Source organism: Miniopterus natalensis, chromosome 6, assembly GCF_054644295.1.
Source record: "Miniopterus natalensis isolate mMinNat1 chromosome 6, mMinNat1.hap1, whole genome shotgun sequence".
Taxonomy (NCBI): domain Eukaryota; kingdom Metazoa; phylum Chordata; class Mammalia; order Chiroptera; family Miniopteridae; genus Miniopterus; species Miniopterus natalensis.
This window is the reverse complement of record NC_142086.1, coordinates 86,932,678-87,062,999: the sequence shown is the minus strand read 5'-3', so window position 1 is coordinate 87,062,999 and position 130,322 is coordinate 86,932,678. Positions and strand designations below refer to the sequence as shown.

The window sequence follows — 130,322 nt, the reverse complement described above, 5'->3', positions numbered from 1 at the left end:
GCGAGGCCTCTTCCCCCGAAGCCTGAGCAGGGCCCACAGAAAGTCATTCCACTGAGAGTTGGCGGAGACCAGAGCCTCCTGGGTGAGCCCACAGCCTCTCTGAGGGAGAGGCAGGCTCACTTCAGAGCTGAGCAATGAGGCCAGTGCTGGGCAGCTGGACAAGTGGGGCCAAATCAGGTTGGTCCAGTTTCCCTCAGTCCCCTCCTCCCTCCCACCTCACTTCCTCTGGCCCAGCCCCTTCAAAGACAGGGCGGCAGAACTGGAACAAATCACTTGGCGTAAACCCTGTTTTGGGCACGCAGCCCAAGTACCTAAGAGGACATTTCTTTTAATGGCTCTTACTAGGCATCCCTGGACCTCACTGGCCACCACAGGGAAGAGTGTCAGAATATCCAGTTCCATTCTACTGGGGAAGAGAGCAACTTGGGAAACATCCCGTCAGAGCCTCTGTATGAAAACCTGCCACACACACACGCGTCTATACCCATCTTCCCAAACAGCCCAGCCTAGTCAGCCCTGAGGAATGACCCAGGAAAGTGTGCATTTGGAGCCCCACCCTCCAGCTCACCCTTGGGTGACCTGTGCACCTAGACCAGCCCGTCTCCTGGGAGGGGAACATAATGGGGCTCAGAAGTAAGCAATGGCCAGAGTAAGACGAAAGGGTCTTTCCAGACAGAGGCACTGCTATGAATACTCAGAGAGCCCCCCGTATTTTAAATCACCCACGTAAGACAAAGGTTTTAAAGTGGATCTCATTTTAAGGCAAAGGTGGGTGAGAGCTGGGTGTCCCCCCAGAACGTTTTCTGAGCAAGGAAACAACTTCGTTTACAGAAGAAACACTTTCTGTGGTTTGTGCTTTAGAGGCTCTTCCCAGTATTAAAGATGAGTGGCAGTGGCCACCAACCATCTCCTTCCCTGTGGCTTAAGCACAAAAGCGCACCCTCCCTCCTAGGACCAAGGGGACGTCTGCACAGAGCGGCCGGGTGCGGTCCAGCAGGTGTGGGGAGCGCGGGGCTGGAGCGGAGGCGTCAGCTTGACCTACCGCTCGAGGGGGGAGCAGCGGGGAAGCTGAGCAGTGACCCACTCAAGGCGCCTCAAGCCAGTGGAGTTCAAGGTCAGGCGGCGCCTCCCGAGCGCGGGAGCCCGCCGACGCGGACAGGCGCGCAGGGATCCCCCGAGCGGTTCAAACCTGTGGGCGGGGCGGGCCCCCTGCGTCCTCGCTCCGCTGCAAATCCCGGTGGAGGAGGAGAGCGCGGCTTTCTGGCACCTTAAGCCCGACCAAGGCAGGAGCTCGCGTCGCAGGGAGGCTCCCGGGCTCGGGAACCAGCTGCTAGACAAACAGCCCGCAGGCCCCGGGCGCTGACGCGCGAGCCCCAGGCGGCTGTCCGCGCGGCCCCGCCCCGGCCGCGGCCCCGGAGCAGGTGGACCCGCGGGCACGCCCACGTCCCTGCCGCCGAGCGCGCGGGTCTCCTCCGCCCCGGCGCAGACCCCGGACCCGCGGGCGGCGCGGCCGGACCGCTCGTGCGCGCCCGCCGGGGCCCCAGCGCGCCTGCCGGCCCGGCCCCGCTCCGCGGCCTCCACTCGCCCGAGCGCCGCCGCGGCCCCGGCCCCTTATTCCAAAGCCGGCCCGGCCCGGCGAACGACACAAAGACGGGAGCGGGCGGCAGCCCGCAGAGCGCGGGGACCCGGTCCCGCGGCCGAGGCGCCCCGCGGCGCAGGCAGCGGGCCCCCCGCCCCCCGCGTCCCCGCCCGTCGCCCGGGGCGGCAGGTGCAGCGTGGCCAGGGCGCCCGAGCCCCGCGCCGCCCCCGCGCCTCACCTGCGCCGCCGGGCGCTCGGCAGCCGCGGCCTCCGGCGCTTCCTGCTCGCGACTTCCTGGGGCGCGGAGGCCCCGCGGCCTTTCACTTTCCTGCGGCCTCGGGGCGCCGGCCGCGGTGGCGGGCGGCTCGGCCCCTCCCCTTTCCCTCCTCGCCTCCCTGGTCCTCCCCGAGGCCCAGCGCCAGCCCAGCACCCCAAACAGCCCCGGGGGCGCCCCCAGGCGCGGGCCGGTTACCATCCCCCGCCCCCATAGCCCACTCGGGATTCTCAGGGCGGTCCTGTGCCCCTCGCCTGCCTGCGGGCACCGGGCATTTCCTGGCTGGTATTCCAGCGGCCCACCGAGAGCTCCCCAAGGGCCCTCTGTCCTCAAGCTGGGTCTTACCTAAGAGCAGCAAAGCGCAGTCCCCCCCAGCAAGGACCAGCGCTAAAGGGCCTGCCTACACCCTGGCTCCACGTCCACTGCCCCTTCTCAAGGGTCAGAGTCATGGAGTGAAAATGGGGCCCACCTACAGGCTATGCTGCACCGCCGTTATCACACCTGTGTGCAGGAGACACGCAGCTCCGCAGCTGTTCTGGACTCTAGCCTGGCCCCAGCCACTTGCACCTGACCCCAACTCCCCCCCCCCCCAATTGCTGGTGCCTCACAGACAGTTCCCCTGTCAACCCAGGGACAGTCTTCTATGAATCCCACTCTCACTTCTTGCCAAAAATTGGCGCTGGGCAGCCCGGGGAGGAGCTGGATTACAGACGGGCATAGGAGACCTACAGAGCACCCACAGCACACTGCATTGAACAGCCCAGGGCCCCGCTCCCTGGAACCGCAAATGGAGGCAGGAAACACACTTTGCAAATGAAACTCCTAAAAGAGGAGCCCCTGGTTAAAACAATCCTTAAGGCTGAAACCAATCCAAGACCAGGCTGTAAATGCAGCAAAGGGTCTGATGGACAGCGCCCTGGGCCTCTAGCAGGCGGGCTTACCTGCCAGGCCCAGCATCCCCATCAGGCGGGCTTGGGGAAGGCCTCCTCCCCCCTGCCAGGCCTTATAGCTCCCCACCCTGTTTCCAGAACACCCTAATACCTCTTTCTATTGACTGAGTTGGGTCGTATCAAATGCACCCCTTCTTTATGCTTTTGAGAAGTGTTCATGCAGAAAGGAAACCTGTGGGCCTCAGTGCCCCCCCCAATTCCTCTCCTCCTTCCCCTAACGATCCATTCCTGTGATCCCCAAACCAGCCCAGTCTGGCTCCCATCTCTCTCCCAGGTGCTTCTCCAGCTCACACTGCGGTCTGCTTAGGGCTCCTCTCTCCTGGAACTTGGACGTTTTCCAGCTGCCTCCAACTGCCTTCCTGAAGCAGGTTGAGTTCTGTCACTCCTGATGAACACCCTTCAAGATCCCTGTCGCCTGCAGGAATGAGAGCACATTCTTTAGTACCTGGAAAACAAGGCCTGGCCCCACATGTGGTGTTCCCGCTGCGGCCCTCCCGCCTCCAGGCTTTCCTAGTGAGCGCCACCTCTGAGGCCAGGTCAGCCTTCCTGTCCTCCCCAGCAACCTTCACTGCATTTCTGGGCACTGACACCTCTGCATCCTGACTTACCGCCTGAGCTGGGACTAGTTGTTTCTAAATCTATCTTGGGTCAGAGGGATTCCCCAGGTCTTGCATGGACTCAGAGGGCACTGATCCAGGTTTGCCAGCTGCACAAATGACTGCGATGTGGCACAGAACAGGGCATCCTACAGTTTCTCACATTCTCACAGAGAAAACTATTTGTGTGGCATGCCGGGAAAAACCAGAGGGAACCTGGGGTCATCCATGTCATATTTGCTAATTGAAAATATTAATGTTTTAATTTTATAATATTCTAAAATGAAAATTTTGATTGTTTTGACAAACATCCAGGTTTTATGCTTGAAATGGCTGCACACAAGCTCGGGACAGAGGGGCAGCTGGACGTCCCCATAGAGACACTTTCTTCATGCAGGTAGATAACTTTAAAGCTGTTTTTTACAACCACACAAATTTTACAACAGTTGAAATGATGTTTAAAGAATCTAACAACTCTTCCTTTTCTCCCATTGACATGTAATATTGATTTTTCTAGTGAGAATCGAGTGAGTTTCCAATCCAGTTGGACTTTCCATATCCAGTATTTCAAAATCATGACAAGGCGTGCCAGGCCAGCAGCGGAGTGCCCTCAGCGCTGGTGACACAGCCATGGCCAGGGTTCCAGAGATGAGCCCAGGTCCCCAGCCTCGGGGTTGCCAGCTGAGCCCATTACCTGGGCGGGACCCTGCTTTAACCCAAAACTTCCATGCTGGCTTTGAATTTATTTTGATTTTATTTCAGTAAGAGAGGAACAGACGAAGTGAGAGGCACATTTGCTCTTATCCAACAGATGTGAGCTGGGTGCTGACAGAGTCCAGCCCTGTGCCAGCACCGAGGCCTCAGTCAACAGCAGTCTCTGCCTTGGAAGAGTTCACAAAGCAAAAGGCAGGTGCAGGAACAGGCAGTCCACTCACAGGGGAGCTGATGTGAGGGTGAGGAAGAGGCTTATGTTCGTTCCCCAGGGCTTCCCTAACAAAGTACCTCAAACTGGATGGCTGAAAACAGTGGACGTTTATGGTCTCAGAGTTCTGGAGGGCAGTAGTCTGAGATCAAGGTGTTGCCAGGGCCGTGCTCCCTTGGAAGGCTCCAGGGCACAATCTGTTTCTTGCCTTCTCTTAGCTTCTGGTGTTGCTAACATTTATTTGCTTTTTTTTTTAAATTTTCACTTGAGGATATTTTTTCCATTGCTTTTCAGAGAGAGTGGAAGGAAGAAAGAGAAACACCAACGCGCAAGAGACACATTGATTGGCTGCCTCCTGCACGCGCACTGACCAGGGCTGGGGATGAGCCTGCAACCGAAGTACATGCCCTTGGCCAGAATCGAACCTGGGACCCTTCAGTCCACGGGTCGATGCTCCAACCACTGAGCCAAACCGGCCAGGGCAAGAGATAGTTTTAAACATAACCACAATACCATTATCATGGATCCCCCCAACAAGAACAATTCCAGCCCAGCCAGCGTGGCTCAGTGGTTGAGCATCAATCTATGATCCAGGAGGTTTCAGTTCGCTTCCGGGTCAGGGCACGTGCCTGGTTTCGGGCTCGATCCCAGTAGGGGGCGTGCAGGAGGCAGCTGATCAGTGACTCTCATCATTGATGTTTCTCTCTCTCTCTCCCCTCTGAAATCAATAAAAACATTTTAACAACAAAACAGAACAATTCCACAGTAGCATCCAGTATCCAGCCTGTGCTCCCACCTCCCTGACTGTCTTGTAAATGTTCTCTCAGTTTCGTCTGTCCTTCGGTGGGATCCAAACAGTCCACACGTGTGCTGCCTGATGAGTCTCCTGGGTCTCTCCATCGCAGGTTCCCCGGCGCCTCCCTCTCTGCCGCAGCACCGTGCTGCTGCTGTTAGAGAGGCCAGGCCGTTTGCCATGCAGTGTCCTTCACTGTGCGTTGTGCGGTCTTCAGGGTGTGCTCTCGTGCTCTCTTGCACCTCGTTTTTCCTGAAACTGACGACGAGGTCTAGGGGCTTGGTCAGATTTGGGTAGATTCAAGGCAAGCACGCGACATCTATCAGCTCTTTCTGGAGTCTTAGATGTTCCTTGTCTAACTAAGGTCATTAATACATTAGAGGTCAGAATTCACCCGGGGGGGGTGGTGGTGGTGGTGGTGAAACTTGCTAAACTATTTCTAGGCTTTCTCTCTTTGCTAGCACACTTCTGTAACGAGGACTCATCAGCTCTTTAACACCAGTTAGTGCACTCTGAGGTACAGTTTACATAGGAAAGGCAGGATAAGTGCAAGCTCCCTCTTGTATTTGTCACTTTCACAATTATGAGTTGGTTTTCTAGTCATCTTCACAAGTTATCCACACATTTCTTTTGCATTTCATTGTATGCACTAGTGGACTGAGTTGCAGTCGGTGTGTTTGGATCCACTGCAGAGACTCAGCTCCTTATTGAGTTTCATTTGCCATTTTTGGCCACTGGGAGCCTTTTCTAATTGTCTCGAGTCCTTCTGACATGACCCTGGTATCTTTGATAGTGTCCTTGCTCTCTACTGTGACAAGATGTTCTGAGCTCATGTCGTACAATTTCTGCTCCAGACCTGGAATCTGCCATTTCTCCTAGGAGGCAGGTCCTCAAGAAGTCAGCAGAGGTGACGGGAGTAGGTCTGTACTAGAAGGGTGGCTATGGCTCAGGGACACACGTCCCTTCAGAGGCAGCAAGAAAAGGAATCCAAACCATGTGAGGAGGAATGAGCTTTAGGTTAGGAAGAGAAGGGACAATCTGTAGACAGATCATTTTGTAAGTGGGAAGATGAGTGGAGAGGTCTTATCTACAGGGTGTCCCAAAAAATGTATACACACTTTAATAGCTGATAGTTCAATTGCTGTTTCTTTTCAGATTTAACCCACTGGAATTAATAATGGTATTCAAACTGTGTATACATTTTTTGGGGACACCCTGTATTTTTCTTTTGTTGCAGAAGGTAAAGTCAGTTGCTGACAGTGGAGAGGAGGTGGCCCCTGGTGTCTGAGGACAACTTGAAGATTTAGGGTCACAGGTGGAACAGTGACAGAGGACAGCTGGAAGGTAATGAGATGGTTAATTTCTGTCATTGCCGACTTGTGTGGTGGTGTGAGTGTCTCGTGGAGCCTCAGTGCCGAGAGGACAAACAGGTGGACGGAACCAGTTTGAAGGGAGAGCTTTTGCCACCCCTAGCCTGCAGTGAGGAGTCACTCCTTTACCCTGGTCTTAAGAAACAGACAACTCTGACACCTACTGGAAAGTTTGGCCATTCACGTGAGAGGCACTAGAATGAGAACCTTTTATGCACAAATAAACCCTGTGCTAGGAGCTGGGGTTGTAATGAGAAGTCAGATTTTTCAAAAAGGACCTTTTGTCCAGGAGCTCGGTCTCTTCAGGTGAGGAGCAGATGTTCCCCAGGAAGGCCGACGTGGGCCCAGGGCAGCCCTGCCTATCTGGGTGCTGTTTCCCCGAAGGGGCCCTGAGGATACTGGATTTCATTCAGAGCTCAAGAAAATGCCCCAGAAAGCATAAATGTGTTAGCCACTATTTGAGAGACAAGGAAACGTAAAACCAAACCTGTTTACTAATCCAGAGAAGAGAAGCTTCATTCTGTCTCCACTGACCAACAAACAGGAGTTCTAGCAATGTGGGGGCTAACGGGCGACACGGAAGAGCTCTGTTTAATGACTACTGATGACACACAGAATGACGAAAACCATGAAGTGCGGCCTGTGCTCCAGGCAGACAAGAGTCCATATGCAGGGAGCGGTGGCAGGCCCATCAAATATGGAGGAGCAGGCCTGCCAGGTCCTGTGGGGCCCAGAGAGGAGCTGTCCAGGCCCTGGCCCCGGCCCCTCAGGTCGCAGAACTCCTGACAAATGTATAAAAGTCCATCTCCTAGAGTTTTTTTTTTTGTTTTGTTTTTTAAATATATTTTTATTGATTTCAGAGAGAGGAAGGGAGAGGGAGAGAGAGATAGAAACATCAATGATGAGAGAGTCGTCGTTGATGGGCTGCCTCCTGCACACCCTCTGCTGGGGATTGAGCCCGCAAGCCAGGCATGTGCCCTGACCGGGGAATCTCCTGGATTCTAGGTTGATGCTCAACCACTGAGCCTGCTGAGCCCAGCCAGGCTCCCAGAGGTTCTTGTCCTGGATGGGAAGGGCCCAGGCAGTAGCTTTGAACAATATTTAGAGTCATCCTTGGAGGCCGTATCTGTTCATCCCACCGGGTCAGGGGAGTGGGAAGGGATGCCAGGAAGCTGGATCTAATTTCCAAAACAATAAGTCTAAACCAGACAGAAAAGTCAGGGTACTCAGTCTTTAGAAATATGGGGGAGGGTATCCGGGACACAAGGCCAAGAATGGGAAGCAACTACCTCTGGGCTGTGAGATGAGAAGCAGAAGGCATGAAGCTGTGCCTTTCAGTTCCATTTGATTTAAAAGGACAGGGGTGTCTTTTCAAATAAAATAAAAATTTTAAAAGAAAGAAGGCTATGATTAGGGTCATTTGGGGTCCCTGCACCAAGACCCTGTACCCAGTGCCATAAATAAATGACACTAAGCTGATGAGCTCCAGCACTGCCCAGAGTGACTGCCAGTGGCCTAGCATGGCCCAAAGTGGATCCCAGCTGGTATCAGAGTACAGATGGGGCAGGTGCCAGTCCTCAGAAACCTAACACCACCTAAACTCCTCCTGGCTCTGTCTTGGTAGAGGGGTGGGAACAGGCTCACTCAGCTCTCCTAACTACCGTATTTGGTCCATAGCTGCCCAGAGGCTTGTCTTAGGAGCCAGGTGCTCCTGGGAGGACAGAAAGGCTCAGAAAAGTGCAGGTTTGTCGGAGCTGTGAGCAGAGGCCAGCGCCAGGGCTGAGGAGGGCTGCTGGTGGTCGTCCCAGAGTGGGGATGAGGAGGTGCCAGGAACGACCTGAGATGTACTTTCCTAACAGCCTAATGGAGGACAGTGGGCTCAAGTAGTGCCCCTACCACCTTCAAACTTGCGTTAAACATTTCCGTTCATTCTTTATGGAACCTTGACTGAGTCAAGATAATGCTGATGTGTGCTTAAGGTAAAATATTGTTTTAAAACACTTCTGAAGAAGTTTTAACATCTTCACGACACAATGACCCATGATCCTGGCAAGTGACAAATGAAATGAATTACAAATAAATATGCATTTAAAAAGCTCAGGGGGTTCACACCAGAAGGCCAATGGTGGCCATCTCTGGGAGGTGGGGCTATTGGTCAACTTCACTTTCTTCTTTGTACTTTACTGTATTTTCCCCATTTGCCAATGGCATTTAGTAATTTTAATCATCTTAAGCCTAGACACCCGTCAGGCTCTGGGCTAGACCTGGGGGAGGTGCCGGTGGGGGGGGGGAGGTGCGGGTATGGGGGAGGTCAAGGCCCTTGGGAAACTCAGGGAGACCAACCTGGGAATGCGTTGCCACTGTGCAGGGAGTGTGACATGAGCACAACCAGAGCAACCGTCAGAAGGGGCTTGAAGCAGTTAGGAAAGGTGTCCCCAAGGGGGTGACACTGGGGTAGGGGAGTAAAGTTGAAGAATTGTTTACCAGATAGAGAAACATGGGAATCACATTTCAGAAAAAAGGAATGACACACTCAGATAGATAAGGTTGCCCTGTAGAAAATGACCTGAATTACTGACAATAGTTCATATAGATGAAGAAAAGGCCTCTGGGCGGGGAGGGCCTATCCTCACAACGAACCAGGGAAATACAAAGTAAAGGCACCATCAGGAACTGTTCTACCCATCAAGTTAAGAGAAGAAAAATCCCTTACAGCAGGCGAGGGAGCAGTGGGGATCACTCACTGCTGGAGGGAGTGGGACTGGGCCCATTCTAGGCAACGCAGTGGTATGTGTTTAGGCTCAGTGCTCCTGCCCACTGGCCCAGCAACTCCTCAGTCTGTGTAACTGAATTCTAGAGTTGGATCTGAGATGTGGACAGAGATCTACACACTCAGATGTTCACAGTGATTCTGTCCATTCATTCATTCCTTTAGATCGAGGAGTAGTTTTCACAGGTGTTCCGGTACATTACTTTGCCCCATTACTGACATAAGTGAACAGGAATTCTTCTGTATGCATCAAATATTATCTAACCAATGATTTAAAAACCTGAGTTATGCATTACAGTTACATAGCACCTGCCATTTCCCAAGCATTTTTACTGACATTCTCTTATTTGATCCTTAGGACCTTCCTGTGCGTGGGGCAGGGGGTGCCTTATTCTGAGAGCAGAGTGCACACGTCACTCAGCTGGCAGCCTCCTCCCCTGTCCCTTCCTGGGAGAACTCGATCCAGCCTCAGGCCCTGGAAGGTGTGCCCCTTTTCTATGGGGTCTCCCACTACCACTGCTGGCCAGAGCAGGGTCATCTGTAATATCAAAAGCAGAGCCAATCTCACACACTCACTGGTAAAGAGCGATACCTGTTTTAGAATGGGGGCGAACATGGAGCCATAAGGTATCACAGTTCGGCTAGTTTTTTTCAACTGCATGGATTCATGTTGAATTTGCCCCGAATGGGTCTATGCTTTTCTTTTTTCATTTCCTCATAGTCTCTCCCTCCTCCCCCGCCCCCAGCCCCAGACTGTGCTCTAGGGATGCAGCACACCCAGCTATGGTTATTTAACTGATGTATTGAGAGCACCCCTGGAAAATGGAATGTGATTTAAGAAGAATAAAAAAAAAACTAGATCTTAAAAAAAAGAATTAAAAATTGATGTACTCTACTTTTGTTTTTTTCTTCCCCACGTGTTGCATAAAGTACAGCTCTGTGGCAAAACGGTATCTAACATTCAGTTTCTTATGTTGCTTGAGCACTTACTACATGCTGGGCTCTGTGCTACGTGGTGGGGGGGGGAGCAGAGATGAGTCACAGTCCCTACCCTTGAGCTGCTGCTGGACATGTAATTCCAGTCTGTGGGATTTCCTGACACATCTCTGCCCTGGCTGCCCCACTGGATAATCCTACTCTCTGGGCGGACAAGAATGTGTTTTTCTCTCTTGATGACAGTATTTTCAATATCCGTCCATTAACCCTCATAGCTTAGGTAAGGTGTGTATGTACCTGGTTATTTTCTCCTTGTTGGTTGCCATTTATACAAGAAACGTAACCTTGAACAGCTAAAATACTTACTTACACTTAAGAATCTGCGTGTTGATATATTTCTAGAGACGTCAGTCTCTTCCCACCATCATGTGTATTTAGTGCTAATGTTTAAGCTTATGTGCTAAACATACTGTTTGTCACAGACTAATTTCTGACGGTCACAGTTACCTGGCTGAACCTTCTTTAGCAGTGTGATCCTCTTCAGGAAGAAATGATTGAAAGTGAGTCAAAACTGTTGTCAAAAGCTCCCCAGAGACCTACTGATAGAGAAAAGGTGCTTAGCTTACTCTATTCGTGACAACGGTGTAATTAATAACAATACTAGCTGACAGGTACTCAGTGCTTTACAGTGTGCTGGGTACTATGCTAAGCTTATTATAAACGTCTTATTTAGACCTCACAACAGCCCCAAGAGGGCAGCTCACTATTATGTCCATTTTACAGATGGGTAAACTGGCTTCGGAAAGAAGTAAACAGAGCTAGGATTCCAACCCTGGGTATGACTCCTGTCCACTAAATGCCAGAAAAACTACTTTTAAAAAAGAAATTGCAATTCTTGTCTTTTTTTCTACTATCTATCTATACACCTATATCTATAAGTGTATGTTTACATACGTGCATATATAATAGTTAAGTTTGCAAGAATACAAATATTTAATAACCTCGTACTTGCATAGTTAAGATGGGTCTGAATTCATTTTGTTGAAAGTCCCTGCTTTTTATCTGAGCAGCTGCTAGACGCTGAAATGAAAAACAAAACACCGTGTTTGCATTTTTCGGGCTCCTCTCAGCTCTTAAGGCCTTGTCTCCGTGTGGCCCTGGGGAGCCCAGAAGAAAGGCTCAGGGACTTAGCAGTCACCATGGCAACCGCCAGGGTGCCCGGCCCCCCAGCTTGGAGGTGGGTCGGAAAGGTGTGGGAGACAGGAAGGGGACCCCCAGGAGGGCTTCCAAGACACGTTCTCTCCCCTGGGCAACCCCACGTGGGGGCAGAAGGCACCCGTGGAGACGGGCCACGGCCGAGTTGTCTTCACTCACTCTGTTTTCACTTGGCGCGTGAGGTGGGGAGAGGCGGGATCTCTCATTTATACGTCAGAAAGGAAAGAAGAAAATTTCTTACTGGGGAGATGGCGCTCAGAGGAGCCGTGCGCAGCTTCCTCGCCACTCACCCGAGGCCCTGCGGCCTGAACCCGCCCTGCTCCACCCAGGGCTACATCTGTGCCAGGGCCCTGCTGGGCATGATGGGAAACCCCTCCTGGGGGACGATGGGAAACCCTTCCTGGGGGACGATGGGAAGTATCGGCTGGGGGATGATGGGAGACCCCTCCCAGTGGATTATGGGAAGCCCCTGCCGGTGGGTTATGGGACGTGGCTCCCTGACAAGGTTTTTAAGAGGTGGAAAAGGATGTCCTTCCCTTTTCGCCTCTCATTCTCCGTTAGAAAGAAGGAAGATGAGTTAAATAAGGCTTTTGAGGGCCTTCCGAATTAAAGAGCTGCTGCTGTGATCAGCAAGCACTTCCGGGTCACCCAGGGGTCAGGGGTCAGAGGTACCGGGAACCGGCGGGTCTGCACTTCCCAGGACTCGGCAGGTCTCCAGGGGAAGAGGCAGGTAGGCTCTGGGCTGACCGAGCTGGGAGGGCCTCTTCCTGGAAGGAGGGGTTTGGGTTTTGTTCAGTTGCCGCGAGGCGTCCTGCTGTTAACTCCGTCTTTTCTTATTTGGACAGTTGCTTAACCTGGAGTGTAGTGAACGTGTTGTGTTGAAAGATTTTGGGGGCAGAAACCCTAATTGGCATTCATGGGAATAAACTAGTTGTACATTTTAGAATTCCCTAGCGCTGTAGCCAGGCACCCAGCTGCCAACGATGTGATGGAGACCGGGGTTTGCTTAAGCCACTTTGTTTTTTTCAGTCTAAGACTTACTGAGCCAGTGCTTCGCTGCTTGGTAGGTGGTTTAAGGTCACTCCCAGAAAACCAGGGTGATTCCTTCAAGTCAGAGACCTGGGGGGAGCAGAAGAATGTGATCGATGGTAATGGCCCTTCAGGCAGAAGATTTGGTTTGACTCTCACTGGCTGTATGACCTTGAGCAATGACTTTATTTCTCTGAGGTTCCCTTCCCTTCGCTGTACAATGGGGAAATGACTACGAGGATTTTATGAGATAATTAATGTGAAACTCTTAAAACATACCAGCACAGTCAGAGCCTAACAAACATCAGTTACTGTCATTGTTAGAGCAAATTTGAAAGTTATATTACTGACGTTTATTTTTATATGAAAAATGCCAACATTTATTTCCTTTTTTTTTTTTTTGAATTCTCACCTGAGGATATTTTTTCCATTGCTCTTCAGAGAGAGTGGAAAGGGGAGAGAGAGAGAGAGAGAGAGAGAGGTGCGAGAGACACATCGATGGGTTGCCTCCCGCACAAGCCCTGACTGAGGACGAAGACTGAGCCTGCAACCCAGCTACATGCCCTTGGCCGGAATCCAACCCGGGACCCTTCAGTCCGAGGGCCGATGCTCTTACCACTGAGCCAGACCAGCCAGGGCTATTTGCATATTCTTGATTTCCATTCCAGATTTCTAACATTTACAATATTTTTGGTGTTTTATTTTAAAGACACGCTCAATTATAGTCAATGTGGCAACTGCCAAGTTTAAAGAAAGTGATCTGTTAGTCCAAACTCCTCCCCTCCACACACACAAAGCCTGTTAAATTTTGGTGTTTATAATATTTTTATCTTTGCAGCTAATAAGCAATATAGGTTCGTGTTAATTTGCTTGTAAATTGTTTTTCCCACTAAGGGATGGATGGATGGATGGTAGATGATACACAGAGTTGAAATCCTTCCTCGCCCAAGGTCCATTCCCCGCTCTCCCCCTGAGGCTGCCATTATGAATTTGGGGCTTTTGGGGGAAATGGCCCCTTAGCTAGTCTTTGAAGAATGGCTGTGCCTTTTGGTAGACAGAGCTGCGGGAAGGAAGGCATTCCAGGGAGCGGGGATGGCAAAGGCATAGAAGCGGGCGCGTGAAGGGCGAGTCTGGGGACCGCCTGCGGTTTGGTTCCGTGGGCAGCACGGAGCGGTCCAGGAAGGGGGCGGTGGGCCGTGAGGCTAAGCAGCCGGCCAGGGCTCGGAAGTGGAGACACCGAGTTCCAGCCGGTGACGCTGGTCTGCGTGTGGGCTGAGTGCGGGAGTGCGGGGTGGCGACGGCCGCCGGGGGCAGAGGGGCTGCCATAGGGGCTCCCGCCGGAGTTCACGGGGCGTCAGGAGGCCGGGGTCGGGCGAGGGCAGAGGAACTGGGAGGGAGATCGCTAGAGGCCGGGGGAGGGGGGAGCGGTGTCGGATGTCCGCAGGGGACTGTCAGGTGACTGGAAGAGGGGCCGTCCGCGTGGGAAGTGAGCGCGAGCGTGCCCGCGTGTCTCTGCGAGCGCGCGTGCGTGCGAGTGGGGTGTGGACGCGCATCTGCTGAGGTCAGAGCTGCCTCCTGCAGTCAGGAGACGTTGGCGAACGCGAGGCGAGATCTCGGAGGACACAGCTCTGCGGCCCGCCCACCCCGCGGGGCGGGAGGAGCAGACCAGGCGCGGGGAGGAGCCAGGGACGGGCCGGAAGGGGCGGTGCCCCGCTCCCCGCGGGGCTGGAGCCCTCTCTAGAGGCAGCTGGCGCGCCACCTGCGCCCTCCTCTCTCGGCCCGAGGGCTAGTGCCCGCTTCACCCCGCATCCGGCTAAGGGGATTCCTGGGCCGGGGGGGGGGGGGGGGGGCGGGACTGCCCCAGGCCCCGCCTCCTCTCCCGTCTGCGGCGGCGATTGGCCCGTGTGTCCTGTTGCTATGACAGCTCCCGAAGGTTGCCCGTGGCTCCTCCACGGGCCTTCCGGTGCGTCCTACTGCTCTAGGAGGGAGGCGGGGCTGGACGCGTCTCTATGGCGACCGGGACGCGGCGGTGCTCGGCGGTGCTCGCGGCGGGTACTCACCGAGGAGACGCGCCGGCAGCGGCGGGGATCGAGGCTGAGACGAGGCCATGTCGGACATAGGCTCGGAGGAGTTGGAGGAGGAGGGAGAAACTGATTTTGGGGTGAGAGCTCCGGGCGAGGGAGGGGCTTCCCGGGGTGCGCGGTGGCGGGAGGACCCCAGGAGGCCGGGTTCGCGTAATAGGGAGGCCTGGAGACCAATTACAGCCGGGAACGGAGACCGCGCGGGCCCAGCGGGTGCTGGCCCGGGAGGCCGGTGGGAAAGGTGACACGCCATCTGCTGGCCGCCTCCCACCCATCCCAGCGAAGGCGGAGATTTCCAAGTGGAAGCCCCAAGCCGCCGCCTCCCCGCTGCTGCCCTCCGCCCGGGCAGCTTTCTGGGATGGCTGGGTGGTACGGTTGGTTCTCGAATAAGCATTTCCCCGGTGGAGCCAGGCCCCTCGGGATTAGGGCGGCTGGCCGAAAGGCGCTCCCTGGCAGCCTCCAGGAGATGCTGAGGTGATCTCAGGCTCAGCGAAGGTTTTCCGAAGACAACACCATGTAGCCTGTAATCACGTGTGCTTTCTTCACTCTTACGGGAACTGAGCAGAGTCTTTGGAAGTTTTCCTTGGTTCAGGCAGCAGAGAGGAGGTAAGGGACGTGCAACCAGTTAGGTGAACTGGCCTCCGTGGGAGCACATGTGGACTGTCCACTGATGAGCCTCACTGAGCCAGAGGGTGAGCATTTCCTAGCCTCAGCCTCTGTGTGTGTGCAGAGTTCAGGGCTAGATAGTTTCAAGGTAACAAAAAAATCTAGCACCTCTGCTTGTCTGTAACTAGCTCTATACATCCGTCTCCCAGCCCCTCTATGGCCTGGAGCCACCTGGCCGGAAGGGGGAGCCGCATACCCCCCACAGCAGCTAGTGTTGAAAACCAGGAATCCCCTGTGCGATGAGGATGAGTCCCGGGCATCAGTGGACATCACCCATGCTTGGCAGCCTCCTCTTTCCTCTCTGTTTCCCGCCCCCCTCCTGGTTTCTCCCAGGAGCACTTAAAAAAAAAAAAAGCCACTTGCTCAGGGTCTGTTTCTGAGGGAACCCAACCTACAACACCTGCCCAATCAGCTTTGTAGACTCTTTCCTCAAATGTCCCCACTGGATTTGTAACTTTGTAGTGCCCAGACATGGTTACCTACTTCACCTGTAAACTGGGCCGAGGATTGAGAGGATTCGATGCAATACTATTTATAAAGTGCTTAGCACATGCTTGGCACTTAAAATGTGGCAGCTGCGACTATGCTGACTTTTTTTGTCATTGCCAGGAATATGAAGGGGACCGAAATGAGGCAGGTGAGAGGCATGGCCACGGGAAGGCCAGACTGCCCAACGGGGACACGTATGAGGGGAGCTATGAACACGGTAAACGACACGGCCAGGTCAGAATCGGTGACTTGAGTGGGTAGGTTTCTGTATTTAATACTCTGTTAGTGAGTGTTTAATTCAGGAATGATGTGAATCCTATAATCAATGTGTTTCAGGGGACCTACAGATTTAAAAGTGGTGCTCGCTACATTGGAGAATACATTAAAAATAAAAAGCATGGGCAAGGCACTTTTATATACCCAGATGGATCAAGATATGAAGGTAAAATGTTCTCACAAAGCAGGTTTTTGTGCTGCAGAGGTCTTCTTTTGGGATTAAACTTGTCTGTGAAGACTGAGATAAATGAGAAAGTTTAAAGTTCTCCAGATTAGTCAGCCATTTAGCAAATGCAAACCGTGTTCCTGTGTTTACAGGGTTGATGCAGAAACCAGCAAGCCTCGTAATTATGGGAAATATGACTGTCCCTGTGACCAGCACATTCTCTCTGTGAGCCTGTGTACTGAGGAGCAAATGCAAGGGAGGCTGCTGGGCGAGCACAAACCTTGCACTCAAGACATTAGCTGCTCTGTAGCATTGTCTCTTTGAGGCTGTTTTTGCTGTTTCCGTTTCTGGTAGATCCCTCTTTTTTTTTTTTTTTTTTTTTTTTGGTTAATTCTTACCCGAGGATATTTTTTCCATTGATTTTTAGAGAGAGTGGAAGGTGAGGGGGTGGGGTGAAGAGAAACAGCAATGTGAGAGGGACACATCGATTGGTTGCTTCCTGAATGAGTCCTGGCCAGGGCCAGGGATTGAATGTGCCCTTGTCAGGGAATCAAACCCGTGACCCTTCAGTCCTGGGGTCGATGCTCTAACCGCTTAGCACACCCACCAGGGCTAGATTCCTCTTCTGATGAACATGCTGTTCGTTAGACCTGGTGGGGCCTTCACTGAGGGCTTCTTGTCAGAGAGGCATTCTGCCTTGTAAAACTGGTGTTCTTATCTCTGCCACAATTCTTCACATGCCAATGTGATGTCTCAGGAAGATTCTCATTCCCTTATTTCCAAGAACCCCACCACTGCCCCAGACACCATTGTCACCTGGTTTGCCTACAGTGTTGGTCTAATCAAGGGACGAAGGAAGTTCTGAGCCTGGGAAGAGACACAAGTGAGGAGTGGGCGTGAGCCTTCAGAAACTGTGCAAAATTCTGTGTTCTGGGCTTCTTTACTGGGGAGAAGTTGTCTGGTTTCATCAGATTTCCCAAAAATTCTGTGACTCTGGCCCTGGAACTGTGGTGACAGTAGGTGTGACCTTGTATAGGACACCTTATCCCTCCCTGCCTCAGCTTTCTCATCTGCAGTGAATTAACACACATGGAACACTCAGAATTGTGGCCGATGGATGGGAAGCACTCAGTAAATGTTGGCTGGGTGACCACATACCTGTGTGAGAGTATCACCTCTTAATGAAGGTGGCATCCTTAGAATGCAAGCTAGAGTTGCCAGTCTTGTTGCCAGAGAAAACCAGAACCTGGGAATTCTAAAAGAGGTTCTGCCAGATCTGAGGCCCAGCTGCAGAGTGTCAACCCTCTTTCTGTTAGATGTGGAATTTCTGTTTTGTTTCATGGATCTTAGAAGACTTGCTCCAGAGGAAACACCTGCTGTTTTGAAAAATCAACTTTAAACAGTTTAATTTAGGGTTTAATTTAATTCTTTCCAAATCCTTAGGAGCCAAATCTCATTGTTGTCATTGTTTATTTCAATGTAGATGTTAATCTAGTTTGAACAACATATAAATATATATATAAAAGATACTCAGAAAAAAGGGTTAAAGGAATTGTTAATATGAAGGTTAGCTAGCATAGAATACTTATTTGGAAACAGTTGTACATTTTTGTTTCTCCATATGGTTCTGTAATGTGCAGGGTGCAGTTGCTACTCAGTTTCTTCTCTGAGGTCAGAAACTACAATGTTACTTTTATCTTGGTGAGTGGAACCATCTTCCAATCACAAAGTCAAAGTGGGCACATGGCAGAATCCTTCATAACTGTCTTGGCTGGCTGACTGCCATCAGAAGGGGCACAGATGGTTTTTGCAGGTGAGCGAGTGTGCTCATACTGCACCTGAAGCACAGGCCACATATGACTGGGGAGCCCAGGAATGGGCAGAAGCTGTAGTGCCCTGAGAGCAGGGAACTGGGGGGGGGGGGGTTGGCGGGTGACTTGACCAGAGGTAGGGAAGCAGGGAAGTGACCTTTCTCTCAGCTACCTTCCTCAGTTCTACAGTGTACTGATTATAATCCAATTATGATTATGATAATTATATCAGTGGATTATAATCTGCTGGGCAGAGTCTCTACAAGTTGTTAGGTAAACTGGGACTTTTTAAAAAGTTTGCTCACCAGTCTTCTCTGGCTTGACTTTTAGTGCCTTTTGCAATTTAATCTTTTTCTTTCATTTTTGAAAGTTTTCTGCAAAATACTTAATATATTTTTCTTGCAGCACCCCCCAGGAGGTCAGCTCCCTTGTTCATTTTTAGGATAGTTTGGAACTTTGGAAACCTCTGTTAAGTTTCGTTCTTATGTGAGCTGCAAGATTTGAAGATGTTGTGAGCTTTGGGTGAAGGAATACTCTCAGTACCTTTATACTTTAAAAAAATTGATTTTAGAGAGAGGAGGGGGGAGAGAGAAACATCAATTGGTTACCTCCTGCGTGCTTCCCGACTGGCGATGGAACCAAATTCACAACCCAGGCATGTGCCCTGACCTGGAATTGAACCCGCCACCTTTTGGTGCATGGGATAAAGCTCCAACCAATTGAGCCGCAGTGGCCAGGGCAGGACCGTGCACAGAGGAGAGTAGGTGAGGGCACTTAGGCAAGGGAGGAGTCCTCGGAGAGGCCTAGTTGGCAAGGGCGTGGTGTCCACTCCCATGAAGCTGTGTGCGGGCGGGGCTGCCCAGGGTGGCCCGGCAGGAAGGTGCCCGGGTTGGAGCCAGGTGGCGGGGTGGGGAATGGAGTGAGGTGCTGGCGGGCGGCTGAGGATCGAGGCTGGAAGTGGTTGCTGGATCAGTAAACACAACCAAGGCTGAGGAGTGTGGAGCTGGGACCACTGGCAATAGGGCAGGCAAGCCCTGGTTTAAATCCCTGCTGTGCTGTTGGCCAACTGCTGGCCACGCACACGTGACTGTGGCTCCCATACATACACCTGCCCAGCCCTGTGCTCAGCGACCCCCTGAGTAACTCCCTTAGCCAGCTCCCCACTCCACGCCATCTGGCCGAGAGGCAGGGCCCGGAGGGAAGCCGGAGTGGAAGGAGGCAGTGGTGAGGGCGGGCACCCTTCCCCTCACTGGCGCTTGGTTTTGTGCCGTCTCTTCCAGGGGAGTGGGCAGATGACTTGAGGCACGGCCACGGCGTCTACTACTATGTCAACAACGACACCTACACTGGAGAGTGGTCTGCTCACCAAAGGTTTGGGCCTTTCTCCTTTTAGTCCTGTAGATTGATTCGTGTAATGAGAATATGGCAATGTCTTATTAAGAAACAGAATCGTGACAAAGTCCATGAGCCAACTCTGCCAGGCAGTTCTGACCCTCATGGCCTTAAGGCGAGGCTGCTGGATGATGCACTGCGGGGCAGGTGCAGACCAGACGGGGAGAGCACGTGGGTCCTTCCCCCTAGGGCCCTGGGCCTGAGGACACAGAAAAGAACCTTCTGGGGACGGAGCCTCAGCTCCCGGAAGTGCTGCCTCTTCCCACGAGCATCAGCTGACCTGCGGGAAGGTCCCTGCTGTCCGCAGGTGATGCCCGCCCCATGCTTTGGCACAGTGAGCAGGAGGCATGCTCTGATGGGCCAGCTATGGAGGACTGACGGCTTGTGATCCTGTGTCCACCTGGCCACCCTCAATGGAGATGCCTGTCTATACACCCGGGAGGCTTTTCAGGGCTTCCAGACACAAGGCGCTATGTTCCCTCTCTTAACCAGGCATGGGCAAGGCACCTATGTCTACGCAGAGACTGGCAGCAAGTATGTGGGGACCTGGGTGAATGGACAGCAGGAAGGTGCAGCCGAGCTCATTCACCTGAACCACAGGTACCAGGGCAAGTTCTTGAACAAAAACGTAAGTAAGAGGAAGTGATGTTTGCCAGTGAAATACACAGTACTCTCCTCCCCAGCTTGTGTATCCGTAAAAGTACTAAAAACTCAGGAAACCCTCCTATCCTTCTGATATGGGAAATAGGGCAGCTGTGCCTTCCTCCAAGCATCCTGGTACCCACAGAGGGCAGAGCTGGGCGGGAAGGCTTGGCCTGTTTCTCTGTAAATCACAGTCTCTTCCAGCAGTGGTTGGGATGGCCTTAGGACAGCAGGCATGTTGACCTCCTGTTGTGTGCCCATCTCGGGGGAATCAGATGTGAGATCCTGATTTGTCGGGAATTACTGAACATCTTCTGCTATGAGCATGTGGGGGTTTTGACTTTCTCTTCCTTGGGGGGCCCGAGGCTGGAGCTGGGGAGGGAGACCAGGAGCCCTTCCTCTCCTGGTGGCGGTGAGACCTCGGGCCTGAGGCCTGCAGCTCGCAGCACCCATGCCTGTCATCTCCTTTGGGGGAGGACCTGTGTCTCTTCTTGCCCTCCTATCCGATCCCTAGTGGGGTAGAGAGAAAACCCAGCTGACTTGGGACTTCCCAGCCTGGCATCCGCAGTAGCTCTGATCAGGGGCTGAGCAGACACTGTCCCTGACAAAAGAGTTTGCCGAGCAAATTAAAGATGTTAGGTTGACATAGGGAACACTGAACTGATTGAATGAAGTAGCTGCAGACTCTCGTAAAACTCAGTTTTCATTCACGTGTCATTCATGCCCTGATTACAGATTCTCCTTTCAGTCTTTGTAAAACAGCACATTCTCCTCAAATCTACGCATCCTATGGGTGGTTCCCAGCAGAATCCTGGGGGTGTTTACTAGGACAACAAGATCAGTGAGGCAGCAAGTTCAGAGACGGTCCAAGCGTGTATATAAGTCAGTGCCCGATAAGAAAGTCATCTCAAATTGATAAAGAAACGATGGGAGAAGCCAAGAAATGGGACCACTTGGTAACCACTTGGGAGAAAAAGAAAATGAGAGTTTGTCCTGCAGCCTGTAGATAAAGATAAGATACCGTCTAGAGGGAATAAAGGGTTAAATGTAAACAAGAAAATCACAGCAGGAAAAATAGGTGAATATTTGTTAACTTTAAAATGACAAAAGAAACTTTCTAAACAAAAATATAGAGAGAAAGCCAGGAGATTTTGCCCAATAAAAACAATCCCTTATAGATTAGAAAACACTATACAGGAAATTTGAGAGTTATATTATGAATGGGGCAAGGATATTTGCAGCATTTAATATGTAAAGCACATCAATTGATGTGTTTTAAATGGTCAAAATAGTGAAAAAAAATCAACCTTACTAATAACTTAAAATATATGACTTTAAATGATTTTTTATATAGTAAAAAAGTGTAAAGATAGAACAAAATGTTAAGGTCCAGGAAAAAACACGAGGGTTTGAAGACAAAGAGTCTCTTGAGCGCTGCTGCAGGGTCCTCACTCTCGGGTGTATACACTGCACATACCTTTGTCCAGAAATGATACTTCTGAAAATTTACCCCGAGGACGCTCTCTAAAGTGCGCACAGAGATCTAACCCAGAATATGTCTACTATAGAGTCTTGGTCAAAGGAAAGTGTCAGCAGACCAAGATCAGCTATAGTGAACGAGTGAAACAGATTCCCATTCTCAGATGAAGTAAAATGCCGGGTTGATGGGGTCGTGGAAGAATGTCTGTACCTGTGGGAAGGCATCCGGGCCAAATTTCTAGTAAACATAGAGTAGGAGTCAGTACATGTAATTATGATCAGATTTCTAATAAAAAAACCCTCTGTCCTAGGAATAAGGTTACTTCAAAATATCAGTAGTTTTATCGCTACCTAGTTTGCCCGTGGCTGCTGACTTAGTAAAACTTTTGTAACAAACACGTTACTTTTATAGAGAGATAAAATATAGTTAAGTTTTAACAGACAAAACAGGCCCTATAGTTGCAATTCTGGTAGCCTTTAGTTCATAAAGCATTCTTTGGCCTGTATCGGACTTGCCCCAGTCGCATGATGTGGGCGGGCTTACGGGGTAACATTTCTAAAGCATTTTGGACTTCCTGCTGGGTGCGGACTCAAGAGTGAAGCACCTCTTGGCTTCTCTGTGCTCGCAGCCCATTGGCCCTGGGAAGTACGTGTTTGACATCGGATGCGAGCAGCATGGGGAGTACCGCCTCACAGACATGGTAAGTGGCAGGGATCTGTCGTGTTTCCACGGCCCCTCTTCACATGCGTGCGTTAGTCTAGGACCGAATTCCCAGAACAAGACGCTACCCTTTCACAGTTACTCCTGGGACCTAGGCCTAGTCTTTTTGCCTAGGAGCCAGTAATTCTGAGCCAGCCCCAGGGCTCTGGACAGTTAGGTCCCAGAAACGATGACTGAGATCTGTCACAGTGATGTCACCAAATTTGTGCCATAACTCAGTGTTTCAGGTGTGTTCGGATGACTCCCAGCACTTACAATTTCCCCTTTTTGTTCCTTTCCAATACTTAACATTAATGTTCATGCTAAACTGATTGTGAGCAACGTTTAATAAGCTGAAATGGAATAAAAGTGGATGCTGGTAATAGAAACAAGCATGTGGATGCGGCTTCAGGCTTGTATTTCGTGGCTCGGGGTCGTGACATGCCGTGGATTTCCTCCTGTGGGCTGAGTGATGGAAAGTAGCTGCCTCGGAATTTTATTTCCCCTCCATAGTCCTTGGGACTAGAGCTCTAGTGTTTACCCCCTTTGACATCGCCACAAGGCCGTCTCAGTGTGCTTTGGGGCCTTCCTATGATGTTCGCTTTATTGCATGGAAGGACTCAGAGCAGCACAGTGTGGCTGAGCAACTGGAAAGCGCGTTTCATCTTGGTCATGTCTGAACGGCCCTAGAGCTGGGGAGTGAGACCCTGCAGGCTTTCCTGGCGTCCGTGGGCAGAACATGGCCACAGTGTCCCCACTGCCCTCCCCTTTCTGGTCCCAGCTCCTTCCAGGGCCACGTTCAGCCCTTAGATTGTACCTCGATAGCTGGCAGTTGATCCGATCGCTGAATCGTGTTATGCAAATACTCAAAAGCCATTATAAACCAGACCTTTCTCTCCTTCCTGTAAGCGTCCCACAGAGTTTACACACATGGTGGCAAATTCACATTGTTAAACTTCAACAGGAGAGAGGGGAAGAAGAAGAGGAGGAGGAGTCCTTGATAACAGCCGTCCCCAAATGGAAGGCCAACAAGATCACAGAACTGGCCCTGTGGACACCGACCCTCGCTGAAGAGCACCCGCCCGTGGGTGTTCCTGGGCAGGAGGAGGCCCCGGGAGCTGAGGGTATGCCCCCCCCCCAGGGTGGGGTGGGGAGGGGCTGGGCACAGCCTCTGCCCGGGCTGCTTCCCAGGAGCTGAGTCCTGGTCCCTCCTGTGCACAGGGGCTATTGGGGACCTTGGTGGGTGATTGGCTGGCCATGGGCATAACCTCAGGAAAGCCAGCTGACAGCAGCTGGGTGCCAGGCCCCTCCCTGAAGAAGTCCTGAGGAGTGATTAGACTGCCTGGGGTGTTGAAAAATTGCAAGTGATTAAAAGCCAAGCCTAGTTGGCCTTAGTGAAATAATACTAATTTATTGGTTCTTAGAACTGGAGAGGTCAGGGTGGAGCCAGCCTCAGGTGAGGCTGGATCAGGCCCCAGCTCCCTGGTCTCTGCTCTCACAGGCATTGGCTCTGCTCTCTTCCCTTGGGAGACTAGTCCTCATTGACTTTACCAAACTGTCACCCAATCAACTGGAGAACCCTGGGGAACAGAGAGCTGCTCTTTCTCAGTATGGTCATCAAAACCCTTGGGAAGTAGAGTCATCATCCCTGAACCAGGCACTGTGACTGCCAGGCCTGGGCTGGAGCTGGGTGACTCCCACTGGGGAGGCATGGTCCCCTGGCAGGGTGCTGCTCTCGGGAGGAGGGAGAGAAGGTGCCGCACAGGGGAGGAACAGGCCTGTGCTCTGCTGGACACCGCTCCCCTTTGTTTCATCGCAGGCGGGGGAGAGCCTGTGGAGGAGGCCCAGCCGCAGGTGGATGTTTCAGACACGGAGGCCGATTTAATGAAGTCTGGAGAGGAAGAGCCTGATACCTTCAGGGAGGAGAGCAGTGAGTTTGGCCGGGAGGAGTTCCGCTACGACAACTTGGACCAGGGTGAGCCTGAGTTCTGGGGGAGCAGGAGGGCTGGAGGGGAGGAAGGCCGCACGCACACTGGGACCTGCTGTGGGGCTCTCCTCCCTTTGACCAAGGCCGCTCCAGGGCCAGGGCTGAGAAGATCCCTGAGGACCCTCTATGAATTCATGTCAGACCCACAGGATGTTGCTCCCTCCTAGGACCTCCTATGGGGACAGCAGGTGCGACGCATGCGCGCTCTCTGCTCTTTGCGAATCTCTGTTTCTACCAGGCGAGCAGGCCTCAGGCTGCAGGGTCCCGATAGAGATGCGGAGCACGGCTGTGTGTTACGACATGGTTTACCAGGTCTGGGTCACAGGAGTGTGAGCAGGAGCGGGCAGTGTTGGGAACCAGGTCTTTTTAAGTGGGTTTGAATGTACCATCATCTAGAAGCTTCTGCCACTGCAGGTCCTGGGGCAGGGATGTGACCTTGAGTCTGCTTGGGGCTTCCGGTTCCTGGAATCTTTATAAATCTCTCCCCAAGTACTGAGGGCATGGCCAGAAAACTCAGGGTTCTGTGCTTACAAAAAATGTCCTATGTCTGATGCAAAGCAGGCTTCCTGGTGGACAGGCTGCTGCTGGTCCGGGAACAGCACAACATATGTGGTCCTGGGCCTGGGCCCCATTCAGGGTAATTTGTCTCTGCAGCAAATGAAGAGCAAATATATTTCCTTTTCTTTTGAAAATAATATCTGAAATACTTAAATGGCATAAAGCTGTTTTCTATCTAAATGCTTTAAACACACACAGATTTGGACCTTTGTGAGCAATACAATCCCAAATACTGTGGTAACACATCAAAGGATTGTGGCCTTGTGGCTGAGAGCCGGACCCGGACTCCTGGCCTCCCCAGCTAGTGGCTGTGACCGCTTGTCCTATCCTTCCTACGTCCCTCATTTGCATAATGCAGAGGAGAATGACCCCTCAGAGGCACGGTGCCCGTGGGATTCCGTGAGGGTGGAGCGGGCCCAGGTCCACACAGCGTCTAACCACACAGATGTGTTCACACGAGAGGGCTCTGGGTGGGTGCTGAGCATCTCCACCTGGAGATGCCATGCTTGCTGAGCCCTGTGGATGGACAGAAAGCTCAGAGGGTATCAGTGACTTGACTGCCTGTGTCTTCAGTGTGACAGCCGTGTGACCGCTGCATGGCTGCTGTATGGCTATTGTGTGACCGTTGTGTGACTGGTGGGTACAGGACAGGTACGTGACTCACCTGGAGCAGTATTAAGAAGTATTTCTGAGAGGGGGGCACCTCCAGGTGAGTTGAGAGGGCTGGAGGTGGCCAGACAGACAGCAGAGCCTGGGTGGGGAGCAGGCAGGGTCCCTTCTAATAGCCTTTCCTTGAGAGCTTGAGGTGGCTGGTGTTTGTACCAGATCCACAGCACAGTGGGGAGGGCGCCTCTAATTAGGGAGCTCCTCTGGGGCAGGTGGGGGATGGGTGCCCTGGGGCCAAGCCAGAGGCCGGAGGCAGGGGCTCCACTCTGATGTAAGGCTTTCCCCACCCAGAACCTATGGTGGGGGGAGCAGAAGGAGGGGTCAGCATGAGCAAGTCTCGGGATGAGAAGTCCGAGAACCAGGCTGGGAGAGATTGGGCCTTGACATCAGGATCCAGCTGGCATCTGAGACTTTAGTTTCCTGAAATAGCCTGGGCAGAAGGGGCATTGCCATAGCTCAGTGGGTTTGGCTTCCGGGGACATTTAGCAATGTCTGAAAACTTGGAGGGTGGGGCAGGGTGGCGGGCATCTTCTGGGGTGGAGGCCAGGGATGCTACTAAATGCTCTACGTTGCACAGGACAGCCCCACACAGAGAATTATCCAGTCCAGAATGCCAACTCAGCAAATGAATTTTAAAAGAAAAAAGTGAGTGTCAAACACTTACGTTTCCCTTTCCTTCCCAGGAAATCCGGGTTTTGAAGAAGATGAACCTAGACAGTCCGATCCTCCAGACTAAGAAGGGGCCCAGAGAATGGGGACTGTCACACAAATGCCTGTGGCTCGGGGGTTGACACTAACCAGTTACTGATCTTTCTTAACTTAGTTGTTTGTGAAAATGGTTTCAATTGCAAATAAATTTTTTATTCTCCTTTGTTGATGAAATCACCTGTGCTTCAAGTTCTTTGAACTGAAAGTTACCAGGTTATTTTGCCCTGGTTTTCAGTGGTACCTGAGCTGTTCTGTGTGATGGGGTGTCAGAGAGCAATGACCCCACAACCACGCCCGGCTGAGGCCTGGCATCCTTTCCTGCAGATGAGCACCGCCAGGCTGTGTGCAAGCCCAGCCTCATTTCTTCTCACTTTCACATATTCAGGCTGGATCTGCGGGATAAGTTCAGATTGAGGTTTGACCTTTGACCCCCATCTGTACGTCATAATTGTGGGGAAATTATCAAAATGGGTGGCAGGGATATTTCTGGAAGCTGTTCCAGAACAGCTAGCGATAAGGGAGCTGTGCACAGGAGTCACTGCCAACCATGTACATCTATTCTACCACTCCAAACACTAAATCTGTGCCTAGTTCAGCTTACTCATGTGATCTGCCCTCTCATTACCTAGGGGCATGAGACCCAGAAGTGCCCCCCCCCCCCCGAGAGGGTGAACCCAGACATCTGTGGACAACCCAAATTCCATTAGCTTGACTTGCAGAGTTTGTATTCATCATGATGGTTAGTGAGGTTGGTCTGATACGGGGGGTCCAGGAGGGCAAGTGGAGGTTTGAGGGCGACTATGATGACCGTGCCCTATCCCCGAGCACTCGGACAACCTTTTTCTTCAGCAGGGCAGGGGAGAGAGGACACTACTGTCAAGACCCCCATCAACCACAGGGACCAACTTCTCCAAGTCAGAGGCACCATTTTCCTCACACCCTCTGGGTAGATTCACTGTGCTGGTGGGGCCCCGTCTGGTCTGTCTTACGTGTTAGTCAGGACAGGACCCACTCCTCCCATTTTCAAAGCCCACCTCCCCTCTCCACTTGATCAAGAGAGAGAAAGGAGAAGCTGAGAATGACCACCAAGAAGGGGGTCTCAAATCCTCATACCTGGGCCCCTGTAATAACAGCCCCGATGTGCTGGGGTGTGGTGTGCTCAAGAGTGGCCCCCAAAGACGTCCACATCCTGATCCCCAGGCCCGTGCATTGTTGCCTTTCAGGGCAAAGGGGCCTTTGCATCTGGGGTTAAGCTAGGGTCTTGAGATGGTAGATTATCCTGGATTATCCAGTGAACCCAATGTCGTCATCACAATAGACCTCAGAAAAGGGAGACAGGAGGGTCGGCAGCAGGACGCCCCACGGTGGAGCAGAGGGACGAGAGAGAGTTGAAGGTGTGACGCCACTGAGGAAGGTGCATGGAGCAAGGGGTGGGGGGGCACCTCTAAAAGCTGGAAAAGACAATGAAATGAATCCTCCCCAGTGCCTCGAGAAGGAATGCAGCCTATTGACCTGCTTTAGAACTTGTGGCCTCCAGAACTGCAGCAGAATAAATCGTGTGTGTGTTTTAAAATGTGTGTTGTCTTTACCACTCTGTGGTGGGGACTTGTTACAGCAGCAACAGGAAACTAATACCCAGGGTGTGGCCATCAAGCAGCAGTTTCCTGGTTGTGGTCTGGCGGATGGCCTCTCATTTTATTGAATATTCTACCTCTTTCTGCCTGTGTGGGCACAGCCAAAGACTGATCGAAATAGAAAAGGGAAAAACAGTTGGGAACTTGGTAAATAGGAACATATAAAATAAAGTGGACATCCCCTTTTGGGGGGTGTGTGTGTGGTGAGTCTTTAACTCTTGGAAATTAGAGTCACAGCTCTCATTTCCATGCAAGCCACATGGCAGACACCTGTTACAAGGCGGCCCGAAGCTGAGCCTGCTGGTCTGCAGGGTCACAGATCCACAGGCGGTAATGAACGTGAACGAGACAGCAGGCTTCCCGGAGCCTAAAAGTGCGTCTTGTGCTCCTACAGATCTCACTAGGCGAGAGAGACTAGGATCCCTTCACGCCACAGCATCTAACAGCCTCTGTGCCAGCCTCGCCTGTCCCTTGTGCAGCTGTGCAAACGTCACGGTGACTCTCAGTTGCCCAAGATCCAGTTCTTCCAGTTAAATGCAGAATTGGAGCCGTGGGTCAGCGTCTTCACTGGAGGGGCCACCAACTCCCACTTTCCTTCCTCTTTATTTTCCTCGCAGAAGCACATTCCCAGAGAAGGGATCTAGAACAGAGTTAAATCGCTTATTAATATTTTACACCAGGTTAAAAGCCAACTGACTCATACACCTTGGAGGCTGGCGCGATGTGCCCAGCCCGGCATTGTCTCCTTGACACCTAACACAGCAGTTCTCGGGGGGGTGGGGGGGGAGCGGCCCCCTAGACAGTGGGAAGCGCCTGCTCCCGTCTGTCACACTGGGGGTGCTGTCCAGTGGGTGGAGGTCAGGGGGTGCTGCTACCATCCCACAATGCACAGGACACCCCCAAACAAAGAGCTATCCCGCTCACGTGTCCACAGCGCCAAGGCGGAGGACCCTGTCCACCGTTCGAAGGCTGGCTTAGGTTCTCAAATTTAACATCACAAGAAAGGTCCAGGTGTCGAGTTCTCAGACCCCAGGAAAAATTAGCAAAGTGGAAGTTGAGACAATTCCTCATCTGTGAAATGAATGTGTTGGAGCAGATCTTCATTGCCAGGGCCTCGGTTTATATGTTTTGCTTCCCTTTTCTTCCTCTCTCTTTTTTTAATATTTTTATTTTAAATTTTTATTGGTTTCAGAAAGAGGAAGGGAGAGGGAGGGAGAGAGAAACATCAATGATGAGAGTGATTGATCGGCCGCCTCCTGCACGCCCCCTGCTGGGGATCGAGCCCGCCACCCGGGCCTGTGCCCCGACCGGAATGGAACTGTGATCTCCGGGATCCTAGGTTGACGCTCAACCACTGAGCCACCCCGGCTGGGCGCTTCCTTTTTAATGTCAGAAAAAAGTTGCCAACTTTCCACCACGTAGGGGGGAATCCAAGTGAAGGCCAGTGTTGATTCAGGGATGACCCCCTCCTTCTGCTCAGAGACTGGGGGGGAGGCTGTGGTGGGGGGCCCAGGGGAGGGTGGTGAAGGGCTGTTTCCCGCTGCCCCGCCCCGAAGGCCCAGGGTTGGGCAGAGCCCCTTGATGAATTCCTGACATGTGCGGGCAAGTGCAGCTTATTTCGGGCCGGGGGTGGGGGATGGACACTGAATCATCAGCCTAAGAAAGTTTCAGGAGTTTGGAAATTCAAGGCTGGCATCTCGAGAAGGGAGGCCAAGGGTTCGGGTGTGGGTGGGAATTTGGTCACTAGAACAAGTGGGTTTTGGGGACAGGGTCCACATGTCATTCTCAGTCAGTGCCTGGTGTGTGCAGCGCTGCAGTCGGTGTGGAGACAGGGACCCCAGGAGAGCCCAGGGCTGTGGGAAGGGGTGCAGCAAACCAGGGGGCAGCACAGGAGCACGCGGGGGGAGGGAGACAGTGACGATTGCAGGAGCAAGAACAACACCTAGGGAGTAGGTGGCACGATGGCTGACCAGGGGAATCCCTAGAAAAATCTGTACAACCCTGTGTAGATTTTCAGGACAGGGGCAGGGGGTGGGTCTCAGTTTCAAGTCTGCCCGCCTCAAGTCCTCTCTCTAACTAGATAAGAGCAACCTGTGCTTTGTTGGTAACGTTCCACAAGTTCGTCCAAGCACCCATGATCCTTCTCGACGTGACTGTCACCTGCTGTTTTTTTCTGTAATTGTTTATACAGCCCAGCCCAGCCCTGAGCACTCTGCCACATACAACAAGCTCTTGTGTGTCCCATGGCTGGATGGCTCCCAAGGCAAGACGGGGTGGGGGCTCCTTTCTGTCCCCCGGGGTCCCTAGAGCAAGCCAGCCCAGCTGTTGTCCTTTTTGTTTTTTTTAAAAATCCAAACCGCTTACTCCTCACTGGACCATCTGCTCAACTACTGGAGTTCCAAGGAATTATTGCACGACTGACCTTTAAAAAGTCCTGTGTCATTTTTTTCTCCTATCATCTTGGCAGCAAATGGCCAAAGTTGCCACACTGGTGATCAAGATGCCGAACCTCTCCCACCAGCCCCCTGCCCAAGACTGCCCTGTGCATAAGAGCGATGGGCACATTCTCAGGGCACAGTTGGGTTTTTGTTGCCCTGGGCCGTCAGGACACTCGTTTTCATTCTGAGAAGGGAGCGTGATGTCCCTGCGTCCTTGGGCTGCCTGGCTCTGCGGCCCAACGGGAAGCGTGGGCACGTACCTTTCTCACCAGCTGGGCGAAGTCCGCGCAGTCCCGGGGCGGCAGCCGGAGGAGCGGGCGGGTGCAGGAGTCCAGTGCCGAGCCGTGGGCCACGATCAGGATGACGCCTGTGTGGAATAAAGAACAGCTCGAGGTCCAAGCAGGCAAGGAGAGCACCTTTTATTAGACTGGGGGGTCCCCAAACTTCTTGGGATGGAGCCACCTCATGGTGCCCCCAGGCCTCCGGAGGTGCCAGGGTAGAACAGGCGTGGCTGGTCCCTGCTCAGCAATGCCCATGGCCCTGCCTCTCATTGCACCTGGCTGGTTCTTCACAGCGTATCACATCCTCAGGCAGGGTCTGCGGTGGCAGCTTCAGGGATGGGACCTCGGCTTGATCTGAGCCACCACCTCTCCTGGGATGTCTCGGTGGCTGCCGCCCAGACCTGATCCGATTAGCTCGAGAATTATCAGCAGTTGATCACAACGAGCTTGCTGATGACTCACTTTGGATAAAGACATCCAGAGTCCACTGGCTGAGCGAGTCTCCCTCGGGTGACAGGGCGTGGGAGCCAACGCCAAGACAAAGCAGAGCTGGGCAGCCTTGCCCCAGGGGTGGAGGGGAGGCCAGGGGGGTGTCTGGGCCGCACTCACGGCTCCACCTAGAGGAAGAAATCAGACCGAGCGCTTCCTTTGAAGGCCAGGCTGACTGACACCCAGCCTTCCGTTCAGGTGACCTCTAATGTGACTGTAAATTCTCCAATGTGACCCCCAGACTGAAGCTCCGATCTACTTTTCCTGTGACATTTCCTATTCATTTCACACTCATATCTTTGGCCTCCTCACTCCTGGTTGGTTGTCAGGATGCTGTTCTGGGAGGAAGAGGCACAGGGTTGACTCCTGGCCTGTGCTCTCCCTCCAGCAGGGTCACTTGGGCAGCCAAGGCTGACAGCCCCTCTGAGCTTCAAAGCCACGTGCTATAAACGGAGGCGGTATTTCAGACACCGCAGGAAGGCGAGGCGTTAACTGGTAACGCCTGTGAAGGGCCCACTGTGCCAGGGGATCGCTCGGTATCAGCTTTTACCCGCCTGCCCAGCTGGACCCCTGGTTGCTCGGTCCGCAGCTTCCCACACCCCCGGCCCTCCGCCTTGCTCCTGGGCTCCTCCTTCTGGGGCACATTTGCCCCCCAGCCCTCCTACCAGTCAGTGCTGCATCCTCAGGGCCGCGGCCACTGGCCGCAAGCTCGGGTGGATGAGCTGTGGGCAGCACACACAGGGTGCTCAGTGGACACCGGAGGGGACAGAGCAATGGTTCTGCATCTGAGTTCCCGAAGGACCGCAGGGGTCCTCGAAGGAAGGATCATCCCCGGACACTGACGTTCAGCTGGTGGTGGAGGCTTGAAATGGGACAGCCAGAGGGGGCGGCTGGGGTGGTGCCCCAAAAGCTCGGTGAGAGGCTCTAAAGTCACTTTCCTTCCTCTGATGTCCTGTGGCAATAACTGTAACAACAGGTGTTCGGTAATTAATCAAATGTCACGATGCTGTGCTTTCCAAAAGTGTGTCCCCCGGGTTCAGATCAGTCAAAACAGGCCATGAAACCATCCTCAGGGCCGGGCGTGCTGGGTGCTGCATTCGGCAAGGTCTGGGGTCTCTTCCTGGAGGGTGTCTCGGTGCGCGGACCCCAGGTGTGCTGGGGACTCTCTGGGAGGGGCCAGGCTCTCAGCTCCTCCCCATGTTTCTTGTCAGCAGATTTCTTCATCCCCCGAGCATCTCCGGGACGGGGCGAGGGGCAGGGCCGGAAAGGACACAGGTGGGGGAGTGGGCCAGGTGGTCTGCTACTTATTCTGAGACTCTTCTCATGTTATTAATATTCCTAATATTCCAGATGTCCGCGCCCCTTTCCTCAGCAATATTCAGATTCCTCGAGAATAGAACGTGTCTTCGCTTAGACTCCCCGTGATGTTTTGTTTGTTTAATACCCGCTGGCTGGCTTACATTTTTATAAAATTGGCTTCTAACTTCTACTGTGGACATTTCCAAACACGAAAGGAGGGCCTGGCAAAACCCCACATCCCTTCCATGGAGCTCCAATAGTGGTCACATTTGGCCCACTTGCATCACCCGTTCTCTACCCCCCGTTATTTTAGAGAACATCGCAAACATCGGGCCGTCCCACAGAGTGCGCCTCAGTGCGCGCCTCCAAACGGCAAGGGCTTCACATTCGTACACAGCCATCCTGCTATGATCACACCCCACAGCACCGGCAGACTTTCTTTAATATTTCCATATTGCAATTCCATATTCCAATTCCTCTGATGGTCTCGACGATCTGCGTATACAGACGTTTTTCCCATTGTCATTCAAACATGTCCTGACATTTGGTTCTCCCGTTCCTAGTGTCTTTGATTCCCAAGAATCTGGCACAGGTGGCTTGTGTGGACCCTACTGTCCTGGGTCCCATGGACTCTCAGTCCTAGGGTGGGGGTCCCAGGGCCTGAGTGGTGGGGGAGTGTCTACGTGCCGGGTTCCAGCGAGCGGAGGCAGCGATGTACCACTGTGCTGCTGGGCAGTGGGCAGGAGGAGGTGGGGGAGTTATCAGGTTCGGGAAAATGGTCCAGTTTCATCCCAGTGGTAAGGCCCCCCAACCCCCGCGGGCGGCTCCGCTGGGGCCCGGCAGGGGCACTCACCGTCCTGCGAGCAGCTGCTGACGATCCGCTCCATGCTCACCGCGCACCGGTTCACGTATTCATCGTAGCTCTCAGCCGGCAGGAGGCAGGCGAAGGGGAACGCGGGCCTAAGGGGCGAGAGCGGGAGCAGCTACCCCCTGGCCTGCTTGGTGGGGACTCGTGCTGCGGTCCCCTGGAGAAGGAGAGTCCCCGGGGCGGCTCTGCTCAAGGCAGGGCTCGCGTGGGCAGCGGCCAGGCTCCGTTTCGTGCTCAGAGCTGGCGAGGGCTGGCGTCCGGGGCGCGTTCCCACCCAGCACAGCGTAGGGAGTGTGATGACCAAGAGGCAGCCCCTGGCCCAGAAGGACAGCGACGCTCCCTTCGACCAAGCTCTGAGCCCTTTGCTCAGTAGGCCCGGGCTTTGGGCTTTAGTGATTGTCCTTTACAGCCTATTTTAGCAAGAATCCTGCTAAGTCAGGTTAGCAAGAGTTCCCCACGCTGGAGATGGGCTATCAGATGGATGCCTCCTGATACCTGAGCGGACCCCGCCGCCTTCCACCCCTGGTCTAATCACCGGGTGCCCCTCTAGCAAGAATCCTGTTAGGCCAGTTTAGCAAGAATTACGTTGCCCTCTTAGATTTTTTGTCCAACCACCAACCCCTCACCCTGCTCCTCAGCTACAGGTCCCCACGCTGAGCTGAGCCCAGCCTCCCTCCCTGCGCGAGCCCGTCGCAGTGGCCCCTCTTGCCGTCCCTGACCGGCGCGGGGACGGCCTACCTGTACTCAGTGCTGACGTTGAAGTTAGCCTCTTTCAGCTCCTCCAGGCTCATGAGGGTGGGGGTGGTCTTGCCGGTCTCCCACTTTGTCCATTCAAAGAGTCCGGGCTCCACTCTTATCTTCATTTTCCTCTCCAGCTTCAGCTCTGCATTTGACAGATACACCTGGTTATCATTTTCAGTGTGCATTTTGGTTTTATGTAAATAAGTCTCTTCTGAGGTCTCAATAATACCTTTCAAAAATGTGATTTTTTGTGTGTGTGGCCAATATTGTTTGTGGTCACCCACGGCTGTGCTATTTCTGAGACAAAAACCGTGAGGTAGGTGGAAGGTATCGGAGGAGAGATGACCACCTGTTCACCGGGAAAGGACAACCTGCCAGTCTCCCTGCACCGCCAGCAGCAGGCCCAGCCTGGCGCTCGCCCTGGTCACCCTGTCAACTCACAGCCAGACCAGCAGCGGGTCTCGCCGTGGGTCAAGAACGAGAGAGCACCGACAAGGACCCAGCCAGTCCAATGATCCACGGAAAATATGGAGCTAATCCCGGAGGGTGTTAGTCACACGGCAGTGTCAGTCTGACAAACACACCGGGCTGAGCAGAAGCTGGTGGGTGGAAGGGAGCCGCCTTCTGGGATGTTCTGACTCCTCCCCACTCACCCTCCCCAAGCGTTTCATACCTCGACCAAAAGACCTAGAAGGTTAGACCATCTCTTTTTCAGTGGAAGAAAAATAGACCTTCATGTTTTTTATTTGAAATGGAACAAAACTACATTAAACTCAAATGCTGGCAATAAAAGCAGTCCCCAAATGCGTCCCAGGCCCATAAAATGGGTTCCCTGACAAGCACGTTTAGAAAAGAGTGAAGCCAGGCTGACGGGGCTCCTGAGCTCTCCCCCAGCCTGTGAGGGGCTCCCATCCACTGTGAACAGGTCACACAAGGAACAGTTGGGAGAGTTTGCCAAATGGAACTGGCCACTCTCCCTTTCCAGGATGTCTTGCAGGCCACTGCTCTGTGGTCACACTGGGAAACGGTCCATCTGGATGGTCACGAACACGGGATGGAAATACAGTGTAGCGTGTTAGTGTCTCATGTCAGTCTGAAAACCGGGTTGGTCATGTCTGAAGACCTCTGAAGAAGGCTCGGTGCCCTTGCTTTTCTGAATTAGCATCGGACGTGTCAATCTGTGCCCTTAAGCAGGCCGGTTAATGATGGTGATGATGCTAATCCACATAGGGAGTAAAAGTCAATGCGGGGTCATGCCAAAGACACCGACATTATCCTTGTCAGAAAACACTTTTAGATGCAAGAGACCCAAATAATACGAAAATATTCACAAAAGCTGGAACAGACATGTTAATGACGAAGACCCACGAGTCATGACAGAAGAGGGGTACAGTTGTGGAAAATGTTTTGAAGCTCCCCCTCTCTCATTAGCGAGACTAAGGTCAAAAGAACATCCCATCTCTTCTTACGCATGTGTCAGCTCCATGGTGAGAGAGGCTGGGTAGGGAAGCGGAGACTGAGATCTTTACTGGAGAAGAGGTCTACTGCTCAAGAGGAAACTGTCGGCCCGAAGTTCAAGGGCCGGCCTGGCGACCAGCGCTGTCCCACCCCCGCTTGTTACGGGCCACCAGCCGAACGTGGAAATGAGTGATGTTGAAGGTTAGTGGGAAAGTGGCAGCCTCTTGGGTGGCTTAGAACAAAGTAAGCTCCTTAAACGGCAGGAATGAAAGGCGGGGAGAGATGGGAACCTCAGGGGCCAGTGCCACCTTTCACCGTGTGTGTGCAGGGTAAAATTTGTTCCCAAGGCTCCCTAACACAACTCATCCCTCCCACCTATACAAATCAGGCGTTCCATCTGATTACTATAGTTGTCGGACTAATTAGGAATACATTAATCCTAAGCAGTCCAGGAAGAGAATTATTTCATATCTATTTTGCTTTATTTCATCATATTTATTAAGAGTAATCCTCAAATTGAAAGCTTAGAACAAATACAGCCGAGAAGGGCTTACCCAGCTATTAGGGGAACCCCCTGCCTTCATGTGGCCATTTCTGCCGTCCCACTGTCCTCCGGCAAAAGCAGCACCGGAGGGACCATTTCTCACTTCTTCTTCCTTCCTGAGCCCATGAGGGGGGTGGGGAAATTGGATCTGACACAAAAATAGGGAGCCTGACATCATGGGACCATGTTTTCTGGGTGGGGGGAAGATCACTGCTCTGAAAAAGTCTCCTTCTGTCAGTCTCTGCCCCCCCCCCCCCAACACTAGTGTGTGACTCTGAAGCTGAGCGATATTCTCACTCGGGTGAGTGTGTGCATTAGTGAGATGTCAGTGTGTAAGTGGAGTGAGTGAGTGTGTGTGAGTTTGTGTTTGTATAGGTGGGGAGGGGATGAGTTGTGTTAGGAAGCCTTGTTTTAACGTGAGAGCCAGGCCACGTCTTCCCACATGCCATTAGAATGCACAGATTTGGGGATTATCGGGCCCTTGCCTGGTTTTTCTGGAAAGCCGACAAGGTTGTCTAACCTGCGTCAGGCCCGGTCAGTTGCGAGCCCAGCGGAGCAGAGGAGCAACGCGGTTAACATGGGACCTCCACCACCGGGTGACACGAACCCACACGGCTAAGTCTTAGCGCGCTGAAAGGGCGCTGGGGGGGTGCTGTCATGTTCAAGTGAGAAATGACAAGCTAGAGATGGCTGCAAGGCTGAAGAGACACAGATACTGTCCCCGGGTTCTAAATGTGTGGGAGGTGGACCATGGGTGCTCAATGGATCTTAATCGCTCACAAAATTGCAGACGGGGTTATGAAACAGCAAGTTGATGAGAACACAGGGGAGGAGTGGGTCTGCCAGGTGCCTGTGCAGGTCCCGCAGGACCTAACCCCTTGTGTCCCTGAGAAGGCAGAAGCAAGCCCCCTCCACATTTGCCCATCTGCTGCCTCTGTGTCCATGTGCCCTCCCTCTGTCCTGCCGCTGTGGAGGGCCGGCCGTGCTCCTGCGTGGCGAACTACCCCACGGCCCTCTCCCCGACACAGGAAGGCAGGGAGGGTCCAGAGGGAGGAGCAGGACTGAGGCTCCCAGAACCAGGGCCTTCCTTCCTCCTGCAGGTGGAGGCCCCAGGAGCTGGGCCAGTGGCTTCGTGACACGCATCAGCCTTCGATGGTGATGGACAGCTCCCAGCAGCCGGGCCCCTTGCCTGGGAGTCATGCATTTTGGACTTGGAAGGACCACAGCAGCTCCTAGCTCTCCGGCTTTCTGAAAGCCCCTCCCCAGAAGTTTGTTTTAAAACAAACAAACAAAACACATAGCAGAAGCCACCCAAGGTGGACAGTGCAATGACAGGCCCCAGGGCTCAGTTACAGTCCCGGCAATTCCAGAAATGCTGAGGGGCTCAGTGCCTGCTAACAGTGCTGAGAGGGCTCATCCGTAATTGTCCATAACTCACATGGCCATTCATTGCCACTCACCCAGTTCTCACCTCCACTCACTTCCCTCGCCCCTTGGAGAAGAACCATGAGGTCGAGGCAACCTGAGCAGCTCACTGAGCTTTCACCCACCTTCCAGGATGTGTTTGGCTGTCTGCACACAGCGGAGGGCTGGGGAGGTGAAGACGGAGGTGATTTGGATGCCACTGTCCAGTAGTGCTTCTCCTGGAAAAAAGCAGGTGGAAAATGCCTCTGTAGGATTATAGCCTCCCGTGGGGGCAGCTCCGATGGGAGGCTCACCACCTGAGGTGGGTGGGACCTTAAGTGGCTTCCAGATTTCCACTCCCTGCTGTACCTGCCCCATGGAGTAAGTGGAGCCTGAGAACAGAGTGAGAAGGCACTCTTGTGACTATGTTATGTTCTATGGGAGAAAGGAGACCACCACAGGTGGCCTGAGCCATTCAGGTGAGCCCATTCAAAGCAGAGATTTTCTCTGGCTGTCACAGAAGTCAGAGAAATGCAAAGGCAGAGGGATTAAACATGTAAGAGACTCTTTGCTGGCTTCCAAATGGAGGGGCCATGTGGCAAGAAATGTGGGTGGTCTCTCAGAACTGAGTGTGGGCCAGTGCTGACAGTGGCAAGGGAGTGAGGACTTCAGTCCTACAACCACAAGGAACTGACTTCTCCCACAACCTGATGAGACTGAAATGGTTTCCAAGAGCCTCCAGATGGGAACTCAGCCCAGCAACACCTTGATTTCAGGCCTCGAGGCCCTGAGCAGAGAACCCAGCCACACAGTGTCTGCATGTCCGATCTACAGAAAGATGAGCCACCAAGTGGATGCTGCGTTAAGTTCTTAGTAGTTTGCTCTGAAGTGATGGAAACCTGAAGCTCCTGGAAGCACAAGCCTGTGAACCACACTTTCTCCTGCAACATCAGAGGCCCTCAGCTGTGGTAAAGAAGGGGATTTCTTCAGGAGAACTACCATACAAGGTCAGGAGGTTTCAGTGGATGCTGTCATAGCCTGGATTGCGTCCCCTGAAATTCACGTTGGTGTCCTAACCCCCAGTGCCTCAGAATGTGACTTTCTTTGGGAATGGGGTCTTTACAGAGGTGATCAAGTTAAGATGAGGGCGGCTCCAAGCCAATCTGATTGCTGTCCTTATAAAAAGGGGGAAATTGGACACAGAGACAGACAAGCATAGGGAGATGACATGAAGACACAGGGAGAAGATGACCGTCTATAAGCCAAGGAGTGGGGCCTGGGGCAGATCCTTCCCTCAGTGCCTCAGAAGAAACAACCCTGGGTCAAATCTCTGAGCTTCCACTTACTAGCTGTGTGACCTTGGGTGACTGACTTAACCTCTCTGTGCCCCAGCTTCCTCATCAGCAGAGTGGAGATAATGCTAACACTGATCTCCAAGGGCATGTAGCAAGGGCTCAACCCTCATTAGCGACAATCATTGCCATGAGATTATTGTTACTATTCCTAATAGAATGACACCCCCCTCCAACATACCTGCCGTTCTGGACTGGAAAATTCCACAGGACGATAATGGTGGGTCGTTTTCAAAGCCTTTGATGCCGTTGCTCCGTCGGGGCAGGCTGCACGGGAAGTTCAGGTCTGGCCGGTAGTATCTCCCTAAAGCATAAACGCGCACCAGACATTTAATTCCCTCGAGTTAGTGCCACAGCACTCCAAGGACTGAGACCCGTGTTAGAAGCATGGTTAGCATTTGAACTGCCATCACTGTGTTTGGCCTCGAATGTGTTCTGTGACGTGGATTTGATTCGAGGAGAAAATACTGCTTTACTGCCCACACATTTCCTCAAATACAGAAACTCAGGTTTCAGCCCCAGGAATCCCGAGACCCTCTCTGACCTCTCCTGACCCCTCCCGAAGATTCACTCATGCAAGTGTCTCTACGACTGACCACGCTTAACTTGATAAGAATCTCAAGTTGGCATTAATTAATTAGGTGAAATCTGACCCATTGCCATAGCCTAAGTATGTCATATTGCCTATGGGGACAGAATCCATATGGCCGGAGATGCCCCTGCATTGTGCATTAGTCAGCAGAGCTGGACCCCCCACCTCCTGATCCAGAGGCTGCAGAGCGCCAGGGTCACCTTGAGTTTGACCCCAAGCTTTAATCTGACAGTCTGGGGCAAATCTTGGCACCACCAGTTGCTGGTTGTGTGATTAAAAGCAGAAGATTAATCTCCTCTATCAGTTAAAGGGAACTGTTGCAATGGATCATTGAGATAATGCCCAGAACCTCACGCCAGGAAGAGGTCAATGAGTGGCAGGTCTGAGCTTATTGTCAAACTATCCATTACCCTGCAGAGGACACCCCTCCACGCCAAGACCTCAGCTCCTCCCAAGCCACCCCCAAACCTCCCGCTATGACAGGTTCTAGCAGCCCCACTGCCTCTCCTGCGACCCGTGAAACCACACGGCAGGTCCTGCATGCCCCTCCCAGCCCCTCGCAGTCTCCGGGCCCTTCACCACCCAGGGGGAGGCAGCAGCTAGTCTGCGTGCCATGATTTTAGTTTCCACGCATGATTTTTCTGAAAGCTCCCTCCCTGGGAATTCCATTGGCAGAGATGTCGTCTGAACCATCGACTTTAAAGGTCTTTATTGTTATTATTTTCAGGGAAGCCTGTGTGTTTATTGGCTTCCTGAGCGTGATGAAGCGGGAGGAGTGAATGGCCCCGATGCTGGCCGGCCACGCTTCCCGGCCTGAAGCTAATGGAGAAGTCGCCAGGTAGAGGCCAGTCATCTCAGGCGTGAGTCCCTCCCGGCTGAGGGACCCGCCATTGCACACGCCGACCATGCTGCCCAGCAGCTCGGCAGGATGATCCTGTGCCCAGGTGCGAGTGCGCCCTCACCACCCGGGCTTCTCCATGGCTGGGGCCTCCTCCTGGCCTCGTGCAAGTGCTTCAGCAGCGAGTGCTGCTTCCTCGCAGGCCTGGGCTCGGCCACCGCCGGGCGCCACACAGCTGCACCAGCTGCTCGCAGGACACGTCAAGCCGCGGATCAAGATCTGCTCTGGGGCAGGTGAACTGCTGCTTCTACTCCGCTTCCACCACCTTGTTGGTTCTTGGGTAAGGACCGCCCGCTCCTATAGGTCTTTATTATTAATGCCAAAGGCCTGGGCGTGTTCGCTGGGGGAGGGGCTATCTGTATTTTTTTCAAAGAGAAGGTCCATCTGTTGCATGGTATTCTCAAAGGCATCTGTGATTCAAAAGATGGCAACCTGCTCCATTTAGGCTTTTTGCCTTCAGTGACACCGTGGTCACTGTGCCAGGCAGAGAGCAGAGCTCAGAAAACCAGGCTACAGGGAAGGTTAGGTTCTGACGGGAGCAGAATCTGCAGAACAGGGGGTGCCCTGGGCCAGCACCACTGGGAACTCAGGGACCATATGAGGGGTGGGTGCTTGGGCCAGAAGTGAGCAGAGATCAAGAGGAAAACTGGAATTAGGAGAGGCCAGCAGCACCCCCAAATGCTCCCTTGTAGTAGACTTAACAGTGCAGCCTGCGAAATGCAGACGAATTAGACAGTCAGTATTCACTTTATCAAGGGACGCTTTCCCTGTAAAAAGATCCACGGGGAGTTTCCTTTAAGCTGGCAATTTCCAGTGCCTTCAAATATTTTTCCTAATAGGTGGCTTGATCCCTTGTTTAGATGACCAAATACTGTTCCTCACATTCACCGATTGTCCTATTGTTCCTTTCCTGACGCTTAGTGTCTCTACTTGGCCTTGTTTTGTAGAGACAACCACAGCGCTACCTCTCTGGGTTCTTGGAATCTCTTCAGTCATGATGTGATCTGCTCAGAATTTTTCTGATGTGTGCTGGTCATCTGCCAATGGTTTTCCCAATTCATTTCCCCCTTTCTTGGCCTGCTTCTGGAGGGGTCCCAAAGGGCTGACTAACTCAGTTACCGTGAATGGATTTTATCACTGTGTTCATTCATTCATACCTTCAAGTATACAGTTAGCTTTGGCTTAGAAATTGTGGCTGCCCATTAGGGGATGAGCACTGATACAGGTGTGGATCCTCAGGACAAGGACTGGCTTGTGGGTATCTTGTATTTCCAAGCACTGTCCTTAGTCTTGGCATTGAAAGGGGTAAAGTTGGGGTGAGTGAGACACATGTTCAAAAATATGCCCTTCAGTTGAGAAAGATAGCCAGGCACTGTAGGGAAATGACCACCACGGTGAAGATTAGCCGGGCGAGATAGAGCGACAAAACTGAGATAGGGCATGTGCTAGCAGCCGAGGGGGCAGAGACGCAGGCCACGGTGACTTGCTCAGAAGTCAGTGCTGCACTCATGAACCAAATACTGTGCATGCTGCTGGAGTAAGTGGACTGGCCACGTGTCCCACCCGTGGACCTGCTTAGATGGAAACCATTCCTCCATCTTCCACAGCTCATTTGACCTAAGATACTTGCAGACAACATACACAGCCAAATGCTTCCATGAAACCCTACAGAGGAGACGTAGCACGCGTCCATTCCACATGCACAGGCTCTAGGGAGCCGCTCTAAAGAATGGTCCCGGGGAATCTAGCTCGGACGCTCGGGAAGTGGTCTTATTTGTTAGGTTTCTCTTGTTTCTGTGTTTAGAGGCAGCCAGGACTTTACCCACCATCAGGAGTGGAGCACTGCTGCAGCCACGACTTCCCGAAGATCTGGTCCACTCTCTCCCCGTGGCGCACCACCAGCACGCTCCTCCTCGTGATGGTGGCCTGCGATGGAGGAAGGAAAGAAAAGTTGCGGTGAGCAATAGACATGTTCAAAACCCAGTTGAGTAGCACAGCCAAACATTGTTAAAATGTGCAATTTAACAACCGCATGATTAGGTTTCTTCAGAAAAAGCATCTCCTAGTCATCCGACAGCTGGCCTAAGGATGGATCCCTCCTTCCTTGTTCCGTAGCTCCATCCGATTTTACCAACACCATTATAATGAAGAGGACTGGGGACTGCAGGGAGAACTCTTGTTAATTTATGGAAACTTTTTATCTCCCTGGCACTTTAACATTGTAAAGGAAATGAACAGAAGCAGGAATACCCAGACCGTAGCACATCAGCTTCTCTGTTCTTTGGTCTCTTCCAAGTCCTTATGCTTTGTCTTAGTCTATTCTGGCTGCTCTAACAGAATTCCACACACTGGGTGGCTTATAAACAACAGACACTTATTTCTCCCAGTTCTGGAGGCTGGAAGTGCCAGAGATCAGGGTGCCAGCCTGGTTGGGTGAGGGCCCTCTTCTCAGTTGCAGACGTCTTGCTATGAGCTCATATGGTGGAAGGGGCAAGGGAGCTATGGGGTCTCCTTTATAAGGGCATTAATCCCACTCATGAGGGCCCCACCCTCAGGATGGAAGCACCTCCCAAAGGCCTCACCTCTTAATACCATCACACTGGGCATAGGGACAAGGCAAAGAGAGTGTTATGATCATCTCTTACTGGAGCGGGCGGCTGTTGGGTTCTGGATGTAAACACCCACCTCCTAGGGAGGAGCTCCAGGTGCAAGGTGTCTTGTCTTACAGCTTTGAAGTATGGTGGCTCACAGATTGCCTATGCTGACACCAAGATGCCTCTCCCCTCCAAGAATGAATATTAAAATATCCCATTCCCTTGTCCCTGCTTGATCTGCAAGTAGGTTGCAAGGCACACACGTGCCCCTGACTGCCGTCTGCTTACCAACCATCTCAAAGTACTCCCAGTGCTTTGGGCTGAGGTTTTGGATTCAGGGCATTTTCTTCCCTGGAAGAGCCTAGAGCATTTCAACTTGAAAAGCAGAGCTTGGCAACAAAAATATTAAGATACAGTGAAAGGTCCATTGGGAATGGACTGGACTGAGCCCCGGGGTCCAGAGAACCAACAGAGTTGCACTGACTCTTTAGTTGAGGTGCTGTATGTGTGTCCTGTGGCTGCTGCAACCAAGTGCCACCAACTGGGTGGCTTAAAACAAAATAAACGTATTCCTTCATGGTTCTGGATAATAGGAATTCAAAATCAAGGTGCCAGTAAGGCCGTGCTCCCTCAGAGGCTGTAGGGGAGGCGTCTTCCTGCCTTTTCCAGTTCCTGGTGGCCCCAACAACACTTGGTTTGTGGCCCAATTGTTCCAGCCTCTGCCTCGTGCTCACATGGCCTCCTGCCTGTGTCTTCTCATGTATATTAAATCTCTTCTGCTGTCCTCTCATAAAGACGGTTGTGATTAGATTTAGGTCCACAGGATAATCCAGAATAATCTCCCCATCAAGACCCTTCACTCAGTCCCACATGGAAAGGGCCCTTTTCCTTATAAAGTAAATTCACAGTCCAGGTGTTCGGACCTCCTATTTTGGAGGCCATTGCTCAGCCTGCTACATGTCCATCTTACCAAACCTGATGCTACACTTTTCTTGCTATTTGGAAGGGTCACACTCAGACCATGTGAGAGGGTTCAGTCCAGGGGAGGCACATGCTAAGTTTTCATGCATTTAAATCACCAGTGAGTTTAGACAAAGGCTGAGCTATACTCAGCCCTCAGCCTGTCCTTCCGCTTCTCCGGGTCCATTAACGTGGAAAGGGGGTGCAGCCTCAGGGAGCCGGCCCCGTGGATGTCTGCTCTCATGCTCTCTACCTGGTGAGTGCAGACACCACTGCGCCCCCAGAGCCTACGCAGGTGGGGATGGGAGCCTGTTTTTGTCTCCTGTGACTCGCCGGCCTCTAGCTGCGGGCCAGCGGCTCCCCTTCCCTGGTCCATTCTCTCCGGCTGCAGACCTAGCTAAGGGAGGTGCCTGGCTGCCTCCCCAGCGTCCAGCGTCCTGTGCTCAGCTTGTGCCTGGACTGAGCCCACCGCAGCCTGGAGGCAGCCTCCGGGGGACTGATGGGTTCTTGGGGATGGAGTTTTGGATTCAGGGTGGCTCAGTTGGGAGTCTCGCTCGATTAGTGCCCTTATCAGGTCATTCCATGGTTCCTCCAGTGAGACTTATGGACCAGGCCCCAGGGAGGGGACTCTAGCAGGGCCACCCAGCTTGGTAATGAGAGAATCGGGTGAGAGCGCTGGATTCGGGGCAGGGCTGTGACCCTGTCCCTTCCCTGCCCTGTGTCCTAGTGCCATGACCCAGTTACGGCATGCGCTCCTTGGTCCTGCAGACTCAGCAGGCACCTCTGGAGGGTGCCGGTCAGTTCAAAGCCGTGGGGGCTCACCCTGCGCCCAGGTGGATGGAGGGCCCGGTGCCTGAATGGGAGCCTCCCGCTGGCCCACCGGGTCTGCGCTGCACTAGGGGCAGCAGGGGTGTGTGTTCCTATAGAAAAGCCGCACCTGGAGGCTGTGTCTGCACAGAGTTAATAGAAAGGTGATGTCACTGAGCTCGCTTTACGAAAAGGGCTGGTCACCTGTAAGGCCTGGAGGCTGCCGGCGCTCCGCGGCCTCGGCCGAGGAAGGGGCTCACCGTTGCGCTTGCTGCCGGAGTCTCCGTCCTTTCTGGAGTTCAGGTCCACGGCTAGACTGAAGGTGTATGTCCTGTGGGGGCAGAAACAAGACGCTGTGGCAGGATGACCGTGGTCAGCATGTGGCCTTGCACCTGCTCAAGAATGTACAGGTCAAGATAGGTCATCATGACCACAAACAAAGCGAGTTCAAAGAGCTCAGTGCTCAGCACATAAAAACCGGAGTAAATGGTGGCTGCTTGTCACCGTATCACCACCTGAACTGTGTCCCCCCAAATCCATATGTTGAAATCCGGAACCCTAAATGCAACTGCATTTGAAAATAGGGGGTGATCAAGGTAAAACGAGGTCATGAGGTGGGCCTTAATCCAGTATGACTGGGATCCTTACAAGGAGATGAGATTGGGACACACACAGAGGGACAAACGTGAGGACACAGGGAGAGGCCAGCCGTCTACACGCCAAGGGGACAGGCGTCAGGCGACACCAACCCTGTAGACGCCGGGATCTTGCACTTCCAGCCTCCAGACTGGGAAAGAATAGATTTCTACTATTTACCCGCCCAGCACCTGGCATCTTGTTTCAGCAGCCTCAGCGGACTGATACAACGATCTCAGCGTCACCTTCTGTAATAGCCACAGGCGTAAAGGCAAACGGGCAGGATGCAGGAGTGAATGAGCAGGGAACAGGCACATCAAGAGCTATGGAAGCGCGCGGGAAAGGGGCCGATGCCCTGGAGGGAGGGCATGAGGAAGCTGCTACCTGCCCAGAGGGACGCGGGCACCTGGTGCAGAGACTGCAGGTGGGTGGTGTGACAGCGACAGTGACAGTGACAGCTGGTGGACACTCTTCTGCCCATTCACCTGTCACGGTGGATGGGAATGAAGAATTAAAAAATTAGACATAAACCAACCGGCGGGCCAAAGTGCCTGGGCCGCAGACGGCGGGTTTGCAGAGGAAGGGGGGAAGGGTAACCTGATCACGCAGGTGACTAGTAGGGGAGCATCGCTTTTGCTACTATTTTCTTAACAGCACTGCTCTCATTGGGCTCTTCTGTGTTGTGGTATCTTTATGATTTTTAACGTACAGAAGCCTTAATTTTAAGCATTTGATAATCACTACTAAAGACAGAGCTAAGTTTCTCTTTAAGATCCCTCTAATCGGGTCTACGCTTTCAAAGCTCTCCCCGGAGAGTCCAGAAATCAGAAACACATTCATTTAAACAGCCTTCTATTTAAAAATAATTTCCTTTTTCTGTTTAATTCTTGGCTTTGCCAGGAATGGATTTCAGTGTATGATGCGAGGTCACATGAAATACCACTTACGTTACACCCGTTTCTTTCCCTGTTTCTGCTCGGCTACTGGATGCGAGCTCCCCAGCGCCGGGCCTCCCAGCAGCAGTCCCTGTTAGCTGCTCTGTCCCGTCCGTCTGTGTTTCCTTTCCCCTCAAGCCAAGACCACGTTATAGATTTGTCTCACGGTTTTAACATCTGGTAGGGGCACGATCTACTCTCGTTGTTTTTATTTTCCAAGGGTTCTCGGCGTCTCTCTCTCGTTTATTCTTCCAGATAAACTTCGCAGTCATTCACCGAGGTTCCAGAGCACGGTGCCACTGCGTCTCTTCCTGGAGCATTTTGAAACCTGGAAATGACTCCAGGAGGCATCAATATATTCACGTGGCTCATTTTTTGGATCATGAATGTGGTGTGCTTCAATTTATTAGCCCATGTGTAGATTTTGTATTTCTCTTTTAGAGGCCTCAGGACCCCAAATTCTCATTAAATCGGTAGCTGCCCAGCGCCCACCCTGAAGCCCCCAGGAGGAGCAGAGCCGGGAGCATCTGTCCCGCCTGTCCCGCCTCTCAGCCATCCAGAGCCTCAGGCCCCTGCTTTCACCACGCCCCGGGCGGTTCGCTGCCCTCACGGTGTCCCGCTTTGGTGAAGGCCTGCGGCTTGTACCTCTCTTCCCACATTGCTTCCTGTCCTGTCTTGAGCTGTAAACTAGTACTGGTGGTAACCAGGTCAAACACACTCACTTTGTTCCTATGGAATGTGAGCTTTAGTTGATCCTAGACCCAGAACACTGGCGTTACATTCGAGCCATTGACATTTCCCTCTTCCCAAGAAGGCGCCCTGGGGGGCCAGGCACCCTTCAGGGTTTCACAGCGACACAGGAAACCTGGCTGGCTTCCCCTTCCTGAAGGCAGGCGGGGACACCCGCGCCCCGCCTGTGGCTCACCCTGCGACGGCAGCGGGCCTCGTTATCTATAAATAACATCTGTGACATTTACAGTTAGAGACAAAAGTGACTTTTTTTTTTGCCAGTCTTTCAAATGCTCATCCATCTGCCGGGTGGTCCTTCCCTAGTGTCACACCAGTGGTTTCAGGCTGCGGGGGGGGGGGGGGGGGGGGGGGCGGGGGGGGCGGGGGGGCCCTCCCCTTCCTTCCTGCCCGCCCTCCTTGTGTAGCCAGCCCCAGCGACTGCACGAGGCAGTTCCCTGTGATAAATCCACGCGTGCCTATGGAGACACATGGTGTACAATGCATGCATATAGTGTAATACAAATCATACAAGTACTATAACAAAAATATAAATTAGTTATATTACAGGTAAATAATTATATTATGTAAGAATACTATAAAATATCTTTATATGTATATATTATAAATATACATATATATATACACACACACAGGATGGGGCAAAAGTTGGTTTACAGTATGGAAAATAATACAGTAATTAGGAAATAATAATCCAACAAGAAACTCTATTTTGCATGCTCACAACTGTAAACCTACTTTTGCCCCGACTTGTATAATGTAAAAATTACTGGCCCTGTTTCTCTGGTTAAACCTTTGCTGATACTAAATTTGGTATCAGGAGTGGGTGCTGCTGTAACCAATACCTGAGACTGAGCAGGGGGTGGAGGCCGGGAGGACTTTGAGAAGTGAGATAAAGTCTCAATGACCCCAGGCAGACAGTTGATAGAAATACAGATGTTAAAAGTGTTGCTGGTGGAGCTCAGGGCGAGTGAGACGCGCTATAGGAAGCTGGAGGAAGCGGAGTCCTTGTTATGTAGTGCACAAAAGGTTAGCGAGATTGTCCACAGAAAGCAGAACTTGTAAGTGAGGAAGCTGGTTATGTAGCTGAGGACATTTCCCTGCAACCTGTGAAAGGTGTGAGGAGAGAGAGGAATTGAGGGAAGAACTGTTAAATAAGAGGAACCAGTGCTTGGTGATTTTGGAAATCCTCAGGATCTTCAGGTCATTGATTTTTACCAATGACGGAATGGTCTAGAAGCGTGCAGACACTGTGACCACTGTTTTCAGGTGGACGCTCTCAGACAGGAACTCAGAGGTCTCCGGGCTGCCGCCGGAGGCGACACTCACCTGTGCTTGACCCAGGTGTCACACTCGCTGGCTCGCTCCGTGTAGTTTTCGGGCAGGAAGCCCCGGCAGCCGGTGCGCTGCGAGATCCCGATCACCCAGCCCTCGCTGGCTTCCTCCTGCTGAGTGGGGTCCACGAAGATGTACTCGCCAGGATTTAGTGTCAGCTCGTCCACATTCTGGGGCTTGTACTGAAACAGGGCGCGCAGGGTCTGGAAGAGAGGCGGGTGCTCTCATCGCCAGAAGGGCTTGTTGGGGAAGGCGGCCCGAGGAGGCCGACCGCCCGCCGCGGGCTTCGGGCTGCCTGACGGGTCTCTCCCAGGCACGACCGAGCCTTTGTCCGATGACAGACAGTGTGGAATGTAGCCAAATGCCCCGTGGAATTCTTTGGATAGATTTAGAAATGAACTTTGGTATCTATCACCCGTCTATGAACGTGTGCATGTACATATCGATCACTGACCTATCATCTGTCCTCTATCATCAGTCTGTTCCTATCATCTCCATCATGTCTGTCACCTGTCTACCCACCATTCATCTGTCATCAACCTATCTTTCTAGCACCTCTGACCGTCTTTCCATCATTCATCTTTTGTCTATCTATCCAGCTGCCTAGCTCTTTGTATTTATTTCTCACATGAAGGCTCTCAAAGCATAGCCCGACTTTCGCATCTACCCTCCTTGCTGTGAAGTTTTACTGCTTCTCCCACAGCAAGGACGTGGTGGGTTCACTCGTATTCATTCTGTGGGTCCGGGAGGAGCACCACACGGTTTCTACTTGAAAGAATTAATTACTGGAAGGAGCCCTCCCCCAAATTATTATCTAAACAAATTAATAAACAACACGATATATTGATAAACCTTTGCAGTAGTCCAGAATGCTTTGTAATGACCAGAAGTGCTCCCCCCCCCTTTTCTTTTCCTCAAATTTGTGTGTCTCTAACTTATATGGGGTGGAGCAAAACTAGGATTATAGTTTTATATATATAAAAGAATGCTAGTTGTAAATTGTATAAAAAGGGATACAATTTTAGAGAAAAAGTAGAAGTTCTTCCTTCTACTAAAACGCCTCTAGTGGAGGGCTGCTGGGGCAGGTGCTTGGTCGGGGGAGGCCATGCCCGGCCCGTTGCTGTGGGAGGGCCCAGCCCGCCTGCCCAGCCGCCGCTCACCTGGTAGTGCACGAAGCGCATGTCCCGCGAGTACAGGGCCGCAGTCCACTGGCAGCTGTGGCCCGGGTGCACGGCTTTGGCCAGCTGCTCCAGCGTCCTCTGGTGGTGGGGGTAGAACTTGTGGGCCAGGGTCAGGTGCAGCTGCTTGGTGCAAGGCTTCACGGTGCAGTCTGCAAAGCCGGGTAAGCACAGGGGCGCCTGCCGTCAGTACTGCGCACCCTGGACGGCCACGCGTGCCCGCGATGGCTACACGCCGAGGCTCAGCTGCAAGAGCCTTTATATGAGGCCTCCCTGGCTGCGCACCGGGGCTTTCTCGGCCAGGCAAGGACTCTGGATTATGCATCTTACAGAGTTCGCCTTATAAAGGACCTGGTTGGGTACCTACAAATTCTACAAAGAGGTATAAAACGGGTGTAGAGATGTGGGTTTTGGGGGGGTTTGCAGCCTGCCAATCTGCAAGCTAGTTGTCCAAACAGTTGGTAACATGTATGAAGTTACATGTGGGTGTGCATGTTATCCGCTGCCTGGATGGTGGGCTCCCTTTCCAGGTCAGCTGCGGAGTCTCAGAGAGCAAAGGCCAGAGGCAACTCGACCCTGTCAAACAGGACAGTCCCTCTGACATCTGGCTCGCTTTGGCTGGCCCTGGTTGTTCTGGGGGGTCTCTGCCCGTGTGGCCTCAGCCCTCAGGGCCTCACTCCAGGGCTCTCGGGCCAGCCCGGCTCTGATTTCAGCTGGGCCACAGAGCCGTTTATGTTCCAAGGAGGTGGTGACAGACCGAAACTGTTCCGAGTTTGGTGTCAGGTGGGTCTGGCTTTGGACCCACTCTGCTCCTTTTGGCAGGGCCACCTCAGCCTGACTCAGCTTCCGTTCTCACAGCAACACCATGAGGACAGTGTGGGCTGCCTGCCGGGGCTGCTGTGGAAAGCAGGCTCCAGGGGTCTTTCAGTAATTATCAGTTACCCACCTCCTCTCTCACGGCAGACACACCAACACCCAGGATCTGTGTCCCCTGAAGAATGTCAGGGGTGCTGTGAACACTTCCTGGAGCCCAGACTTGGTGGCTACCCATGTTTCACCTGCCTTTAGTGGCAAACGAGACACCCTGGAGGTGAGAAGCCAGAAGCAAGAGTGAGTGGGTGTGGGGGAAATTCCTTCTCTCGGGTGTCTCAGTAGTGGGAGGGCGCCTTCCCACGTGAGTCAGCATGGCCCGAGAAAGACTCACTGCCCTCTCATCAGAGCCATCAGTGAGTCACCCAGACTTCTGAATGGGCCTTGTCTTTTCTTCCGTCTGTGCCCCCTGCCAGTGGGGACGTTTCGTTGGGGAGGGACCCAGGGGACAGCGGAGCTGTGGCCGGCCCCTCCTGAGCCCTCAGGGTCAGGTGCAGGGCACAAGTATCTGAAGGGCAGGGTGGAGCCTGCTCAGGGTCGGGTGATGGACACGAGGTCAAAGCCGATCTCTTAGGACCGTGGCTGCTCAGTATAGAACCCAGCTGGTGTGGAGTGGGACAGAGCTGGACTCCCGGTCCGGTTCCACCACCCACTGGGTAGGAGACTCCGTTGGTTTCCTGGGGCTATTGTCACAAATTGCCACAAACTGGGTTGCTTAAAACAGAAATCTGTCCCCTCACAGTTCTGAAGAATAGAGGTCTCAAGTCAAGGCGGTGGCAGGGCCCCCTCCCTCTGGACCTCCAGGGGAGGGTCCTTCCTGCCTCTCGCAGCTTCTGGGGGCTCCAGGTGCTCCTTGGCTCGTGGCTGCATCACTCAGTCTCTGCCTCCACCTTCTCGGGGCCTCCTCCCTGTGTCTCTGTGCCCTCTTCTCTTCTCACAAGGACACCAGTCATTGGATTTAGGGCCCATCTCACTCCAGTATGACCTCATTTTAACTAATTATATCTGCAAAGACCCTTTTTCCAAATAAGGTCCTTCTCTGGGGTTGCGGGTAGACATGAATTTTAGGGGACACTATTCAACCCATGGCAGTGACCATGGGCAGACACATTACCCTTCAGAGCCTCAGTCTTTCCATTTGTGAAATGGGCAATGAGACCCACATTTTGGGGAGACGTAAAGAGTAAGCTAGGCGCTGAGCCAGCTCTGGGGCAAGTGGCTGACATGTCGCACCAGGACCAGACCCATGCTGTCCTTTCAGGGGTAGGAGGTGAAGGAGCCACCCTTTGACCCACGTTTACATAAAGGAGACTAATCCACAGAGAAAGGGGCCAAGCTCATATTAGCCAGGAAACAGGACCCCCACGCTCGACAGGCCACCTCCGAGTGGGAGTCTGGGATTCACGGGTCTGGGCTCATTCGAGGAGGGGGCAACACGGGACACCTGCGGAGGGGCCGGGAGGGGTCTTCCCACCAGGGCTGCGGCCTCTGAGTTTCAGCTTTAGCAAATCACAACACCACTGAGCAGCACCAGGAGCCGCAGGGAGTTTCCACCAAAAGAGTTTACATCATCCGCAGAGCCAGAGCCTCACCATTTTGCAGAGAAAGGAAAACGACGCAGGGCGTTGAGGGGACTTGATCAAGGCGCACCGCGAGCCCGAGACGCGGGAGCAATTCGCGCCTTCCACGGTCAAGCCCCGAAGTCTTCCCACTAACGCCAGCCAGAGCCTCAGTCTCCAGGCCTGGCTGGCGTTTGGAGAAAAGGGAATTTTGCTATTTCTCAAAGGGAGTCTACACCATCTTTCCCCAAGAAGCCAAGCAAATGCCTAAAAATGAAAAGAAAACAGCTAGGACTTGTGTTTTACACACAGTGCTGACCTGGGGAGGAGAGCTGCCCAAGGTGGGCCCGGGGCTAGGGGAGGCCCCTGTGCCCCTGTGTGACCACCAGCCTACAATCCCTGTCATTACATCGCCACCCAGCACCCCCACCTGGGGCAGTTTCCCCGGCAGCTGGCATACGGCAAGTGTTTTGAAAATCACTTCAAAACCAATGCAAACAAGGCTGTTTCCACTTAGAGACGAGACCAGTGCTGGCTCTCAGAGCCTGGTTCTTCCCTTGTAAGGACACCCGACTCCTTAGGACCATCTAGCAGAATGGTTCAGCCTGGGTTAAGGCCACGTCAAAGAAGCTGCTTGGCAAGGGAAAGGTGGGAATGGGTGTGGCCTGGGCAAGGTGGGCGCACCCTGAGCAGCCCGGGGCAGCCGTCTCACCACCACTGCGTGAGGGACCAGCCGGCAGGCTCCCTGCCCTGGGATCCACCCACTGCGTCCAAGTGTGGACGGCACAGCCCCCCAAAGGGTCACTTCTTACCAACCCGGCCCTGTGCGTGCGGCTGGCCGGCTGCCTACCTGCTAAGACAGCTGCTTCCGTGGCGAATATCATGGCGAAGTCGCGGATGACGTCCGCAGGGCCGTCGTTCACGAAGAAGCCGAGGTAGCTGACGGACGAGTGCAGGACCAGAGGCAGGGCGGGGGGGAAGGAGCCCAGCATCCTGTCTCCCGCTCTCTTCAGAGCCTCGTACAGACTCTCCAGCTTCTGGTCTTCACACTAAGGGGAGAGATGGCCGTGCGCTTTCTCAGCTCCCGCTGCAAGGCCACAATTTGGCCTAAAATAAAAGGCCTTTCAAAGGGACAGGCAACACGCATTTATTCTCCAAAGAAAAGAAGAGCAATTCGGGAGACACTGATTCCGGCAGAAGCCCAGTGTTGTTCCGATTAGGAGACAAAGGCCAGGGGTGTTGCCGAGAAAGGGAAGGGGACAGTTACACCCACGGGAGGGAGGCGTCGCCATGGGGGCAGAGAAGCTGACACAGTGACACTATTCTAAACAATGTTTTTAATTTTCTGTCCTGCAGGCATCATATCTGCCTTCTGTTACCCTTGCAGGCAGGTCTTTGGGGCACACGGTTGCTTAGGCCCAGTCAAAGGTTATTTTGCCCTGGTTTTTTTTTTTTTTTTTTTGGTTTTTTAAAAATTGATTTCAGAGAGAGGAAGGGAGAGGGGGAGAGAGAGATAGAGAACATCAATGATGGTTTATACGTCTGGGGTTATGGGTTTGTTCTGCACCGGGTCCTCCGTTTCTTAGAGATTTCAGGTAAGCTTCTTTGTGGGCTGGACTATTCCTTCAAGGTTGGAAATCCCTTGTCACTTGAACTGCAGCCCCTTTCGCCCCGTCATGCTGAGTCAGCCTCCGCATCACATCCCGAGCCAGCGCCCTTTCTGTTCCGCGGCCCAGGGCTGTGCCCAGCACACATCCGTCAGCCTCGGGAGGTTTCTGTAGGCTCGGAGGCAGCCATGGTGCACTGCTCAGAGCCTGTGCCTCCTGTGGGTGACCCCTTTCTTCTCCTTGATCCCTCCCAAGCTTTCGCCCACAGAAATCTCCTGCACTTCTAATTCTGGGGCCTGCTTCTTGGAGGACCGTGGACCAGCATAGACTCTGACCCTGCCTCCCTGCCGCCCCCAGTCCACTGCACTCAGATCTGTCCACATGCTCTTCCTAGAGGCGCAATGCCACTCCCCACCCCAGAGCTGCAGGTTCGCCCCCGTCAGTCGCCTGGAGAGCCTCATCTAAACTTCTCAGCCTGACCCCTGGGTGGGACCCACAGAATTCGCTGACAGGGTGTGCCCTCTCCAGGTTCTGATGGGAGCCACGGAGGAAGTGGCACCTGTCCCTCCCTCCCACATCCTCACACCTCTGTCTTCTCTTTTAAGCGCCGGGGTCTGTCTCACCTTCCCAGGAACCCCGCGGGGCTGCCTACTGACCATTTGCTATGTCAGGGCTGGTTCCCAGGCAGGGAGCAGGCCTGCATTTATGACTGGCCAAACCCACCCACTCCTCGGTTGATCCATCACGTGTTTCTGAAGCACCTCCTCTGTTTCAGGGACTGTGCTAATCTCTGGGGGCACCAAGATGAGGGAAGCATCTACCTCGACCTGAGGGGTCCAGTCTGGTGAGGGATGCTGAGATGCTCAGGGAGAGTACCTCTAGAGATATAAACAAAAGGAAGGTGGGGGCACAAAGGGCAGAAATCCCTTCCCCCTGGGAAGACAGGAAACACAAAAGGGAGGGGATAAATGAATTGGGTTCTGAAAGGTGAAAAGGAGTTGACCAGCTAGAGGTGAGGAGGAAAGGAAAGGACATCTCACAGAGGTCAGCCAACACTAGAGTTGTGGACAGCCCCACAAAAATAAGTCATGTGTCCACTCTCAATTTTGTCCTGTCGCTGCCTCATTATTGCAGAACATGACTTCAGCTGCTGTATTTATGAGCATTAAAGGCGCTTTGGGGCTGACTCACCGTGAAGAAGTCGCAGAGCGTTATGTGAGGGAAGACCTCATGGGCCCGGTTCTTTGTGCACTGACGCCGGCTCTCTCTCCAGAATTCTTGAAGTTTTTCCAGCAGGGACCCCGTGGGACAGAGGAAAAGGGCATACTCCTGGGGGATAGGGTCATCTAGAGACGGGTCGTTGCAGTGAGAGCGCAGCCTGCAACAGAGAACAGGCCACTTTCACCTGGTGCCATGACAGAAAGATTCTTTGCCCTGGAGGACAGACACCACGGCAGCAATTCAGAAAGCAGGCCACGCCGAGCACCTGACGTATATGCCCCACAGACATCGGTCCTCCAGCCACCTCGCGGTGACATGCCTCAAACATGCAGCTTCGTGTGGCCACAGAGCAGGTCAGAGTTCACTCAGCTCTCAGACCCGGCTCGTCTGATTCCCAGGTCAAAGGCCAAGAAATCGAGAGAAAGGCGACACTGAAACTCAGAACCTGGTCTTCAGATGACCTTGGTGGTCCAGCCATTTCCTTAGTGTTGAAAGGTTTTGTGGCAAAATATTCAAGTTTTAATTTTATCTCACACTTCAATTTAAATGCAAACATCAAAACCACAAAGAACTAGGCAAAATTTAGGCGGCTGTGATATTTTCTTTCAACTCAGAAAAAGTTATTTTTTTCTTTATAATTTATGTAACATGAAGTTTAGCTGTTGAAAGCGTACAGTTCAATGATTTTTAGTATATCCACAGAGTTTAGATACAAGGGAAAATAATATAAGACCCAAAATTCAAGTTCATTCTCACTAATAATAAAAATGACAATTAAAGCAACTATTTTGCTCCTCTGTCAAATGAACAGAATATTTTCCAAAGGATCAAAGTTATGCTCGATTGTGTTGAAGGGCAGTGGGATTTAAGGCTGAATTTGTGTGTCCTCTGCACAGGGCAACTTGCCGGTATGTGTGAAGAGCCTTAAAATACCCAGACCATTTGAACTAACAATTCCACTGCCAGAAATTTAACCAGAGGGAAAAACAAAACTATGGAAAAAACTGTGTATAAAATATTTGTCGTAGGATTATTTATAACACGAGAGGAGGAAACTAGCTAAACGATAGTAAATGTACTTATCGGCTCATTAGAAGTTGTGGCTTTGAGGCGTTTCTAATGGCTCGGGGAAGCACTCGTGAGATATTAAGTTTAGGAAGCAGTAGGCAACCGCGTGGGAAAACTGTACTTACACGCAAGTACGCCTCCCTCATAGTTACCAAAAATACCAACAGAGGCGCCCCCCTCCCGCTCGCTTCCCCTGTCTAGGGGTAACCTCAACGGCTGATCTGCTTTGTTTTCTCCTAGACATTCAAGTAATAAATTCATAGACAGCACCTGTGTGTTTCATGTAAATCATAGGCCATTGCTCAAATTATTCTGCAACTTGAGTTCTTTAACTCGACAAGGTTTTTCTGATTTCCACATGTTAATAGATATACAATTAGTTAAGCGGGAACCTTCTCGGGCTGTGTAACCTCCCATCACGTACATGGGCAAGCTTCCGATCCTCCATTCCGTTGGTGTGCGTTTAAATTGCTTTATTTTTAACACTGTAATTAAGGTTTTTGAACCTGTTTTTTTGGCCCCTTTGTGTTTCTCCGGAGGATGTCCTTACACTTGGAACTGCCTCTTTGGGTGGCTACACACACTCTCAGTGTTGACAGGCACCCCGGATTGCAACCAGGAAGGTAAGAGACCACCCCTTCCCTCCCCCTCACCAACCCTCGAAGGTGCCTGTTGTTTTTGAGGGTATCTGAGTCTGCACCTCCCTGATTGTTAGTGAGGTTGGGCCCCTCTAGGCTGAGACTAGGGGATCCCACTGTCTCCCGGTTCCTTGGTAGGGCTCCCAGTCTTCCTGGCTGAGGGACCCACCGGGCCCTCACAGCCCAGGCTCCGTTTCTCCCGGACATTGGGCAGCTGCCTGGCCGGGTCCTGGGGTTCCTCCCTACGTGCTTTACCCTTGGCCTAAGAGTTCCTGAAGGAAGAGAGGCGTTCCCCCCGAGGACATGCTGGCCACTCAGAGAGCCACTGCCACTGTCTGCCATCCCCTCGGTGGAGGACACCCCTGCCTTGCAGGACTTGGTTTTTATTGTTCGAGTTTCACTGTGGCTGTTTCAGGGCAGAGTGAGAGGGGACTTCCTGCCTAAGGGCAGAGTGATGGCATCATGGCACATTTGGGCAGGGCCGGGTTCTAGAGAACGGGGAGCCCTCCCCAAATTCCCAGAGCAGACAACTGAGGCCCGCAGCCGCAGCCGTGGGTGGGGTGAGAGTCACATAGCTGGTGGGTGGCGGAGCGGCCTGGAGCCAGAGCTCCTCGCCCCACCCCCAACCACCTGGTGCCCCTTAAGATGTACCTCTGATGCCTCAGGGGACATTTACTGCCCCTGTGATTCTCTCCCCGGCAGAGGCAGCCCAGAGACAGGCGACCCCTATTTTATATCCTCAGAGGGGCTTGTCCTTGTGTATTCCACGCATCACGTGAATTGTTCTCTTTTTTGAAAGCTGCATATGGATTAAATCAGATTTTTGAGTGAAGAAAGCCTCGTTTGAAGTTCTCTCTCCTTTTTTTTGGTTTCTATTTTAAACGTGGCCTCTTTACTCCTGTCCCTCAGTGCTGGGTGGGAGGGCACGGAGGCGGCCCCGCCCCTCCCAGACTGTCCCGAGCCGTCCCAGGGTCACCCTGCGGAGCCCTCACGAGCCGCCCCCAAGGTGCAGGGACAGTCCCACTCACCAGTCTGCCGCCTCCTCCGCCGTCTTCCTCCCGGTGGCGGCCAGCGCCTTGAGCCTGCAGGAGAGCAGAGCGCAGGGAGCGGTCAGAACCCGCCCTTCGCGCGGGTTTGGAAGGGGCGAGAGGCAGGGGCAGTCCTGCCACACGCGGGGCCTTCGGGCAGGCCCGCACCCCACCCGAGGGGCCCGGCCCTGCACGTCCAGCGGGATGCTCTGCCCAGGCGTCTGTGCCCCCCGTGGCCTCACTGGGGTCTGTGACCACGCAGCTCTGCGCACGTGCCCCTGCCCGTTTTCCTTCCAGGCCTCCCACCTCCAATCCCTGGCATGGAGTCCGAGGGCTCATGCCCTGAGGTCCACCCATGCCTGCAGTTTGTCCCCCCTGCCACCACCCAGGGACCCTGCACCAGGGCCAGGCAGACTCCTTCTCAGACCCTCCAGTCGGCAGTGCCCTGGCTTGCACACGCACCTCCCTGCCAAACATGGCCCTGCGCCAACATGCCCACGGTTCTTCCAGGCTCTGCTCAAACGTCCCCCCTCCAGGAAGCCCTCCCCAAACCGCCCACCGGGGTGGATGAGCAGCCCCTCTGTGTTTCCCGACCGTGCCCACGGTCACAGTCACCATGCCTGTCCTGTCGGTGAGCTCGGGCCCGTGCGCCTCCCTTACCAGACTGCGAGGCTCTGAGGCCTACCTGTGTCTTCCTCCCCATTGTAACCGGGACGTACACACACTGGGTTGGACTGAACTGAACCGGACCAAACTGAACTAAACTAAGCAGAATGGACTACGGCTGAGAGGGTTCGTTCAGGGATTCAGCCGGAAGTAGCTGAGGGTGACTCGGAGCCCAGAAGGGTGCGGCCCAACGCTGCCATGCGGTCAGTACCCAGGGACGCGCCTCCTGGAGAGGCTTCGACAGACAGGCCTTGGCATGGAGGCTCACCTGGGCTGCTTCAGACTAATGAGAAGTTTAAAGCAGGTTTCCTCCCCCCAACATGCGGCTAATGTTTAAATTAGAAGGAATTCTGAGCAGGTGTCAGGAGCGGGACGATGCGTGGGCTCCATCGCGCCGTAGAGAGTGGGGCTGGGGTCCTGCCCTGCCTGCATCTGCCCTCTCCGGCCTCATGTCCAGTCTGCCCTGACGGGAGGTGCTCGGGAAGGGCCGGCACAGGGCAGGCACTCTGCTCACCCTGCCCTCTGCTCGGGCTCACAGGCCCCGGCTTATTGTGAACATAACCCGAGGACAGTGTCCTGATTGGGGCTGGGGGAGCTAAAGGGCTCCAGCCTCAACATTGTTTCATCCAATTAGGTTGGGGTTTTGTTATAATGTTTAAGGAAGTTTGCCCCCTCCCAAACCCAAGGCCACCTAAGAGGACTTCTGATGTACGTTCCATGGGGATGAGCCTCGAAAGGCCCGACTCTAAGAAAGCACTCTCTTGTGGAAGCTGCAGCCAGGCTCAGGATCAGAGCTCACTGCTTTGGGGATTTCTTCCCTCCCTGAGAGCGTAACTCCTAAGGTTAAAGTTTCCTGGGTGTGGACTTTCTCCTTGGATAAGCGGAGTCGTGCTAACCCAGTCGTTTCTTAAACATTTTGTATCATTGGACACTAGAGCGATCGATCTCTCTTAAGGACAAGACGAATGGTTTTCCTGCGCCGTTTAGAAGCATTCTCATGTCAGCAGGTCCCAGAATTAGAGACTCACTGGGCCGTGGGCCTTTCAAATTAGAGTTTCGAATGTCGTCTCCGAGACACTTTGTGGTCGTACCACAAAGAGGTACAAACCGGGCCCCAAGCTCCTCCAAACCCTGAGAAATGGGGGCTCCATAGTAACACATAGCTTCCAATTTCCACAAATTTAGGCCCCCCACCAACCAGCCAGCAAGGTTTGTCCCAATGATGTCATTTATAAACAGCAGCAAACAGCGAGATTTAGAGACAGTTTCTCGGCCTGCAAGGCGCACACCTTCGACAGGAAGTCTGTGCTCTGAGCGCCTGCAGTTGTGCAGCAGGGACCTCAGGAGGGCCGGGCTTGGAGTCACGGGCAGGTGCCCAGTGGGCAGTACTCACGCGGTGTGTGCTGGGAAGCCCATGGCCAGGAGGGGGTCCAGGAGCGCAGCGGAGCTGCGGCCTTTGAGCTTGCTGTTGACCTTCGCGTAGACCTGCGTCTCCCCGGCTGCCATCTCTTCCTGCCTGCAGACCGAAGCGAGCAGATAAAGCCTGAGAGGGAGAGGCAGGAGAGGCTGGGGCTGTGAAGAAAAACCTCAAGCCTTTTTTGATCTTCGTGACAAATGCTAATATCCTGTTTGCATAGGAGACTGGTTTTCAGAGTCCTCTTGGCAGGGTGCTGGGGTGCAGCGTCCATCCACCCTGTTTCCACAGTGGGGCTCGGGTTCCAGAGGTGCCTGTGTAGAACCAGCCCTCGCTCTGACATGGGCTGCACTGGGAGCAAGTCTGCATGAGAAGGGGGAGGGGCGAAGGGGTGGGAACCAGGGTTGAGCGTTCTCTGCCGGGGCCCGCAGGCCACAGAACCCGGCCCCACCCGGGGCCTCAGTCTCCTTATGTGTAGACAAGACACTATGCCGCACTGTGTGCCAATTTCCATACTCGCTCGAAAGTTTTTCGTTCTTTTAGTTATACATTGACTTCTTTTTTTTTGATTTAAAAATATTTAAATTTAAAAAGGTTTTTATTTTTTTGCATGTAGGAAAGTTGCTGAATTGTATGTGTGCAACTCAATGCATTTTGAGTGAACACACACACACCTGACTGCCCCAGGGCCAGCAGTAAAACTGGTTCTCACCCCGGGGGAGGTCTGGACCCTTCCCCAGGGCCCATGGCAACGTCGGGAGACATTTTTGGCTACCACAATGAGGAGGGAGTGTTTGTTGAGGCCAGGGATGCTGCAGTGCAGACCAGAGCAAAGAAGGATACAGCCCTACATACCAGTAGCATCTAGGCTGAGTATCTCTGCTCTAGAACTTTACCAGGACCTCGGGAGCTCCCCTGCCCCCAGTCCCCGTCCAGCCTCCTAGTTACCCCCCCCCACAAAAAGCAACCACTCTACTAACTCAGACATCAATTTAGCCTATTTTTGAAACTTATACAAACACAACCATATAGCATACATTCTTTTGTGTCTGGTTTCTTTTGTCCAAACTTATGTGTGTGAAATTGATTGTAGCCATAGTTAGTGTGCTGCACTGCTGGGCATGTTCTATGAGGTGAATGCAGCGTAATTTATTTTTCTGTGCACATTTGTGTGGTTTTCCGCTGTTTTGCTGCTGCGGACATTCTTGTGTATATCTTTTGGTGCCTGGTGTGCATTTCTGTTAGGGACATAGCCAGGGGTGGGATTTTGGCTCACAGTATATGTGTATAATGAATCAGAAACTGCTGAGTGGTTTTATAGAGCAGTTGTTCATTTGCCCTCTCACCATCAGTGGGTGAGCATTCTGGCTGCTCTACATCATTGTCTACACTTGATACTGTCAGTCTTTTCAGTTTTACTAGGACCATAAAAGCATTATGCTAATTTCCACCAAAAACAACACAAAAAAAAAGGCCTGCTGGGATTTTATTTGGGATTATGTTGAACCTAAAGATAAATTTAACAATATTGAGCCTTCCAATCCATGAATATGGTATATCTTTCTATTTACTTTCCCTTAAAAATCTTTTATAGTTTTCAGTGTCTTGTTCTTTTGTCATTTATTCCTATGTGTTTATTCCTGTTTTTGATGCTATTGTTTAAAAATAATTTCTATTTCCATTTCTTTGTTGCCAGTGTATAGAAAGACAATTTTTGTATATGGACAGCCATACAATAATCTGGCTCAGGTCACTTATTAATTCTAATATTTTGTAGGCTTTTAGATTTTTTATGTACACAATTATGTAATCTTCAGATAATGACAATTTTCTCTTTCCTTTCTAATATTTATAAATTTTATTTTTTCTTCTTCCCATGTTGTTCTGGCAAACACCTCCAGTGCAATGTTGACTAAAAGTGCCTTTTTTGGTAGCTGCTTTTATCAGATTAAGGAAATTCCTTTCAACTTCTCATTTGCTGAACTGTTTCCACAAATTCATTAGTGGATATTGAATTTTATCAAATGCTTCTTCTGCATCTATTGAGATAATCATATTGGTTTCCTTCTTTATTCAGTGAATGAGGTAATGTACACCAGTTGATTTTGGAATGTTAAATCAACCTTGTTCTTCAAAGATAAGCCTCCTTGGTCATAAAATGTTGTCCTTGTCATGTAGCACTGGAATTGATTTGCTAATACTTCATTTAGAATTTTTATATCAATGTTTGTGAATTAGCTTGGCCTGTTGTTTTCCTTTCTTATAATTCCCTTGTTAGGTTTTAGTGTCAGTGGGTGACTAATTCTTTCTGATTTTTCTGTGACTTTCTTGGTCTTAATACTGAAAGTTCCCATTGAAGGAATCTCTCAGTCCCAGGTATACGAGGACTGTTGATTGGTCACCTGAAGTGTCAGCTTTATTTGGCCTCATAAGTGAGTTGGAAAGTATTTCCTCTTTCCCAGTTCTCTGGGTTTTTGTAAGATTGGTATAACTTCTTTCTTAAATGTTTGAAAAGATTTACTCATGAAGTCATCTGAGCCTAGAATTTTCTTTGTTCAGAAGTTTTAAATTATGAATTTAATTTTTTTAACAGATATAGAAGTATTCTTCTTGTATCTGTTTTATAGTGTTTTTTTTTCTCAAAGAATTTGACCATTTTATCTAAGTTGTCAAATTTCTTGGCATAGAGTTGCCAGGTCTTCTTTATTTTCTTTCAATTCTATTACTTAAATTTTTGTGTATAGGTCTTGCAGTATTTATTAGACTATTCTTAGGTGTTGGGCCATTTTTGATGCCACTGTAAATTATATCCCTTTAAAATTTCCTGTTTGTATTCTTTGTTGCTGGTGACTCAAACTACTATTGATTTTACATTATTTTATATTGAAACATATCCAAAAGACTTGCTTGACTTACTTACCAGTTCTAATCATTCATCTTTAGAAATTTTTAAAAAACATATGTTTTATTAATTTCGGAGAGAGAGAAACATTAATGATGAGAGGGAATCATTGATCAACTGCCTCCTGAACGCCCCCTACTGGGAATCGAGCCCACAACCTGGGCATGTGCCCTGACCGGGAATCAAACCTTGATCTCCTGGTTCACAGGCTGATGCTCAACCAGTGAGTCACACCAGCTGGGCTAGAATTTTTAAGAGAGTCTATGTCAAAAAATATTTTGTCTATGAATAATGATAGTTTTATTTATTTCTTACCAGTACATAGTCTTTTCTTTTAAAGTTTCTTTCTTTTTTCCTTTCTTTTCCTTCTATTTCCTTTTCTCTTCTTTGGCTCAATATGTCTCTTCGGCTGTTGTTGCCATAGGCAAATCCTGCCAACTCCACCTTCAAAACAATCCCAAATCCAGCCCATCTTCACTGCACCACTAGCACCTCCGTCAAGTCCCAGCTGCGGGGGCAGAGGTTTTCAGCGGCCTCTGCTAGCTCCCCTGCGTCCCCCAGCCACCTGCCCTGCACTCAGTGCACATGTGCAGATCCCGACTTGGCCCTGCTCAGCCCCTCCTTGTTTTTTACCACGTGGAAATCAAACCAGAGTCCTTCCTCCCAATGGCCTGGGCGCCCCCACACTCTGCCCACCAGCCTCTCCAGGCAGGTAGGCTCTCCCCTAGTTCCTCAAACACCCCCAGCTCATCTTCCCTGGGGCTTTGGGGTTGATGGGCCTGTGCTTTCAACAACCTCCCTTCTCAGCTCATGAGACCCACTGTGTCCCGTCCCTGCATCTTGCCTGGAACACCACTTCTCCTCCTCCCCTCCCCTGCCCACCCCTCACTCAGCCTCTCCCAGCCTAGTCCCTTCCTAGCCTTTGTCACCACCTGAGACCACAGGTGAGTGCTTTGATCCCTGTGTCACCGGCTCTGAGTCTCGACGCCTGGCTCGTGGCAGATGGCCCATGAATATTTGCTGAATAAATGAGTGCACGTTCCATATCCACCAACCCCAAAGGGCTCTCAGTCCCCTGGCCCAGAGCAGCAGGGCCATTTCTCTCCTGATAAGACATGTTAACCCTCATTGTGTGCAGGAACCCTCGGGACATGGAGGCCCCTAGGAACGGAGTGGCAGTGTCTCTGGAGAGTGCTGGCTGCAGACTCGTCAGCTTCCCTGCCTTTTGTCCTCCGAGCAGCTGTGAGTCTACCCGTGGGCTCAGTCACATGGGGGAGGGGCGTGTGTACGGCCCAGAAGCCCCCACCCAAGTGCTTTCCCTGTCCTCTTGGAGTGCTTGCTCAGCACTGGGCAGGCCCGCCTGTCCTCTTACATAAAAGGAGTGCCTGTGCTCCAAGGACTCTCCTACGTGACGTTTCGGCAAAGGTTTGCTTACCTTACTTACTAATTAAAGGGCAGCCACATTTTCCCCTGCCTGGTCCCCGCGGTCATGCTGCCGATGGCTACCTGATAGCCTCACGCAGGTTGGGTTACACGGTCGCCCGAGATCGTGCCATTTGCTGTGATGATTGAGTCGACAAGGCTGAGTGACTTGGTGGAAATATTTCCCGATTAGGCTACACCGTTGGCAGCCTGCTCACCATCTCGCTCACTTTTATAATGAAAAAGGAAATTCTCTGTGTTTTGAATGATGGCGGCTCCAGAAATGGTGAGTAGAGTGGGTGGTGGGGAGAGAAGGCGCTGCTAACTGGTGACCCCTCGCTGGGCATTTCGACGCTGTAGGACCTGCCCGGCTGTGGCCTGTTTGGGGAGGGCCTTCCTCACCTGGGTCCCAGGTCCCAGGAAGCATTTTCTCGTTTGTTCTTACTCTTGTTGTAAAGTTCAGCTGTGTAATTTGCTGTGTGCCGATAGTTCACCAGCCGGAACCAGCAAGAACCAAACCCGAAAACGCTGCCTGTGGATTTACTGGGTTCTGAGATGCGCTTCAAGGCTACTCTTGCGATGGGAATGGAATTAACGTTTCTAGCGCACCACTTGCGCTTAGGTTTTCCTGTGACCACAGGAAGAGGAAGTTTGTTTTAAATGGCTTCATGGTTCCCTTCTGCATGTCAGATGTTACAGCTGCAAACAAAAAGGAAATTAGCAAGTGCCCCCTGCCTGGTGCTCTGCCTGTTGGGACCCCACAGCTCGGTGAGGCAGGCGCCCGGAGGGGCAGGCCTGCTCCCAGGGACCTCGAGCTGCCCTGTGGCTGGGCCACTTGGTCATTCCCTTGCTCTCTCCACCCCTCGAGGGCCACTTGGTCATTCCCTCGCTCCCTCCGCCCCTCGGAGACTCACTGGGAATGACTTCCAAAGGCCCTGGCCTCTGGGGCCCTGTGATAGGGGGAATTCTGGACGAGAGAGCCCAGTGCAGCTCCCCTGCCGCCAGCGTCGCCAGCCACTCCTCCCTTTGCTCTGAGTGTGGGGCGGGACCGGGCACCCCAAAGGCCTGGATACTTTCATCCGTAATTAGGTCACAGCTGTGCGGGCCAGGAAAGCTACAGATACTGTGGGCGAGTGTCCCCTCCCTGGTGCCGTTGACACGGGAGGGGAGCGGATATTATGTGAGTATCGGAACTTCTGGTGTTTATGGTATGGGTGTCCCACGTGCAGCCGGAGGGTCGAGTTTATGTGAGACAAACGGCAAAGACCAAAAAGAGAAGGAAGGTGCTTTGAAAGGAAATTTATCTTCTGTGAAGCTGTGGTACGGGGACCGCTAAACGGCAAAAGGGCGTCTCTCTGAAGATGTGTGTTTGGTTGATTTTAAGATCGGTCGAGCAAACATTGGGAAAGTCGTTATTTGAGCAGAATTAAGTTCATTGTTTTTCACTAGCTCTAGAAGTTTCGTTGTTATCTGCTGTAGCTGGGGGTGGGAGGGGAATGCGTTCTCACCAAATAGTTTCGATCCATCGGTACTGAATTTGCTTAATGTGAATGGTCAGATTTCAAAGATTTAACACAACAAAGATGCGTTTGATGCTAAAACTACAAGTAGGGAAGCAAACGCTTTCTGTTCTTCCTGGCGAAGGAGGTGGAGGTGGAGGTGGAGCCGAACCTCAGAGGCCCTGAAATAGTCACCATGGGCGAGAACGACCCGCCCGCGGCCGAAGGCCCCTTCTCCTTCAGATCCCTTTTTGGCCTCGATGACCTGAAAATAAGTCCTGTTACACCAGGTAGGTGGAACCAGGTGTGATTTCTGTACCCCCCGGGCCCTCCCATCTAGATGACAAATGTGGTTGAGGGCTGAGTGTCCCTCTGGGGAAATATTCCCCCTTGAACACAGGCGATCCCTCGGTTTACAGAATAGGGGAGAGAAGGGGCGTCAGGGGTGTGTTTGTTCAGCCCCTGCTCCCTCCCTGGACGCGGTGTTTGTGTTCTCTGCCGGAGATTTTCCGAAATGGCTGCAACGGCCCCTGGGAGTTCGGGGCCAGGTCCTGGCCAGACTCTGAGCCCTCCGGGAAGGTCTGAGGGGCGCTCACCAGCCCCTCCGGAAAACTTACAACCAGCTGGACATCCCTGAAAGTATTAGATGCTTGGATTAAAATCCAACAGCAGGTGACAGAGTTGCTCCTGGCAGCAAAGGGAGGAAAGTTGGTTTCGTAAACAGGTTACAAATATTTGGAGAAACGGTGGACTCCATAGGAGTGCCTCTCCAGCCAGGATCTTTCTGGAAAGGGTACCACAGTGAGCTGTGCTCGCAGGTCCTGCATGCGGTCAGGAATTTTGGCCTCTGGGGCCGGGAAGGGGGACACCTGGGGGCTCTGGCCGAGGTTCCAGAAAGCATGAGTAGGGGGCACCCTAATGATTCCTTTGAGACCACAATTGATATCGAGGGAGGGGGAGTGGAGAGGATGGGAGATGGGAGGAGAGATTTCAAGTAAAAGAAAAGATACACAATTTAAAAATACTTCTCCAAAATTAACATAAATGTACATTTTAGAAGTACCCCCCACCTGCCCCCCCAGTTTCCTGGTTTTTATATCCGCATTTATTCTTGTCCTGTCATTGCCCGTGACTAGGCCTTCCCTCGGGGACGGGCGTTTCCCTCCTGCTGTTTGGTTTTTATAAATACCTTTTTAAATAACATCACAACATCCCATCAAGTATATGTGTAACTTACATAGCCATTTTATCATCATTCGACATACATTTCTAATATTTTTATAATATAAATAATAGGAACATGGGTAGCATTTTATACATACCTCTTTTTGCTGATTTTTGATGATTTCTTCATGATTCATTCCTAGCAGTGGGAAGGAACAAAAGCTATTTAAAAATTTTCTTTTTCAACAAAGTGATGTATTGTTCATGATAGGAATTTGGAAAATACAGTCAGTCAAAAAGATTTTTTAAAATTGTCCACAATTTTACCATTGCTCAGGGATGACTCTATTAGCCAATTTCCTATCAACGTATCTGTATGTCCCCTTGGAAGTGACATAGTCTCTTTGTATCATTTTGAAGCTTTTCCTTTGAACTAAACAATGTCATGTTTATTTTTCCACAGCATTAAATAAACATTCTTCAGGGTTTGGCAAACTATGGCCCATGGGCCAAATCTGGCCCACTGTCTGTTTTATAAATAAAGTTTTATTGGAACACATCCATTTATTCACATATTGTCTATGGCTACTTTCATGCTATGCTAGAGTTGAGTGGTTGCAACAGAGACCATATGGCCCATAAAGTTTAAAATACTTACTACCTGGTCCTTTACAGAAAAAATTTGCCATTTCTCTCTCATTTAATTGTCTCTATACCTTTTGTTATTCCATCAGTTTTTTCTGTTGGTCATTTAGGGTGTTTCCCACGCATCAGTATTATAAATGTCGCTCCTCTAAGTGTGCTTGTAGGTAGACATTTGTGTATATCTATGATGATATCTTAGGATAAATTCCTGGAAGGGGATTTACTAGGTCAAAATTTCCATTCATTTTTAAACTTTTAGTACGTATTTCAGATTTGACTGTGAAAAGGTTTACATAATGCAAATTGACTATTAAGTGGAGGGCTGTTTCCTTTCACTTTGGACTGTAGTGATGATGATGGTGGTAATAATAATAATAATAAATAATATATTGGGAAGTTGATATGTAGTTATCTCTAATTTGTGTTTTTTACATCTCCAGAGAGTTGAAAGTGTTTTTCTGCTTGTTTATAATTTTTATGAGTGCATCTTGCTCTTTGGTTTAAGCCCTTCCTCAGAGACAGAACAAGGGGTGGGTGGGGCCGTGGTAGTGCCCCCAGGGCACTATGGTGGAGCAGTGACGGTCAAGGTGAACTGACACAAAGGTTCTAGTTGAACAACCTGTGACTCTACAACCTGGATTCGCTTCCTAAATTAACTCTTAGATAAAGAACTGAAACACTATGAAGTCATTCTTGAGGTTCCTGCCGATTTTTAATGTAAATGGGGAGAAGGCATCTCAGTGGGGGAGACTCGTTAACTTGGTGCAGGCTTGTGGGGTGCGGGGGAGAGTGGACAAGAGGCTTCTGCTCTGTTAGCTCAAGACCCAGCCCCGGTTGCCTTGGAAGGAATTGGTCTCTAACCCTGAGATAAACAGCCTTCCTTATGTCAGTCAGTCATCCATCTATCCATCCATTGCATTTACTAATATTTATCAAGAACTGCCAGGCGCCAGGTGCTATTCTAGGTGCTGAGAATGCAAATGTGAACACACCGCTGCTCTCTCCCCGCCTCGCCTCCTTTCACTCTGTCCCTCATGGTCCCTGAGGACGGCATGTGGCGAGTGTTTCCTTATTTCCCTGGGCTTCTTACCCTTTTCTTTTGTTTACTCTTTCCTCCTTTCCCTCCCCTTCCACTTCTCCCTCCCATGTTTGTATTTAAATTTTCTTCTTTTTAAGGTTGCCCTGAATGATACTGGCATTTTATAATCACACTATTGCCAGAAGGTGAAGTTGTGTGTTTCCAAAGACAGGTAGGGAGAGGTCTTGGCTCCTCCATGGGAGACCTCTTGGCTCAACATCTCCAAGGCCAGGAGGAAAGAGGCAGGGGCAGTCTCTGTCCTGCGCAATGGCATGGCCCCTAGAAGGCTTTCTTTCCTTCCTCCATTCCAATCTTCCTAATTTAAGGGACAACAACTTGAGCGTGGTTGTATTTTCGGGATTGATGAGATAATTTGCATGAAATGGCCTTCCTGTTCTTCGGACGGTAAAGGGGGCGGATGGAGATTTTCCTGGTTGTACAGAGAGGCCTGTACTTCTAGATATCTTACTGCTCTTCGCATCTCCTTTCCACCCAATCTGCCTGGTACTTTAGGCAAGAACTGGGAAGGGTCTGGAGCAAGCTAACAAGTCAGACTGCCACAGTTCCATGGATGCTGGCAGAGACTCACGGGTCAGACGCAAAGGACTTTGTTACCCACAGCCCAGGCGGCACCTGCATCCTGTTTGAGTTGTTGCTCTTGCCCACCAAGTCCCATGGAGGTGACGTGGAGCAGCCCAGTGGGTTGCACACACAGTGGGTCTGCATTTCCAGCTGAGGAACCCACAGCTAAGGGAACCTGAATCTTTATAATGGACTATATAAGCAGACCTGCACAAACTGCCTCAAAGCGAGACATTATATTTATTACGCTGGACAGTAAATAAACCTGCCCCTTGCTCTAGAGAGACACTACCTCTTCTGAGGCTGTTTGCTCTGCCAGCATCCTCAGAAAGTTCACGTTCTGGAACCAAGGCCGTCAGTGCTTTGGTGCACGAGACCCATGAAGAAGGGTCTGCTGCACCATTTGGTCACCCTCTCAGAGGTCCCAGCTCCCCCTCTCCTGAAAGTACCCTGTTTGGATTTACATATCACCCTCCTCTGTGGGAAAATGTCTTTGAAAGTTGGTGTCCTACTTTCCCTCCGTTTTGGTTTCCTAGGGCCACCGGAACAAAGTGACACAAACTAGGTAGCTGAAAACAACAGAAATATTGCATTACCTTTCTGGAGGCCAGAAGTCTGAAAGCAGACCTTGGCAGGGCCCTGCTCCCTGAAACCTGCGGGGGAATCCTTCCTGCCTCTTCCTGGTTTCTGGTGTTTTGCTGGCGATCTTTGGTGTCCCTTGGCTTGTAGATGAATCACCCCAATTTCTGCCTTTACTTTCATGTGCTTTCTCCCATATCATCGTGTGTGTGTGTGTGTGTGTGTGTGTGTCTGCATGTATGCCTGTATGTCTGCCTCTGTGTTCGAATTTCTCCTTTTTGTAAGGACACCAGACCAATTAGGGCCCACACTGATCTCTCAATTGAACTTCATCACCTCTGTAGACTCTGTTTCCAAATAAGATGACATTCTGAAGCCCTAGGGGGTAGAACCACAACATATCTTTTTGAGGACGCACCATTCAACCCATAACACCATCCCTTGACCCAGGATGAACAGAACTGGGTCAGAGTCGGAGAGTGTGGGGCTAGACTTCTAGAGAATGTGCCCCTGGTGGGTGGCCCTTTCTCTAAATTAAGGCTGGAACATTCTCTGCATTGGAGGGAAAACGAATAGCTAAATTTTAAGTTTTCTCTTACTCAAATTTGTTGCTCTGGCTTTTGGCCCGCCCTCCCTTCTGGTTTGCAGATGCGGATGCAGTGGCCGCACAGATCCTGTCGCTGCTGCCACTGAAGTTCTTTCCCATCATCGTCATTGGGATCATTGCACTGATCCTCGCGCTGGCCATTGGTCTGGGCGGTGAGTATGAGCTGTTATTTAGCAGGCTCTCAGCTACCTATCTGGGCACTTAAACTTCCATGAGCTCCCCCACCCCAGCGCAGCGCCACCACCCAGCCTTAATTACTGGAGGCAAACATCCTTCGGCTTCGCTGGCTTTGAGTCTGATTTGCCTGCGTGAATGTAAAGCCAGCCTGAGGCCCAGCAGGGGCTGCTGGCCATGCTCGGGGCTTTGTCACCACAGAACCTGCCCGGTTAGAAGTGTCCACAGGCAGCCGATGAAATAGAATCCGCGGGCAGGAGGGGTGCAGGGCTGGGTGGAGAAGACAAGGAGGCCATTCAGGCCAGGCCAAGCACGCCTGCTATTTTTAAAAGGCCAGGCAAGTGGCTTTTGAGAAAGCGAGTCCTTTGGATGGTCTCTAATAGGGAACACTTTCCCATTCTCTCTTTCAAATACCTGGAATACAGGTCAGGGTGATTGTCCACTGTGGTGTGGTCCGCAGTCCTTTCACTAACTGCCCAGAGTCAGCGACAGCGGGAGGCAGACAGGTGGGGGGTGGGGGCCTCACTCAGCCCCCCCCCCCTTAACTGGCTCTGCCGGTCGGTCGGTCTGTGCACAGTCTCTCTTGGCCCTGAGCCCTCCAGGGCCTAAATTCGCCTCCAGTGGTGGCTCAAGGCCACTTAGTGAGACAAAGCGGGGCGCAGCAGCCCCACCCCCTGGAATTTGGAACAGAAGCTGGGCTGTGACACAGGTGCCTTACTGACGGGTGAGCTGGAGGCCGTGGGCAGGCGGATGGTCGTTAGTGCTGCGCACTGAGGGAGCCCCTGTTGACGTTCCCGCCTTCTCCTGTCCCCAGTCCACTTCGACTGCTCCGGAAAGTACAGGTGCCGGTCGTCTTTTAAGTGCATCGAACTGACGGCTCGATGTGACGGCGTCTCGGACTGCAAAGCCGGGGAGGATGAGTACCGATGCGGTAAGGCCCTGCCTCTTCACTGCAGACACGGGGAAGTCGGCACCAGCCGGCCCTCGCCTTTCTCAGCTGTGACATGGGTCCAAGTCCATGCCAGAGTCTAGCTAGGTCCTCAACTGCGATCCAGCTGGCACCCAGGAGATCCTGGGCTGGGTGTTAAGGGAGGGGCATTCCATGAAGCTTAAATTGTTGGGGAGACCACGAGCAGGAGAGCTCAGGGGGTCCTGGCAGTCGGAGGTCCCTGCAAGGGGGGCCTCTGGGAGAGGGGCAGCTGAGACTGAGCGGAGGAAGGCCCGGGCTGCTGCAGAGAAGGCTTTGTGGCCTCAGGGCTCTGCAGGCCACCAACGGCCGCTGTCTGCCCCGGCCAGTCCGCGTGAGCGGTCAGAATGGCGTGCTGCAGGTGTTCACAGACGCCGCCTGGAGGACTGTGTGCTCCGACGACTGGAAGGGCCACCACGCCAACGTCGCCTGCGCCCAGCTGGGCTTTCCAAGGTAACTTAACGGGCACTTCCAGGCTGTGGGTAAAACATTCGTAGCGACCACGGCGAGACAGCCACCGCGCCATCGGGCGCTCACAGGGCGCTGCGCCCGCGTGGCAGCCCCACGATGCCAGGCATCCTCACGAAGCTGCGGCGCAGCGCCTGGGAAGCTGCGGGTCGGTGCCGCGACCTTGCTTACGTTTCTGCACAGCTCAGGCTTCACTGAGCTTTGTTCCACGTAGCGGGTGTGTTGGCGAGTGAGGCAGGCCGGGTGCTTCGTGTTTTGCTCACGCCACAAAGAAGGGGAAGTGGGCATCATTACCCATCTCCCCTCCCGCAGCTCTTTTCAAAGTTGGACCTTCTTTCCCAGTGTTCCCCGGAGACCTGCTCCCTGACGCTTTCGCCATTTGCTTGCTCCTGGTGTCCCCCGATCTCTTCCTCCTGTGTGTTCATCTCTCCAGCGGGGACCATGCCCACTCCAGGCAGACTGGGAAATTATTATCCCTGACCTGTTGTTCTTGGGGTGCTCAGCATCCCGACTGTGGTGCCCACCTGAAAACACCCGCCCAGTTCTATATTCTGTTCCCTCCGAGGCTTGCAGAGGCCAGCAGAGGTCAGTGCAGCTGAATGTCAGGGGGCCCCCCAGCTGCATCGGGAAGTGATCCTCCCACCAGGCGCCCGGAGCCTGTGCTCGTGGATGGAGCTGCAGGGTGGGGCTGACCGTCCACCATTCCAGACTCCGCCAGGCTTAGAGTGCCTTGGTGCACTGGCAAGAAGAAGCCATTGATGGTTTGGGGGACACAGTGGCATCCCCCAGGAGGATACCTATGATGCTGTGACGGGCATATTGACAGTTTGGGGGAATACAGTGACGTGTCCCTCTGTAGGATACCTGCAGTGCTGTGACTTGAGCACACTGATGATTTGAGGGGACATGGTGACATCCCTCAGTAGGATACCTGTGATGTGACTTGACCACACTGATAGTTTGGGGGATACCATATGTTCCCCAGTGGGATACCTGTGATGCTGTGACTTGGGCACACTGACAGTTTGTGGGGACATGGTGACGTCCCCCAGTAGGATACCTGTAATACTGTGACTTGCGCACAAATCAATTGGGAACACGGAATAAATTTCTTGCTGCATCTGTGTTTCCAATGTTCTCGCAGCTACGTCAGTTCGAACACCCTCCGAGTGGACCTGCTTGAGGAGCAGTTCCAAGAGGACTTTGTCTCCATCAATCACCTCTTGCCGGACGACAAGGTGACTGCCCTGCACCAGTCAGTGTATCTGAGGTAAGTGCCAGGCAGGGCTGCCGTCTGCGCTGTGTCGTCACGTCATTGCTGCGTTCCTAAGGCTGCGCTGTCCCCCAGGGCACAAGACGCATGAGAGTGTTTTCTCCGGGTGAGGCTGGGTGGGCACAGCGGTTGCAAGGACCTAACCCCAACCCAGCACGTGTGGCCGACAGGGACAGGGTGGAGGGAGGGGGGAGGACCAGTGACGCGCACATCAGAGATGCAGCACTGTGGCTCACGTCGCCGGGCCCGTGTGGAGGGACAGAAGGAGGGAGGAAAAAAATTAGAAAGAATTAAGAAAGAAACGTGTCCGTCTTTGCTCACAAAGCCCTTTAACGGGTACCATTTACATTTCATGTGTCCCCTGACAACCCATGAGGAAGGTAAAATGAGGTGTCCTTAAGTGACAGTCAGGTACCTGAAGCTGAGAGGGTCCCCTGCCTGGTCGTATCGCCAGTGGAGATGCCGTCAGGGGTTCCGAACCCACCGTCCAGACGCTCTTCCTGGTGCCTTGGCCACACCCCGAGAGGAGCGTGTCCTCTGCTCTGGGAAACAAATTTGTCATCCTGTCCATCCTGTAACGACAGCCAACCCTGGGACACACATGCAGTCGTAGGGACAGCTGATCTCATGATGGGACTGGGGCTCTGACGGCAGGAAAGTTACAAAGGAGTCCGGGTGGATTATGACAAAATCAGGTGCCCAGCTCCCAGCCACGCAGGGGGAATGTGTGATTCCGGGTCGGTCACGTCTCCGCTCCGGGAGGGGTCCTCTCCCAGGTGTGTGTCCCAGGTCGCAAGGATTCGAGCCGGGAGAGCCTGCCATCCATCCAGTGGGCACTCCGTGTCCGCACACGGCGCTGCGCCCCAGCCGGCGTTTTTACCTGAAGTCTGCTGCACAGGCTAACCTGTAATCTGTATTCAAGAGCAGGGAGTAGGGTTTATTTTTATTTTTCTTCTACCCCGAGATTAAGTTAAAAAAAATGTTCATTTCACAGGCCTTGGGTGTTTACCACTAAGGCCCCACTTTTTCCACTTTAGGGAGGGCTGTGCCTCGGGTCGTGCGGTCACCTTGAAGTGCACAGGTAAGACTTCCAGAAGCACCGGGCGGAGGGGAAGCAAGCGCGCGCTCGGGGACTCTTGCCCCCGCGCCTCCTCCGCGGAGCCCCTTCCTCCCAGGTGCCAGGTGGGCGTCTGTGGGCTCCACCTCGCTGTAGTGGCTCCAGCAACCTGCCTTTCTCTTCCCTCTGCCCCCTCGAGGGAAAGTGCCCCAGACCCCCCAGGGGCTGTTCCTTAATCCTGGCAGGGGCACGGGGGTGCTGCCGGGGTTGGGTCTGGAGAGCCAGGCAGGTGCACGGAGCACCTGTGTTAGTGAGGAGGGGCCGTGGGGGTCCCCCGAGCTCCTGGTGTGTGGTCAGCATGCCGGAGGCAGGTGCAGCTGGGGGGGATGCTGCCAGCATGGGGCTCTTGGCTGTGATGGACTCTGCCCCGCCACACTCCACTCGTCCCGCATCTCGGGCGACCTGCCCCCACCCCTCACCCCTGCTCCCCCCCCAGCACTCTTCCCGGGCTGTGAGCTCTGTGAGGGCGGCGGGATGTCAGGGGGAGGAGAGGTCTGTGGGACGGGCCCCCAACCCTGTTCTCCCCGGCAGCCTGTGGCCTGAGGATGGGCTACAGCTCGCGAATCGTGGGTGGAAACATGTCCTCGCCCGCGCAGTGGCCCTGGCAGGCCAGCCTCCAGTTCCAGGGCTACCACCTGTGCGGAGGCTCCGTCATCACCCCGATGTGGATCGTCACCGCTGCCCATTGTGTTTATGAGTGAGTGCTCCCGACCCCTGGGTGTGGGCCGGTCCGGCCGCGTTGGGACAGGGCCGTTTGGGTGGTCAGCAGCAGGCCAGAAAGCAGGCAAACAGACCAGACGATTGCAAGTAATATCCACTGGAGGGACCCTCCCTCCTCACCGGGGACCCACCAAGGTCAACTTCGTGGATCTCAGACCCTTGGTCCTTACAGAAAAGATAGTAAGCGCTCATGCAGGGGAAACCCACCAAGGTAAAGGCCTCAGACTCTTCTCTCTCGTGGCCCAGAGGGTGAGAGAGAGGGCAGGCTGGGTGGGGACAGAGTCTCCCAGAGCAGTCTCCCTCAAGGGAGGTTAGCACAGGAGAAAACCATAGAAAACCCTCGGTTGTTTTTACTCCCTGTCAGTTTTACCTCCCTCAGAGGTGCAGGAGGGAGGCCAGGCCACTGGAGGGAACGTGTGGGGTGGGCCACTGCAGGGCGTGGGGGCTCAGGTAGGTGCGGACACAGGCCAGCAGGGCCGTGACACATTCACCATCTCCCTGGTGCTGGATCTGGGGTCACCTGGGCTTTTCCCGCTTTACCTCTCAGTCTCCTCCTTGCAGCCTGTACCTCCCCAAGTCATGGACCATCCAGGTGGGGCTCATTTCCCTGCCTGACAGCCCGGCCCCCTCCCACCTGGTGGAAAAAATCATCTACCACAGCAAGTACAAGCCGAAGAGGCTGGGCAATGACATCGCCCTCATGAAGCTGGCGGGCCCGCTCACCTTCGACGGTACGTCTGGATTCCAGGGCCGTTCCGTGGCTGCCTTTAGTTTCAGGAGACTCTGTAGTTGCTTGTTGGAGCGTGTTTAGGACACGCCTTAGAGAACTCGTTGGGCAATTGCAACACCCGGCTCGGTTCAGCGCTGGCATCGGTCGATGCTCTTCTCGTGAAAGCGGGTTTCCCCGGTGCTTGGCATGATGGGAAGTTTCCAGTCGTATTCTGGACATTCGGGCCATTGTGTTAGGAGACGCAGGGTCCTACGCGCATCTTCACTGTTAGCAGGCGCTCACCAGGCTCAGGTTCACTGTGCAGGTCTCGGTCTACCTTTGTGGGCCGTGGGCCGTGGTCCTGAGGATAATTTGATTTCAGAGCCTTTGTGGTTCTACTTTGGTCCATTTGGTTTGTCTGGTCCCCTTAGGGCTCCCACAGTCTGGACAGGAGTGGGCCAACCGTGGCCAGTGGGCCAAAATTGACCCTTTGCCTGTTTTGTAAATAAAGTTTTATTGGAACACAGCCACACGCATTTGTTTACCACTGCCCATGGCTGCTTTTACGCTACTGTGGCCCGGTCGAGTGGGTGCAATGGAGACCACTTGGCCTGGGAAGACTAACCTAGTTACGTTTGGTTCTTTCTGGAACAGATGCTGACCGTGGTCTAGACTCATAGAAGCTGCCACGGTCTAGGGCTGTTTTGAAGTCTTAGGGTTCCGGTGAGGGAGGGTCCCTGCTCTGAGCTAGTAGCTGTCAGTGACCTTTGGGAGATCGCCGGTGCCCTGCAGAGAGGAACGCGCCCATGAGACTGTTTCTCAGACAGTGTGTGTGTTGTTACCTCGTTACAGAGATGATCCAACCGATTTGTCTGCCCAACTCTGAAGAGCACTTTCCTGATGGAAAGATGTGCTGGACATCAGGATGGGGGGCCACCGAGGAAGGAGGTCAGTGGTCTGAAACCGAGTCTGAGCCCAGGGAGCAGAACACAGAGGGCCGGGATTGATGACCGCACCCACACCTCCCCGCCCGCGGCCCAGCGCAGTGTTCCCGCGGGATGCCCACAGGTCCCCGCCGCGGGTGCGAGTTGACTGCTCCCACAAACACGCAGGCAGCCGAGTAGTTGTGGGTCGTGAGTCACTATTTCATTTGTCTTGGGTGGTGAAATCACAGACTTTCTGGGGAGAAAAGTAAATTATGAAGGGCACTGTGGGCGCGCCCATGGAGAGCCCTCACCACCGCACCGGGGGGTTCCCCCGCCTCCTCCCTGCCCGCCTCCTCCCTCCGCGGACTCAGGGCAGAGGCGCCCGTAGAGACCCCCCCTCCCGAGGTGCATTCGGGAGACAAACTCCTAACCGGAGAGGAGCTTCTGTCTCTTGTGACTTTGGTAGACGTGTTATTTCATCCTACAAAGATCAGAGCAAACAAACAGGAGCTCATTGCTATAATCACAATATAATTAGTAACAATAACAAAAAAATACCTGTGAATGAAACCTGGGCCATCTGTTCATCAGTATGGGGCACAAACGTGGTCACAGTTCTCAGGGTTTCCATCGATTGCTTTCCTTATTAGTAGGACTGTTCATTTCCTGGGGCTGTTGTAACAAATTACTATAAACCCGGTGGCTTGAAACCCCAGACACTGATTCTCTCATGGTCTGGAGGCCACAAGTCTGAGATGAAGGTGTTGCAGGGCTGGTTCCCCCCAGAGGCTCTGAGGGAGAACCTGACCCTGGCCTCTCTCTGGGTCCTGGTGGCTCCAGCCACCTTGGTGTTCCTTGAATTGCAGGGGCATCACTCCAGTCCCCGTCACTGTCTTCACATGACCTTCCCCCTGTGTCCCTGTCTCAGGTCCCCCTCTCCTTTCTCATATAGGAACAGCAGTCTTTGGAGGCAAGGCCCACCCTGATCCAGGGCGATGTCACCTTGAGGTTCTTACCTTAATGACACCTGCAAACGTTCTAAGGCTGCAGGTGGACATTTTTGGAGAGGGGGCACAATTCAATCCAAGACAGGAGGTTCAGTATTTTCCTATTGAGACTTATTAGCTGAGTCTGTCACCTCCTGTGAGTCCAAGGCACATGGGGCTCACCCAGATCCAGAGGCCTGTCCCCCCAGCTCAGGGTCTCACCCCTGCGGCTGGCTACGCCTTCCTGCCCGTAGCGGAAGGTGCTCCCACAAGTGCTTTGAGCTTTGTTTCACCACATACCAGGTGCTGAGCTGAGCTCTGGATGCTGCCTGGGCTCAGAGCAGCCCCCGAGGGGGGTCTCTATGTTCGTGCCCATCTTGAGGACAAGAACACGGGTGCTGAGCGCCTTGCTTGGGCTCACGCAACCAGCTGGTGGAAGGCCTGGGGTTCTGTGTTCATGCTCCTCACGCATGTCCCCATTCATACTGTTATTCATGGACTTGGAGTGTCCCAGGAGGAGGTTTCATTGTCTTTGCTGGATCCTTGTGTACCGAGTAGGGACAGGGCCCATCTCAGCCCAAGCTCATGGCCAGGTGGTCCCCTCTGCAGGGCTGGTGGACCTGTGAGCAGATCGGGGAAGTCCGTGCAGAAAACACTGTGTAACTCACACTCATAGAACAGTTAAAAGGAGGGTTTTGCAGAGAGCAGACCCACACCTGCGGATACGTGCTACAGGAATGAGAATTGGGGTGAGCCCTGCTTTAAGCCTATGAAGCATAAAGATAATCCAGTTTACAAACAGGTTAAGTTAGAGGGCGTCGGTCTTGTTGGGGTGGAGCTGAGGCTGATGCACAGCAGTTGTATTAGTTTCCTGTTGCTGCTGCAACAAGTGACCCCAAACTCAGTGGCTTAAAACAGCATGAATGCATTGTTTTCACAGCTGTGGATTGGAAGTCCCACAGCAGGCTTGGTGGGCTGGAATCAGAGTGTCAGGAGGCTGTGAGGCTTCTGGAGGCCACATATCTTGGCTTGTGGCCCCTTCTTCCATTTTCAGAGCCAGCAACACAGCCCAGGGTCCATCTTGCTCCTCTCTGACCTCTGTTTCCATCATCACATAGTCTCCTCTGACCCTTTCAAGGATCCTGTGATTATATCTGGACTCCACCTGGGTAGCCCAGGATCATGTCCCCATCTCAAGTCTGCAAAGTCCCTTTAGCCGTGGAAGGTGACATGGTCATAGGTTCTGGGGATTGGGACACGGATGCCTGTTGGGGGGCATTTTCCTCTCAGCCACCCCAAGGTTCCTCCAAGAGCAGTGTGTGACCTTCATGAGCCTCAGTTTCCCTTCTGTGACCCAGGTTGCTCTGAGAACAAAACAGCCTGGTGCGGATCAAGTGCTTGACCTTGGGCAGGTCCGTGGTGGTGACAGTTGCCCCGTGTCAGTCCCGTTAGGGAAGTGGGTGGCTCTGACCTGAAGCAGCAGGGCCTGCATGGCCCATCATTAAGGAGAGAGCCCCAGGGCCGGCTGGTGCTCATGGTAGGCCCACCCCCACCCTCCTGCCATCCACCCGCAGGCATGGCTGTCCCCACCACTGAAGTGTTGGTGGCGTACCCTTGGCCCTGGTCCCCACCCCGGGTGCAGCCCCTTTGAATTCCTCACGACACGCCCCCCTTCCTCTGACACAGGCGACGCCTCCCCAGTCCTCAACCACGCAGCTGTGCCTTTAATCTCCAACAAGGTCTGCAACCACAGGGACGTGTACGGTGGCATCATCTCCCCGTCCATGGTCTGCGCGGGCTACCTGAAAGGTGGTGTGGACAGCTGCCAGGTAGGGGCCTGAGGTGACCTCCAGGGGCCGTGGCTGGGGTCAACGCGAGGCTGTTACGGTGGCCCAGCCCATGGAACAGGTCACTGCCAGCATTTCCCTGTGACCGATCGAAGAGCAAATTTACAGGGTGTGGAGAAGTTTGCTCAAGATATCGCACCCTTTCCCGGCCACCCGTGCATGCCCAGCGCTCGCACCCGGCCCGGGCCCTGGGTGGAAGGAGGGGTCTCGGGGGTGCTCCCTTCCCGACCCCTGTCCTCAGAGTTTGCAGGGGGACAAAAGAATCCAAAGGCAGGTGGGAGCCTGTGAACGTGGGCCTCCAAAGCCACAGCGGGTGAGACCCCAAGCCTACCTGGGTCTGGAGGTCGGCTGAAGCCCCCTGGCCCGGCAGCCCCTCCCTCTGAGAGCTCCCCCTTGGCTGCACGCAGCCGCCTTGCCCTAGGGGTTCCCCGTGTGTGGAATCTGTCGGGGGGACAGCTGGGGGACTATCCCGGGGGATAGAGGACCCACTATCAGGAATGCTGGGTCGGCTCTGGAAGGGTGAATGCAGAACTGCTCTTGGGCTGGATTTTGTGACTCGGTGACCAAGGAATCCTGCACGAGGACAAGGGACAGCCGTGATGGCACCTGTTCTGTCCCCCTTACTCTCTCTCCTTGCTGTCTAGGGAGACAGCGGGGGACCCCTGGTGTGTCAGGAGAGGAGGGTGTGGAAGCTGGTGGGAGCAACGAGCTTCGGCATCGGCTGTGCAGATGTGAACAAGCCCGGGGTCTACACCCGCATCACCTCCTTCCTAGACTGGATTCACGAGCAGTTGGAGGTGGGTGCTGTGCCTGCCCGGCTCCCCTGGTCCCCACCAGCCCCCCTCTGTCGCCGCCATCCTGCTGTAGGGAGCCGGGGAGGGATCAATCGGTTGTTGACTCGCCAGCAGTGACTCTGTGGCTCTCAGGTGTCGGATGTGAGCAGGCTCACCCACCGCTAGGCTCCGTGTGGGAGTGGCCCTGGTGGGGTGGGCGCGCGTGGGCGACCGTGCCTCCGCCAACTGGGGAAAGGAAGAGAGGCGGCGGAGAGGAGTTCTCGGGGGCGGGGACGAGTAGAGTGGGCATGTGTGCGTGGAGCAGAGGGTAGGCCAGGGCGAGACAGGTGGAGGAGCGCCCCCAGTGCCCACCGAGGGTGGGAGAGGGGAGCCCTGGAGATGGCGGGGAGGGAGAATGGGACACCCAGGGAGAGGAGCTGAGCGCCACTGCCACCGCTGACGCCAGAGGCCGGGTGGTAACAGCTGCCCCCTGAAGCACGTGGTGAGGCCAGGCCCACAGGAGCCTGGAGAGCAGGGCACCTCCGCCTCGTGGGCACTCAGCAAACGTTTGCTGACTTGATCTCAGACTCTCAGCCCCACATCACACATCACTCTTGGGACCAGTTTCAAAGACTTTTTTTTTAAAATTTAAATTGAGGCAAAATTTACATAACATAAGATTAATCATTTTAAAGTGAACTGTCCCACGGCATTTACACATTCACAGTGGTGTGCAAGCACCGCCTCTAGTTCCACGACGTCCATGTCCTGAAATAAAACCCCACTAAGCAGCCACTCCCTTCCTCTCCCTCAGCCTCTGGCATCCAGGAATCTGCTCTCTGTCCCTGGGGATCAAAGACCTTTGTAAAGGCTCCTTTTAACTTGAAACAACAGGCCAAGAAGGACTGAGACTCCATCCACCTTGGGTGTGAAGTTCCACTTCTTGGGAATTTTTGCTTTAAATGAGGAGACACGTAGTGGTTCCTTTTGTACAAGGCTGAGGCCCTGGCCTGGGACTCAGTGTAGTGTGAACTCCAGTCCTGCTGCTGTGAGCTGTGCCCTCTGCAGGTGCCCACAGTTCCTGCCTCGGTGCCCAGCTAAGGGCTGGGGCAGGGCAGCAAATGCTGAAGACAGGCCCGTCGGGAGGCACCTGCTGGCGCTCATTTGGTTGGTAATCGGCAGACTGGCCCAGTGCTAAGCTCTGCAGCACAAAATTCATTCAAAACCCACCAGCCTCTTACAAGGCATCAGAGAAGAGGGATGAAAGTGCAACCCCTTCACTGCAGTGGCCTCGATGGCCCGTGAGCGGGAGCCTGGGGTGCAGACAGCGGTGTGGACGTGGTGGGTGGGGGCAGGAACGCAGGAGCAGGGTCTGGATTCGCCCACGAAGCCACAGAGGAGCACCCTCCACAAGGGGCTGGAGAGCACGCAGGGGCTGGAGAGTCCATGTGACCAAGCTGCTGATCATGAAAACCAAGGTTAAAACAGGTGTCAGTGGGAGAGACGGACTCCCTGTCTTCAGGTGTGCAGGGGGCTGGGGTGGGGCCTGCTCACAGTGGCACTGCCTGAGGTCCCGGCCCATTTCCCCTCAGCATTATCCTGTGTGGTAGGTCCTAGGACCATCCTCATATGACAGGTGAGGGGACCTGCTTGAGGCCCCAGAGCACAACTCCAGCCCCAGCACCCGCTGCACAGCAGACCTTGCAGCTCTCCAACATGGGGGTGCACAGGACTCTCCCTGGCTGTTTGTGGACATTGAAGCCCCTAGGGCCCTTCTCCAGAGGGCGTGATCGGGGGGTGGGGTGAGGGCCCTGGTGACCATGATGCTCAGGGTCTTCGGGGTGCACTTTGAGAACATAGTTTACGGCCACGTGGCTCCCCGTTGGGATTAGAAAGGTTTCTACTCTCCGTGACACTGGGGGAGCCGTTCTGTCTGATGGATGGATGGCTCCCTGGCTGCCCGAGAGAGCATCTCAGCTGCCTCCAGCTCCTGGAGGCCAGTGTGAGACGCAGCCCTTTGCAAGTCTCTCTTTAGGGATCCCCGGGGAAGGCCAGAGAGGCTTCCCTTCCCATGAGAGACTTTCTAGGGGGTCTGCATTTTTAGTTTTTCCTTTGGAACTTGGATGCAAGGGCCTTCCAAGAGCTCCACATCTTGAGGGGAGTTGCCCATTTCCTAGCTGATGGAACTGCCTGCGGGGTCATCTTCATTACACCCAGCGGTTTTCTGTCTCACTGGGGCTTAAAACCTAATGGCGCTCTCGGGCCAGGACTCAGGGACATGATGCTAAGAGCTGGGAAGTTCGTGTGGAAACTACGGAAAGCGTCTTTCGTGGGTGATGGAGAAGGAGAGGCTGCACACGGGGAGGAGAGCTGGGTTACACTGGCCCGATCCCGGAGCTGGTGGCCCTGTCCGGCAGAGGCGGGCTCTGTCCCCGTTAATCTCGAGCAGAGGATGCTTCAGCTGGGGTAAAATGCAGGTGCCCCCTCTGGCCTCGTATTGAAGGGATGAAAGGTAACACCTACGTTTTTATTTCCAGAGGGACTTGAAAACTTGAAGAGAAAGGGGACAAGCCACCACGCAGAGCTCCTGCCACAATGGAGACACCCCGTCCCTCCACGGATTCTGGCTGGAAGCTTTGAGCAGGAGCAGATGCCTTCTGGGCTGGGCTTTCCTGCCCCAGCAGCAGAGCCGGAGGGAGGAGCATCTCTACATCGAGAACAGCCTGCTTCTGACACCTCTGAGCAGCCGCTGGGCTAAATGACCTTGAAAGTGCCTTTCTGACCTTCAAAAACAGGAACGTCTCCCAAGTGCTGCCCTTTCCCACTTGTCCTTTAGGTTTTCTCGACAGCGGTCCTTCAACACGAGTGACAACCTAAGCGAGTCTCACATGCAAAGCGATGAAGGTCACTCGGTGAAGCTCAGCCCAGAACTGCGGGGACTGTCACTGTGGATGTCACGGCCCACACGTTTTTACCCCCAGGCACCAGAACGACACCCACATTCTCTACTCCAAGGTCTCTTTCTGCACGCGGGAACTTGGTTTCCACATGGTTAGTGTAAGCTTTATGTCCATTCCAGTCTGCAGCGCTTGGTGCCTGATGTGTTACTGTCCCCTGCGTCCACGGCACATGTGCTCTCCTAATGCAGCCGTCGGTGGGAGCTTGTCTGAATGTGCACTGACCGCTCGTGTAAATTGAAATCACAAGCTTGACTGATTGCAGAGGCTCGAGTCCTTCGATCTCTTCTACGACGTACATTGGGGTCTTGCATTTTTCTGGTAGAGCAGGTTTCTCAGCCGATTGAAATGACTCATATTCTATTGATAGACTTAGAAGCAGAAATAAAGTGGTGGAAGGAGCCAGGGCCACCTCACCCCCACAGTGGGTCCTCAGGCAGACGGAGTAGACAGTCACGTGTCCTCAAGAGGCCAAAAGCCCCCCAGCCGGTGTGGCTCACATGGCTGAGCCTCGGGCCGCGCACCGAGAGGTCGCCAAGTTGATCCCTGGTCAGGGCGTGTGCCCAGGCTGAGGGCTCGGTCCCCAGCAGGGGGCGTGCGGGAGGCAGCCGATGGATGTTTCTCATCAATGTTTCTCTCACTCTCTTCCTCTCCCTTCCTCTCTCTCTAAAATCAATAAAAACATTTTAAAAAACACTGTTGTTTAAAGAAAAAAAAAAGAGGCCAAAAGTAACTCCAAGTCTGGTTTGCAGGAAAATGCTCCAAGTCGTGTCACTGAGGGGTGAGAAATCACAAAGTGGAGGATTTTTTTTTCCAGAAGAATGAAAATAGTGATGGTCTTTAAAATCCACCCGCTAGGAATTGGTGTCACATTTTCAGGGTTGGGGAGATGGGCCCTTAAGACAACACGTTCTCTAAGAGCGTTTTCCGACCTCTCCTTTTCTGCCTCTTCATCTTCCTGGCGAAGTGGGGGCAGCGGGAGGGGTGCAGGAAGCGTGGGGTTTGCGGCCCCCTCCGCACCAGCCTGGGTCACTTAGGCCCCTCCGCTCCCCGGGAGCGGCGCCTGCCCCACAAGCTGCCTCCTGCGGTCGGTCCGCAGAGGCATCCCCTCCAGGCAGGGCACCGCGCGCAGGTGTCCTATAATGTGAGTGGTTCCCAGCCCGGCATTAAAACTTCGTGCTCATTTTCTGGGGAAACCCCCTGTGAAACAAAAGACTTTCACGGCCAAAACCTTTCCTGAAAGAAAGGGCTTATTGAGCCACATGCTGCCGGGAAAGGACCGGGGCCTGGGGCATGCAGCTCGAACCACCAGCCTAGAAACTTCCCAGCCTGGCCACCAGGTGGGGCTCTGGGCAGGGCAGCCCCTCCCACCGCGTCGTCCTGGCCCAGGGAAAGTTCCAGATTGTGTCCAAGACTGGGCGGCTGCCTCCTGGGCCTGGGATCTTGGTGCTACACCCCACCTCCCCCCTGGCTTGCCAGAGCTCCGCGTGGGCAAGAACACGGGGGACCTGCGGAGGGCGGCTCGCCGCCAGGCCATACCTGGAAGTGCCCACCCGTGTCACAGCCAGCCACAGGAAGTAGACGAGCCTGCCAGGCAGGCATCGGGGCCCCAAGGCAAGAGTTCAGGGTACTCCCCCATCCCGCCCACGTGAGAGCCAGGCCTGTGGCTGGGAATTGTGAGAACAGTGCAGCCCCCGGCTTCCCCCAGGCTCAGGCGGTAGCTCCTCCGAGGGGCCTGTGTGAGTGGGGGTGGGGTGGGTGTCACCTTCCCCCGACCGAAGGTGCAGTTTAACCACTCCCGGGCACATTCCCGCTCCTCCAAGACCCGAGGCATCGCCGACCACACAGGCGGTTGTTGAGAAAAACGACCGCCGTGAAATGATTTTTTAAGGTTGTGTTTGGTTGCAGGTAGTCACAAGAACTATGATTTTGGAAACATTCTTATGGGACCAATACTTTTTTTCAATTGAAATTTTTATAGCTGTGGGGTCACATGCAGTCATAAGGAACAATTCAGAGAGAGGGAGCATAAATGTTGCCCCATTTTCCCTAACGATTACACAAAACTAGAGTACAGTGTCACAGCAGGGTGTTTTATGGCTGAGGGTATGGTCTATGTTGATGAATTCACATGGGCACTTAGAAACAAAGGTGTGTTCTGTTATTGTCGGGTGAAATGCCCGGTAAATACCAGCTGGATTCTGGCGGTTGGAGCGCCGTTCACAGCTTTTGTATCTGTGCTGATGGTCTGTCTAGAAGTTTCATCAGTGACCGGGCAGAGGGGTGTCTAGATGTCTCCACTACAATCGTGGGCTTAACTATTTCTCCTTTCAGCTCTATCAGTCTCTGTTTTGTGTATTTTAAAAAAAATATGTTTTTATTGATTTTAGAGACAGAGGAAGGGGGAAGGGAGAGAGAGAGAAACATCGATAAGAGAGAAACATCAATCGACTGCTCCTGCATGTCACCTACTGGGGATCGAGCCCGAAACCCAGGCCTGTGTCCAGACCAGGAATCAAACTGGTGACCCCTTGGTTCATGGACCGATGCCCAACCAACTGCACCACTCCAGCCGGGCTCTATTTTGTGTATTCTGAAGTGTCGTTGTTTGGTGAGGACAAATGCTTTTGAAATTTTTAAAGGCAAAATGATTTCTTGAAGGCCATGCAACTGTTAGAAAAACATGGAATCCTTATCTGGAAAAGCGGGGAAGATTGAGCTGCAAAGCAGGGGTTTAAACACCCCATTGAAACACTTTGAACCATGACGTCCCCTTTCTAAAGCAGGGCCTGGAAGTAGAACGTCACAGGCTCGGGTGCGGGTCAGAGGCCCCCCCCGCCGCGGGTGTGGGCATGAGTCTCACCCGGGACCGGGCTTCCTGCCCAGCGGAAGGAAGCCCGTGAGAGCGCAGGAGAGCGGGTCACACGGGGCACGTCGTGGTCGGACCCAGAGCTGTCTTGTTCCCTTCGTGGGCAGCCTGCACCTCGCCCGCGTACCCCGAATGGGTGCCTGGGACACGCTGGGTGGGACAAGGCCTCCGTGGGCGGGGACGGGCGGCTTCGGCCGTGGGCTTGCTGAAATCTAAGAGATAGTGGGCAGCTCACGCCAAGCCTGTGCCCGTGTTTAACTTCAGGGAAGGTCCGAGGAAGCGGGCCGTGGGGCAAGCACGTCAGTGAGGCGTGGTCCCTGCCGACCCCTCCAAGGTCAAACACCCTCCGAGGCTGACGCCTGACTCACGGATGGGGGGGACTCACCTCCTTCTTTCTTTCTGGGGACAGCAAAGTCATTACATTTTAGTTTGAAAAATACAGTATTTTTCAATGACAAAAGCAGTTGCTCACTAGAGAAGCATTTCAATGACCAGGAGCCCAGGCCAAGGAAAGCGGTGGGACATTCTTTCTCCCCTCAGCGCCACCCACTGGGGTGGCTTCTTTCTCCCTTTCCTGTTGTTTGGAGGCTTTTATCCTGCTCTTTCTGACTTAACACTGTGGCCTGAAAATCCTCCGGGCTGTTACGAACTCCACTGAACTACGCTACTGACGGCTGCCGAGTGTTTACTTCATCACGCATCGCCAGACCAACGCTCGTTACTGGGTTTCCCTTACTAGGAATTTGGGTTGTCTACAATTTTTAATAATTACTAAGATTTCTTTTCCCCTGGCCGATTTGGCTCGGTGGTTAGAGCGTCGGCCGGCAGAGTGAAAGGTCCCGGGTTCGATTCCGGCCAAGGGAATGTATCTTGGTAGCAGGCTCCATCCCCGGCCCCTTTTGGGGGGCATGTGGGAGGCAACCAATTAATGTGTCTCTTTCATATCGATGTTTCTCTCTCTCTTTCTCTCTTCTACTCTCTCTGAAAGCAATGGAAAAAATATCCCCAGGTGAAGATAAAAAAAAAAGGAAAAAGATTTCTTTTGATTACATCTTGGTGCAAAATGATGCTTCTGTGTTTAAGATTCTTTCTTTAGGGCATCCCCAAAGCACCACGCTGATTACCCTCTAAGAATCTGATGTTTGTGTTCTTTGCCTCTATCTCTTGGATTTCCAGGGTTTTAAAATTCATGTTGCTGGAGCTCTTTATACTTGAAATTTTTAAACCTTTGTTTCTCATATGTACTATAAACTTTTTCAGTTAAAACATTTTCATACCCAAAGTTTAAAATATTCTATTGGCAGAGTCAAATTTGATCTCTACCTCCGTGTGTTAGATACGTTTAGATGGTTTCTGTTATTGTTATAAGGCTTAGAAATGCCTAAATCTTCCAGAAATTAGTTACGTGTTTATTGCTATTTCCTTTCATTTATGTAAAGCATAGCTGCTGCAGCAACTGCTGTGGTTGTTGGTCAAGAGGTCTAAGTTGGTGGCGATCGTGCCCTGCCCATGTTATGCCCGACTGTCATCTGCTGTCACTTCAGCTGGGTGTGGCTATTTGCCTGGTAGGGTGAAGGTGACCCAAATCCCGACTTCTATAGGACCTGGGTCCTTACGCGGCCTGGCATGTATTGGGTCACCTCAGTTTCCATCCACCAGGACCTCTGGGTGCGAAAGCGCCCACAGAGGCCCCCGTGACCCCCTTGGGCTACAAGCACCGTCTTCCTCATTCCCATTGCGTAGCAGTAACGCAATTTCCCCTGGCACCTGGGGCCGGCCCCGCCTCCTCTGAGTGTTGCCTCCCTGGCATGAAGGGGCCGGAGGGGCCGTGCCCGCTGCCGAGCCAGTGGGCCCAAGAGCGGGTGTCCACGCGGAAGGCAGCCTGTCTAGGACGGCAGCACCCCAACCCGTCGCATCAGGGCCGTGGGGGTGGGAGGCTGAGCTCCTTCGGGCGGTGACTCCCTTCAGTTGCGAGGAAAGCCCCTCCTGCGCTGCTGTTTGCCTTCTGGCCGGGCGCGCTTTGGTTGCGAAGGAACCGCCTGTTGCTCTGGTTTGGGGCATAAGCTGAGCGGGAATCCGCCCGCTCTCTGCGGAGCACACAACCCGCCCTCCTATCGAGCGGCTGCTCCTGGGACGGGATGTGAGAGGACCAGGGCATGGCTGGGACGCTGCTTCGTTCCCTGGCCCTGAGATGCATCGCGACGCATCCGTGCCCTGGATTCCGAATTCTGTGCTTCAGGCCCCGGCGCTGCCCGCAGCTGCGGCTCGGGGCGGGCGTGGGCCGGCCCAGGCTCTCCGTCCCTGCCCCTCTGTGATAGGCGAGCTCTCATGGGGCCGCCTTGCCACCAGGCTGCCAGCCGCCGCTCCCGGGGAACGAGGCCACATTCGGGGTCATGCCCCGGCGCCTGCTGTCGGCCGGATGGGAGCTCAGAAGTGGTGGCAACTACAATGAGGGGGAGTCGCGGTATTGACCCCAGGCCACCGTCCCCACCCTTCACATGGCCCAGAGTCCGTATGGGCAGGAAAGAGAAGATTGACGTCTTCACATTCACGAGATTTGAATTCAGCCCCAGCTGACCCCTTGATGGCAGCCCGCGAGCCGGAGAATCCAGCTGGGCTGTCACCAAATACCTGACACACAGTAGCAGTGAAATAATAAATGTCTCTTGTTTTAAGTTGCTAAGTTTTGGGGTCGTTTGTCACATGGCGACAGAGAACTAATACGAATCGGCTATGGTTTTCTTATTGGGCTTCCCCAAGACGCCACACAATGTGGATGTCTGCCGTGGATACCTCACAGGCCGTTAAAACTGCTGGGCCCACGTGGCAGGGAGCCTTGTGTGACAGCCTGGACCCACTTCTGCGGAGCCGTTTATTATTCTGACTCCCCTGAAAATTTCAAACCTTATTGGCCGCCTCCCCCCTCCCTCCCCTCCCTTCCTTCTTCCCTCCTTACAGTCTCTCCTTTATTCCTTTTTTTCTCTTTTATATTTTGTCATTTTCTATCATTATTTTATTTTTCCTTTTTTAAGAAAGCTATTGCAAATCATGCTGCAAAGATAATCTTTATCTGTGCTCCCTTCCGCCGGAGGGTGAGCATTTATCTGGGGTAAGCCCGAGCCAGCGAATGCTGACGCGTAAAGTCTGTGGCTTCAACTTCACCGAACACCCGCCCCTTGCTCTCCAAATTGTGGCACAATGTGCACCTCTGTGTCTGACAGCTGCCGTCAGGGTCCGAGAAATGAGCAGGGCAGTTCTCCATCACCATGGGCATCACCATGGGCGTCACCCAGGTCTGGTGGCCCCACCGTCTCTGGCAAACATAACCCACCCCACAGAGCACTCTCTGGGCCCCGGGCCCTCCCTGGGTTCTGCACATCGAGTGGCCCCACCCCAGGATGGGCAGTCCGGGCGGGCGGGGCTGGGCTTGGCCAGGACGGAGGGAGACTCTGGCTGCTCTATCCTGACCCAGGCTCCCTGCCCAGAGGGGCTGCAGCACTTACCCCCCAGGTCCCCTAAGGAAAGTCAGTGCTTCTCCCAGGTGAGGTTCCCTTTCCTTGGAGCCTAATCTCTCACTGGAGAAAAAAATTCGTTCGTGCATTCGCTCATGCAGTCATTCTTCAGCGGATATGTGTTGAATAAGGCACCGTCGCAGGTGCTGAGGCCTCCTGAGCGCCTGAGGTAGACAAAGCCCCTCATCACGGCCCTTCCCTTCCAGCCCGGGAGGGGCGGTGATGGATAAACACGGCGAGAGGGAATCGCTTCGTACATTTGAGGGTAATAAGAGCCCGGACAGAGACAGGCCCAGAGCGGGCAGGGGCCCCGGGCAGCTGGGGTGGAGGTGGCCCTCGCAGTGCAGTGTCCGGGGGAATCTCACTGGAGGTCGTGAGTGACTGACCCCACAGGAGCGGGAGAGGGACCCCTCTCGAGGGAAGAAAGTCTCCATTTCATCCGTTTCCACGTCTGCTCTTGAATGTACAACTTCATTCTTTAAAGGGAAAAGAAAAGGAAAGGGGGAAAAATGAATTTCGATAAATAAGTAACAATGCTCACTGGTTCCTGGAGCAGGGTGGCGGTGCCAGCTGGACCGTGAGTCCCTCCGCGCGGGCCCCGCGTCCTCAGTGAAGGACCCAAGGGTGCGGCGCATACGAATCTGCCGTGGAGATGTCTAAGGAGACAACGTAACGGGGGAAAGGTGAAGTTTGGGGTTCAAGTTCCCTGGGGACGGGAGGGGGGCAGGCCTGCCATGCTCCTGCTCATATTGTCCGGGACTTGGATTCTCAGAATAGTTGAAAACGGCTACATGGCCACACGGGAAGGACGGGGCCAGGCAGGCGGATCCCCTCTGTTCCCTCTCCTCCCCGAGCTGTGTGGCAGGAACCCCGTGAGCCACTGTTCACACACCCGTGCCTCTCGTGGGCCATCTCTCGCCATGAATCACTTTCTAGTGAGTGTATTGTTGACATTCGCCGATACGCTGGGACCGGGACCAGGTCATGACCGAGGAGACCCCTCACCGGGATGACTAGGACACACGGGCCCTCCTGTATCAGCAGCCTCGCGGTGTGCTCGCCCGTGCTTGGGAACCACCCCTTAATCAGTGGCGATTACTTGGCCTGGAGGACGGGAGACCCTCCTTAAGCAAATGTTATCTAACACTCTTTCAGCAAACAGAGGCCGGGCTTAAAGTCGAGGCCTCCGACAGATTCTCACCCCTGACTTGTGGTCTCCTGGGGAGCAGAGAGGAGCGTCATGGCCGCCATGGAGCCCAAGGTGGTCTGCGTCCTGCTCGTGGTCTTCTCGCTGGCCCTCAGCACCCTGGCCCAGGGCCAGATCGGTAAGACAACCTTCCCGCTCCACGCTGGGCGCACGGGCGCAGAGGGGTCGCCTTGCTGGGGGTCTTTGTTTCGCAATGTGTATTTTTTAAAAATATGTTTCTATTGATTTAAAGAGAGAGGAAGGGAGAGGGAGAGAGAGAGAAACATTGGTACACCCCCTACCAGGGCTCGAGCCTGCAACCTGGGCATGCGCCCCGACCGGGAATTGAGCTGGCAACCTTTTGGTGCCTGAGACGACGCTCCACCAACTGAGCCACACCGGTCAGGGCCACAATGAGTATTTTTGGGCCAAGCACTGTTCAGGCCCTTGAGAGGTTTTAGGAGGCAGCCGGGGTGGTAGCAGCCGGGGAAAGGGCCACTGAGGCCTTTGAGAAGCTGTCTGAGAAAGTGGGATTTCTTGGTCGGCGCTGAGTTCCAGGACCCACACTAGCGTATTAGGCTGTTGCTGAATATCGTATTTCAAAGAGCAAGCGTTGAGGGAGGGTGGAAGAGCAGCACTTCTATGCGGCCCAGCCAAACCCTACCCTGGGGGGACCCACTCCAAGCCTACACAGATGCCCAAGTGCCTACCCCGTGGGTGGACATCCTGAGAACCTCTCTAGCAGGTGCGTGGGCTCTCCTGGGCTTTGTGCTCTGCAGAGTCCAAACAACCTGTCCCCTTAGTCCACGGGTGTCACCGATGAGAGAGGACACTGCTGCTCCCTTTGAACTTGTTTGTGTCTCAGCGCCTTTATCTTCAGAATGCAATCCTTTGTCTGCCTCAGAGGGTTGTCGAGAAAACCCAGGTGACCATGTTTGCGAGAAGTGCTTTGCAAGCTGCAAAGTGCTGAATAAACACGACTTATCCATGTTAGGATGCTTTGCTGGATTTCACAAAGGAATAAATGCGAGCGTCCTGCCCCTCAGTCTAGGAAGGATGTCCCACATCCACCTGCCGCCCTTCACAGAGTCAGATGCCCCAGGCCCCGGCCAGCTGTGCCCACCTCTGCCCTGAATCTGTCTCTCTGACCCTCCTCCCTCTTCTGTCCAGGCTCCTTCCCTCTCTGTCCCTTTGCTATCAATGTTCCCAAGGCCTCGCTCCCCACCCCCTTGTCTTCTCACTCATGGCACACGGCCATGAGCACCTCTGGGTCCCTGCGATAGAAAAGGGCTCCTCACCCTCCTGTGCCCCTAATTCTAAGACAGAGGCAAGGAAGGGGTTCCAGACTCCCCTTCCGTTGCCTGCCTCCGCCTGCTGAGTTCGCCTTCTCAGAGCCTCTGGCCCTGAGTGCAGATCCTACAGATCTTGCTTCCAGACCACTTGGGAGCTGTCAGCTGGCCAGTCCGCCCTGTGTGTTTTCCGAGTTGACTCATTTCATCGTTCCCCTGGGGAAAGCTGTTGTTCTCAGGTTGAAACCATGTACCCCAGCCCTCAGCCTGGCTCCTCCCAGACCACACCTTGGAGGACTCACGCCTCCTCCAACACACCTTGCTCTCTCCCTTCACCGCCATTGAACATGCTGCTCCCTCTGTTTGGAAAACCCATTGCTTCATCCTCATGCGGTCAGTCACCTCCTACGGGAAGCTCTCCTTGCTTTGTTCAGCCTTGTTGTCACTTGTCCTGGACACACGGGGATGGTTGCACTGTGCTATTTTGTACATATACTTGGTTTTCCCTCCATTTGACTTTTGGTTTCCTAACAAGTATGTCTTTTTAAAAAATTTCTGCGTCCTGCCTCCTGGCATAGCACCTGACATAAGCTCGATTTCCCAGGGACCTGCGCTGTCTGTTTTTGCTGGGCTAGCCCCTGCTTCTAGCACACACAGATGGTGCTCAATAGCTATGTACTGATTGAGGAAATAAGCTTAATAATTGTTGGCTGAAATTAATGAGTGAATGAATATATTGTCCAGGTCGGTGCAAGGTTCGCAAATCCCAGGCACCTTGCATTTTCCCTGAGCTTACGTATCTTCACGTCAGGAAACAAGGACGGGGTCTCCCTCTGGGACCCCGAGTCCTGGGTCTACAGGAGCGTCGCCAGCTGGCTGCCGATTTAGTTGGAGCGGAGCTGAGCTGGAGCGTGGGTGGGGACCGCGCGAGGCGTCCCGCCCAGGACTTACTTTGCTCTTGCCCCGTGTGCCTTTAGAGACATGCACGATGGCCCCGACGCAAAGAATAAACTGCGGCTACCCGGGGGTCACTCCTTCCGAGTGTGCAGAGAAGGGCTGCTGTTTCGACAACAGCGTCATCGGGCACCCGTGGTGCTTCTATCCTTTGAACACCCCCCCCGAAGGTACGTCCATGACAGGGCTGTGGGCGCGGACGGAGTAGAATTAGTGAGAAAACTGCGTGGGACCTCTGGGCTCCGGCCCATGTCACCAGCTGCATTTCCCCCCGGGATGGTGGCCACGGGGATAGCGGCCACCGGGATGGTGGCCACGGGGTGCCTGTGGAGAAGTGGTTTAGCCTCGATCAGGCTGAATTCAGAGCTGGGGGCGGAAAGGCGGGGCTGAAAGACCATTTGGGGTGGACCCCTGGCTTTTTCCTGGCCTTTCTTCACAAGTGTAACCAGACGTGGTGAAGAATCATTCTCGCGATGCTTAGCCGCTCGCCTGGGGTGGGAGCGAGAGGAATCGCAGGAGCCGGCCCCTGTTCCCTAAAGGAGCTCCCCGTGGGTGCTGGCCCGGCAGAGCCCTGGAACCATTTAAAAGTGAAAGAACACCCTTATTCTCACAAACACATCTCTTCCCTCCCCCCCCTTTTAGAGGAATGCTAGTTTCAGCTGCTCTCCCTCCCGGTGGGAGTCACGTCTGGACCTAGAATGGACCCCCCGCCCCCCGAACCGGGGCCGCAGCGCAGCCCCCCCACGACCCGCACCCCCAGCTCCTGCGCCTGAGCCTCGGCTCACTGCAAGGATGGACTGCTTCGATTATCCGTGCTCAAAACTGACCTAAAAATTAAAAGAGATGAATGCTACTTTGTGCTTTTAGTTCTTTTAAAAAATAAAAACGATTTCCCTTCCTTTCAAAGAGAAGCGCCGTGCTCGCTCCCCTCTGGTTTCTCGTCACGGATTGTACAGTAATTCACACGATCCCAGGCGAGGTGCGGGGTAGCTGAGGGGACGAAGGGACCGCGGGGTTGGAGAAGTTGACTCGGTAGCTATTTGTAGCCGGGGTCCACGCTCGAGGCCATTCAAGAAGCAACCCCCAGCCACACCCTTGTCAAGTCACGAAAATAGGCACCAAACTCTACTACGGCTCTTGCCAAGTTCACTGCGGGTGGCCCACTGCCAGGCAGCAGAAAGTGCCTTTCAATGTCTTCCCTTCCCCCAGGTGGGAACTGGCTCAGGAGGCAAAACCCACAGCAGAGTCTGACAGTGTCAACAATAAAAATCGCAGAGCCGATGTGAGTTGACATCTTAGAGAGCGTTGCTGTGAGGGCTGACGCTTTAGAATTAGCAAGAATCCCCCTCCCAAAGGGAGGAAAACAAAGACCACGTGTCACCTTATTAATGACACAGGCAAAACGGAAGGACAGGGGGCCAGTTGGACCTGCCAGCTACACCATGGCGTTGAACAGAGCCCCACCCAGGCCCGCGGTGTGGACAGAGCAGCCCTGGGTGCCCCGGCCCCCGCAGCACTGCAGGGAGAGGCCACCCGCCCCTGGAGCTCAGCTAAGCAAGCCCATCGCTCCCCGCATTGGCGCCTCCTCTCAGGGGCCCTTGCGCTGGGCACAACCTGGACAACTGTGGGTGAGGTCGCCGGAGCAGTGGGGCGCTCCCGCCTCCACAGCCAGCTGCTCCCCAGGGGGCAGGAGGGGCGCTGAGCTTTGTGGGAACAGTGCTTTCCAAATTGGCCAGTCAGACCCATCACTCCCCTAACCCTTGGCCACCAGGACAAGCACCTACAGGGGCCCCCGGGGCCAGGAGTATGGTGCATGGGCTGGGATGGGAACCCCGGCACGTGCAAAGGCTGCACACACGTGTGTGCAGTTGTGTGTTGTCTTCTGTGTGCTGTGGGGATCACCCGGGCTTTTCCTCTCTGGAGAATGTACAGAGGAGTTTTCGCTCCTCTTTTGTGTTCGTAGCATATCTGACCTCTCACAGCCTCTGCCTGCTAGTTCGAGGTAAAGGGAAACTAACTTTGTTAAGCCTAGTTCCTTTTGGGATGCAGTGCCTGCTAGTCGCAGCCTCTGGAGGTAATAGGCCCTGGGGATGAACCGCTCAGTCTCCCTTGCCCCCCCTTTCTGATCCTCACCCCATTTTGTAACTGAGGCCAAGGTGCTCACAAGCGCTTAAGGACCTGCCCAGCGAGCAGACCCACCGACCAACAGGCTTGGCACCCTCTTGAGTCAGAGATTCACCCAGGATCCAGGTTTACTGATAATTTCAAAAATGCAATCTAGAGGAAGCCAAGGGAGGGGCCTGGGACACAAGGACAACACCCCATATTGTCCCTTCCTGTGGCTCTGAAGCACACATGAGGCTCCTGGTGGGGCTCATAGGGCAGGGCCTCTCACTGGGGGTCATCTCCCTTTGCTCACATGGAGAGATGTGTGAGTGAAGTGTCACTTTCTCGGGAGCCATGTCACAGATTGGGAACTCCTTGACTCTAAGGCCTCCTGTGACCAGGGACATCCAGCAGTGAGTGCCGTCCTCCTGGCCAGTGCTTCAGACTCTGGGCCTGGAGGCCAGGTGGCCAGGAGACTGATTCGGTGGGTTCCCTACCTTCTTTTGGTTTCCCTGGACTCTGGCCCAGGGAAGGGACTGAATGGACACAGGGCTGGCGGCCTCAGCCCCTTTCCCCATCAGGCTACACAGAAAGAATCCGAGGCCCACAATCTACCCCCACCTCCTCTGGTGTCCACCTCCAGAGTGTGACATAATGTGGCTCTACCATCTGGACGCCAGGCCTCCCGTGGAGGAGAGAGACTGGGGATTCCTGCAGGGGAGTCCCTGCCTCAGCACAAGGAGATGGGACACACATCCTTCTGTCCCATCATTGGCCAGCTCCCTGCATAGGACTCAGAGGTGGGTGCAAAAGAAGATGTGGCTTGATCCCTGCCACAGTGTCCTTACAGAAACTCACAAAAATTCAGAAGAATTCCAACAGGGGGATGCAGCTGATGGGAGGGGGAGAAAACTCTGGAGGCAGAGCTCAGAGTAAGGGGGAGCTGACAGAGCGGCGCTGCGGGAGTGTGCCCCGCCCACCGGGTCATGGACGCCGAGATGCTCGGCAGGATGCTAGGACCACGCCTGCACTGCCCTCCTTGGGCCGCCCACACATGTCCAGTGGGCCTACAGTACTCACTCACGTTTTGGGGGTCAGTGGGAGCTGCTGAGTTCTGGGTGCGGTGACAGCTGGGGTAGTGTGTGGATGCAGGAACTGGGCCCAACCCCTTGGGCACTGGGTGACATGCCACTCCCTTCCCGTGGTCAGAGCCAGGTGGGTGAGATAAGAGAGGAGGAGTCTGGGGAGAAAACCCCAAAAGGCCACAGAAGAGTGAAATGTTTCCTCCTCATGCCAGGACCTGCCCGGAGCCAACCTCGCCCATGGCAGCCCCTCACCCACGGCACCCCACCCCTTCAATGCCCATGGTGCTGATCATCTCTGGCGGGGGTACCTGGGTGGGGGTGTTTGGTACCCCACCACATTCCTAACCATGCCTCTCTAGAGCCATGAGCACACGGGCAGGGGAGGTGGGGAGAAGGGGCAGAATTGATGTCTTAAGGAAGCAATGGCAGCTTCTCTGGGTCACTGCAGAGTCCTTGAGGCGCACAGAAGGCTGGTGGGAAAAAGACAAGCTGTGGCGATAAGGCGCCTTAGTAAGAACAGTGCTACTGATAAGGCCCAGGAGCAGTTAACAGCTTGGGGAACATATCACACACATACACATACACACAATTACACATGCACGCACACACATACACACCAGTGCACACATATATGCACGCACACATATCCCATGCACATGCACGCACATGCACACACAGATGCACACACACATGTACACATAACCCCTAAAAGGACCTGAGCCCCTCAGCTCCCCCCAACCTTGGAAACCAGGGAAGATGGGAGCAGGTCCTGACTCCCGAGGCTAGTGGTGCTCCTTCCTGGGGTTCCACTGACACCCTGAACCCACATCACAACCTCCGCTTTTCTTCAACGCGAGTCGGCGGGTTAGTCAGTGTGGGGGCCGCCTCCCAGGCTGTGCGCTGACACCATGGAAGCTCACTCTCTCGCAGTTCTAGAGGCAGAAGTCCGAGATCGAGGTGTCAGAGGGGCTGGTTCCTGAGAGGCCTCTTTCCAGTTTGTGGATGGCTGTCTTCTCCACGGCCTCACATGGTTGTCCCTCTGTGTGTATCCGTGTCCTAATCTCCTCCTTCTGTTAGGGACACCAGTCCTATTCGATTCAGACCCACCCTAAAGGTTTCAGTTTAAGTTAATTACCTTTCTAAAGACCTTATCTCTACCTACGGTTGCATTCTGAAATAGTGGGGGTTAGGACTTCAACCTACGAATTTGAGGGCGAGGCAATTCAGCCCAAAACAGCGTGCCTGTTACCTGCAACCAAAGAGCCCTAATCCCTGCAAATTACCAGCATGCAGGTGTCACGATGGTCTGCTGTTACTTGAGACCAGTCAATTCTGCTGTCCGTGGCGAGAGGACAAATGGATCACATGCAGCTGAAAAGGTGTCAGGTACAGGAAGCGGGAAACTAGCTTCTGAGGTGCAGGTGACAGTAACCTGTAGGCTGTTACCTGATCAAAAGGATGGAGTGAGCAGAAATGTTATCGTGGGTGGGAGGCAATGAAGAGACACATCAGAAGTAGACAGTGTATGTCCAGGGTGACAGCTCTGCCATCTGTCGTCCCTGAACCGGACACTCATCGATGACCCCTGTCACGGCCCCATTTGGGCCCCAGGTGTCAGCCCAGAAACAGACTGACAGCAGGACTGCTCTGTGTGTCATTGTGGGCCACTGTGGGTCACTGCAGGCCACAGCTGGGCCAGCAGTGCCAGGTCTGAGACTCCTCAATAAAGCCTGAGCGTGTGTGGTGGCCCCAGGCACGGTCCATGGCCTGGCCCCCTTGCTCAAACCCACTTTTCGCCCTTGTCACCATGTATTTCTGGAAAGGCCAAGAGGGGGACGGGACAGGATGCCTCATGACCCAGGGTTCGGGTGAGAGGTCATTCCACCCACCGGCACCCACGAGGAGTGCTGCCTGCCCCAGCTTTTCACCACGGGTTGTCGATTGAGTTCATAAACTCTGTGGCCTGAGCGCCTTAGTTGGATCCGTGAGCTTGTTTGTTCTGCAGCTGATAGTGTACTCGGAGGTTACCGTCGCTCTAGATAAGTTCCCACACAATAGGGTTCTGTTCAGACAGTGTTGAACTAGAGACCAGGCCAGGAACCGATTCTCGAAGCCAAGTTGTGGCTTAAGATCATATTTGCAGGGTCATTGAGAAGGATATTGTTAGCTTAAGAAAACTCCCTCGCCTTTCATTGTGAGAGTGGGAGGGGCAGGTTGTGAAAATATTCAATAAATACGAGCCCGATAGGAAACATCAGTGGCTATTAGAAAACAGTCATCCATTTAAAGGTCCGAGTAGAAAAAGATTATAGTTAATAACAGAAAGATATAGAGTATTACAGTATTTGAAAGGCATTTTTTATTGAATTTATTGGGATAACATTGGTTAATAAAGTGATACAGGTTTCAGGCGTCCAGTTCTATAATACACCCTCTGTATATTGTATTGTGTGTTCTTAATTGCTCTTAATATTGCCTTGAGTTGGACATTTTGGGGATAGCAAACAAATTAAATTAGGCAGAACTACACATACCTACGGACATATCAGGTACAATGAAGTTGAGTGGCCCTAATAAGTAGGAAACGTCTATTCTAAAGGCAAACATTGAAGAGATTTTTTTGGTGTTTAATCTGTTCTAGTTCATCATCAAGAACTTGGAAGAGCTCAGAGTTTACCCTACTTGCAAGCTAATCTTTTAATGGATGCTGGCAGAAGATAAGAGTCCTGGTTCAGAGATAAAGGACGTTATTACTCTCAGTACAGCAAACAGCACGAGGTCATCGCCTTTGTGGCCCCAGGTCCTCCTGGGGTGGCACAGACGGGCTCAGAAGAATGCCGGCACATGCAGTGGGTTGCATGACAGGAGAGGAACCCTGAGCTCTTGAGGGACTCCAATCTCTTAAGGGGCAGCAAGCTCGCCTGCTCTGTGCTCCAGACGGAGGCACCATATCTGCCTTCCTAGGTTGTTTGCTCCACAAACATCCTTGGAAAGATAGTCTGAAATGAAGGGCTGTTTTGATAGCCTCCTAGTCACCTCCTTGGTGGTAGCAGGTATTTCCGTGCAGGGTTATGGGGATGGCCAGCACTGAACAGCTGAGGCCACCTCCGGCTTATGAGTCACAGACGCTCGAAGCCTGGGGGAATAGGACACCACAGGCCATGCAGGACCACCTTGGGGGTGCACCCAGGAACCAAAAAAACAACCGGAGGCCAAGCAACCAGGGGCTGCGGGAGGAAGCTTTGCTTCATCAAGAGGGTAGGGTGCACATGGTTCCCACAGAGGACGTGATTGGCTTGTTTGTATAATTCTGTGGGTTGGCAGGGAAGTGAGACCCCCTGCTTAGGAACTGCGCCTGGTCTTTTGATGAGGAAGGTTGTTTGGATGGGGGTCTGATATGAGGGGGCAGGTGGGGAGGAGAACTTGCTGCCAGGCCACCTGAGGCCCTCTCAGTCCCACTTGACACTAAGCCTTGGCTTTAGGTCCCATACCCTATAGATAGTTAGTGAGGCCTGCACAGATGTGAGAAGCACACTGAGAATTGTCTCGCAACAATTTTTAAACTTTCTAAGGTTTATTTTTAGAGAGTTTTAAGATGATTATACAGAGGTAGGAAGGTTGTGTTTTTCTTAAAGGATGATACATATTTTAGGATTTGTGGGCCATACAGCCTCTGTCACAACTAATCAACTCTGCCAACACAGCTTGGAAGTAGCCATAGACAAATGTGTAAACAAATAGGCATGGCTGTGTTTTAATAAAGTTTTATTTAAAAAAAACAAAACATGCAACCAGTCCATGTGCCATAGTTTGCCAACTCCTACTATAATGTATCAATTTGCCGTGACATGTGGTAACCTAAATGCTTTAAATATTTTGAAGTTTTAAGAGCAACCAGATTGTGGGTTGTCTCAGCATGGTGTTAAATGAAGTAAAACAAAGCACCCACTCAGATCCCAAAGAGATATCTTCAAGTAATGTACATCTTGAAGAAAGTCTTTCAAAGCAGTACAAGGAGGAATCACATGGCACAACACATTGAAAAATGTGCTAAAAGTAATATCTACCCAATTATATTCCCAAATGTAACTCATCGAGAAATCTTGAATTTCACTCCCTCCCAAACTCTGTAAAATTCTCATGAGTTCATTGGTTTATGTCTTCTCCTAGCTTTGGCCATGTTCTTTCTCAAGGAGACAGATTTAGTCCTGGGCCTTCAAAGACTCTATTATTTGCTCCCCCCATTAATAAGTTCAACCAAATCCAGAAACCTGGAAAGCTGAGGAGGAAATGAATTGTATGTTGTTTAACCCCACCCCACCCCTCTTCTACATTTAGGGGCACTGGGCATGCAAATGTTTGTAATAAAAATAGTTTTCCCTTGATGATAGTATAAAAATGAGATACTATCCTACTCAGGTTTTAAGAGGCATGTGAAACTTTGGAGAGCACTGAATAAGCCCTCATCCCACCTCCCTTTACAAATGAGGACTCTGTAATCCAGAGACATGGGGAGGCTTGCCTTAGTTATGTGCATATATCTGTGTGTAGGTATTATTTCATGAATTCCGAAGGTAATTTGGGTAGTGGGCGACACGAGGTGAGAAGTTCTCATTCCTCAGCTCCTGGGGTGCTGGTTCTCCACTTCTCCACTCCACTCTCCTCATTAGGGAAGTCCATGGTGCACAGACACTGAGTCCGATTCTGGGGTACAAAGTGAATGAGGCATAGGCCTGGCTCTGGGTCTCACCCTGCACTTACTCACTGTGTTATTTGAGCCAGATATCTTACCTGTGTAGGCCATAAAATGGGGGCAATAGCATTAGCCCTTTCTTTGCATTCCTGTAAGGATTAAATATGATCTAGCATGTGAAATACTTAGGTGATCACCTGGTACAAAGTTAGCCTGCAGTAAGTATTAGCTGCTATCTTTGGTACAATTAATAAAGGAACCAGAAAAGTAAAAATCTACTTAAAATGTAGGTGTGGCTAATGTTTTGAATCAGGTGAACAAAGGGTGCTTGGGAGAGGGGTGAAGGATACCTGTTGTCTCTCTGAGGGAAGTAAAGGAAGTCTTCCTGGAAGAAGTGACCTTTGAGTGAAGAGCTAAAGCACAGAAAGGAATTAGCAAGGCAAGGAATAGAGGAAGAGCACTGAGAGACACAAGGACAACCAAGCAAAGGCTGAAAGGTCAGGGTGTATGTAGAGAAGTGGAATATGCCTACATTGTGAGGGACACCTAGCGACAGAAGAAGCTGGAAGGATATGTGGAGCCAGCATGTAAAGGGGACTTGCTTTTCATAATTAGGAAATTCATACCTGGTCTTTATCTTACAGGCTGTGAGAAGCAAGGGAGTGGCAGCGTAGTGACATATATAGATTTTCATTTTATAAAGGTAATTAAGGCACCTGACTTTTGTCTGGGTGGGGACAAAACTATTTGTGGCTGAGAGACCAGTTAGGAGACATTTGCAACAAACAAAGTGAGAAATCACAAGGACTAGAGTGTGTTGTAAATGCAAGTGTTTACAGAGGTCCAACAGGTGCCATAATGGGATCGATCCAGCTGGGTGGGACATGGCACCTGGCTGCAGCAACCTGGAGAATTCATGCCCTGCACTAAGGGACCACCACAGCTTCAGCCCCAAGAACTTTCTTCAAAATTCCTTGGAGAACAGGTTTGCAAGTGACAGGTTTGCTCCACTTTGGTTCTCTAAAACAAAAGTATTGAAATCTGTATACCTTCTGCTCAATTCTGCTGTGAACCTAGAACTTCTCTAAAAAGTAAAATCTACTTTTAAAAAAGTATTTTGCCTTTATTTTTGAAACATATTTTCACCGAGTATAGAATTCTGACTTGACAAGGTTTTCCTTTTCTTTTAGCACTTTAGAATTGCCATTCCATTGCCTTCTGGTTTGCATTGTTTCAGATGAGAAGTCACTTGTAATTCTTATTACGCTCCCCTGTATACAGTATGTCCTTTCTCCAGTTGCTGTAAAAATATTTCCAATTATTTATTTTCAACAATCTGATCATGCTGTGCCTTGATGTGGTTTTCTTTACATTCATCTTGTTTGGAGTTCATTGAGCTTCTAGAATATATGGGTTTATATTTTTCATAAAATTTACCCAAATTTTTTTTACCATTATTTCTTCAGTACTTTTTCTCTTGTCTCCCAATGCTACACCAATTATATGTATGTTAGGCTGCCTGACATTATCTAACAGGTCATTGAGGTTATGCTCAACTTTTTATTAGTACTTTTGCTCTGTATGCTCCAGTTTGGAGAGTATGTACTGCACTGGCTTCAAGTAAACCAGCCCTTTCTTCTACAGTATCTAATTTAAAGCCCATACAGTGAAATTTTCATTTCCACTTGGTTCATTTTTACTTTCCATTTCTTTATTCAAATTAAAAAATTTTTTTATTTCATCATATTTTTATGTTTCTCTTTAAATATTTGAACATTTTAGTGCAGAATCTGGGTCTGCTTCTATTCACTGATTTTTCTAATGATTATGGGTCATGCTTCTTCATAAGACGAGTAAATGTTGGTTTTGTGTTAAACACTATTGTGTGCCTGGATTTTGTTGTCTTCCCTAACAAATGCTAAGTTTTGTTCTTTTAGACAGTTATTTACTTGCAGATTAAATTTATTCTGTTAAGACTTATTATAAAGATTTGCTAGAAAGGAGACAGGATGAAGGTCTGCAGATGATAGTGGGGCAAGGCATTGAAAGTGGTACTGCTCACAGCCTGCATCTCCAAGGAGCATGGATTTTGTGTGAAGATAGAGACATCAGGGCTCAAAGTAAATGTCCAGCTCCCTTCCTGAGCCCATGTAATGGGACAATGGACAGACAACGCAGTTGCAGATGTTGTACTGTGTGCACACCTCCATGTTCACATAAGGTGCCACTCACATTGCAGATCATGTCTATTATAATGATTTCCCCACAGGTGGAAGTAACTTGTCTTAAAGAATTTTGTCTTTTCCCAATTTACACAAAGCACTGTATGAGTAATTGGTGCCCTAGGGGTAGGGGCGCTGAGCACCTCTGCCTTTGATGGATGCAAAGGAGTGTCTCAGAGAAGACACAGGCTTCTGTTAGGGCTGGGGGAGGGTGAGAGGCTCAGGGTTGAGGATGATGAGCTGCATCTCTGGCATAGATTGGGTGGTTTCATCTGGAACAAGTGGGAAGTCACATCCAGGGAAAGAAAGCAGAGAGAACAGAGGGGATGAGAAACCAGAAGAGAACAGATGATTCAGGGCCTTATGTGTTGGTGGTGACTAAAGATGACATGGACATGGAGCAGGGAAAGTTGAATCTGCAAGGTTTTCAAAGATGGAGTCCCATTGGTTGCACAGCAGTGGATAGTCAAGTACCTCGTCTGGCAATGTTATAGCCGGACCTGCAGAAGCCCTGGTGCACAAGGCCTGCTCTCCAGACCTGAGGACCCGGGGTTTGGGATTCTATTCACCTTTGGGGCCTTGGCTGCTCAACCTATGATTTACAGATTGGTGACTCCTTGTAATTCCTGTGGTGGTTGGGACCTTAATGATCTTCCCTCGCTTCCCCACCGTATCTTTCCCCTTTTTCTGTTGGGGTGTCTCCCCTCTGGCTTCTTTCCTCTCTTTCTGTGTCCCATCCACAGACTCCCTTGCCCAGAGCATCTTACCTCTGGGCATAGCGGTTACAGGTGCTATCTTTTGGAAAAGCAGAGAGCTCCCATGGAAGCTAAAATGAGGAATTTTGGAGGGTTATTAAAATGAACTTATTTTTACATCTGGGCTTCTCTTTTCACCTGCTCAGACTCATGTCCATGGAGAGCAGCCTGGTGCCCAAGATGGAGAAAGGAGATACTGGCAAGGGGCCATTGGAGCCCTAACTGTGCACCGTGGAGGAGGGGTCTCCTGCCCTCCCTGAAGGAGGGATCTTCTCTCTGCTGACAGCTGGCCTGGTCCTTTCTCCCCAATAGCCTTGGGCCCAATATTCTTTTAAATTCCATGAAAGCCACCGACTTTATCTGGAGAAATGCATGGCTTATCCCTTCCTGGGTGTGACCTGTGGGCGCACAGCTCCAGACGCTCATGTGGCCAGTCCTCCACGTTGGCATCCTGGAACGACCCGGCTCCCAGCCCAGCCAGGGGAGGCCTCGCGGGTGCCTGGAGCATGGCACCTGGCCCAAAGCCTTGCCTGCGCCTGTGTGGCCCTCTGTCTCTCTGCCGAGCTATCTCAGCCCCTTTTCCTAACAAAGGATCCAAAGTGTTGGGGCCAGGGGCAAGGGAGAAAGGTTATTTCCGCTTGCTGAGCAAACAGAGCCGATGATAAAACGCCTGCTGGCAGTGGGAACCCTGCATTCTGCAGGCGACCCTGGGGTGCAGCTGAGCTTGGACATGGCAGGCACCCGGCTCCTGGCAGCGGTCCTCGTCCTGGGTCTGTGCACCATGGCGGGGGCCGAGAAACCTTGTAAGTGAATGCCCCTCAGTGACCCTCTGTGACTCAGTGTTCACATCTGGGCACTAGGGTGTCTGGGCCAGAGAGCTCAGAGGGCCTTCCAGAGCCCCACATGCAGTGGGGTCATGTATGTTCCCCTCAGTGGGTCTCTGGTCTTGGGGGGAAATGAGTTAACTTGAGGGAGGAAGCAGCTGGAAGGCACCTAAGGTTTGTGGTGTCAGCCACGGCCAGCCCTGTTCATGGTCACACTTGCTTTCCTGCTGTTCAGGGAGGACACCTGGGGTCTGTGAGACCTGGGAGAAGGGCCTCTCTCCCGGACAAGGTCGGGATGACCACAGGTGCTGGGGGGCCAGCTTGAGGAGAGGGACTGGGCAGGAGGCCCCACCAGGGACTCCTTGGAGTCCGGCTTTGATGACCTTTCACCTTGACCTCTACCTGGGTCCATCTGTCTACCTCTTTCCAGAAGGTTATTTTATTTTATTTTAATTTAATTTAATTATTTTATTTTATTACAAATAAAACAATTTCAGCAGAGCCTTGTCAAATATGGTGAGATTAGACTTTGCGTCTCCCTGTGTGCACACTGATGGTGCCCTGAGTGCAGGGCAGAGAGGAGGGAGTGGTGACCGTGGGTATCTCCACAGCCCCCTGCCAGTGCTCTCGGATGAACCCCCAAAACAGGAAGAACTGTGGCTTCCCAGGCATCACCAGCGACCAGTGCTTCTCCTCCGGCTGCTGCTTCGACTCCAGTGTCCCGGGGGTCCCCTGGTGCTTCACCCCCCTCCCAATGCAAGGTAACCACAGGAGAGCTGGATCGTCTTCCTGTGCCCGGCTGGCAGCCGGGACCTGGTTAACGGTGCTTGGGGAGAAAACCCCCCCTCACCCCGTGTCCATACTTGGAGCCCCAAATGCCAGCCCTCTGTCCCTCTTGGCAGACATGTGTGGGAACCCAGGTGTGTACAGAACCTGTTTCTCTGTATTTGAAGAAAAAACAACTCTCAGGCCTCTCCTACCTGTAAAAGTGTGGCCTGAAGGAGCCTCTCGGGGGAGGAGACACTAATAGGACATATTGACATGACTGCTCACAGGCCTCAGCGTTAGGAAATGAAGACTCCCAGGCTCACCTGAGAGTGGGTGTATGTCAGCGCATAGGATCAAGACAGAAGGCCATTAGCTCCAAGGCCTGCACACAAGAAAGTTGCGTGTGCTGAGCGCTCCGGTGTGTTTGGAACTCGCACCCCTGGTCCCTTGTCCACACTCCTGGGAATTGAATGGGAGGCTCCTGGGCTCTGAGGCTAGTTTCTGGGCAGGGCCCTCTCCTGAGGGGAAGTGCTGATGGGTTTTAATGCTTGGGCCAAACGCTTTACAGCCTTGAAGGGGGCTCCCCAGCCTTTCTCAGAGTGGTGGTGGGCCAATCCATTGTACAGAGGGGAATACTGAGTCCAGAGAGGAGAAGTGACTTTCTTGAGGCCCCAGTACTTTAGATCTTCTGACCTGTGTGGAGGAAAGGGTGGCCAGCCTTTGGCACCAATGTGTATCCTGTCCTTGGGTGTCCCAGCCCTAGAATTCCTCAGCTGTAAATCCAGCGGTGTCCCGAGGGAGGACGGGAATGGAAGTTTCTAGATAACCAGAGCGGGCCTAACGGAGTCTCTGTGCACTGCTCCTCTCCCTACCCCGGCGATGGCGACCAGACAAAGAGGAGTGTGTCATGGAGGTCTCCGCCCGCGTGAACTGCGGCTACCCGGGCATCAGCCCCAAGGAGTGCGCCTCTCGAAAGTGCTGCTTCTCTGACGCCATCCCCGAGGTGCCCTGGTGCTTCTTTCCGAAGCCCGTGCAAGGTGACGTCACCGCGGGCGAGCCCCGGCTGCTTCCCGGACACGGAGGGTTTCTCGGGAAGGTGGGAGCGGGGCGGGGGACGGCCCCCAGCTGGGCTTCCTGCCCGAATGCCACCGAGCCAGGGCCCCTGAACCCAGGGGTGGCCACTTGGGGGAACAAGTGTGCTGATGGGTGAGCCTGCTTTATGGTGAACAAGTCCAGAATGTTCTCAACAATGGCAGCTTCCTTTAGATAAGCTTATTTTATTTATTTATTTTAAAATACGTTTTATTTATTTTTAGAGGTAGAGGAAGTGAGAGGGGTGGAGAGAGATAGAAACATTGATGAGAGAGTCGTCGATTGGCTGCCTCCTGCACGCCCCCTACTGGGGGTTTAGCCCTCAACCTGGGCATGTGCCCTGACTGCGAATCGAACCAGCGACCTCTTGGTTCGTGGGTCAACTCTCAACCACTGAGCCACACCGGCTGGGCTCCTTTGGATAAGTTTAAAGTCACACAGCATCATGTGTCTTTACGATGGTTTAAAAGCACAACCTTTTCAGCCACACTCTGGATCTGAGCCCACTTTGGTGGCCTTGTCTATTTCTGGATGTTACTAAGTGCCGTCGCTGTGCTGGGTACCGGGGTCAGGGCCCAGAACAAAGGAGACGTGACCCCTTCTCTTGTGGACCTCACTCTCCTCTCACATGTGACCAAGCATGACAGGCTCTGACCACGGGTCCTGCGTCAGTGCCAGTCCAGGAGGGTCCCCCCCCCCCACACCTCTCTGCCACAGTGAGTCTCCTGACACTGAGTTTGGCAAGATAAAGGGAAAGCAGGCATTTTCCAAAAAGGGGAGGAGGGCACCAAGCCTTGGAGAGCACAGCCTGCACTTCCAGAAATTTCCCAGTGTGATCTGAAGGCTCCCCCTTCAATGGGCACAGCCGGGCAGTGGCCCGATGCCACGTGCCCCGGAGCACCCTTAGCTCCCTGACCTCTCACCAGCCGTCCCGTGTTTTACGTTTCTAGACTGTCATTACTGAGGCGCAGCGGCTCCAGAGGACCCACCAGCTCCCGGATGCTCGGAAACAAAGCGAGAGCACTCACCCGCCGGCCGGCGTCGTGTCGCGTCGCCTGAACGCCTGGGTTTTCTTCATCACCTTTACTCTGTCCCGTGGTTTAATATCCAGGGTCTTCAAATAAAGGAAACCCTTAAAGTCTGCTAATTATATTTTGGCTCATTGACACGGAGGTGGAGATAGTTGCGTGTGTGAGTGTGTGTGTGTGAGTGTGCCTGTGAGTGTGTGTGTGTGTGTGAGTGTGTGTGTGTGAGTGTGCCTGTGAGTGTGTGTGTGTGCGTGTGAGTGTGTGTGTGTGAGTGTGTGTGTGTGAGTGTGCCTGTGAGTGTGTGTGTGCCTGTGAGTGTGTGTGCCTGTGAGTGTGTGTGTGCCTGTGAGTGTGTGTGTGTGCCTGTGAGTGTGTGTGTGCCTGTGAGTGTGTGTGTGTGCCTGTGAGTGTGTGTGTGTGTGAGTGTGTGTGTGCCTGTGAGTGTGTGTGTGTGCCTGTGAGTGTGTGTGCCTGTGAGTGTGTGTGCGTGTGTGTGAGTGTGCCTGTGAGTGTGTGTGTGTGCCTGTGAGTGTGTGTGTGCCTGTGAGTGTGTGAGTGTGCCTGTGAGTGTGTGTGTGTGCCTGTGAGTGTGTGTGTGCCTGTGAGTGTGTGTGTGCCTGTGAGTGTGTGTGTGTAGTCCTAATACCTTTCACTTACCGTAACAGCAACAGTTCATGCGATATGTTCGCTGGGCAAGTGTGGCAGCAACGGGGTGTCCCTGTCCCGTGTGAGTGAATTTCGGATCCGCCTGGCTTTCTAGCTCCTACGCCGATCGTTCGCAGGCTCACTCGAGTGGCATTAGCCCTCACGCCCCTTGGTAACGTGTACTTCCAGACTGCAACTGCCGGATCCCTTCGCTCTCACCAAATGCATCACCCCCGCTGTTGAACTGAGCGCCAGGGCCCCCATCACCCCTCAGGACCCCTGTTTTCAGAAGGAGGCCACAGATGGCCTCAAGTCGCCGTCCTGTCTTTATCTTGCTCACGACACGCTCGCGAGCTCCGTAAGTGGGTGGCTGCTGTGGGAGCGCGGGGTCTCGGGAACGCTCGGGGCAGGCGGGCAGTGGGGACAGGCGCAGGCATCTGTGAGTTTCATCACGGGCGCTGTCCCTCTCCGGTCCGTCGACGTGGCGTAGTTCACATGTGCCCCAGCCAGCCAGCCCGGCCATACCCGGGCCAAGCCAGGTCGCCCTCCAGGGGCCTAATGAGTCATTCCTACTGACACCCCAGGACCGAGAGTCGGGGGGGTCCGCTCCCAGGGCCGGTGCACGGCCGTCCTGCCTCTGGGCTTGGCGGGAGCTCCTGGTTCAGGCCACCCGTGGGCATTTTCCGGTGCACAAACCTCCTGTTCTGGGGCTGAGCGCGGTCCATTTGGCAGGAACCTCTGGGCGCCCACACCCAAGGCGTCTTCTCAAAATCCTGTCCTGCCCCCGTCGCACCTCCTCCCCGAGGAGTCTCTGACCCATCAACACCCTCATTTCCGAGCCGATTCCTACCCCGCCCTTCTGATGACTGACTGTGGAGCCTGAAGCCATCTCAGTGGCCTTCTTCAAGGTGGTCATGTTCTAGAAAGTCACCGGCACTGACTTAGCAAACACGGAACCATTTCGATTGGGGGCAACACTGGGCCCCGTTCCTGAGAGTGTCTTAACTGATTTCATCCACTGACCAATACGTGATGCTGCTTGATGTGTGTTTCTATTTGCAGAAAACTTATTTAATGTATATTGTTGATGCACTAACATCGAGCTCACAGACAACAGCCCTGCAGCTCACTCCTGCAGGAAGCTGTCCAGCTCCCCTGTTTTCTCTCTAAGGAATATCACAGCCTTCTTGCCCTTAGGACACTGGACAGCCCTGGCCCACTGTGCCTGGGGACCATTTAAATAGCAAAATCACCTTCAAAAAGCACAAAAATGCCCAAAAGGAGATACTAATAGGCCACAAAAAGACAGTTGTTTACAGTCAGAGTGGAAATGGGAAGGCAGAGGGTCACCTTGTTGGCCTCATGGGAATGTCCCTGTTGGGCCTCGTGTTTTCACTGCTCTGCTCATTCCCGCATCAACTGTGACCACAGGAGCACTGGGAGTGTTGACTTTGGAGCTGCAAATAAATTTTAGTGAGTAGGTAAATTTGCAAATAAGGGATCCATGAGTAATGAGGAGCCACTGTACACTCATTGCAGGTAGCATATATTCATTATATGTGGTACATACACATAGATACCCCTGGCTGTTGCTTTGTGGTTCAGGGGAACAGCTCCTCTGTTGACACCCCATTGCTTAAAGGAGGGGGAGGAAAGGCCACGGCCCCATGGAATTAGGGCTTTGCAATGATACTATATGTATCATGTCTCCAAAATAGACACATTGCACTTACGCTGTACCACAGTTTCTGCATCTAAGTCACTTCCTAGCTGTGTGACCTTGGGCAGTTACTTAGATGTCCTGTGCCTCGCTTTACTTGTGTGCAAAGTGAGGTGTTAATAGCACCTTTCCCTATGGGCTTTGAAGGGATTTGTGAGTTAACTCATGAGACGTGCTTAGGACAGTGTCAAGCATGTAGTAAGTGCTTCATGAGGACCTTACGCTAGCTATTGTTATTATTAATTAATTGCCCAATAGCCCAGGCCCCATTAATCAAGGTGACAATGGGTCTCATTTGTCTCAGTACCCACAGCCCCTCCAGGGTCCTGCTTACTTATGCAGGAAGGCCAGTCCCTGCCAGGTCCCCGCCAGGTCCCCTCCCTGGGGCTCTTCTGTGGCCCTGGCTAATGCTGTGACCCTAGTGGGCAATGGTCCCCATCACAGGCTGGAACACCGAGGCTCCCAGCTCATCAGGAAAACCCTGAGGGTCTGCTCTGGCTGGTGTCGTTCCCACGGAAGGGAACTTTGTGCCCTTCCGTTTTCATGGCCTCTGCCCCTTCCCTAAGGCTTGTCTGCATTTGTAGGACAGTGGTGGGAGGTCCCAGTACATCCCTGGGAGTCACCTCAGCTTCCCTGCAACCCTGGTGGATTGGGAACAGAGGGGTCCCTCATTCCATGGCCCCTGAAAGTGTCTGACCCCAGCTCCAGCCCAGCCAGGCCTTCCTGGAAGCTCAGACACAGATGTGCTGATGCCGTGGCTCCAGGGCTGGGTGAGCAGGTGTCCACAAGGGCCCATGGGTGACAGCTTCCACATGTATTTCCTGTGATCCAAAGAGAACTCAGCACTTAAGTGTTCAACCGTCATTTCACACAGTCAGAAATGTGGCTTCGAGGAAGGAACGACCCTTCTATTTGCCCCATTTGGGACACATGGTTAATGAATCTAAAGTGTTTTCCCCCATAAAGAACCTCCCAGGGCCAAGATGCTCAGGTGGCTGTCTGTCCTCCAGTGCCCCCTGCTGGCCAACATAGGAAACGGACTTTTCCAGCCTTCCCCTGGCCCCATTGGGCACCTCAGGTGCGAAGATTTGGCGTCTATACAGCTTAATGTCAAGAGATTGACCTCACCAACTATCCTAAGTTGCTAACCTTACAAAGTTGGATCAGGCTGACTGTATTGGTAACAGTGCACAAAGCAGAGATTTTGCATTTAACATTGCGCCTGGGGGTTAGAAACCGCTCTCCTGGCTTAAGGACGGCGCCTTCTCCCTGTGTAAGTCCCGGGAGGACTTCCGTGCTCATGGAGAGAGAGGGGAGGCCTTGTCTCTCCTCCCCTTCTTACAAGGACACTGACCCTATCAGATCAGGGTCCCACGCTTGTGACCTCAGCTAAGCTTAATTATGTCCATAAAGGCCCCACTTCCAAGTACAGTCACACTGAGTGTAGGACTTCCATAAATGAATTTGGGGAAATTTTTGGTAAGTTGTGATTTTCCTAGGAACTGATCTATTTCACCCAGATTTTCAAAAATTAGTTGCATAACGTTATTCAGAGCGACCTCTTATAATCTTTAAAGCTTTCTCTGTTTCAATAGGTGTTTCCCTTTTGTCAATTCTCATTTTGTACATTTGGGACAGGGGAGGGGCCTCCTTTTTTGTTTAGGTTGGCTAGTGGTCTGCACATATTTTTAAAAAATAGCTAAGATTTTTATTTGTTACTTAGTTTTACTATTTTTCTCTTAATGACTTCATTAATTTCTTTACCTCTGCGTTACTTTGGCTTATGTGCCTTGTCTTTTCCTAGCTTTCTGAGCTGGGAATTTAATCCATTTATTATTGATGTGTTTAAAGCTATACATTTTCCTCTCATCACTATTTTAAACATTCTTCACAGATTCAGAAATGTGTTTTTATCATCATGACTTTTTAAAGAAATTCTAGAATTTTGGTTTGTAGTTTATCGTTTAGCCACAAGTGTGTAATAAAAAACATTTACATTTTCATGTGCAAGGGCCTTTCAAAAAATGGTGTCATGATTTTCGGGTTTTGTTGTTTTGTTTTGTTTTTAATTTATCTTTATTGTTGAAAGTACTATAGGTGTCCCATTTTTCCCCCCAATTGATCCCCTCCACTGCCCTCCCACCCCCTCCCCAGGCCTTCACCCCGTTATTGTCTGTGTCCATGGGTTATGCATATATGCATATAACTTCTTTGGTTAATCTCTTCCCACCCTCCACCCTCCTTCCCCCTTTCCTCTGAAATATGATTGTCTGTTGCCTGCATCAATGTCTCTGGATCTATTTAGTTCATCAGATTCTCTTGTTCATTAGCTTCTTCTTAAAGAAGACCCTTCAACTTTTCCTGTAGTGCTGGTCTGGTGGTGATGAACTCCTTTAGCTTTTTCTTATCTGTGAAGTTCTTTATCTGACCTTCAGTTCTAAATGATAGCATTGCTGGGTAGAGCAATCTTGGTTGTAGTTCCATGTTTTTCATCACTTTGAATATTTCTTGCCACTCCCTTCTGGCCTGCAAGGTTTCTGTTAAGAAATCAGCTGATAGTCATAAGGGTGCTCCCTTGTAAGTAACTAACTGCTTTTCTCTTGCTGCTTTTAAGATTCTCTCTTTGTCTTTAACCTTTGGCATGTTAATTATGATGTGTCTTGCTGTGGGCCTCTTTGGGTTCCTCTTGTTTGGGACCCTCTGTGCTTCCTGGACTTGTAAGTCGATTTCTTTCCCCAGGGGTAGGGGAAGTTTTCTGTAATTATTTTTTCAAATAGGTTTTCAATTTCTTGCACTCTTTCTTCCCCTTCTGGCACCTCAATAATACGAATGTTGGGCTTCTTGAAGTTGTCCCAGAGGCTCCTTATACTATCTTCATATTCTGGATTCTTTTTTCTTTTTTCTCTTCTGGTTGGGTGTTTTTTGTTTCCTCATGTTCCAAATTGTTGATGTGATTTTCAGCATCCTCTACTCTACTGTAGATTCCCTGTAAATTATTCTACATTTCAGTTCGTGTAGCCTTCATTTCAAATTGGTATTTTATTATGTCATCGATTTTCTCAGTTATTTCCCTAATAGTCTGCTTAAACGTCCTTATAAACAAAATTCTGAACTCTATATCTTGGATCTGTATTGCTTGGATCTATTTCATTTACTTCCTCTTTTAGAGATTTCTTCTGTTCTTTCCTTTGTGACATGCTTTTTTTCCCTCCACATTTTGGCTGTTTCTAGGTGTTTGTTTCTATGTATTAGGTAGAGCTGCTCTGTCTCCTGGAATCAGTTGAGTGGCTTTGTGTAGCAGGTGTCCTGTAGGGCCCAGTGGCTCAGCCTCCCCAGTCACCTGAGCTGGGCCTTCTAGGTGCTCCCCTGTGTGGGCTGTGTGCACTGTCCTGTTGTAGTTGAGCCTTGGTTGCTGTTGGTGTCACTGGGAGGAACTGACCCCCAGGCCAATCATCTGTGAGGACCAGCTGCAACTACAGCCAAAGAGCTGCTGTGCTGGAGACACCCCTATGGAGCAGGATTTACTTCAGTGGGGCTTTGGTGCACACCAAGTGCACTCCTTGAGTTCACTCGTGGATGTGGTAGGGTTGTGATCCAGTGTGGTCGAGTCTGACCACCAGGTGCACTGTCTCTGGGGCCTCCCTGGAAGTGTAAAGTCAGCCTGTGCCAGTGCCTTGCTCCGGACCACCCAGCATGACCTGCACAGCAAACCATAGTTGGCTGCTGCTTGTGCTGGGCTTGGAGGAGCCCAGGATAGGCCCAGCTATGAGCCAATGCAGCTGCCGCTAGTGCCAGGCCTGGGGCCGCTTATCAAGCTATATGGGGCAGCTGCTGCTTGTTTGAGAGATTTTAGGAAAGTCCTGAGCATGGGGCTCGAGAGGCCACTTGCACAGAAAAGCCCCTGGAAGTGGCCTGGATGAGCTGCAGGTGGGGGGGGCGGGGCCTCCGGGACTCATGGGGCGGGGCCAAAGGCGTGAGTCAGGTGCTGGCGACTCAAACATGGCGCCTGCCTGCGGGCTGTGCGGGGAGGACTCGCCACAGGAGCCATGGCCTCTGCCAGCCCCTCTGCCTGGGAGGAAGCCGCCCTCCGCCTCTCGCCCGGATCTCAGGCAGGTTAGTTCCCCCCGAGTGTCCCGGGTCCTTTCAGGCTGCTGCCCGGCGCTGGGCTCAGAGGGAGCGTCCGAGTGAGTCCGTGCCGGGCCCTTTAGAGGAGCTGCTGGGGCTCCCGCAGCCTCCGCGACCCTCAGGGACAGTCCCCGCTGGTCTCACAGCCCGGAGTTGTGGGGGCGTCTCTTCCTGGCCCTGGAGCCCTGGGCTGGGGGCCTGCTGTGGGGCTGGGACCCCTCGCTCCGCTGGGAAACCTCCACCACCGAGATGCCCTCCCGGGTTTACCCCGCAGCACCGGTGTGGCCTCGTGGCTGCGTCTCCAGGATCCAGCCCCATCCGCCTGCGTCTCCGCCCCTCCTACTGGTCTCGGTGCTTCTTCAGTCCCCTGGTTGTGGGGCTTCTGTGCAGCCGGATCTCAGGAGGCTCTGAGTGACGGTGGTTCTGTATTTAGTTGTAATTTTGATGTGGTTGCGGGAAGCGGCAGGTCAGCTGTTACCACGCCTCCAGCTTGTTTCCTCAGTTTTGTTGAATTTGATCATAGGGTGATGATCATTTCTACTTTGTGGACCATAACACTTTCTTTATGAACAAATATGCGATTAAATTTTGCGACTGTTTCATGTGCGCCTAAGAAAAGTTGGTCAGGACTTGAGGTTAGATGCATCTATGTCCGTAGGATCTGCCTTATCGGTTGTGTTGTTTATGTCCCTGCTTTCTCCCTGATCCTCTTGCTTACACGCTTGTCTTAGGGCTGAGATGGTTCCCCATAGACACGGCGTGTTTCCCAGGACACAGCAGCTGTGTTTGCAGGTCTTTCCGCCCGGCCACCTGCTCGCTCCGCTTTGTAAAGGAGAATGCCTCTGCCTCGCCCTGGATCTTCGTGGTGACTTGTGGCTCATAATGTGTCCCTCGTGTGCAAGTGCTCCGGCCTGACCTCTGCTCTGTCCGACGTCAGGATCGCGGCCCCCGCTCTCAGCTCAGCATCTTAGTAGTTAAATCACTTTTGATCGTTAGTGTTTTAAAGTTCTATATTTTTAGCAATATATGGACTAATTTTTAATCACGATGACTCTCGGCTAAAGGCAGAAAGCGAAAGGAATACTGGCCAGGAGACACAGGGAGCTAATGAGGAGAATAATTAGTAAGAATAATAATACTGAAAATTCACCTTCGAACCTTCGACAGCTAAGTCCTTTGGTGATTTGATTTTAAAATCTCGCAGACACATCAGTGTCTCCAGAAAGTAAAAACGGTGTTAAAAATATGATCATGGTATAAATTATTGCACTTTCAATGAAACACTTACTTTGTGTCAATTCACTTTGTCTCAAACCATAGAAAATTACTATAAATTATTTCTGTAGGTCCTGAAAAGGGGTTTAGGGGTTTAGGGTTTTTGGGGTTTTTTTACTGTGAAAGTGCTCACAGTCCGTAGCCTTGGCAACCAGTGCCCCCACCTGCTTGACACCTTTATCACTCTTAGGTCTGGTCTCAACCCCAACAATTATTTATTAGCCTCAGAATCTCTGACCTTTCCTCCTGTAGGGCTGTGCTGTTCTGCGCAGTGTACCTTGGCACCGGAGCGTATTGAATTATGACCCAAATGATCCTCATTACGGCCAATAAAACCAGCGCAGGTGCCTGCCCGTCTGCCCGGTTTGCTTTACCAGGATCAATAGACTTGCGGAGATACGGAGTCTTCAGCCTCTGTGGCTCATGGTTTTCCATCGATTCAATAGCTACTCGGCGCTTGCCCGGAACCGTGCAGCTTGTCAGATAAGTGACTTCTGCCCCAGGGTGCAGCACTGAGTTAGAGGGTCCCCTCCTGCGAGCTTCAGGCCGGGGTCAGCATCCTTTATCCCCTCCTGGACCCATCCCCCTCCCACAACCACCCCACTGCAGGGGCTTCCATCTTCCTGCAACTGGGGCACCAGGGAGCAGAGCCAAGAGCGGCGCCCAGTGAGCAGAGGCTGCTCGGGGGAAGATCTGGGGGGGCGGGTGAAGCCAAGAATCTGCCCCAGGACCGGGCAGCTGCTCTGGGCGTGCAACCCAGTGTGGGAGGCAGCCCAGGAGGCCAGGCGTCGCGTTGGACCAACTCAAGCTGAGCGGAGTCATGAGGGACCGAGAACGTCTTAGAGTTTGCATCTTGAGCTCGTCACAACCGTAACAAAGCAGTTCTTGTGTGTGGATCTCCTGTAACCACGGCAACTATGCCCCTGGGTAGTGTGAGGACAGTGCTTTACCCACTGGGCTGCCCTGTACCTCACTGCTGGCGCCCCACACCCACGGTGGGTCGTCATGATGGTCCATCAGGAACCCATGACACCCATAAAAGCTTGAGTCCCATCTTCTGTCACCAGACCCTGCAGGGCCATCCTCTCTCACCCTGCACCACAAGATGGTGAGGGACCAGGGTTGTGACCACGGTGCTTGGTCTCTGAGCACCTTCCATCTGGAAACCAAGTACTGGGGACCCTCCTGCCCAGGGGCTGTTCCACCGCAGATACTCTGAGTCTCCGGACAGTCTCGCTCTGCCCCTATGCCCCAGAGAGAGGCGCGTTCTCATATCTTTTGTTCATTTCCCTGTTTCTCACGGTCCAGGCAACATCTCCCCGCGGACCCACTCACATCACTTCCATCTGGCTCAGTGCAGAGTCTCCTGTCCCACCCATGTGACTGCGTGTTTATTTGTGAAATTTTTTAAATAATCATTTATTTAAAAATTAGTTATTGTTCTTTTAAAACCAATTTTTTTAAATCTTTATTGTTGAGAGCACTACAGATGTCTTCCCTTCCCCCCCCACTGCCCCCTCCACCCAGGTTCCCCCCAGGCCTTCACCGCCCTATTGTCTGAGTCCACGCCTGGTGCATGTACGCATAGAAGTTCTTTGGTTAATCTCTCCCAATCCTCCCTCCTCCCTCTGAGATTGCATGATGTATTAAAGGGTCCTTTTTAAGAAAAAATAAAAAAATACGAACAATAAAATGGCGATAAATACACATCTCCCAATTGAATCTAAAAATCAAAATAAACAAACAAAGAAACTAATGAACAAAATAAACTGATGAAGGCAGTAGATCCAGAGGCGTGGAAGCATGGAACAGGCTGGAGAATTTGTCACTGAAGTCGGCAGTCACCCGCTCGGTCCTCCATGGGTTGACCCACTAGAGGGCAGTAGCCGCAGCAGCCGGAGCACCGCCTGGTCCCGCAGCGGGCTGCGCCCGGATGGTGCGGTTCCCTCCGTGGCTACAGCTTTCTGATCCGCAGCAGCCTGGGCTTCCTCTCGGCCTCCCAGCGCACCTGGGCCCGAGCCTGTGCACACAGCGGGTGTTTAGTAAATATTGACCCATTGCTCTTGGCTCAGTGATGTGTCTGCCTGTAGGAGCTTGACAAATATCACTCTGGTAAAGCCCCTGAAGGCATTCAGAAGCAAGATATCATGAGTGCTGTGTGTGTATGAGTAACGCATTAATGAGCCTTGGCATTTAGCTTCTTGCCATTTGATATGCAAAACAGGGCTATTATGAGTCTTGAAATGACTGCCACCCAGTGAGGGGCAGGTGGGAGGCTCTCTAGCAGGCGGGCCTTGTGCCATTGGCTTGGGCCCTCCCTGTTCACACCTGTGATCCTGGCATCATCATTAATATTGTCCCGGATACTCTGAAGAGTGTCCCTGTTTGGACAACTCCTTACACGTCTCCTGCCTGTTAGGCCTCCCCTGGGGTGGGCTGCCACCTGCCGGGGCCTCCTGCGGCGGAGCCTGGCCAGGCCCTGACCAGGAAGGCACAGCCCTACACTCCCCACAGTGGTGTCTTAGCCTCTGCTGAGACAAGGAACCTGGAAGAGGAGGCCCAGTGGGGATCCCCCAGGTGACGAGTGGAAGCGTGGGAAGGGATTCAACACACATTTGATGATGGATTGACTTTAGCCAGTGAGTCATACAGACTGGCAATCAAATGGGCACAGAGAGGGCAGGGGATGGGGATGGGTCACAGCATGGACATCGTCCTGGGTGCAGGGGCACCGACACTGGGGAGAGCTCCTCTCCCTCACCCGGGGGCAGGGTCAGGACAGGAAAGAGGAGGGTCCCCGGGAGACAAGCCATTGAGCTGTTTAACCAGGCCTCTCCCCTCCCTCACACGAGAAAGCTCAAGTTAAAACGGACGCTCAGAGGCGGCTGTCCCTCTGTGTGCTGGTTTCCTGGGGCTCCCACAACCATAGACCACAGACCGGGTAGTTTAAACAGGAACCTTCTCCCAAGGTTCTAAGACAGACTTAAGTCAGGGTGCCCACCGGGCGGGGCGCCCTCTGCTGCGTCCAGGGAGGAGCCTTCTTCCTCTGCCAGCTCGGGTGGCTGCTGTGTCCTGCCGTCCTGGGCCCTGAGCTGTGTCACTCCAGCCAGGGCCTTGGCTGTCCCGTGGCGTCTCCCTGCAGGTCTGTGTTCCCTGTGTCTGCCTCTGCGTCTCTTCCCCTCTGAGGACACCAGTGAGCCTGGCTGTAGGGCCCACCAGTTGACCTCATCTTAAGTAACGACACCCAAAGAAAACCCCGCCCCGAAGTTCCGAGAAGGGCGTGAATTGGGGAGGACGCTATTCTGTGCAGTGCACTTGGAAGTCACTTAGTGCCAACGGCCTGAATCACAGGGAAGAAGTCTGAAGCCCGAGAGTGCGGCTTGTCATCCCCGGCCTGGCAGGCCGGTGGGCGGCCTCCGCTCCCTGAAGCCTGCTGCCCGGGCTCTGGGGACCGTCTCTGCCCTCCCTGGTGTCCTTCCAGGACAGGCTCAGCGCAGGGCCTGGGGGGCGTGAGTAGAGGGCGCAGCCAGGTGCCCCCTCCCTGCGCTACGAGGACCTGGCTTCCAGCCGGAGCCCCTCCGGCCCCACAGGCCCGATTGGGTTCCGAAGGCGGGGCCGCCGGCGAGGAGCCTGGCGTCCCCACTCACACCTGCTCCCATCTGTCAGCTCTGTTTATTTCTGTACCTCTGCATCCTGGTCACCCGCCCACTCGGTCCTGGGCACCTTTCCTTGTTGTAACAGCACCTGAGCTGATGTAATAGTTCCAAACCCAAAGCAGCTCTGGATAGAGGTCATTGGCTGAAACCACCCCAAGTATTCCTCGAGCTAGACATCGGTTTCCCCTGAACACCCAGGGGCTGTGACATGCCCCCCACCATGTGTGGGGGCATGGGCACTGGCTCAGTATTGGGGGCAGGAGATCAGGGCCCCTGAGGAGCATCCTAGGACCCACGGCCTCTGTCCCGACTCACTGGGACCCTGTCCTCTCCCCTGCCCCATGTACAGTGGGTGGGTGACACATTTGCAAGGCCTAACCCCCTCCCCCAAGTGTCCTCAATGGAAACGTTGCCAGAAGACAGGAGCCTCCCTGCAAAGGTCACTGTGTTGCTGTCTGCAGATCTTGATTGCTCAGGAAGGGTCTGGCAGGAGGAAACTGCAGAACACGGAGAAGGGCTCACACCCAAGGCAGCTGCAGAATGAAGTGACAGCTGGTCAGCAGGAGGCTCCCGGGAGGTGTGTGACACCAAGGCTCACCCCTAGGTGTTGATTAACATAACTGTACTTTCTCCATCTGGCTCTCTGCTGGCTTCAGCAGCCAAGAGTGATGATATCAGAAGCCAAGAGGTAACAATGGGATATATAGCCCCGTGTAGGACACATTGACTCCATATATTTGTGAACTCCTATTCATCCCTCAAGACCCAGTTCAAATTTCACCCCAGATGAGAGGCCTGCTGTTTAGCATTGTACCAGCTCTTACCAGGTTGCATCACAATTCACACTTTCAGGCTTGTTCTCCCTGCAGAGCTGTGGTCCCCAAGGTCGGGGGTCATGCCTGGTGTCCTTAGGACTCAACATTTGTAGGCCAGCCACCTGACCTGTGATCCATGCTTAGTCCTTGCTTGTTACATGTATGTGCCAATGGCCGCGTATCCCGCAAGTGCAAGGCTGCAGCCCAGCGCTCGGGGCCTTACTGCCTGCTTCTTGAACCTGTCCAGGAGACCCTCGCCTTCCCTGGGACACCTGTACACCAACCCCAGGGTGGGAGGGGCTTGCAGGGGAGGGCTCCCAGGACAGTCCAGACACATGTCACCCTGGGTCCCAGGGTGGGGCCAACGAACAGTGACCCTGGGGCCTGCAGCCCTGACACTTTACTCATCCCTGGAACTGGAACTCCCCAGAGGAGCAGGGAAGACCACCGGACTGTGAGCTCTGGAGGGCAGGGTGAGCTCTTAGGTCCCCTGGGGGAGAGCCCTGGTTCCTGGGTCAAAGGCTCCCCAGAACAGAAGGAAGGGAATACATGGACTTCTCCACAAAGGCTCACTCAGTCCGCCAGTCTCCAAGGGCCAGTCCACGCCCCCTCTTCCCTAAGAAGCCTGTGAGGGCAAAACCTGTGGGAATCTATCTCCCCCCTCAGGCCACAGCCACTTCTGCCCCACCTGGAGGGTCGAGAGTCTGGACCCTCTGCCACGGTAGCTGCTGTGCCACACCTGGCAGGTGATCAGCATGTGTCCTGGCACCCAGCTTGGCTCTGTGTCACCATCTCACGTAGCCCTGGGGGCTAGGCACTATGTGACAGGTGAGGAAACTGAGGCACAGGCAGTAAAATGATATCCCCGAGGTCACAGAGCCCAGGACTCTGGACCAGTTCTCTCTGCTCCCCCATCTGCAAAGTGACCAGATCTTCCCGAGGGGGACTCTTTAAGAACAGAGACTTGACACCTTTGACATTCCTTCCCCAGCCCCCAGCCCTGGGCTCAGGGGAGAGAAACTGAGTTAAACTGAAGCAGACACCAGGAGCTGGTTCTGGGCCGTGGCTGCCCAGGGAATTCAACAGTCTCTGAATTACCTGCCTGGGGGGCAGGCCTGGGGCGGGGTTCGCACTGTTCCAGCCTCCAGGTGATTGTGGAAGCACCGTGGAAGCTATGGAAACAAGTGCCCGTCAGGAGATGAGCGGATGACAAAGCCGTGCTACGGTGCAGTGTTACTTGGCCATAAAAGAGAGAATGAAATTTTACCATTGTGGCAGCCCGGCTGGGCCCAGAGGCTATTATGCTGAGTGAAAGAACTCAATCAGAGAAAGACAAATACCGTATGATTTCACTTATATGTGGAATCTAAAGAACAAAGCAAACAAACAAAACAGAAACAGACGCACAGAGACACAGAACAGACCGCTGGCTGCCAGAAGGCTTTGGGGGGCTGGGTGAAAAGGGTGAAGGGACTGAGAGCACAGACCGGTAGTTAGAGAACAGTCACGGGATACAAAGTACAGCACAGGGAACGTAGTCAGTGATATTGTAATAACTGTGTATAGTGCCAGGTGGGTACTGGAAATACAGGGGCAACACTTTGTAAAGTATGTGATTGTGTAACCAATACACTGTACAACTGAAGATAATACAAAATAATATTAGATGTAAACTGTAATTTAAAATTTTTTTTAATTAAAAAAGAGCTCGGTGGAGACCAGGATATGTGGGGATAGATGCTCCTGGCAGGGCCGCCTCCAAATAACTGTCCCTTCTATGCCCATTTCTGGGTGTTTGTGCTCGCTGGAGCCTCGCCAAGCTCCACAGCTCGGCCAGGCCATATTCTGGGAGTAGGGAGGCAGGGGGTCTGGCCGGAAAAGACTCCCAGGAATTTCTCCAAGATGATGTTTTTCAAAACATAAAAATCCTGCCAGCCCTGGCTGGTGTGACTAAGTTGGAGTGTGTCCTCCTGTGTGCCAAAAGGTCACAGGTTCGATTCCCGGTCAAGGCACATGCCTGGGTTATGGGTTCCATCCCTGGTCAGTTGGGGTGCAGGAGACAGAATTCGTCAATGGATGTTTCTCTCTCCCTCTCCCTTCCTCTCTCTCTAAAAAAAAAAAAAATCAATAAAAACATATAAAAAGTGGTTAGGGGGAAAAAAAATCTTGCCATCTGTTAGGTGGGTGCACTCTCCCTCTGGGCACAAAGCCAGCACACTGAGAACAACGCGGAAACTGCCCTTCCTGCCTTCAGCCTGCACTTGCCTTGGGGTGGCAAACTAGTGGCTGGAGTTGCCCCAAATCTATTCATCTGGGGCTCACTGAGTGCAAGGGGCTGGGGCTGGGGAGTCACAAGGTGGGACACAGTTATTGTCCTCAACGCCTGCACAGTCTGCCCCTTGGTTACTTGGTGAAGAACAACTCTGTGGACAAACCCTTGGGTGGCCAGTTACCCAGCACCGTCCCCCCAGCCCAGGGCCTGAGTTCCACCAGCTTCCAGGAAGAAACGCAAAATCCACCCGAGGTCCTGCAGAGGTGGGCTGAGCCTCGGCTCCACCAGGTCTGCTGGAGTAACCTTGGACAGCCACCTTAACTTCTAAGCCTTAGTTTGTTCCTCCGGAAAATGGGTATAAATATTCCCAATTCACTTAGATATGCTGTTATAAAACAATTTCCCAGATATAGCCTTCATTTCAAGAAAATGCAAGTGGGCAAAGGCATAGTAAGCTCCCATTTGTGCTAAAAAGGTGCTTAGATCTAGAGAGACCATTTCTGGAAAAATACCTAAGAAAGCATTAAACATGGACACTGCTAGACAGGAGGGGGTCTTTTGCACTATGATTTTAAAAACCAGCTGCATGTATTATATTTTTATTTAAAGTGTATTAAATTAGTTGACTTAATATATGTATTAAAATGTAGTTAATAGTAAGAATATATTTTTTCCCCCCCTGAAAAATGCAAAAAAGAAAGGGAAAGAATTTGTACCTTCCAGGAGCTGTGAGAGAGAAATGAAACCGCAGGCACGAGGTACCCGAGTCAGATTTGTTGCCCATCTTTTCAAGACCCAGGGCTGCCCTGGGACTGAGTGGCCTGGGGACTCTTGTCCTCGCAGAGGGAACCTTCTGGGCTCTTCCCGGCTGGGTTGTTGATATGACGCCCAGCCCCTGCTGAGCCTTTCGGTCCTTCACGGGGAGGGCGCAGCGCTGCTCCCTGATGGAGAATTAACCCCAGACCTCACCAGGGGGTCAGCGCCACCCCTGCTTTCGGGCCTGGGAAACGGGTGGGGCCGGCGAGCAGGGAGGGGCCACCCCAGACAAACAGAGGCCAGGGTGCCTGTGCAAACACCCGGCTATAAATGCGTCCTCCTGGCTGAAGCGGGACGTCGTCTGAGCAGCCAGGTCCCCAGAGCCCGCCGTGACCATGGAGGCCAGAGCGCTCTGGCTGCTGGCGGTGGTCCTGGTCTTGGGGTGCCCCAGCTCGTCAGCCCAGTACGTGGGCCTGTGTGAGTACCGCTCTAACGTCGCTTCACTCCACAGCAGGCAGGGCCCGGTGGCGGCGGGGAACAGGGATGAGGGGAGGGGACACCGAAGGCCCGGGCTCAGGGCTTCCTGTGGGCTTGAGGAAGGTGACCAGGCCCCACATTGATTAAATGATCGCCGCTTACCCGATACACACGCTTGCTCTCGACAGCCCTACAAACTGGGTCTTGCTGCCCCTACTTTAGACAGGGAAACTGAGGCTCGGGAAGTTGATAACGGCCGGATGGCAGCCCCGCCCATCCATCGTGTGGAGATGAGGGTCGCGCCCAGGTCTGCCCAGCGGGCAGCCAGTGCCCAGCCCCACTGTCCCATCACCTGCTTTGCTAGAAACAAAGAGGAAGGAGAAACGACAGGGTGACTTCCAGAGCACTCCTGGAGCTGTTCAGCCCTTGCGTTGCAGCTGCAGGTGGCGGACGCGGCTAATTCACTCTCCCAGGTCAGAAGAAATTAGGGTGCAGCTTTCATAGGTTACTTCTGAGCTGTGTCAAAGGCAACCGGAGCCGTTAGACTGGCCGGGGCCCCGGACGCGCCGACTGTCAGAATGCCCCGGGGCCGAGTGGGGCCGCGGTGCTGTTTAAGACGCCAGCTGGTCCCCATGCTGGGAACCGTGGGAACCGGAGGGGCAGCCGCACAAGCGGGTTTCGCTCCCTGAGCAGAACTCCAGTGGGGGGCGGGGCGCGGTGGCCTTCTGCTCACCCGGGGCACGCAGGCTTGCTTGGAAAGTGACACTGGAGACCAGAGGGTGTGCAGGGAAGAAGCGACAGGCCCTGCGTGCATTGTGACTTTCTCTATGGGATGTTTATATCCAGTTATAGTTCTTACTTAAAAAGGGGGTGGGGAGCTTTTGTAGATAAAAGAGAGAAAGGGAACGTTGTGCCCGGGTTCAGGGGACCCCGAGTTCCCTGGGCCGCTGCCAGCCTGCGGGAACACAGGCCACACTGACTTTCTGAGAAGGTGCTAGGAGCACGCAGGCCGACGGCCAGACTTCCTTTTAAATATTTACACGGGGAGAGGGTGCATCTCAAGGAGATGCTGGGAGGGGCGTCGCAGCCTTTGAACTCAGGGCGGGAGGGGGAAGAGAGCAGACGGAAGCCAGCGGGGCTCCAGCGGCTGACTGGGCTTTGTCTCGGACAGTGGAGAGCCAGTGTGCCATCCCGGGCAAGGACAGGGTGGACTGCGGGTACCCCGAGGTCACCCCCGAGCAGTGCAACAACAGGGGCTGCTGCTTCGACTCGAGCATCCCCGAGGTGCCCTGGTGCTTCAAGCCTCTGCAGGACACAGGTAAGCTGGCCTCACGTGCTCAGGGTCCTTTCTGGGCATGTGCCAGAGCATCTGGGTCCCCAGGAAGCTGCACATCCCTGGGCCCTGGGCACGACACCCAGTGCCACGGCAGGTCATTGACTGAGGCCTCGGTCAGTGGCTCCATGCCCAGAGCAGCCAGCCGCCAGTTCCCTGCTGTCCTGTTGCCGAGCGTTCGTTCAAAGCACAAAAGCAATTGTTTCCAAAAGGTGTCAACGCCAAGGCATTACAGAGAGAGAACTAGTTTAAACACTACCCTGGAGGGAAGTGGTAAATGGGTAGGTTTGGAAAGCTGGGTCGATTTGCCAGGTCATACTTAGCAAACAAACCACCACCATTGGTGACAGGTGGCAGCGCTGGGCGTGGAGCCCTGGTGTCTCCACACACAATCACAAGTGCACCCCTCCCTGTGCCTTCTTCCCTCTGTGGTGCAGTGGGGTATAAGACAACCACCCGGGAACCCCATGTCAGCAACAGATGGGGTGCACACGGGTGGTTGCTATCCTGGTTCCATGGGCCCCACCTCACTCATCCTGGGTGTGGAGGCCACTGTAAGCCATCTGGCAGCCCAAGTGCCAGCTCACCTCTAAGGAGGGCACCTCCCTGGAACCAGCACCCACAGCGCCGCTCTTGCCCTGTGTCCCAGGGTAATTTAGAGGGGGCTGCATCCTTTGAGCACTGGGTGGCCCTGCAGAGGCCCATCTCATCGATCACCTGCCTCCCAACCCCAGGGCCTGGTGGGCATGTGGCTGATCTCCCACGAGGTGGGGGACTCAGCACTTGCCCAGTGACCTGGGGGAGAATGCAACATGAGGCGCTGACCTTGGAGCTTGTCTTGACCTTGAGAAGCTGGGCAGCTGGGGGTGGAGAGGAGACCTGCTCCCAGTAACGTATCCTGTGCTTTGTTTCCAGAATGTACATTTTGAAGCCACACCCACAGCTCTGGACACCTTGAGAGGTGAATTTCCACCATCAGGCGCCCTACCCGCACACCTCTGCTTTTCTGTCCCCTGCTCCTGGCGAGGCTCTGACTGAAAGCTAATGTCTGGGGCCCGATGTCTTAAGAATAAAGATCCATACTCAGCATGAGGACAGGTCTTTATTCCTGAGGTTTCTTGTCGTTGCATTTTATTTCTGCCAAGTCACTCGTCGCTCTCACTCCCTTCTCAGCATGTCATAGATGAGGGACAGCAGGGGGTGTCATAGCGTCTCTGAGCAGAGAGTCTATCTCAGCCTGGGGAGCAGGGGTGGAACGTAGCCCCTAAGGAGCTACAGGGCCTGTGGGTTTGTTGCCAACCTCAGAATCTCACCCACCGTAGAGCCAGCCCCACATCCATATCCTGCCTGTCCTTCCTTAGCTGTGACAATGTTCTAGATGGTTCACTAGATGGCCCTGTGAGTGGCGGTTCTGGTTGGCTATCACCCACTGGGAAAGTATGACACTAGGAGGTTTGTCACGTCAGGTGTGGTTGGAAGAGCAAGACCCCCACTGAGGGTCGCATCACTCCCCATGTACAAGTCCCCACGCCTGGGCGGGGCCCGGGACTGCCCTCACCCTGCCAAGGAATTCCATCCTGTCCTTCCTCTCTAACTGTCCGGAGTCAGTCTCTGCTTTTGGGGGCTCCCCCAGCCCACTTCACTTGTTCAAAGATGCGCAAACTGTGCCCAGGATGGCAGTGCTTCCTGCCCTTGGCCGCACAGCCCCACTGGGTGAGGGGAGAGCCAAGGACTGGGCCAGGAACAAGGGTCGACCCCACCCTGGAGGCAGAGGATCCTAAGGCTTCTGCACCCCACCCTTCTCATACTCAGATGGTGGTGTTGAAAGCAAGAGAGAGAGAGAAATGACATCTGAAAATAACAATGCTTTATTTGATGTATGTCACATTTTCAAAAATGGCACCTAATTTCAGAAAACAAAGTTTAAGTCTGCAAAAAATGCGTGTACAAATCTAAGAAGGTAACTACAGAAATATACAAAGCAGGCCCGCGGTGTGTAAGGTCAAGCGAGAGCTCGCTCCCGGGCCTGCCCGGGCCTCTGCTCCAATGGAGTGAAACAGCCCAGGAACAAGTGCCCAAGGGAGCCAGGCTGTTTTTAAGTATATATGTACGTACGTGTATGTGCGGAGTTTATCTACAACAGTGCAAGCCTCTCACAGTGTGCAAGCACCTGTATTTCCTAGGTAACATGGCTAAACCAAAATACAGTTACTCATACAGTATTATAAAGGACGGTTTATGGAATTCCGTCTTCGACATTGACATATGCACACTTTTGCACGCTGACTAAAAAGTGTTACTTGCATGGACTCTTGCTTTGGAAGGAGTAACGAAGGAGAGATGTTAAAATAGCTGCTCATCGAATGAAAGGCATCGATTCACAACAGATTCGGCCGTGAGCAGGGCTGCACCGCTTCAGCTACATGGGAGAAGCACACAGGAGAGGGCATCAGTTACGTGGATTAACTTCTAAACACATGTGTCCCGTTGAGGAACGTACCTCCGTGGCCCCTCCCGCAGGATCCTGGCTATAAAAGTGGGGGCCTCTCGTGCGGGGTTGGTGGTGGATTTTATGAGCAATTTGAATGGCAAGACCTCTCCTACCACTTTTAATTGACTGAGGAATTAAAAGAGGAGATATTTCTGTCCCCTGGGGCAGTCTGTGTTCCTAAGGTCATGGAAAAGACCCGAAAGGTGCATGATGACAGAATTGTAACAAATGGAAAGATATTAAAATGAAGTAGTCACCACGGCCCCTGGAATAGTCTCAGGAGAACCGAGTCTCCTGGTGCTGTTCAGACTGGGCTGCGCCGTGGCCTCCAGGACCCCGTGGAGAAGGGGCTCAGCCTTAAACCTGGGAACCCCAGCCTTCCCGCCTCCCCTCGAGGCCTGATCCATCTCACCCAGCAGGAGAGGGCACATCAGCGCCCCCAACAGGGGAGGTGGTTTTGGTGACTTCCCCCCAGAAGTCAGTGTGCCTGGTGCTTCAGCGAAGCCCCGCTTGCAAATGCTGTTTTCTCGAAAGCTCCCTGTGCTGACCCAGGGCTATGCCGGGAGAAGGGGCTGGTGTGGGCTGGGCCTCAGGGCAGGCGAACTGCAAGGACCAATAGTTCATCCGGGTGCTGGCAGCAAGGGCCCCCCGAGATCTCCTGTAAGGGACACCCGTCCATCTGGGGAACTTGAGAATGGCCCCAAGCAGGCCAGCAGGGAGGGTCACCCCTCACCTCCCTGATGCTTGCCCATGGGGCTTCAGCAAATCCTCCCGGCTCACCCGGGCCCCTGCTGCATGTGACAAATCACTCCCATGGTGAAAGGTAACAGCGGGTCGCTTGCAGTTCCCCCCAAATCAGATCTCCTAGCATCAGTGAACATAGGAGATTCTGTTTACCTGTGCACAACATCGGGCCACTCTTAAAAGTCAGGCGCAAAGCATTGGCTACGGGCACCTCCGAGCCTCTCATGTCTACTTGGTGCAGACGCAGCAGACGGGGCTGCGACGCTCCCCCGAGAGAAACCTCCCACCGAATGGAATCATTTTGAATTTTTCTGTTTTTATTCATGTCGCTCCCAAGACCTGGACAAAACCACGGAGCCCAGTGAGAAACTCACTTGTGCTCGTAGCCATGTCCTTGACTTGGACTGCAAGGCGGTGGCCGTAGGGGTCTCCCTGGGACCAGGGAGCTAGTTCAGTCCCCAGCCATGGAACCACACAGAGCTGGCCTGGTCCCACACAGGCTCCCCCGGGGCGGTGACGTGACCAGGGAGCTTTGTGTCTCCTCTCTGCAAGGGTCACTGTGTGGTGGAAAAGCCCCAGAGCTGTGTCCCACCCCAGACAATCTCTCGCCTGGCCAACCGTGGTGGCCGGTGTGTATGGATTGTTTCCTGCTGTTGTCCCCAGGGGACTATTTGAGACCAGAGTGGCACTGGGTCCCTGAGCCTGGCCTGCGCCACAGGGGCCACGTATGTGCCCCAGGTGTGTCGGGTGCAGAGCAGGGCTCCTGGAGGAGGCCACACAGTGTCTGCTGGGGGAAGATTCCCAGTCAGCGTGTTTGGAAAGGACATCAAACACTGAGCAAAGGTTAAGCCCTCTGTTCCCTCACAGGTGGGACCAGGAAACGGGGAGGGTGTGCCGCGGTTCTCAGGAAACCTAGCTACGGCCGGAGGGTGGGCATCGGGCCCTCCCTTCAGGCTGCCTTCCTGCCCGGGAGGCCTGGGTGTAAGCACAGGCCGAAACGGGCTTGCGAGGGACGGGGGCACCCCACTTCTTTCCTGCTCTGGCCCCAGCGAGGCCCCGACAATTGTCCCAGAGGAATCTCCCAACATGAGAGGCCAGTGCGGTGACCCAGAGGGACCGTGACGTTAATGTAAGCTGGACGAGGGAGGCCGGCAGTCTGCCGAGGCAGGGGGATCCTATCGGCAGGCACTGCCATCACCAGCCTGTCCCACATCCGTTCGAATCCTGCACAGCACCTCCCTCTCTGTCCCTTTGGAGGACAGCAGGGCCACCGGTTCTGTGACTTCATGCTCCCTGCTCTGTGTCCCAGGTGGGGGAGGGAAGCCCCGTGTGACAGCCCAGCCCTCAGCACCGCTGCCCAGGAAGCTCGGGCCACAGCTCAGGGACCTGGGCACTCATGCAGTTTGTAACTCCAGGCTCCTTCTGGGTCCTGCTCGGCTGGATGGGGAGCCAGACCTCGTGGGGGGCGCTCTCCCTGGAGCAACACTGCAGAGGCCACGGCCTGACCCCCGGAGCAATGAATGAGGGTGGCCTCTGGTGGAACCGCGGCTCGGAGCCCATGTCCACAAGGCCACTGCAAGGCTGAAGGGGGCTGGCGGGAAGGCTATGCGCGGGCCGCCTGCATTTGGGGCCTTGGCACTTTCTGAGGTCACAGGCAACATTGACAAGGCAGGAGAAAGTGGGTGAGGAGCCTGGGAGGGCGGGGGAAAGCCACAAAGCCTTAAGACAGTTCTGCAGAGAACATGGACGGTCCCAGGAGAGGAAGGCGATTATTTGCGATGGACGTCAGACTGGAACACTAAGTGATAAACCCGAACTCTTCCTCAACGTACAGCAAATGTATTCAAAATACAGCCTGTAAAATCCATTTTAGTTAGCAAAACCCAAGTGAATCATTTTGAACTTGAAGCATTTAAGAGTGAACACGAAAAAAGCTTTATATAAAATATTTTATTAGCGGTCATCATTTCTTGAAAGTGTCTAACTTTATATTCATACACTCTGCCCATCCCCCCGAGCTGTTTTGACTTTTTGTCACTTTGTCATTTAGGTGGCAACGGGTGACATCGTTTGGACTACGCTCTTGCCATGTGCATGGCAGGCGTGAGGGAGGGAATTTTTTCCTTTCTTCTCGGAGTGAAGGGTGACTGAGGATTCATAGATGAAGGGAACACCACAGAATAATACTGTGGCATGCAGCCTGGCAAAGGCCCGCATGTGTGCCCCTGTGTGCGCGCCGTGTGTGTACACACACACACACACACACACACACACGCTCCCGCCCCTCTCTGCCCAAGCCCAGCCACAGGTGAGCCGCATGAGGAAGCTAAGGCCACGCCAGGCCGAGGAAGGCACGCTCCAGGCAGGAGTAGGCTCAGCCCCGAGGCCAGCTCCGGGCGCCCCAGGCAAGGCGAGGGAAGGCGCGGGGCGCGGCCACCCTCCCATCTCAGCCACCTGTTTGGTGATGGTGAGTCCAGAATGAGTGGCCACTACGCTAGTATTGCATTTTATACCTTACAAAGGATTTTCACATACATTTGTGAGTGGGAGGCAATGTGGCAAAGCAAAAAAAAAGTAAAAAAAAAAAAGAAAGGGAGACTTTGGGGTCAGACTGGGGCTCGAATTCCAAATCTGCTCTTTCCTGGCCCTGGGGCCGGGGACCTTACTGCCCCTCTGCCAGCCTTGGTGCCTGGCCTCTCCAGGCGCATAGAGGGCTGTGGCCACGGGTCCCCTCCCGCCCGCCTGCACTGGAGGACGGGCCACGCGCTCCAGCTCCCTCCCCGAGCCCGGCGCCTGGGCAGCACCAAGCTCCGGATGGTCAGTCAGCGTTGGCCAAGGAAAGAGACAGAGGGACACTTGACAAAGACAGGTGCTCAACCCACCGGAGCTCACGTTTTTCTCAGGGAAGCAACCAAGGTA

General features: G+C 53.1%; 6 protein-coding genes across 9 annotated transcripts; 5 read left to right on the top strand and 1 right to left on the bottom strand.

The window, feature by feature from the left end:
• The first annotated feature begins 14,307 nt into the window (after positions 1-14,307).
• RSPH1 (radial spoke head component 1) lies at positions 14,308-24,529 on the top strand. Its single transcript, XM_016221359.2, is given in 9 exon segments — positions 14,308-14,595; positions 15,791-15,904; positions 16,007-16,112; positions 19,204-19,294; positions 19,808-19,943; positions 22,066-22,137; positions 23,101-23,260; positions 23,956-24,134; positions 24,137-24,529. Coding segments are annotated over 9 exon segments (1,029 nt in total). The 5' UTR covers positions 14,308-14,541; the 3' UTR covers positions 24,254-24,529.
• A 3,662-nt stretch (positions 24,530-28,191) lies between these two features.
• Positions 28,192-59,408, bottom strand: UBASH3A (ubiquitin associated and SH3 domain containing A). Of its 2 annotated transcripts, XM_087817940.1 has the most exons (15): positions 59,296-59,408; positions 57,237-57,290; positions 54,473-54,659; positions 52,525-52,723; positions 49,228-49,397; positions 48,062-48,270; positions 44,619-44,745; positions 41,880-41,979; positions 38,745-38,867; positions 37,358-37,450; positions 33,803-33,947; positions 33,050-33,156; positions 32,342-32,344; positions 30,388-30,494; positions 28,192-28,329 (listed from the first exon to the last, which is right to left on the bottom strand). In XM_087817940.1, exons 1-15 carry the CDS (start codon positions 59,406-59,408, stop codon positions 28,192-28,194), a joined length of 1,875 nt encoding a protein of 624 aa, XP_087674066.1. The 2 variants fall into 2 exon arrangements, with proteins under 2 accessions (XP_087674066.1, XP_016076833.2); XM_016221347.2 differs by lacking the exon at positions 32,342-32,344.
• Positions 59,409-63,905: 4,497 nt separating this feature from the next.
• On the top strand, positions 63,906-82,570 carry TMPRSS3 (transmembrane serine protease 3). 3 transcript variants are annotated; one of them, XM_016221328.2, is made up of 13 exons: positions 63,906-63,926; positions 65,288-65,429; positions 69,836-69,946; positions 70,783-70,899; positions 71,265-71,388; positions 72,548-72,673; positions 73,714-73,757; positions 74,325-74,490; positions 75,075-75,244; positions 76,075-76,170; positions 78,821-78,963; positions 79,626-79,778; positions 82,292-82,570. In XM_016221328.2, exons 1-13 carry the CDS (start codon positions 63,906-63,908, stop codon positions 82,307-82,309), a joined length of 1,431 nt encoding a protein of 476 aa, XP_016076814.2. In that variant the 3' UTR covers positions 82,310-82,570. The 3 variants fall into 3 exon arrangements, with proteins under 3 accessions (XP_016076814.2, XP_087674065.1, XP_016076821.1); XM_087817939.1 differs by having other exon boundaries at positions 65,285-65,429; XM_016221335.2 differs by lacking the exon at positions 63,906-63,926 and adding an exon at positions 77,564-77,566 and having other exon boundaries at positions 65,336-65,429.
• Positions 82,571-90,244: 7,674 nt separating this feature from the next.
• TFF1 (trefoil factor 1) lies at positions 90,245-93,174 on the top strand. Its single transcript, XM_087817834.1, has 3 exons — positions 90,245-90,417; positions 92,545-92,691; positions 93,164-93,174. The coding sequence occupies exons 1-3, from the start codon at positions 90,333-90,335 to the stop codon at positions 93,172-93,174; spliced, it is 243 nt and encodes an 80-aa protein (XP_087673960.1). The 5' UTR covers positions 90,245-90,332.
• A 10,938-nt stretch (positions 93,175-104,112) lies between these two features.
• TFF2 (trefoil factor 2) lies at positions 104,113-107,987 on the top strand. Its single transcript, XM_087817833.1, has 4 exons — positions 104,113-104,185; positions 104,818-104,967; positions 105,865-106,011; positions 107,929-107,987. The coding sequence occupies exons 1-4, from the start codon at positions 104,113-104,115 to the stop codon at positions 107,985-107,987; spliced, it is 429 nt and encodes a 142-aa protein (XP_087673959.1).
• Positions 107,988-122,753: 14,766 nt separating this feature from the next.
• Positions 122,754-129,467, top strand: TFF3 (trefoil factor 3). Its single transcript, XM_087817832.1, has 3 exons — positions 122,754-122,835; positions 124,007-124,153; positions 129,454-129,467. Exons 1-3 carry the CDS (start codon positions 122,754-122,756, stop codon positions 129,465-129,467), a joined length of 243 nt encoding a protein of 80 aa, XP_087673958.1.
• The last annotated feature ends 855 nt before the right edge of the window (positions 129,468-130,322 follow it).

Bases quoted from the DNA above. Each gene is read 5' to 3' on its own strand.
- UBASH3A (XM_087817940.1), bottom strand. From the start codon at position 59,408: ATGGCAGCCGGGGAGACGCAGGTCTACGCGAAGGTCAACAGCAAGCTC. The intron at 44,746-48,061 runs GTGAGTGTCGCC...CTGCCCCCACAG, and splicing joins GACACCTGGGTCAAGCACAG to GACATACACCTTCAGTCTAG. The intron at 33,157-33,802 runs GTAGGCCGTCCC...CTCGCCCCTTAG, and splicing joins AACGTCAGCACTGAGTACAG to GCCCGCGTTCCCCTTCGCCT.
- TFF3 (XM_087817832.1), top strand. From the start codon at position 122,754: ATGGAGGCCAGAGCGCTCTGGCTGCTGGCGGTGGTCCTGGTCTTGGGG. The intron at 122,836-124,006 runs GTGAGTACCGCT...TGTCTCGGACAG, and splicing joins AGCCCAGTACGTGGGCCTGT to TGGAGAGCCAGTGTGCCATC.
- TFF1 (XM_087817834.1), top strand. From the start codon at position 90,333: ATGGCCGCCATGGAGCCCAAGGTGGTCTGCGTCCTGCTCGTGGTCTTC. The intron at 90,418-92,544 runs GTAAGACAACCT...GTGTGCCTTTAG, and splicing joins CCTGGCCCAGGGCCAGATCG to AGACATGCACGATGGCCCCG.
- TMPRSS3 (XM_087817939.1), top strand. From the start codon at position 63,906: ATGATGGCGGCTCCAGAAATG. The intron at 63,927-65,284 runs GTGAGTAGAGTG...TTCCTGGCGAAG, and splicing joins TGATGGCGGCTCCAGAAATG to GAGGTGGAGGTGGAGGTGGA. The intron at 74,491-75,074 runs GTGAGTGCTCCC...TCCTCCTTGCAG, and splicing joins GCTGCCCATTGTGTTTATGA to CCTGTACCTCCCCAAGTCAT.
- TFF2 (XM_087817833.1), top strand. From the start codon at position 104,113: ATGGCAGGCACCCGGCTCCTGGCAGCGGTCCTCGTCCTGGGTCTGTGC. The intron at 104,186-104,817 runs GTAAGTGAATGC...GTATCTCCACAG, and splicing joins GGCGGGGGCCGAGAAACCTT to CCCCCTGCCAGTGCTCTCGG. The intron at 106,012-107,928 runs GTGACGTCACCG...GTGTACTTCCAG, and splicing joins CTTTCCGAAGCCCGTGCAAG to ACTGCAACTGCCGGATCCCT.